Source organism: Vanessa cardui, chromosome 12 (genome assembly GCF_905220365.1).
Source record: "Vanessa cardui chromosome 12, ilVanCard2.1, whole genome shotgun sequence".
NCBI lineage: Eukaryota > Metazoa > Arthropoda > Insecta > Lepidoptera > Nymphalidae > Vanessa > Vanessa cardui.
The window spans coordinates 9,977,693-10,121,871 of NC_061134.1; the positions used below are offsets into that span (position 1 = coordinate 9,977,693).

The window sequence follows — 144,179 nt, forward strand, 5'->3', positions numbered from 1 at the left end:
GACCGGAACACAACAATACCGAGTATTGTTATTTGGCGGTAGAATAACTGATGAGTGGGTGGTACCTACCCAGACGGGCTTGCACAAAGCCCTACCACCAAGTAAAACTTTTTTACTTTTAAATTTTTCTATAATAATTCGCTAAGTCCTACCCGTTACGTAGTATTAAATATTTTCATATAAAAATTTTGTTCGATTTTGACCGCTTTTTTTTCGTGAATCCTACTCGGATCCACCCCCAGATCATCGCCCCGTACTCGTTTTCTCGATTTCCACTCGGGAAATCGGAAAAAAAGCCCCCCACACCCTCCCAGTTTTCATTTGGTATATCGACTCAGATGACCTTGTAAAGAAAATTAAAAATTTTTGTAACAATTTTCAAAATTAAACTTTCGTTTCGGTTGCTCAGTAGGCTAACTTTTAATTTTTAGTAACGTCATTTTCTTCTCTGGTGGATGAATCTTTCACAAAAAATGACGTAATTCAATAATCAGAAGCTATGGACCGTACCTGTCGTGCGGGATAATCTAGTCTGCGACCAGATTTTGGATCCAGATGGATTCGGAGATGGAGACCGCTTCGGAGGCCTCTGTCGAAAAACATCGCCCGCTGGAGACGGATGACTCCGACTCCGGAAGCGAGGGAGCTAAGACGGCGAGACCCACTGCCCACCGCCGCGGCAAAAATAAAGGTAACGTCCTAACCCGGGCTAGGGCCGAACTAAAGGAAAAGGAGGAGGAGGATCGGGAAGTTGCCTTCGAGAGGGCTCTCCGTAGCCGTGCCTTTAAAAAGGCACCAACCGAAAGGAAGGACGCAGTAGTGCCGTCATCGTCGGGCACAAACAGCATGGACCCGGCGACGCTCGGAGCGGAGGAACTGCACGCGGAGGTGGAGCGCAACGTAGCCGCTATCCTCACGGTTGCCAAAAAATCGGGCAACCTCAAGTTCGGCTACATTAAAAGCCTCAAAGAATCGGCTGCCGCTCTACAGGCAATAGCGGAGGTCCTCTTTTCTCGCACCGAGACGGAAGAGACACGGCGTCTGCAGGCGGACAACAACCGCCTTCGCCGAGAGGTCGAAAACCTTAAAGTCGAACTCAAGGCTCACAGGAGGGAGTTCGCCGACATGAGGGCGACCATGACGGCTTCGAGTGGGCCTTCTGCGGCCACGCCATCTAGCGTTGCAATGATCGATGAACTGAAAGATTTCATCACGATCTCGATCGGAGCGATGCTAGACGCTAGACTCCCTTCCCTTAGAGTTAGCAGCCCACCAGCTAAAACCGAAGAGCTGGACGCACCGAGGCCCTTGATGCCACCCACGGCTTCAGCTCCCAAAAGGCAGAAGCAGGCCAATACTAATAGGACAACTCTAGCTGCAGTGGTACCACCGGCAGCTAGGACGCCCGCCCCCTCAGCTCCGGCTCGTACGGGACAGGAGGAAAGCTGGGCCACGGTTGTCCGGAAAGGGAAAAATAGGAAATCTTCCCCACCAATCGCGAGCAAACCCACAGCCACCTCGGCGGTAGCTCCGAAGAAGGGCAAAATATCCATGCCCCGCACCGCTGCCGTCATCATCTCTCTACAGCCTGAGGCAGAGGAGAAGGGAGTGACGTACGCTCAGGTGCTAGAGAAGGCCGAGCAAAGCGTCGACCTGTTGCAGCTAGGCATAGGGGAAGGTATGAAGATCCGCCGCGCTGCCACCGGTGCTAGGGTCCTGGAGTTGCCCAAGTCGCAGAGCCAGGAACAGGCTGGGCGACTGGCGGATAAGCTCCGCGTCGCCTTGGATGGAGTGGCTAACGTCGTTCTACCCCTGAGGATGACTGAGTTGAGGATCACGGGGCTGGACGACTCCGTCACTAAGGCTAAGCTGGCGACAGCCATTGCCAGGGTTGGTAACTGCCCCGTTGACTCTGTGCGGGTCGGGACTATCGCCAAAGGTCCTGCGGGGGTAGGCATGACTACCGTGAGGTGCCCGACGGTGGCGGCTAAGACCCTGGCCAACAATGGCAGGCTCCTAGTGGGATGGAGCTCTGCTAGGGTCAGGGTTCTGGAGCAGCAACCTCTTCGCTGCTTCCGGTGTTTTGGTCTCGGGCACACAAGAGCCCTCTGCCCGTCAAAAGTTGACAGGAGCTCGCTGTGCTACAGATGTGGAGGTGCAGGGCACCTGGCACCGTCATGTTCTGCAACAGCCCGCTGCGCAGTCTGTGCAGAGGCTGGGAGGCCCTCAGGGCACTCGATGGGTGGAAGGGACTGCAACCCTCCCCACACGAAAGGAAAGGCGGTTCAAGGAACCAGGACCGCCACAAGTGAATGTAGCCGCCAGGCCTCGGAGGAAGCTCAACGAACCAAAAAATGCACGGACAACTAAGCTTCCTCCAAGCGAATATAAACCACGCCGCCGGAGCGCAGGACCTGCTTCTGCAGTCCATGGCGGAGTGGCAAGTAGACCTCGCGGTGGCTTGCGAGCCTTATTTCGTCCCTCCTCTACCTCACTGGGTGGGGGACTCGGATGACACCGTGGCGGTCCTCACGAGGAGCGGAACGGGCCCCCCCCTCTCACTCATCGAGAGGGGATCGGGCTACGTAGTGGTGGGGTGGGGGGAGTACGTCGTCGTCGGGACGTACTTCTCCCCTAACCGTAGCCTGGTTGAATTCGAGACCTATCTCGTCTTAGTCAGAGCTGCGGTGGCCAGGCAGTCGCCGTAACCGATAGTGGTTCTCGGCGACTTAAACGCGAAGTCGCGTGCCTGGGGCAACCCCTCCACGAATCCGCGAGGGAGGGCCGTCCAGGTGTGGGCCCTGCTCTCCGACCTGTCCCTTCTCAACAGGGGGCAGGTTCAGACCTGCGTGCGCCATCAGGGGGGTTCCATGGTGGATGTTTCATTCGCCACCCCTGTCGTAGCACGCAGAGTGGTCGATTGGAGAGTGGAAGAGGGCGTGGAGACTCTATCGGATCATCGGTACATTCGATTCGAGATCTCCACCCCTCGCAGGCTGGCGGAAACCCAGAGGGTGCCGACTACGCTGCCGAGGTGGTCTCTCGGCCAGGTCGATCGAGAGCTGGTCAAGGAGGCCGCTATCGTGCAGCGGTGGGGCTCCGCAGGAAGGAGGGAGGGCGCTAGCGCAGAGGAGCTGGCGGGCCGCATGCGCAGTTCGCTCAGGGAGGTCTGCGATGCGGCAATGCCTCGGACCCGGCGCCGGCATGTATATTGGTGGTCGCCCGAAATCGCCGACCTTCGGGCGACGTGCTGCCGGGCGCGGAGGGCCTACGTCCGTTGTCGGAGGCGCAACGGCCTCGACACGGATCTGGAGGGACAAATGCTGGATGCTTATCGCCAGCTGAAAAAAGAGCTGCAGCTGGCGATAAGCAAGGCCAAGCAGAAGGAAAGAAGCAGGGAGGAGCTTCTGGCGGGTCTTAATCGAGACCCATGGGGGCGCCCGTACCGAGGCGTACGCGGGAGGTTCCGCACTCAAGGCGCCCCCGTTACCGAGACGATGTCGCCGGATTTCCTCCTGCGCCTGGTCGGGAAACTCTTTCCCCATCCAGGCGAGCATGTCCCTCCGCAGATGGCCCCCCACTCCGTGATCGAAGACACAGTGGCTCCACCACTGATCACGGAGCGGGAGATGGAGATGGCTCTCAGCCGCCTGAGGGCCAAGAACACAGCGCCGGGTCCGGACGGGGTTCCAGGGCGTGTTCTGTGCGACGCCCTGGAATTCCTAGGCGCAGGGCTTCGGGAGCTGTTCGACGAATGTCTGTACAGCGGACAGTTTCCGAAGCCTTGGAAGGAGGGAAAGTTGGTCCTGTTGCCGAAGGAAGGTCGGCCGCTGGATTCCCCTTCGGCATACAGACCAATAGTGCTGCTGAACGAGACGGCCAAACTCTTCGAGAAAATTCTCGCAGCCCGTCTCGTTCAGCACCTTGAGGAGGTCGGTCCGGGCCTTTCAGAGGCTCAGTTCGGGTTCAGGGCGGGCCAGTCGACGGTCGACGCCCTGGACGCCTTGAAGGTTCGGACGACGGAAGCGGTAGCCCAGGGGCAAGTCGTCCTGGCGGTGTCGCTTGACGTGGCGAATGCCTTCAACAGTCTCCCTTTCGAGACGATACGGGAGGCACTCCGATACCATGGGGTGCCAACCTATCTGAGGAGGCTGCTGGAGGCTTACCTCCAGGACAGGGAGGTCCTCTGGGCGGGGGTCGACGGGAGGTTGGTCCGGCGTCGGGTGGGCTGCGGCGTTCCACAGGGGTCGGTTCTCGGCCCAATCCTGTGGAACGTCGGTTTCGACTGGCTCCTGCGAGCTCCGGTCCTTCCCGGGATGGGGGTGTTGTGCTACGCCGATGACACCCTCGTCACGGCGACTGGCCGGGACTTTCGGGAGGCGGCTCGCCTCGCCGAGGTCGGAACGGCTCTCACCGTGGACCGTATGGGAATGCTGGGCCTGAGGGTCTCCATAACCAAAACGGAGGCCCTCCTATTCCATGGTCCACGGAGGGGACCCCCACGAGGGGCGAGTATCACCGTCCGGGGGACGGTGATCAAGGTGCAGGCCCAGATGAAGTATCTGGGCCTCATCCTGGACGGTCGATGGAGCTTCGGGCAGCATTTTGTGCATCTCGGCCCGAAGCTCATCAACGCCGCCGCCGCTCTTGGCCGCCTCCTTCCGAATGTGGGGGGGCCGGGATCGCTGTGCCGGCGTCTGTACGCCGGCGTAGTGAGGTCGATAGCGCTGTACGGTGCCCCGATCTGGGTCGACGCCCTCACCGCTGATAATCGGGCCCTGCTGCGGAAGCCGCAGAGGGTCATTGCGGTGAGAGGCATCAGAGGGTACCGTACGGTGTCGTGGACTGCGGCGACACTTCTCGCGGGCGATCCGCCCTGGGAGCTCCAGGCGGAGGTGCTCGCGGAGGTGTACCGGTTCCGGGTCGAGGCAAGGAACCGCGGCGACCGTCCAGGGTTGGCGGAGGTCGGGCGGATCAGGGCTCTAGCCCAGCAAGCCCTGATCGCCCGATGGCAGGAGGATCTGGGGTCACCCACGGCGGGCCTAGCGACAGTGGAGGCGATCCGTCCCCACTTGAGTCGCTGGGTCGCGAGGAATAAGGGCACGCTCACATTCAGGATGACGCAGGTACTTACCGGGCACGGATGCTTCGGTAAGTACCTGCACGGAATAGCACGGCGGGAGGCGTCACCATCCTGCCACGAGTGTGGTGCGCCAATCGACACGGCGCACCACACCCTGAGTGAGTGTGCCGCGTGGGGTCCCCAGAGGCACTCCTTGGCGGCGTCTATGGGCGGAGACCTCTCGCTGTCGAGCATCATTAACGAAATGCTTAGCAGTGAGACGTGTTGGTCGGAGATGCGCTCCTTCTGCGAAAACGTGATGTCGCAGAAGGAAGCCGCGGAGCGGGAGCGGGAGAATGCCGCTACAGACCCGCTCCGCCGTAGACGACCGGGGAGGAGGAAAAGGCGCTACGCGCACCTTCTCTCCCCGCCTGAATAGGCGCCGCAGGGAAAAGGGGGGGTCTCAGTACCCCGAGAATCCCCCCTAGGTGTTGGAGGCCAGCATAGGCGGGTCGACCGTCAGGGCGTCACGGTAGCATGCGTAAGCGATCCCGTGGCGCCCGCCGAAGGACGGAGAGGGTACCGCTGGTTTTTTAGTGGGTAAACCCGGTGGTCCTGGGTGCACTCGGCGTCCAGGAAACTGGGGAGTCCCACACCCCCCCCCCCCCACTTCCATCACGTGGGGGAAGCGCGTAAAGCGTTTTTCCAGCGATAAAAAAAAAAAAAAAAAAAAAAAAAAAAAAGGTTACGAATAGTATTAGACTCCACTAAAACAACGTTAGAAATTGAGTACTTGACTGGAATCGCGTGTCTGTTTCTTGTAAATTTCCTTTGAACACATTATTGACGTTGATATCAATTTTGTGTTTTCTACGCCATTTAGAGAGAGCATTATCTGCTTGAAAAGGGGTGATTTAATAGGCCTATATATTTTAAGGTCATCAGCGAAAATTGAGCACATTCTAAATTTAACATTGATAGAAGCTAGGAAAAGTATCGGACCTAGATGAGACCCTTGAGGAACACAAGATGTAGGCATAAATGCAATAAAAGATGTATAGCCATGTGTAATAACACGCTGAGGTCGATTATTTAGGTAAAATTTGACTCAACTTAATAGATTACCGTGAATTCCGTAATATTCTAACTTTGTCAGTAATATGGCGTGGTTTACCTTATCAATTGCGCTACTGAAATCAGTATAAATAGTATATTATATTTGAATTTTATCGTCGACATTCTTGGTAAGATCTACTCTTTTATTTTCTTGGTTAGATATACGCCTTCATATTATAAACATAATGTTTGTTTTTTTTTTTATTACAAAGTCTCCATAAGTAGATTATTAATATTTTACTATACGATGACCTCTGTGGTCGAGCGGTATGTACAACTGATTACATCGATACACAATTCCGAGGACCCGGGTTCGATTCCCAGACGAGTCGATGTAGAAAGTTCATTAGTTCTCTATGTTGTCTTGGGTTTTGGTGTTTGTAGTACCGTCCTTACTTCTGATGTTCCAAAACACAAGTTCTTTAGCTACTTACATTGGGATCAGAGAAATTTATGTGATGTTCTCCAATATTTATATTTATTTATATATTACTATATAAAACTCATATATAATATAAAACATACAAAGTACTTACGTGTAATTCAATTAAGACGTTAATAAAACGGAGCAATACGCTGGCATTTGCATTTAAGAATCGAAACACGTGGCGGCATTCGTAACCACAAGTGTGACCTGCGTTACGGGAATTCAATTAGGAATGCAATGAAAACATGGCAAAGTGCAAGCTTAAATCATTAATGGTTTTATAATTCTAAGCACACAGTGACATTTCATATTTGACCATTTCGTACACATTGTTTCACAATGGTACTATTCTAACAAACTCTATGATTAATTAAATAAAAAAATATGTAACACGAATGACTAACCTATACTTTTCAGTTTCTTTTCAGGTTCTGCCGTATTTATGTGATTCCTCTCGGTCCTGTTTTAGAAGAGCGTAGTTCTAGTAAGACTATTTATATAAATATATTATTTTAAAAATTGAACTTTTAAGCTTTGAAGTAAGAATAATCTTTGGAAACTTTAAGAGTCCTGAAACAAATAAATTTTAACACCTATAACGTAAAGAGAAACAAACTATAAATTTAATAGATTACACATTTCATGGATAAAATCTAAATCAAAATATAGTTTATTCAAGTAGGGTTTACAAGCGCTTTTGAATCGTCATTTAACAACTATTTTAAGTGAAGCTACCACCGGTTCGGAAAGTAGGTTCTACCGAGAAGAACCGACAAGAAACTGAGTAGTTATCTTATAGATATAAATTAAATAATTGCCTAATGTCGACGGCAATCCCAAAGAATATCTTAGATTAATGATGTTACTATATAATCGAACGATTTAGGAAATAACTAACACAAACGGACCAACATATTATCTCGGTGTGCGTGACAGCTACGCATAACGTCATACTTCTTTACTAGTGTGTGTAGATCGTATTTTTTTAACACAGTCTCATCTTTGACTTTGACTAGACATATATTTTATCAAATGGTGCTGCAATAGTTTTAATCACGTTGCAATATGATAAACGTTTTCATTGATAACGGTTTATAATTAAGTACTTAGAAATACAATAAATGATTACAACGATAGCTTGCGAATTAGGTAGCCAAATATTTGGCTTCGAGGTGGGTCACTAATTTATTGCATAGTAGTTAATCTGTATTAATATTATAAATGTGAAGGTATCTCTGTCTCTCTGTCTGTCGCTCTTTCACGACCGAATTTGACGAAATTTGCTATGAAGCGAATTGAACTTCAAGGAAGAACATTTTAGTTTTTTGCCTAACACATGACAACCTATCCCCTAAAACACAAGCTAAGCCGCAAGCGCCAACTAGTGACTGTATAAATGTTTACCGTACGTTACAATATACGGGTAAATTTCTAACTACTAGCAAAAGGTCAGTCAGATTAAGAAAATCTTTGTCAGTTTTTAAATTAATTCCTTTATCAAAGCTAAAACTCTTAGTATCTTTTGAATCTAAACATCAAATCATTGCGACGCAATATGTCATTCTCAATCGGAGCTTATCGCTCATACTGAGCACACGAAAATAGATCTTAAGGTTTCGAACCTTTTCCTACCCCGACCTTTTCCTACTTAACACAGTAGTTCCCAAAGTTGGTGGCACGTACCAATTGACCATCCACAGATACCTACAGATACCAAAAAAAACATCCTTGCAATACAAAACCATCATCGAACACTTTTTATATGTACATTCGTTAATCTGTTATCGCCATAAATATTATTTATTAGAAATCGTAAAATTTTTAATCTGTGCATGCATTAGTGTAGTAAAATTTTATTTTTAGTTCTTCGCATAAAGGCGTGTGATAGCGTAACAAAGCACAAACATATGGACTGTATGTAAATATTTGTAAAAAGTATCAACGTATATTTCAAATAATGTCAGAATAACTTTTAAAAAACAGTGAAATTGGATGAAAAGTAACATTTATGTATTCTCGTTTTGAAAATAAATCACAAACAATTATGTAATGAAAATTATTTATGAAACCTGTAAATATCCTACTTTTGGGAAGACTTCTATTCATACTTGGTGTATTAAATATATAATGTTATATAGAAGCGAAAGATTTATCACGAAATCTAAGAAACTTCAAATTTAGCAGATAGGTTAAAGCGGTTGTTGAAAGTTTGTGTTTCATAAATTTCGCACGGGTAAAGCCGCATGTAGGTATTTATATAAAGTGTTAAATATTTAAATTATGTTGCTGTAATTATTATCTGTTACTATTTTTTTTTTTCATCATTCTTTTATGAAGTTACCTAATGAGAATTATTTAAACGCTATTTGATTTTCAATCAATGCAGATATAACACTATATTAGTTTGAGTAAACTTTTGACGGTAGATACAAAATAAACAAACGTCAAACATCATAAAATTCGTCGTAAATAGTTAATTAAAATTTAAAGTAAATTTAAGTTTAAACAGTTTAATCACTAATTGAAGAAAATTTCTTTCTCATGATTTGTAACAATACCCATGTAAATTCCAGTGCATTAGCTAATTGTTAATCTAATGTGAGTCTTATATTATATACTTTGAATTAAGACTAATAAATGATAAAGAATGAAGGCGCCTTCAAGTTAAATGATCGGCGAGCATCGACATATATAACCTAATTTGTATTTTTTTGGCTGTCTATATTCTTGCTTTAGTCATTTCACACACACTTAGACATCGTGTAAGCATGAGCGTCACTCGTACTAATGTACACTGATATAATTTAGCTTCAAAGGGCGCTGAGTGAGTGAGTGAGTTCCTATTAATATGCCTGATAATAAAAACGTGTCGGGATGTAGGCACAAGACATGTTCTTTTTGCGATATAGAATGATATATGAATACATTTTTACATCGATAAAGTTCAGACTAATTAGTTTAAAAAAAGATTCAAATATAAAATGTTTGTGTCAATAACACAAGATGCATAGTTTATTTGTATGTACAGTATTTTATTATAACCATAGAAAACAAATAGTACTTGGCAATATTACTTTTAATTTTATTTATCCTAACACAAGTGCATATGAGGATAAAATTTAATTAAAGCAGGCCCTTATCTATGACATTATAGGATGCAAACATAGATAGCGAAGCTCCCAAATAATATTGATAAGAAATGAACGACCGACCAGGAAATCAGATAACGTAAATTAAACAAATGCATTTTACACCCAAGAGAAATCACTATAATATAGTAAGCTACGGTCCCATATCGATGAATTGTTTATACAATTTCTCCGTGTGCTTTTATATACGAATAGAATTTACTACAAGCAAGTCGACCCCTCGCCAGAGCTAAATGAAAAACCGCACATGCGCAAACAGTAGTGACTACCTTACACAAAACAAGGACTGACGTGGCGCGTGTTCAGTGCATTGAAAATACTCATAAATAATCATCGTAAAAAAATAATAAAGAATCACAAATCAATGTAAGCTTTGAACTTTTAAAAGCATCGCATTTTACGCGAATAACATCACGCACGCGCGAGCCGCTGTCAAAACAAACGATCGCGCATTGCGATGTAAACATGAACGAGCGTAAGATATTACTCTTTATACTCTCGGTAATTTTTTATTGCCTATACAGTGTTCACATGTGGTTTATGAAGAACGATGTGATTGAAGAAGAACCGCCGAAGACGGACACGATCGCCGAAAAGCATCCAGAATTAAAACCGAACATTTCACGAGTCAAATACGCAGCGAAGACAAAAGTGATACCTTTATATCTGAAAGACGCTTGCAGCGCTTTAGAAATATTCACACAAAAACCGCATAATTATAAAATGAAGCGCGATAATATGGAAGTCGAAAACAATGCTGTAACAGTGATAGGGATAACAGTTTTTCTAGTCATACTATTACTGAACGCGTTACTTGACGTTCTTAAAGTGAAAGAAGAGGAAAGAGCAAGGAGGAAGCTGAATCCTAATGGAGAGAGAAGGCAGTCATTAGCAGAGTTTGCGAACAAGAAGACATTACGAAGGGAATCGAGCAAATTTGGTCTACAGCTGTTTCAAATCGCAGAATCTGTGGTGACTTCGAGTGAAGAGAATATGAGCCGCCGTGAAATAAAGCCCTATACAAGAGGAGATTCAATAAATTCCTATCTAAGCGAAAAAACAACTAAGCATGAGAACTCAGCACCGGCTTCCATTGGTGAAATATCGGAACCGAGACCTGCGAAGAGACAATCGATTGCCAAGTTATTTGGTACGTATAGAAACATTTTCATATTTAAATGTTACGCCTTTTATACATAAATTGATTAATCCAATATAACGTTGAATTGGTTGTAAATATTTTATTATAAAATCAAGTTTATTAGAGACATAAATTATTGAGATTTTATCCCTGTTAAAGACATTCATTCAAGTAATTTATAAGCAATATTCAAATAAATTTACGATAAATGTACTAATGTCGACAGTTAGAACAATGTGTAAGCGTCAAAATATTATTTCTCTAATAGACTTGGTTTATTGTAATTGTTAAAAACTAACAATATGAATGTTTATTGAATGTCTGTTTTCGATGTTTTAATTATCTATCCTATCTTTTTTCTTTCTCTCTCCTTACAAGGTCTGTCTGACGACTGAAAAGAAAAGGTAATATTCTCACATTCAATAATTTTACAAAGTCACCTTTTTACCTTACATTATAATATTTTTTTATGCATTCTAAATAGCGCATATTTGCTTGACGATTATTTTTAAAAATGCACTTTCTTGCTTGTGTGCCTTTTTTTGCACATAACTTTTTTTTGAGCCATATATTTCGATACATCGATACTTCACAGGTACATATTATTAAGTAAGGGTTCAAATATTGTTTATATAATAATGGTAACGCTTTAATATGTTAGTATAGATTTACAAATACCTCCTGTTAATTTATGGAAGTTGTAATGTGACATCTTTATTAAGATCATCTATAATTATTGAGAGAAGATATTAAACTGTTATTTGTGCATTATATTACTGTATTAGTAATACATAATAATATTACACATAAGGATACCCAGCAATGTAATGTATACAGCACGTTTATTGCTTGTAATCGATTAATCATGTTAAATCGCCTTTGAGCACGTGTGTGGAAAGGCGCATCGAAAAGGTTTCTTGACTCGATGGAATTAATAAGCACTGTATTAGGTTACGTGATACTTAATAACAAAAAAATCTCACTGATATTATAAATATGAATGCTTTGTTCGTTTTAATCGCGTGACGAATTCTGAAACTCACATTAAATTTGGATATAAAATGTGTTTAGGCCGTTGGTTGTCATGTATTAGGCAAAAAAAGTAGTCTATGTCCATCCTTGGAGTTCATGTTTGCTCAAGTTGGACTTTTGTCAACTTCGGTTCATTTGTTTGGCAGTTAAAGAACGACAGACAGACAGACAGAGTTACTTTCACATTTATAATATAAGAATAGATTTTAAGTAACAATAATTACCGTTAGAACTACCGCGCACTGGTAACCTTTGTCACGGTGACTGTTTCGTCACTCTTGTCGAGTCCATGAATATGTATGGAGGTGCGCGCACTTTACGACGTGACAATTGGGTGACATTTGTGTTTGCATCTGTACATATTCACGGATTTGACAAGAGTGACGAAACAGTCACCGTGACAAAAGTTACCAGTGCGCGCTAGTGCTTACTATGAATTTCCGTTATACCCATAAACTTGGTACCTACAAATGTAATTAATCTGGAAGCTTATAATTTAAAGACGTCCGTAGGTGTTGACGATTTAAAATTGGATTTCAACCCACTCAACACTCACTTATCTTCAACTCCGTGAAATTGATTAAATTGTTATACTTTTTAGCAAACGTACAAAACTATTGAACACAGTTTTCGGATTAAGAACAGAACCGCTGAGTGTCTTTCAACGGTTCTTCTCGTGTCAGGGTAAAATGGTAAAAAAAAGTAAACTAAAGTAACAGCCTGGTTAATTATCCACTGCTGGACTAAGGCATTTTTTTCCATTAAGGAGAGGGTTTAGAACATATTCCACCACGCTGATTCAAATGCGGGTTGGTGGAATGCACATGTGGCAGAATTTCAATGAAATTAGACACATGCAGGTTTCCTCACGATGTTTTCCTTCGATGTCGAGCACGAGGTGAATTATAAAAACATAAAGTGGTGCTTGCCTGGGTTTGGACCCGAAATCATCGGTTAAGATGCACGCGTTCTAACCACTGGACCATCTCAGTTCTCGGGTAAAATGGTGGTAGTGCTTAATTTGACAATATAAGTAAGCGTAATTCTTCTTAATTGAATAAAGGAATTCGATGTGATTGGATTTAATCTATAAATAAAGTCGCATTGCCTGTTTGTAATATTAAATTAACCGCTTTTTACTAAATGCATTATGTATGTATACACGGTCCATATACCACAATATTTTTTTTATTCGGTCTGTCTTTTTGTTCCGCGTAATCTCTGTAACAACTGGGTTGGTTTTAACGGGACTTTCAATATCAGATAGCTGATGTAATAAATAGTAACTTAGGCTACAATATTTTTTTTTAATTCAAACGCGAACGAAGTCGCTGACTCAGCCAGTAAAAGATATAATGTGTAAATGCGCGCTGCAAATAAGACATTTGTTTATTAAAAAAATGAACAACTTTTTAGTTCATTAATACCAATAACATTATCAGATTATTGTATTTAATTTGTTAAGTAATCGTAATTAAATATTTAATATATAAATTTCAATATAAATTAAAACATTCATTCAAATTTTATTTGCCATAAGCACACATCGCATGACAACAGATTTTGTTCAATTCAAATCATGACCCTCTCGGTCTGTTAAACACGAATTTTCCGAATGGTTAATCAAAGCATTTGTTAAACAATTATTATCCAATACCTGTAATAGACCACAGAGTAAATAGTTCCGAAATGGGTTTGCGAAATTTATTTATAATCTGTTATTTATTGTTCAATGTTCATTGTTAGCGAGAATTAACAGTATTGCTTATTATATTAAACAATGTTCGTTTTGACAAACTTAAACTTAAACATAATTTTCCTTGTTTTTTGTTACATTACGCAATATATATAATGGATAATGCATATATATTTTTAAATTGTTCGAAATAAGATGTGAAAGACAATAATTACTGAAATAGTAAAAGGTAAATTCAACATACATAATGAATAGGAGCAGTCGTTATGTAATGTTTGTGATAATTAATGTCAAGACATAACACATGCGACATGTTATCACTACATAGTATAAAGCAAAGTCGCTTTCTCTGACCCTTTATCCCTATGTATGCTTAAATATTTAAAAGTACGCAACGGATTTTGAAGCGGTTTTTAATGGATAGAGTGATTCGAGAGGAAGGTTTTTGTGTATAATACATGGTCGATATAGTGAAGTAATTCTGACAATTTTAGAAGTTTGTAATGTGATGTCGTGAATAAACAAATTCTTTAGTATATTTAGTATCAGTATTGCAACCGGGTAAGGCCGGGGCGGGTCACTAGTAGAAATATAAATAAAGAACAAATCAATCAATTTAATCGACAAATAAGACAGGTATAAGATAATTTTACAGCAAAATTTTAATGTTTCGACTGAGATATATTTGATAACTGGCAGTTTTTGAAACACTGAAGAGATAAACAATAACATAACTCAGACCGAATTAAATATTTACATTAGAAATACAAAATTTTCAACCGATCATTAAACCAATGACCATTAACGTAGAATTTTATTTCACAGTAAATTCACTAGATTATTTTAGTTATATATGTTTGAAAGTTCATTCAAAATTGGTAATTTTTAGGAGGTCGACCAGCCCCGATGGTACGTCGCTCGTCGTATCCAGCTTTACCTCTAAACCCTGAGATCCAAGCTCTGATGTTGGGAAGCAAGCAGTCGTCATTCGACAGCGATGACGAAGATGGAAAGGGGCGACGTGTCAGGATCATACGTAGATTTTAATTATTATTTTTATTAATAATTTTATTAGTATTATTAAAAGCGTAAATACGTTATTAATAATACAAAGTGACGCGAGAAATTATCCGCAAATTCACTCACATTTCTGATAAAAAAATATTATATATTTCGAACTCAAAGGAATAACTACATGAATCTTTGTAGCAGTACTATTCTGTGAAACCTCATTACGTATCTCACTTGAAAAATACAGAAAGTTATATTGCTATTATGATTCGTTATAGACAAAAGCGAATGTAACATTCTGAGATTTCAACATCGTGTTCTGCGGTGAGTTTCGAGTTTATTCTTACAGAATATCTGAACAGAATTATTTCAATCTAAAATTAGATATTTTAATTTTAGATTCAAACCACATTGTTGTGTTAGAATATGTCTAGCTATTAATTATAATTTAGAATCCTATTTTCTTTTAGTCAAATGACATACTGTTGAATGTCGACTATGTAGCCTACGTATACATTTTTAATCTAGATCGACAAAGACACTTATACATATTTTATGCAAAAAGACTTTAATACCTTCTTGGTATTTTAATGTAACAAAACGTTTTATATGACAACGTTATTTAATACATATTATAAAGTTAATACGTATTGATTTATTAAATTTTATTGACAATAAAATAATGAAAATAGAAATTTCATATACAATATTTAATGTAGGTATGGCATCCATTCTAAATCTTTCAATGCACTTAAGTAAGAGTTAATAAACGTTTATATTAAAAAGTTAATATAAAAGCACTCATATTAATTTAAAACGAAACGTGCCTAATGCAATCAGTCAACACATCAACGTGTATTATCTATTAATACACGCCCTGATGAAATGTGTTATATTTATCAACGTACTTATAAGGCTCGGACTACAACCGGAAAAGTTAACTAGATTATCGATTTTTATCCGGAATAAACCGGTTCATACGCGAGTTTATCCGAATCTCTGGATTCGTTTTCTTGATACAAGTTGTGCTTTTAGATATATAATTTTATAAAATTTACCACACGACGCTACGTATAAATACGATACAATACAATTTCGGATACTTCTTTCAAGATGGAACAGTTTCGTTATGACTAACTAACAGCTTGAGGCACACGCATTTTTTCATGTTTTATTCACCATATGTATTTACTGATATTGTATAATTTGCAAAATGTGTCTGGAACTAAGTAATCTTTTGAGTTTGATTGTTGATAAACAATTTAAAAGGAATGAGACCAGTGTTTTCTTTCAGTAGTATCATCGTCGTTTCTTTCTTTATTAACGGAACAATTAAACTAAGACTATTAACGGAAATTAACTTTACTTTAAAAGATCTCACTTTCATCTATCGCAACTTGCGCTGCATGACTGATAAATTTTATTTCCGGATTGTAATTAGTCTATATACAAGACGAGCGCAACGAAGTCGATTCTATCCGGATCCGGAGATTTCGGAAACTTGTACTCCGATCCTTGAGTAAGAGTATATATCACAATATCTTATAAAGAAATTTTAAATCAGAGTTATTCTAAGGTATTATTATAATCGGTGATTGTTTTGTTTTGATAAAATTTAAAAATATTTTATCCTGGAATTCTGAGCTTTCTATGAATTTTCTTACGTCAGTATTTATATTTATTAATAATGAAGATGTTCTATATATATGTTCCTTACCCCGCTTTTGTTTAAGCTGGTTTTAAGGAGCGAAATGTGGACCAGAAAAAAGATTTGACTTATCTTGAGCGATAAAATGTATATGTGCGGTGATTGGAATGAATTTTGTATATTTATCGTTTTTTATATTTTCATATTCTTGTATATAAGTCCGAATTATTGTAACAATTTTCTAATATAATACGTAATTAAATAGAATTTTAAGAATTAAATTATCTAGTCAAATGACCTCTTAATAATGCATTTTTAAGATTAATTACTATTAATAATGTTTCATTAAATCACATATTGATCTTTCTATAAATGTTATTATTAATAATTATGACTATAATATGTAAGGTTTAAAACGTAGTCTGTTATTAAACTATAAATCTAAGTGATTAAAAAAATAAAAGTACGAGCTAAGAGTCTTCTTAAATCTTTCTATGATATATTTCTATTTCCGAAGTGTAAGTTCCTATATACCTAATTACGATAAACTCATATCAACTTTAAAATTTCTTTTCAAAATCCAATCTTGCCAGTAGAATTGAAATTAAGTGACTCAATAATCATATTTTTTATCTGTGTATAGTATTTATAGTAACGTTTATTATTTTTATTATCTGTATTTAATATAAAAAAATATTCGAAGTCGTTCTTATTTCAAAAGTAAAGTATTGTTTAATTCGAATTATAACAAAAAATAACGTTATTTTTATATGTTTTTATTATCTCTGTTATTTATTCTTGATTGATTTTAAATATAATTAAAAACTCTAAAGTCTGATTGTAACTTAGTGTTTAATATATGTGAATGTGGGTAAATATGTAATTGCATGTGATCTTATATTATTACGTACGCACCTCTTCTTGTAACTTTTAAAGTACAATTGACAACGTATTTAAAATAATATTCAATAAAAGTTATATTATAAACTAGGTTTTGTTTTATTTGGCCATATTATGAAATATAATAGAACTAGCGATCCACCCCGGCTTCTCACGGGTGCAATATTGACACAAAATATTCTACAGAATTTGTTTATTTACGACATCACATTAGAAACATCTAATATTATCAACGTTTCTTTACTATATTGTCCATTAAAAATAAAAACCTACCTCTCGAATCACTCTTATCAATTAAAAAAAATCGCATCAAAATCTGTCGCATAATTTTAAAGATCTAAGTATACATAATGATGGATAGCGGTAAGCGACTCTGTTTTATACTATGTAATGAAGATTATGATTAATGGTTTTGATTTTAATAGATTCCTGAAATTATAAACATTCAATCTAGTTTGTCTTTATTCTTTTAGATTTTTATTATATCAATTTATAAGCTTTGGGATAAAAGGTACCCAAAAATGAATCTCTGATAAAAAACAAACAAGTAAACGTGATAGTGCAGAAAAAATAAAGTGCATATTTTAACAAGACATTACATACTAGTAGTTGCCCGTGGCTTCGCTCGTTTTAGGGTGTTGGTTGTCAGTGTTAGGCAAAAAAATTGGCCTATGTACTGGAATTCAAGTTTGCTTCATACCAAATTTCATAAAATTCGCTTCAGCTGTTTGGTCGTGATAGAACGTCAGACAGACCAAGTTACTTTCACATTTATAATATTAATATAGATAGTACAAAATAACAGAAGGCTCTCGAAATAATGTACATAACGTTCGTAATTATTAGACAGCCAATTCAGTAGTGTGAATGATCCTAAAATTACGATGAACACATTAGGAAACTAAAGGATTGCTTGATAAATACCAGTAGCAAAATGATATCCGCCCCAAGGCAGTTTGGAAATGGCGACTGTAGTGTGTATTGGGGCTAAAAGTAATGTTCGACTATTTTCATTGTTTATGCCATGACTTGTCCTCGACCCGGTACAATCGCGATACTTGGACTCGAGCCAAACACTTGTACTCAATATCGAATTTTTTTTTTATTGCTTCCCAATTTTTATATAAGTTGCCAAATTTGATTTCACGTGTTTACGTTTTTGTGACCTTGTTCTTTTCTTGTATTTGTATTAGAATTTAAATTTCGTATTAATATATCTGGATTTTTATTGTATATACTCAGATTTATTTTTAACTATCTTGAAAATTATATATTTTATTAAAATAATTGCATTTAATATTAGTTTCATAATAGATTCTAACATCGCATGGTCGAATTCAATCAAAGCCAGTAAGATGTTTCGTATAAATTCTGAATATATGAAAGATCAATAGCAACTCGTAAACCTTACAAAATCAAATATGACTTCCCAATATTATCCAAGCTCAGCTTTGAAAGATTGAAGTATTATAAGATGTTGTATATTCGATAAAATTGATAGTGATGTACGCAATTTTAAATAAAAGGCCTTGCTAGATTTAAAAATAATTCTTTAACCTCGCATGCTCACCAGTCTCACAGAGTCGGGAATAAAACGAGCTCGTCTGTTTTGTGTTATAAGAAAACAGAATCGTAAACGCCATTTACATTAGAATATATTAAATGATACTACATTATATAAAAATATACAAAACAAATTTGTAAATAAATAGTGTTTAAATTTATTATACCTTAAGGAAAATCTCGAATGATTTCGTGCAGTAATTTCGAACGCGATTAAAGAATGTTTTAGGAAAGTATTACGGTTTGGCATTACGCTCAAAGGCAACATAAAGATGGACTGCGGAAGAATCGCAAACAGCGTCCTACATTGGAACTACAGGGGATTTACTGAATTTCCCCTGAAGCGTCTACAAGGCGAGGAGGACGAGATAACGGACATTTATTTAAAGGAAAATTTAATATCTCGTATACCAAGCGATATTGGTAAACTGAACAACCTAGAAAGCTTATATCTGAGCGGGAATGACATTACGGAGTTGCCGAGAGAGATATCGAAGTTAACTCGTTTGAAGTGTTTGGATCTTAGTGGCAATAGATTGCGATACATTCCGGATGAGATCGGCGAAGTGAGGAACTTAAAATTTTTGATATTGGACGAGAATGAACTCCGTGAACTGCCGTTAAGGATAGCCGAGCTGCGGATCAAAAAAAAAAAAAAAAAATCAAAATATATTTATTGTTCTCATATCAAGTACATATCTCACAGAGGCCCTGTACCCCTAAACTAGGAAAACCCGTATCTTAGGGGCCAGTGACTTCCCAATCAGTATTTTAGTTTAACAGTATTTAAATTTAATGCCAAAATAAATAGTATACAAATAAAAACAGAAGAAAAAGGAACACAAAATAAAAAAATAAAAAAATATGTTTAACTAATGAGGTAAAGTAAATTTTACTACCTATAATTAATATATGCATGCATGTGCGCGTGTGTATGTGTGTGTGTGTGTGTGTGTGTGTGTGTGTGTGTGTGTGTTTGTCATGTACGAAGATAGTTTTCTGTTTCTTGATAGCTTAGGCCACTTAGCAAATTCCGCAGATACATCTTAAGTTTATTTCGATTTAACCGAGTAATGTCTCTTTTTTTATTTATTCTTTTGTAAAGATAAGCTCCTAAATATATATTCTGTTGCTGGGCAAATTTAGTTCTTGTTTTAGTAATTTTAATGTCTGGTCGTCGACGTTGTGTGTTCATAGGTGGGATGGGAAAACATTTATGAAAGCGTATGACGGTATTTTGTATAAATAGTTGACGGACAGTAAGTACCTTGGCTATTTTATAAATCTCATTTGTTGGGAATCTTCTCGGTTTTTTAAAGATAACTTTAATGATCGTTCTCTGTGCTCTTTCTAATTTTATCATGTGGGAGGAAGCTGCACCTCCCCATATTGTTATGCAGTACAGTAGTAGAGATTGACAAAGTGTTTTATATACTTGTATGAGTAACTCTTTTTCAGCGATTTCTCGTAGGTTTTTAAACACTGGAATTAGCCTCCGAATTTTGTTTGTTAATGTTATTATTTGTTGCTTCCAATTTAAGTTTTCGTCAATGATTATTCCCAAGTACTTCATTGTTTGCACCCTGTCCAGGGTTTCGCAGGAGCAAAGACCGCCCGTACATCGGTAAGTGTGAAGTTTTATCATATATTGAGGAGGTGGTTCATTTGCTTTACTTATTTTAAGGCACATATATTTAGTTTTTAGAGTATTTATTGTTAGTAAATTATTTTCTAGGGTTTCCGTAAATTTCTTCAATCCTTCCTCTGCAAATACTTTTACTTGTTCCCATGAGGATGCATGAAATATAATAGCCGTGTCATCAGCGAATGATGATATATATCCATTCTGTAGATTCAAGTTACATAAATTGTTAATGTATATTAAGAATAGGGTTGGCCCTAGTGTACTTCCTTGTGGAATTCCGTGTGTGGTGTATTGATAGGTACTAGTAAAATCACTAACCTTAACGCTTTGCTTTCTATCCTTCAGGTAGTCCTTAAACCACTCGAGCGGAATACCTCGAATTCCCATATCCTCTAACTTTCGCAGGAGCAGAGGAATTGACACGGTATCAAATGCTTTTTTTAAGTCAAGGAATACACCTATACATTTTTCACCATTGTCCAAATAATTTGTAATCATATTAACTAATGAATGAATCGCGTCTTCAGTAGACTTATGGGCTCGGAATCCAAATTGATTGTGAGCTAATATTTTATGCTCCTCTAAGAACTTGATTAGCCTAGTATTAACAAGTTTTTCAATAATCTTACTTAATGTTGGTAGTAGTGACACTGGTCTGTAGTTTGACATTGTTCTTTTGTCCCCATTCTTATATATAGGAATAACAACTGCTTTCTTAAAACACGTAGGAAAAATGCCGTTCGATAAACTTAGGTTACTAACATGTTCTATAGGATAACATAATACATCTTGGCCCATTTTTAATAGTTTTGTTGATATGTTGTCTTCTCCGGGGGCACAATTGTTTTTTAGATTATTTATTATATTTTTAATTTCAATGTGACTTGTAGGATACAGAACCATTGTTTTATTATTTTGGACTTTGGTTATCGAATGAATTAATTGGTCTTCAGTCTTATTTATTCTCCTTAGGATGTCTCTTGCTAGCGTAGGTCCTATGTTAGTGAAAAAAGTATTAACGTTATTTAAGGAAACTATTGGTGTCGGTGTTACGTTTAGTAACTCGTTTGCCGGTGATTTTTGCTTTGACAAATTACATATTTCCTTAATGACATCCCAGGTCGCTTTTTTGTTGTCCCATTGACAGCTGAGTTTATTTTTGTAATAAGTAATTTTTAATTTCTTTGTTATTTCTTTACATGTGTTTCGGTAAGTAACATATTTAAGTTTAAGTTGATGGTCTTCCGGAAATTTTTTAGTAAGCAAATGAAGACGATCTCTCTTTTTAATACATTTTATGATTCCAGCGGTAATCCAAGGTTTCAGTGGCCTTTTTTTACGACTTAGAATTATTATTTCTGTATTTTCAATTACACTGTCATTGATAATTTTGGTTAGGACGTTTGCTGCTTTATTCACATCATCAATATTGAAAAAATCTGACCAATCATGTGCCTGTAACGATTTTATAATGTCTTCATATTTAACTTTAGTAATTTTATATGAACCTGTCGTAACTTTCCTTTGGACTGGTGAACCTGCTATTGACAAAAATATGGGTAGATGATCTGTAATATCTGCATTGATGACATAGCACTTTGATTTTGCTAGTAATTTGCACATAAAATGGTCGAGGCATGTCTTGTTATGTGTTGGAACTTCTATTGCCGTCACTAGTCCGTGTGATGCCAGAATATTTAGATACTCCGATGCTATACTATTGTTAAGATTAAGGGTATTAATATTAATATCTCCCGTTAAAACTATATTTCTAGTGCGCACTGTGGTAAGAATATTATCTAATGATTCTAGAAAGGGTGTTATATTTTTAAAGCAGTATGGTCTATACATACCTAAGACAGTCATATTACCGATTTTCGCGGCCAATCCATTGGCTTCTTTTAGATCTAACTCGTGAACATGTGATTTTATATCTGATTTTATATACATAACAACACCATCGTTTTGGTTAAAGCTGTGTTTAGTAAAGAACATGTCATAACCATCTATAAGTGGGGGTACGGAAAATTCATTGCACCAACATTCCGATAACACTATGACATCTGGATGTATCTTAAGTTGGGAGATATGTATAAGCAGGTCATCTATATTTTTATTTAAGCTTCTAATGTTAAAAGATAATATATTGAAACTTTTTGTGTCCGCATACTCAATCTCTGTTAATTTATTTATCACTTGACAGGGGATTTTACAGGATTCCTCTATTTCATCATGCAAAGACTGAGGGTTGAATGGTTGCTTGTAAAAAATGGTAGGTATCTCTCTTGATTGGCAATTTTATAAATTGATAATATTTCATGTAGGTAGTTAGTGTCAATAGTGACTACGTCTGGATACATTTTAGAGCTTAAGATGTTAATAACAGGGTGATAAAGATAAATATTCTTACATTGTATGTGAAATTTTGCAGATTTATTTTTATAGATAGAGGTACGTGCTATGGAAGTCAGCCTAAGAGTCTGGAATTTTATATACGTGTATGATTGTGAGTTAATGTAAATTTGTGTGCAGGTGGTGTAACTAGTAGTAAAATAGAATAAAGTTGTAATATAATTTGTATTTTCATTCTTATAGAAGCATGCATATATTTTTAAACTAATTATTAACATACACTTTAAATATTTCGTTTTTTTACCTATTGATAGTCATTGTTTTTCAATATGATTTATATCCTCTTCACAGGTTATTTGAATTGCCGGTTCGTTATCTTTTTTACGTATAAATATCTTTCCATTTGATATCCAACAATATTTGTAGTTGTTGTCATGTGAAAAAGTACGAGCACAGTAGTAAAGTCTCCTAGCTTTTGGTGTGAGATTTTCAGAAATATATATCGGCATCGAGGATCCCTTTATTTGTATATCTGTGGTATTAATATTTTTATTTCCTTTTTTATATTTTTTTACCGAGTTCAGTAAACATTCCTTTTTAATAATAGTTGTAAACTCGGCAATAATCGGTTTATTTGCACTTTTGGACTTTGTACGAAATACATCTTTTATGTCTGAGTGTGTTATTGGTGAGTTTAAAACCGATCCGATATTTTTAACAATATTCACTAGGTCTTCCTTTGTCTCCTGGGGCTTTTGGGGAATATTTCTTATTTCTATACTGGCAGCACGGGAGTTCTTTTCCAGCCGTTCTAGCTTGTTCTCCAGGTCTTTTATATGCGTGTTATTTAATTTCTTCTCTGCTTCCATTTTTTCTAGCTTCGATTTAATTTCATCATATTTTGTTGACATAAATTCTATGGACTTCCGTAAGTCATCGTTTTGTCTTTCGATTGTTTCAAGACTTCTTTGTAGGGCGCTGTATTTTTGTTCATGTATAGCAGCCGTTTTAGATATTAACAATTTTATTTCTTCCATAAATAGACTTAAATCCTCATCCTTTGATTCATCCCTCTTTCTTTTAGTTCGTGCTGCTACATACGACATCAACTCGCTTTCGCGCTCGCTACATGTGGGTAGATTGGAATCCGAGCCATACGCTTTGTTCGGCGGCGAGCGATCTATCGGCATAGTTGCAGATACGTTATCGAAACTACCAGGAGCGCATAAGTCGTGGTACTTGTTATAATAAATTCTTTTATTAAACACAATGAAGGTGCAAGAGAGACAGTAATTGTTTTTTTTGGTTTTTTTTAATTACTAATTTTACACACGTCTACTTAAGTCAGTGGTTCGGAGGGAAGGATGGATGGAGGATGCTTCGTTATCTTTCGGTTTGTGGTAATCATGTTCTTGATATGGTTTTGTGTTGCGTGTTTACGAGTGTGCAGATTTTTGACTAACAAAACGGTTCGAAAATATTTCGCTGGAAATAATATCGTCTAACTCACAATCAATTTTACAGGTAAGATATTTTCTAAATATAAATAATAAGTATCTATTAGATAAAGAGTTGAATGGTTTTCGTCTTCAGAACTACCTCCATATTTTAAATTTCGAATGTCATTCACACGAATACAGATTATTGCATATTTTGTTTTAAAGTATTTAAAAATATCGTGCTCGCGTTTTTATATCATGTTTATGAAATTATCTACATATACTTATATTGAACTTTAAACAACAATAACTAATTAGTACGTTATAGTATAATTATATTTCCAAACAATAAAACCGATAGCACAATATTTGACTAATCTCGCTATGAATGTTGCCATCCTTACCATATTTCTCATAATTAGCCAAATTTCGTGACCCCAATACTTAGATTTAGTATCGCTCGTAAACCGAAGGAAACAGTTGTAGCTATGTTTTCCGATAACAAACTAGCGGTTATAAATCAAGCCGAACGCTTCCTCATTGATCCGTTTGACCCATTTGCACCAAGTTACGAAAATCTCTGATATAATACTTAGTAAGTACATGTGTGCAATTATATAATACTTAGTAAGTACATGTTACATTAATTTACACTCAATTATTCCTGAGAAAAAGATTACCAGTGTATAAAATTATAAATACCGCAAAGCTTGTTGAATTCAAAGTTTTTGTTTGATAAAAAATCAAATCAAATTTCCTTTATTGTACACCAACAAACGCATAGTTTAGTCATAGAGATGAAAGATGCAAAAAACGTGGACTTATCGCCCTATCGATCTCTTCCAGGCAACTTTAAGATATACAAAGCAGATATAAATATAATAAAAATATAGATATAATATTCTAAAATAATCAACAACAGCCTGTAAATTCCCACTGCTGGGCTAAAGGCCTCCTCTCCCCTTGAGGAGAAGGTTTGGAACATATTCCACCACGCTGTTCCAATGCGGGTTGATGGAATACACATGTGGCAGAATTTCTATGAAATTTGTCACATGCAGGTTTCCTCATGATGTTTTCCTTCACGCTGAGCACGAGATGAACTATAAAGACAAATTAAGCACATAAATTAGCGCTGCTTGCCTGGGTTTGAACCCGCAATCATCGGTTAAGATGCACGCGTTCTAACCACTGGGCCATCTCGACTCTTACTAAAATAATGTAAAGCCAAAATTATTAAGTGTTAGATAATATACATTTGTATCTATAATAACTTTGCCGAATAATCATTAAGGTGAAACTATATCCTAGCAAAAAACATTGTTGATAATTTATGATATAATTTATTGTCTATGGACACTGGTACTACTTCGTTGTTTATGTACATTTTAGGGGTAGATTGCTAATTGGAATGTTTTGAATATGTCGATAAAAAAACTACTCATCTACATAATAGCTTGTTACACAAACACAATCTCTTTCAAGTTAAATAATAAACAGATTAAATTTGTTGTGTTCAAAATGTGTATCTATACCTATGTGTTAGGAATTACTTGTCAGTACGCTAAAAAGCTTTATTTTTCCATGGAAGGTTTTATGCTGGAGGAATCTGCAGGAATGCTAAATAGTGACAAAACAAGACTAAGAAGTCTAACTATATATGTCTGTACAGCCATGATAAGTTATGATTGTAAACATAATTAATACAATAGTGTTGAAATAAATAAAACAATTTTATAATTAACTAAATATATTTTCAGACAATGCCCTACAATGGTTGCCTCAAAGACCTGTTTATAATTATCATCATTGTGAATTCAGATTTTGGAGAAACCCAAGTTTGAAGTCTATACCGTATTCATTATGGTATCATATGTTTAGGGGACAGCAGACAAGAAGTCTTGATATAGGGTAAGTTAATCTGTATCAGTAGCTGATTAATCTCATGGATACAAATAGCTAAAAATCGAAATATACTTTTACAAGCACTCTTGAATCGTCATTTAACAACCAGTCAGAAAGTAGGTTCTAATGAGACCTACCGGCAAGAAATTCAGTAGTTACTCTTTTTCAACGTTTAAAAATACAGTCATGCTAGTTAATTACAATTATTTATGTGAGTAATTTATCCTGCCGGGGAGTCTAAAAGTATTAATTCCATGCTTTTTATCGTTTGCTGTAAAATAAATTGTTCTTTGTTCTAGGTGTCTAAGCCATCCAAAGCATCAAGAAACGTCTAATTCGGCGAGATGTGTGTTACAGTTAAGCGAAAATATTCCAGGATACCATTTAGATTTAAACTTCCCAACAAAATATAACCATATTTTCGATAAAGGATCTTCATTCGTACCGAGTTTATTCGAGTTATCTAAAAGGAAATTTTACGATGTTATCAATGAAGCAGCGAAGAAACTGACCAATGCTCCTCTGAGTGTTTATAATGATTTTTATAATGCTGATAAATTCGAAACTAACTATAACATTAGAGATTTACAAGAAAACTTTAACGGTTGTAATATTAATAATAATAATGTTATATTTAATTCAAACGATCAAAGAACGAATGGAATTGATAATCTAATATTAAGAAGCAAAAGAAAAGGTAGCTGCCAACCGAAAGATATGATTGAAGAATATTTTGATTACCTACCAAGATTTATAAGGGATGATTTATGTAATGGCCCTTTATCGAGATGCGAGAACGCGAGATGTAAGAAGCCTATATTTGATTTCGTCTATTACGAGTTTTGTGTTGAGTACGTACCATTTATTATATTACATTTAGAAAATGTGAAATTATATTTTCGGAATATTTTTTTGTGATAGAGAATTTTTACTTATATTAATCCATCTCATACATTCTCGTTCACCGTGTGGTTAGCTTAGGTATAAGGTGTACCCAAAGTTCCATATGCAAAGACTGACAAACAAATAAAAACATTGACTATTTCTGTAGCAGCCTGGAGTCTAATCAAATAAAATTTAAGCGCATTTAAAATCACCTATAAAATTTTAACAAAAAGAAAAACCGACTTCAAACAAAACAGTATTTTAAAACAAATTAAAATGCACTAAAAAGTAATAAAAATAATTGCATATTTAACATATTTTTGAGAGTCCTCCTAGGTAAAATGAAATGAAAAATATTAGACTACTTAAAAGTCGATTTACGATTATATAACGTAGTTATAGTTATTTCTATATTTGGAGCCGGTGTCAGCCACAGGCACACGCTTCAACAATCAAAAGAAAGAAGCGATACCAGCCTCTTGATTGACCCAGTATAATATCGTATAAAAGGTAATTTGTAAGAAACATTTCTTAAAGTATTCTCGTATTGTTTTTTGATAGGTATAGTATAGGGTTGGCTGACACCGACTCCAAATAAAGCAATAATTATAACTACATTATATAATCGTAAATCGACTTTTAAGTAGTCTAATATTTTTCATTTCATTTTACCTAGGAGGACTCTCAAAAATATGTTAAATATGCAATTATTTTTATTACTTTTTAGTGCATTTTAATTTGTTTTAAAATACTGTTTTGTTTGAAGTCGGTTTTTCTTTTTGTTAATATTTTATTTATTTTTTGATTTTAAGTGAAGTTGATGTAGACTAACATTTTTTTCTTAATATGGATAGATTAAGCGTGCCGTTTATATGAATCAGAAACTACTTCAGGGACAATTTCAAAAGAAACTTTCGAATAAAGCAAAAATAGACTTTCGAAAATGCGGCTTTAATACGTCATGCGGCATAAACTACAAGGTACCACCCTCGAATGAGCTGTAATCGACCTCAGTAAAAAAACTTTGCAAAAGAGCTATTCGTATGCTATGTCGTACATCATATACACAAAATTTGATTAAAGACAGAAAGAAATTCTGCCCCAAATCGCACCCTAACCGTAAGCTGTTTAGGAGTTCCGTCAATACATAGTATAAAACAAAGTCGCTTTCCCTGTCCCTATATCTTTAACACTACGCAACGGATTTTGATGCGTTTTTTTTTAATAGATAGTGTTTTTCAAGGGGAAGGTTTGTGTTTATAATAAATGAACAATATAGTAAAGAAACACTGACAATTTTAGAAGTTTGCAATGTGATGTCGTAAATAAACAAATTCTTTAGTTTGTTTAGTATCAGTATTGCACCCGTGAGAAGTCGGGGCGGGTCGCTAGTTGATTATAATATTCGATTATGACAATTACATGAACATAACCACGTTCCGGAAGGTGATTCAAATATCCAAGTAACCCATAAATAAAAGATTCGACCGAGTATTGCTAACGTGCTCCTCAGAATTGTTCCGTTCCCTCCCGTTCCCTTAATTTGTCATGGATCCTGTGCTCAGAACCTTACCAAACTTTCACCAAACTACCCTTAAAGTATATCCTTTATAATAAAAAAAGAATCATCAAAGTTGGTTAACGTGATTTTGAGTTATTCACCTATTTGTCGAGCATATACATAATGCAAATTTAAGACTTATGTCGTTTTCATACGGATACCATCATCGGAAAAAAATAAAAAAAAAATGGGACCCCAAGGGAAGCACTACCTTTCAAACAAAAAAAAAATTATCAAAATCGGTCCACCCAGTAAAAAGTTATGAGGTAACAAACATAAAAAAATATATAAAAAAAAAAAAAATACAGACGAATTGATAACCTCCTCCTTTTTGAAGTCGGTTGAAAACCATATAGTTAGTAAACTTTATACTTAATTTGGTTATGACGTTACGATAAGGTTATTAAGAGTATTTTTACAAGGTAAGACAAAGGGTACACATCCCACATTCGAGATGAAGCCTTCTATTTTCAACCGACTTCAAAAAGGAGGAGGTTATCAATTCGTCTGTAGTTTTTTTTTTTTTTTTTTATGTTTATTACCTCATAACTTTTCACTGGGTGGACCGATTTTGATAATTTTTTTTTTGTTTGAAAGGTAGTGCTTTCCGTGGGGTCCATTTTTTTTTTATTTTTTTTCCGATGATGGTATCCATATGAAAACGACATAAGTCTTAAATTTGCATTATGTATATGCGCGACAAATAGGTGAATAACTGAAAATCACGTAAACCGATTTTGATAATTCTTTTTTTATTATAAAATATATACTTCAAGGGTAATTTTGTGAAAGTTTGGTAAGGTTCTGAGCACAGGATCCATGACAAAGTAACGGAACGGAAGGGAACCGAACAATTCTGAGGAGCACGTTAGCGATACTCAGTCGAATCTTTTATTTATAGGTTATTTGGATATTTGAGTCACCTTCCGTAATGTGGTTATGTTTATATAATTATCATAGTCGAATATTATAATCAACTAGCTACTCACCCCGGCTTCGCACGAGTGCAATACTGATACTAAATATACTACAGAATTTATTTATTTACGATATCACATCGCAAACTTCTAAAATTATCAGTGTTTCTTTACTATATTGTTCATCTATTATATACACAAAACCTTCCCCTTGAATCACACTATCTATTAAAAAAACCGCATCAAAATCCGTTGCGTAGATTTAAAAATATAGGGACAGAGAAAGCGACTTTGTTTTATATTATGTAGTGATGGAACTCCTATACGGCTCGCAGTTACGGTACGATATGGGGCAGAATTTCTTACTATCTTTAATCAAATTTTGTGTATGTGATTTGATGTAATATGATGTACGAAATATAGTTGGTCTTTTTCAAAGTTTTTTTGCTAAGTTCGATTATAGCTCTTTGGAGGGATCCTTGTAGTTTACGCCGCATGACGTATTAAATCCGCATTTTCGAAAGTCTATTTTTGCTTTATTCGCAAGTTTCCTTTGAAATTGTCCTCGAAGTAGTTTCTGACTCATATAAACGGAACGCTTAATCTATCCATATTAAAAAAAATTAGTTAGTCAACATCAGCTTCACATAAAATCAAAAAATAAATAAAAATTTTAACAAAAAGAAAAACCGACTTCAAACAAAACACTATTTTAAAACAAATGAATATGCACAAAAAAGTAATAAAAATAATTTCGTATTCAACATATTTTTTAGAGTCTTCCTAAGTTAAATGAAATGAAAAATATTAGACTACTTAAAAGTCGATTTACGATTATATAATGTAGTTATAATTATTGTTATATTTGGAGTCGGTGTCAGTCAATAAAACCCTACAGTATATCTATCAAAAAACAATACGATAATACTTTAACAAATTTGTTTTTTACAAATTACCTTTTACACAATAATATACTGGATTAATCAAGGGGCTCGTATCGCTTCTTTCTTTTGATTGTTGGGGCAAGGGCACCGTGGCTGACACCGACTCCAAATATAACAATAATTATAACTACATTATATAATCGTAAATCGACTTTTAAGTAGTCTAATATTTTTCATTTCATTTAACTTAGGAAGACTCTAAAAAATATGTTGAATACGAAATTATTTTTATTACTTTTTTGTGCATATTCATTTGTTTTAAAATAGTGTTTTGTTTGAAGTCGGTTTTTCTTTTTGTTAAAATTTTTATTTATCGTGGATAGGTTTGCAGATTAGTCCACATTACTGCGACGAGGGTTGGTCGATATCTTAACCCTACATACATACATGGACATTCGATACGGTATAACCTTTCTTTACTATAAATTAGCAGACAATAAATGTCAGACAGCTGAACTAAGACCTCCTCTCCATTGAAGAATTTATTAAGAAACCAAAAAATTCACGTGTTGCATGACTGTGATTTAAATATATATTTATAATTTCAGGAAATTAATCTTAATCGAAGCTACCGAAGATATTATTCTGAGCGCTGCGTTTTGTTCAAAGACTTGTGCGGAGGCATGGAAACCGGGAAAGACAATTCTGAATTGGAAATTTGTGTAATGAATTGAAAATTGTTTCATTATCTACAATTAAATTATTTTATTATAATACATAATTTTCATTTCCTTGTCATTACATAGTATAAAACAAAGCCATGTATCGCTGTCTGTCCCTATGTATGCTTAAATCTTTATTTTTTATAAAATACATAATATAGGATAGAAACACTGATACTTTTAGAAGTTTCTACAGTGATATCATAGCCTTGTAGCCGTGCGATGCCGGGGAGGGTCGCTAGTGAACTTATAAAATAAGTCCACCAGAGGTGTATGAGGATGTGGGCGGTATGAGTATCCAAGCTGTAGAACAAGCTTGAGTAGTGCGAGGCAAGGCAATAAAATCATTTTTCCCTTGATAGGCAGCGGCACAAGTGCACATTTTTCTCTATAAAATATCGTCTGTTTACTGGTGGTTAAAATAAAAAACTTTAAATATAAAATGTTGATAATTAATCAAAACATCACCCTTCACCCTTATATATTATGTAGGAAATAAATCTGGCAGCTAATCATACTAATTGTCAAGTTATCGCAGAATCGAATCTAAACGTAGTCGTCTCTTTTTCCTATTTTAATAACACAAAGACCCAAATGCGATAAAATACTAACAACATAAATTAATGATATCGGATTTATTATAATTAATAATTTTGTTTTATTATTGTTACAAATACTTCTTAATGATAATACATTTATATTATAATTATATATTTAATAAACTCATATTATCTTAGTGTATCCGTTTTCGTAAAAATGTAATCGATTTTAGAACGTCGTTGGTATGGCTGTATAAAATAATACAAGATGTTTTCCCGCGCAAACGGATTATTAAAAAAACAAGAGAATATAAACTCTTGAAAGTGATTTAGCCCGTAAATTTCCCATTGCTGGGCTCCTCGCCTCCTCGCACATTAAGGAGAGGGTTTGGAACATATTCCACCATGCTGTTTGATGTGGGTTGGTGAAAAATTTTTGGTACTTACTATAGACATAGATTTAATTATGCTATCTTTTTATTAACGTTACATTAGAAAAAATTGTAAACATCAAATTTCGATTATTCATATCTGCCATTCCAAGATGATAAGACTTTATCCTGTGACTCATATTGATTTAAATTTAAAGCTATCAGGGTACCAGCATTTTATGTAGTGCGACACAACTTAGATGTAGGATCGGTAAAATTCGTAAAACCGATCACATTCCAATTAAGTACGCAATCCCAAATTATTAATATTTTTTTTATGTGAATATAATCTTTACACAAACGTAATAATTTGTAAAATCATATGACCTAATATATTCGTCAATTTGACACGTATACTTATACACGTATTTACATGCACTTGCTTTCTCGGGTTGAACTGACGCGGGAATCTATAGCGACGAATAGCGTCGAATGGCGCGATAGGGATTTATATCCATTGGTTGTAAAAATTGGCAGTAATCAGTTTTATAGAATTGCATCTACATCATAGTTGTGACGTACTATACCTAGCTAGGAGACTTAGTAAACCATGCAGGCAATAAACTATAGCATGGTTTAGAGACAATAGAAAATTGGACATTTTCATTAATAATAAACGATTCAAATAAAACAAGATACAGATAAAAAAATGTCAAGATGCACCAAAACGTCTATAGTTTTGTTGAACTTCTTCTTCTTCATTAATGTATTAATTAAAAATATACACTTCACCAATAAAATGTTAATTTAAATTCAAATAGAATTAGAAATTTGCACAAAAAACGCCGTAGACCTTACACACATAGTTTTCAATTTAAATGAATTTATTCTTAGACACAAATTATTGTATACAGGGTTAAAAATTTATTATTTTTTTAATATAATAACAATAAGTTCAATCCTTTTGCTTTCCTGTGTATTACTTAGGATTCCTGCTTTTTGTTTAATGATTGTCCAAAAAGTTTAGTTGGCTAGATAACTATTTTGTTAAGACAAACACTTACAGTCGGTTTTCAAATATTCTCGATTGATAGACAAAGGTGGTGTAAAGCTGTCTTACTATTTCTAGGATTAAGGATAAAACTATATCGCTACGTAGGTTTAAAATAAAACAATTATATCAGATTTAAGATTTTATTTCTCTTATAAAAAATAACCAGCCACCATGGAAATGTTGAAAATAATTTAAACATGAAAATGTACCGATAGCGCACAAGCGGGTACCGTTAGCTATAACCGTCGATGAAAAAAACAAATGCAAGTTTTGACGTATCACAACCGAGGACAATGGGGATACAAATATATTCCATAAACATATCGTACTAACAGAAATGTACGGCTTTAGTTATAAACGTCGTTCAGGGGGAGTTTTGTTAAAGACTGTCATCTCTCTCTGCCAACACTGATTCAACGATTGAAAGAAAAAGACAAAAGATCCATTCGCACCCAAAGCAACATTTATATGTAAAGTCGGTAATGTTTTAATTGACATTTAAACTAATTTGGTATCTTAGGCCAATTACTACAAAATATTTTTTCGATTTCAATCATCAATCAATAGACATCCTTTTTTCTCAATAACAGTATCGTATTCGTTAGAATGAGACAGAAGATTCAATGTCGAATTGTAGTCGTTTTATTAAGAATGTCGTATAGATATGTTCATTAGTAAAAATGGAGAAAAAATATACCACAAATTTTCATTGGACACAGACATAGAAAAGTATTTAAGTACATTCGAAAACGCGTGGCTAATAATATATAACAATTATTTTTAACAAAGAAAAAAAAATTATGCATTTCTAGCTCGCCTACGTTAAATAATTTATATTTAAAAAATATTACCATTCTTTGTGCCTTAGATTAATGGAACTCTCACTTAACGATAATTTAAAAAACCTTCAGCGCTCCGAGGCGATATAGTCACACGCAAACAGTATATGTCGTATAATAAAAAAATATTATTTTCTAGCAAATGCCGTTTACTCGGTTCATCGGTATAAAACATATTGTTTATATAAAATGTTTATTGCTTCATATAAAAGGCGTTCTGACCGTATAAAAATATATACCGAGACGACAAGTTGCTTACAAAATAAATGTTCTGAAGCGCGACATAACATTATCCGTTCAACCTCAGAGTAACTTCTCTTTCGTTCTAGCAAAATGGAGTATCTTAATAAACGTTTAAGTGCGATTCGAACTAGTGCGTTTCAATGTGCTTTTGACTTCGCCAAGCCGATATCTATCGTTATGTATAGCGAATGCTTTATTTTTGCGTCACTGAAATTATTTCAAGGCGACGCAGTCAGCTTTGCGTAACGTGTTTTATTATTTTTATTGACTGTCCGAGCAAAGTATTGCAAAATATTATTATTATAAATTATGTGTACGGACAAATGGATCTCTTGATGGTAAGTAGTCATCATCAGTCATAGTATAATATGAGACAACATCATATACATTACTCTGATCCCAATGTAAGTAGCTGAAGCACTTGTGTAATGGACAATCAGAAGTAACGACGGTACCACAAACACCCAGACCCAAGACAACATAGAAAACTAATGATAATCGACATCGACTCAGCCGGGAATCGAACCCAGGACCTCGGAGTGGCGTACCCATGAAAACCAGTGTATACACCACTCGACCACGGAGGTCGTCTTATTTAATATAGATATAAGCGCCGGAAGAAATATTATCCGTTCCTTAAATAACCAATCGACCACTAATTGGATCTTATATCCAGTTTGTGTCCGTAGTTACACTGGCTCACTAATCCCTCAAACCGTAACAAACAAAACGATCGCTGTATAGCGGTAGCATATGTCATAATTGAATGGTACCTAATGAGATGGGGTCGTTTAAAACTCTATCACTATTTAATATAATTGCTTCATCTATAAAAATACTGTTACGCAAATATTTATTTCCGTCTGTAAGTTTTTTAATTTGACATCAAAGAAATAAGGCAGATAATCGTGTTGACCGTCCACGCTTCGGTAAATCAATACCACAAGGCTTTAACTTTGATTAAATTGTGAATAAACAAATATTTTAGTATATCTGAGTTATTTGAGATTCAGTCTGTGTATGGAATACACTAAATATTTGATCGATCAACGCAATACCACTGTACCACCATGTTTAGACAAATGTAGAGCCGCCCTTATGAACATTAACGAACGAAAATAAGATTTGTTTAATAATTGCATCTGATTATTATGATTTCATCCATAAATTTAATTATTATAACGTTATTGGAATTGGTTATTATGCAATGATTTTTTTGTATGTATATAACAAATCAGCCAACACAGATCCTGTACATAACATCATTAACCAATCACGAACATGTCTAAAAATGATTTCCGCTTAATCGTCCAATCGCGGCTTCGTATTCATTTTAAACTATTTAACTATCAAATCAAAGGCTATACTCCACTTTGCTAGCAATTACTTAATAATCTACTAACCTACATCCAGAATATTCTTAACATTTCGTACTATTAGTTTCTGTCAGACTTTATATAATATGCTCATCGTATCAAGTAGGTCTCTTCGGCTGGTAATTCGTAGTTGATACCGTTCATTTCGTATGGGCCATTGCATCTGTGAAATTAAATATATTTATTACAGCATTTATTAAAATATAATAGAAAAATTTAATCTGCAAACACACAACAATAGGGAATATTAATACATAGTAAAGACAACATAATACTTTCATATAATAAGATACAAGAAAAAAGAAAATTAATATTAATTTGGTGCCAGGGCTTTGTGCAAGACGCCTTAGTGGGTACCACCCACTCATTAAATATTCTACCGCCAAATAACAGTACTCAGTAGTGTTGTGTTCCGGTTTGAAGGGCGAGTGAGCTTATGTATAGTACGACACAAATTAGATGTAACATCGGAAAATGCAATGAAATGAAAATAAAACCGATTACTGCCGATTTACACGACCGATATAAATAGTTCCCTATCGCGCCATTCGACGCTATTCCTCGCTATAGATTCTCACGTCAGAGAAAGCAAGTGCATGTAAATCGACGCGTCAAATTGACTAATATATTAGGTTGTATGATATTACAAGTTATTGCGTTTGTGCAAAGATCATATTCGTAGAGTACGTCGTATGAGAAATAAATATTGATAATTTGGTATAGCGTACTCAATTCGGATGTGATCGGTTTTAAGAATTTTGCCGATGCGACATCTAAGTTGTGTCGTACTATAACTATATGCACAACGGACATAACATGTCATGTGGCGCTTGGCCAAGGAATGGCTAAAATTTTTACAGCGCTATTGTATAGACAATGTGATGGTGATGGTGACCACATACCATCTAGTGGCTCATATGCTCCACTAACTTATACCATAATAAAGGAGGTTATAATACATACCCCTGATTGTTCGGCCCATACACAAGCGTCGGCTATGAGGCGTCGGGGTGGGCGGGTTTCACCCTCGCGCCGCTGTAGAACAGAACGCAAGGAGACTTCCACCAGCTACCGAACTGGACCACCTCGTCCGGGCTCACTTGGACTATGCTGGAATTGTAAACATATCTCAACACGTGTATTTCCAAATATTGTTCCAAAAATATTATTCTTCGGTGCAAGACAGAGATGGGCCAGTCTCAGATCTTGTACACACCACTCGACCTCCATTGTTAAGATGATAATTAATTTACGACGTAGGTTTTTTTGCATTATGTAATAGTCTATTGATAATTTTAAAATGGCGAAAATTACACTGATCGATCCTGGTGGAGTAGTAACCTCTAATAGTTCACAGCAAGCAAGATGTGCTTACATTTATTTGCTCAAATGATTTATATTAATATCACTTATAGATAAATTACAAAAAAAAAAAAAATAGAGAATTATCATATAATTTTGAAAATAAACGCTATTGATATATGTAACAATAATTGTCGCCTGCATATTATTTTAATCGTCGGGTATAATGTATTAAAAAGTAGTTTATGTCCTTTCCTTGGAGTTTAAGGTTACTTTATACTAAGTTTCATCAAAATCGGTTAATTTGTTTTATCGTGAAAGAGCAACAGACAGAATTATTTTCACACTTATAATATTAAGTACAGATTAAATGGGCTATTAATTCTTTTATCATAATGATAATATTAATATGTTTAAACTAATAAATGTTGCCAATTGCATGTGTTACGAAATGTTTAAAATTAATCTTATGTTACTTGGTGGTAGGGCTTTGTGCAAGCCCGTCTGGGTAGGTACCACCCACTCATCAGTTATTCTACCGCCAAATAACTCAGTATTGTTGTGTTCCGGTTTGAAGGGTGAGTGAGCCAGTGTAACTACAGGCACAAGGGACATAACATCTTAGTTCCCAAGGTTGGTGGCACACATGGGCGTACCCAGGTAGGGGCAGGGGGGGGCAGCTGCCCCCCCCTGGATAATGTTGACGTCCCTACTAAGTACCTTATTATGTACTTTTATCGATAAAAATTAAGAAAACATATTTTTGCCATTTGTTTGTATTATTAATACAATATTTTAACAGCCCTATATTGCGCAGCGCCACAGATTACTTAATAGTTACTACGACAGCGCTGCGAAGCCCGCCCGCGCGCCTATACGACACGAAGATTACCGAATCGTACCGAGCGACATCGAGTGCCGCGAAAGCGGGGAGAGAGTACGAGGCACGAGCGAGCAGCTTGCATTTGTTTGACAAGTAATTGTTTTCAAAGTGCACGAGTTTTGACATAAATAAGGTTTTGTTACTGAATATAATTAGGACCTATATGTATTATTTCTATTTATATTCTGATTTACTATAATAAAACTTTGAATGAAAATGGATATTCGGAACTTTTTTGGTAAGTTTTTTCTATTACCTACTTAATAAGTCTGTTATTTTTTTAAATAAAACAAGACAATCACAATTGTTTAAGATGTCAAAAGAAAAGACATAATTCCTGTGGTCTTGGTTGATCTTTCGCGGCTATTGGTTGTCTGAAGGCGGTTTTTACTTTTTTTTATAGTCATGCCGAAGAAATAAACGTATTTTTAACAGACTTCAAAGACTACAAAGAAATTATTTTAAACTTTTTAGTTTTGGAGTCGGTTAAATTTTTTGTTAAAAAGTTTTTTATAGCTTCATTACCGTATACCGTATTTTATTTTTGCAGCAAAAAAACGGAAAATTACAAGCACAGAGGATGATGATGCCAGTTGCAGTAAGCAGTTGCCGCAGTCTGGTGAGGTGGATTCAGCGCCAATAACACAATCTTATTCTGCTAATAAAAAATTGTGTAACTCTTTTGTTAGCCCGCAAGATTCAGAACCGGAAACCGTAAATTCTTGCAGTATTGTTAATGAGGTAGTATCTGAATCTCGAGCATACATCATCACATCTACATCTACGTCTACTCTGGATGATGGAGAAAATTTTCATGAAAACGATATCGGTCGATGGGTTGGACGGTCTTTCGTACTGACAGCGGAGAAGCGAATGGAAATGTTAAAGCGATGCTGGGTACCTTCAGAAACTTATGATTTTGCTGGTGATGCTACACATTTAAAACGCAAATTTAACCACTCTTGGTTAGAAATGTACAAACCATGGCTTGTATACTCAAAGAAATTGAAAGGTGCATTTTGTTTGTTTTGTGTTTTATTCCCGCCGAAAGTCGCACGTGGTGTACAGGGATCTCTAATTGTTCGACCATTTACCAAGTATAAAGATATACATATTTATTGTAAAGCCCATGTAGATACTCAATGGCATAGAGAGTCGAGTGCGTCTGCCAATTCTTTTAGTAACATTAAAACAAATGTACAAGTTACATTGCAAACAGGCCACGAAAAAATTATTGAAGACAATAGAAATGCATTGCTACCTATAATCAGTACAATAGTTTTTTGTGGAACACATGATTTGCCATTGAGAGGAAAAGAAAAGGATGACGGCGTTTTTCAAGATTTGCTTCAATTAAAAATAAAGTCTGGTGATGAAATTTTGCGGCAACATTTAGAGAAGGGTCAAAAGAATGCTCAATATACGTCCCCGAAGATACAAAATGAAATTTTAAACATATGCGGTATTTTAATAAGAGAAAAACTGGTCGATAACATTAGAGCCGCAAGTGCTTTCAGTATTTTGGCTGATGAATCAGCAGATATATCTGGTAAGGAACAACTAGCAATAGGTCTTCGATATTACGATCAAAAGGTAAAAAACGTTAAAGAAGTATTTATGGGCTTCGTAGAGTTGGAAAAAATGGATGCCCAAACGATAGCTGCTGAAATAAATAGATTTATTAATACGTTAAATATTGACGCTAATAAATGCGTGGGACAAGGCTATGACGGATGTGCTACTATGGCGGGAAAAGATGGTGGAGTCCAAAAAATATTGAGAGAAACTTATAAAAAGGGTTTATATTTTCACTGCGCCTGCCACAGATTAAACCTCGTGGTAAACGATTTAAATCATGTTTCTGAGATCCGCAACTGCATTGGAACCGTAAAAGATACGATAAATTTTTTCAGGGAATCGGTTCTGCGTCAAAGATATGCACCAAAAATACCATTGCTGTGTGAAACAAGATGGTCCCATAAATACCAAAGTATTTCGATGTTTAAGAAATATTTTGTCCAAATTGCAGAAGGTTTAGAAAAACTTTCTCGGGAAGGTAATTCTGCCACAAGGAAAGTAGCTTTTCAGTTACTATCTGCTGTCAGCCAAACTACATTTATATTTGCTCTATGTATTATAGACAAATATAATTCTATGCTGCAACCCGTCGCAAACATATTGCAATCTAAAACGCTAGACATATTGAGATGTGCAGAACATATAGAAACAATAACTACTGCAGTTGCAGAACACCGGCGTTCCGCGGAACAAGGGAGCGAAGATTTAATCAAATCAGCTGAAAAAATTGCTACGGCTTTAAAAATTGACCTACGTTTACCAAGAACAGCAAGCCGCCAACAACATAGGTCAAATCAACCAGCTGCTTCACTTAGCGAGTATTTTCGTCGCTCATTATACGTGCCTTATTTGGATTCTTTGTCATCTTCATTAGAGGCGAGATTTAGCAGACAGCATTCACCAGCGTTTACACTTTCATTGTTACACCCTACTCAGATAATTAAAATTACAGTTCCTAAATTACAAAAATGCATGGAGGAAGTATCTGATTTTTATGAATTAGAAGGGATCACGTCTGAAGCCGAACTTTGGCGCACGTTTTGGATAAATAAGCAGCAGCAGGATTTTGAAAATATTGGAATAGCGGAGTTAATACAAGAAGCAGATTCTTTTTACCCAAAGGTCAAGATAGCCCTAGAAATTTTGCTGGCAATGCCGTATTCCACTGCTACGATTGAAAGGTCGTTTAGTACACTTAGACGTGTAAAAACGTGGCTAAGATCGACTATGACAGAAGATAGATTGAATGGGCTTTGTATGCTCAGTGTGCACAGAGAATTTGTTAAAAGTATGAGTGATTCTTTCACGGAAGGCATCCTAAATCGTTTTGCTGAAGACCCACGAAAATTACTTTTAAAATAGCCATTGTATAAGAAGAATTTATATAAAAAGCTTTTATCTATTTTAATTTAAGTTTTTTTATTTTTAAAAACCACCTCACCTAGCTTATAAAAATAAGATTTGCCCCCCCCTGGCCCAGAACCTGAGTACGCCCATGGTGGCACATTGACGATGTAAGGAATAGTTAATATTTCTTACAGCGTCATTGTCTATGGGTGATGGTGACCACTTACCATCACAAGCTATACCATAAAAAAAACATCTTATGTTGACCTTACCTCAGGTCGTTGAACAAGAACCATCTCGATTCGTCCTTTTTGTCCGGTATCCGGACATACGAGACTAAGTTCTTAGGATTGTCCTCCACGCAGACGACCACCGCAGACAGATGGTAATCCTGCTCTGATCTCACGGTGACTGGTTTCTTCTTATGCTTGTTAAGATCCGCGAGTCGGTCTGTCGATGAATCAGTCTGGAAAATACCATCCAAAATTTTAAAAATGGAACGTAATTAATTTTCGGGTCAAATTCACCATTGAATATATTGTTGGGATAAACAAGCAACATCTGCGTCAAGTCACACAACTTTCTTTTTTTAAAAAAAAAGGCGGGAGATTCGTTGTTGACACATTGAGAATTGCAAATATAATTATTACAGTGTAATGTGATTATTGATGGTTATTTGTGTTGTAGACTAAATGTTTTTATATTGTGGTAGATTGATTGTTATTTTAAATTAAAGATAATTGTTTTAGAAGTTAACCTACTTCCTACTTCTGGTTCTAAAAATATAATATACTTTTGAATATTCAAATTTAGAACTCCTCTATAACAAATATAGTTAATACTAGATGATTACGATAATTATTAATACTGATATATATAAGACAATTATTGTATTTCTGAGGTAGGAATATTATTCTTTTTTTTTTTTGTAGTAATAGTAAATGTTTGAATCAACGGCGACCGGGCCGGAATTAATATAATCGGAGAATTTTGGCTAAACTATAAATTAATTATAAATTTATAATAACTCTTTTTGTAAACTAATGCCAAATGTCAAATTTCGTTTAAGCATTAATGTGTAATAAAGAACAAATAAATATTGGAAATAAAAAAACAATTAAGGCAGTATGGAGACTTAAAAAAACTAACCTTGTCATTTATAATAACCTCGCCATCGGATTGTAGTCGAATGTGTAACTGATGTGGCAACACACAGTTGCTCTCTTGTGTCGAATTCTTTAGAGAATGACATTGCGGTGCTAATATTGACCTACAAAAAAAGATTAATTAATTATATATTTACATTAAATACCACATGAATTATAAGAAAATCCTACAGACAAAAAATCATTAAAGTATTCATTCAACCAAAGAGAACCAATTTAATTTCTTTTATTATCTATATATATGTATAACCAAAAATAAGCCAAGTACCGTTCACAGAATCATCTCAATCGAAATCTCAGAAACTACAACAGTTTCAAAATTGAAGGTATGTAGGTTTCTTATTTTAAGGACCAAAGGTTTTTATGAACCTTCACCCGTAAGGGGATAAAATGGGGTTGGAAGTTTGTGCTTTATAAATTTTGGGCGGGTAGAGCCGCAGACTCAGCTAGTTTTGTTATTTATGTGTGTGTATACAATACCTCTCCGGATGTTTAAACCGACAGCCAGGTCTTGCACAGTGTAAACCATAACGACAGGGCTTACTAATACCAGCTCTTTTTGATGCTTCAGGCTACAAAAAATAATATACAACATTATGAAGAAGGTAATTGGATAAAAAAAAATTATATTCAAATTCTCCTCTCCTTTTGTTTCACACTAAATAATCAAATTTTTTACGAAAAAATACAGCAGTCAATTTTATATATATCAGGTTATTTATTTAATTATAAAAATATATATTTACCACATCCTTTTGGATACCCTTCGCCCAATAAGCCTTTTCGTGTGCGGTCACACCTCCGCAATTGATTGCTAAGATTGGGGGCAGCCTGAAATTAATACTGGGATATTAGAAATATATAAAGGCAAAATAAAAAAAAATATATTGTATGATGTATTTTTACAGTAAACTCTTGGTTTGAACTATCAATAAATCGTGTATTGAATGTAATAAACGGTTCATTACTAACACAAATGATAATTGTTTATTATTAGCAGATAAATCTTTTCAATGTTTACTAAATTATACTACATCGAAAAACCTGGTCGGAAACTATTTATATTTATGTTTATATTCAATAATACATACAACTAATAAAATTAATAAGATTTGACAATAATTCAATGAGAAGAAATAAAGCTGTACAATAAAAAAAGTTTCAGTTTTTTTTTTTTAAAGCCGTATATCATAAAAGAGAAAGAGAGGTACACATCGTCCTGTTGGGAGGGGTGCATAACGCTCTTCCATTATGTGACGATTTCTGTGAATTCAGTTCAAAACTTCGTTTCAATGAAAAGGAAAATATACTGAAATCGAATGTACGTCGCTCGGAGTGAGGCACCTGAGTATGCGTCCGTGCTGCGTGGTGGGCGTGAAGCGCGCACATCGCTCGCACCAGGCGGGCGTGGTGCGGCGCGCGCACAGCGACGCGCGCACCAAATCCGCGAACCCGCCGCGCGCCTCGCCCGCGCCCAGCGCGCACGCCAGCGCCGCCGACACGCGCTCCTCCTGCGCAGACACACTTTGCACTCCCGTACGCACACGGCACTACCCCAGTCGCCTTACCCCTATCCCCCCCCCCACCACTACCGACGACGACTCAGGGAGCCACGCCCGCTAACCTAACCTAACCTAACCCCCCCCCCACCCCTACCGACGACGACTCAGGGAGCCACGCCCGCGGTGGTAACCTCGTGTCATCCGCGCCATCAAGATGCTATGTCCCCCCCCTGCGCGCTAGTATAGTACGACACAACTTAGATGTCGCATCGGCAAAATTCGTAAAACCGATCACATCCGAATTAAGTACGCTATCCCGAATTATCAATATATATTTCTCACGCGAATATGATCTTTGCACAAACGAATAGCGTCGAATGGCGCGATAGGGAGCTATTTCTATTGGTTGTGTAAATCGGCAGTAATCGGTTTTATTTTCATTCCATTGCATTTTCCGATGCTACATCTAATTTGTGTCTTACTATAACTTATTCCCTTTTTAAACCAAAACTAGATTTATCGATGATTGGATGGCCCACTAGACGGTTCCGACGACTCATTACTACATTGCGAGTGCAATATTGGATAAAATGATATGTTGAGATAACGACGCCTATCATGCTTTCCCGTTTTCAAGTTTACACACATATAAATATACGATCAAATTTATCAGATATTAAAACGCACGTAGTTGAAAAAGAATAAAAAAAAACAAAAATTCAGGGTGAACGGCAACCAACTCAAAAATAACACGATCGAAAGAAAAGGCTCGTCGTTTTCGGACATATTATATTCGTCTACACTGTTACAGGTTGTGGACATACATATGCAGTTATCGTGGGTCGCTTGCTATCGGACGTAACGGTTCTAAGAACTCGACGTTTCTCTCCGCTACAGCTCAAACGCCAATACTACTTTCGCGATCCTCCTGATAATGAAAAAGTACATTCATGTTAAACCGTTGCATCAATTTTAAGGAAGGAAATCGCGTTTTCGTTTTGTTTTTTTGAGAGAGATTTGGTAATACGTGATTAAGTGCAACTTTGAATTGTGTACAATAAATAATATGAAAATTTCTAGTGTTTCGAAATACAATTAACAATATAATATTAAAATCGTGTTATTCTTAATAGGCAGCTTTGACTCTGATTTGTTTTAGTATATTTATATGTAGAATATTTTTGACAATCGCTATAATTATCCTCATCTTATCTTAAACTTTTCGCATACGATCGAATCGATTTTAATTTAAAAATCGATATAATCGATACTTAAATTTATTATTATTGTTTGAAAGTATGCAAACCTCTTTATTGCACTTCATGCATTTGTTGACCTGTTGCCGACCAATGGCGAATAGTTGCGATATCTCGGATTCCTCGTTATCAGATGGCTGTTTATTCGGTACATCGTTACTTTCGTTCTGAACGTGATTCGTTACGGCCGTACCTGCAAAAATACACTAACAACTTATAAGGTTCCTAAACTTATAAGTCCTTTAGACTTTAATCCTGTATGTTACTAAACTTTGGCTTAATATAACTGTTAACTTGGCATTTATTCAAGATCTGCAAAGTGTCTTTAAATGATCCGCTTTCCGTATGGGAAAATTGTATTGGTAAACTTTTACGTCAACTCTCTCTGGGAATACCTTAACTGGTGGATTGATTCACCGACATGATAAGGTTGGTTGAGACGGTGAGTTGAACGGTACTGATAAATGCTCTTGAAACAGTACATGTTCTCGTAGAAATAAGCAAAGAAAGCACCATGCGTGCTGATTTATTCACTTAAAATTTTGTGAAGCGCTGCTGGTTCTAATGTTTTTAATGATGTGAGACAAGTATTGAAATTTAGTTGAGGAAAGGTAGCCTTCGTGAGGGTTTAGTGAATCAAACGTTCTACGAAAAGGGTACGAAATCTTTGAGTACGCACCTCCACTTAGGACGCTTTCGAATTTGCGACTAGCGGAATAGCGGACGGCAATTAGCGGGATCGTCAAGTCTGACGACTAGAAGTTCTAAGCCGCGATCTAAGAACTTGTCCGTCAGCGGGTCGGTAGAAAAGATAAAATTTTAGCTTACTCACTCGTTAGTCTACCTTGCAGCAGTTGCGCTATCTTCCTACAATTAGACACGAGATGTTGCTAGGGCAGATTGACAGACAGACTAGCAGAAGTTATGAATACTAGGATCTTTAGATATAAGCTGGGTACAGCTTCAGAATCGCTACCCCATTAAGAAACATATCCTCTAGCGGTTAATCGTGGCCTTTGCTTACGGCATCTGAGGCTTGTTACCAATAATATAGTATCATAGAAGAAGAATATACACATACCCTCGTCGTGATTATTACGCCACTGCTCCTCGTCCAACTCATCTTCGTATTCCGAAGGCCCCAAGAACTCAAGATCGTTGTTATATTGATACTCATACTGTCCGTTCATTTGCCTGGTATTATTAATTCGAGGTTTCGGAGGACTCGTTTTTTGTGCTAGGAAAGCCAATTCCTTTTCTTTTTTACGCGTTTCCAGTATTTCGTAATGTATCTGGTGTAGAATGAAGCGATTCCAACTCTGAAATGTTTCGTGTATTATTTATATATAATAGAAAAGTAAAAATAATTGAATATCACTCCCTTTGAGTCACATTTTTGAGAGTACTTACAAATCGCATTGCACACTGGTTAACGACCTTTAGCGTCCCAAAAAGCTAGTCTTTGAAAAGATTACGCACCATTTACCACAAACATACAGAAGCTATTTACACAAGAGGACAAATAATATCAATAATGATATCTTTTTTTGTGTTACATATGAGAAGATTATGAGAAAGCCTTCAATTCCATCGAGACTTGAGCGATACTGGAGTCTCTGCAGTGGGGCCAGATTGTCTCTGGGTACATCGAAGTATGGAAAAATGAAAATATACAAAAAGGTGCGACAAAACCCTTCAAAATGTGAAGAGGAGTCAGAATCTCCGATCCTGATTCTAGTGGTATCCACAAAATTTAATGTCATGCTGAGCAGACCTGAACAGAGCGGTACATCAGCAGGGTCTGAATGTGAACATATACAACATGAAAGTTATGTCCAATGTCTGTGCCATATCAGTACCATTTGGTATTGGTGGAGACATTTCTCTCACCAATGTCGAGGGATATATTTACCTAGTACAAGTAGTAAAGATGAATATGTCCAACTTAGAGGAACTGGTCACTCGTAGAATCCAACTCGTCTGGGCAGCATTTGGAAAATTAAGACATGACTTGTCATCCAAATTACTTCAGTGTAAATCGAAAGTAATTGAAGAATATGGGGAATCATGTTGATTTAGGGATCCGAGTTGTGGTACTTAAACGAATTCTTAACGTAGAAGACCGAAAATAACGGATCTAACTCGCAAAGCTAGTTTGCTGAAGTGGAAAAAAGCAGAGTACGTTTTTCGAAGATCCTTTAAAATATTGAGAAGTAATGTCGACTTCGACATGAAACCTGGTCCAGGTGAACTGATACCAGAGAAGATACCTTAGAATTAGGACCCCATCAATAAATTTCGACGAGATCGGCGCTCAGCAGTAAGTACCCGTATGAGCGTGACGAGGTCGGCGCGCGGCTGGCGGGCGGCACTCCTCGTACCTGTATGAGCGTGACCAGGTCGGCGCGCGGCTAGCGGGCGGCACTCCGCGTACCTGTATGAGCGTGACGAGGTCGGCGCGCGGCTGGCGGGCGGCACTCCGCGTACCTGTATGAGCGTGACGAGGTCGGCGCGCGGCTGGCGGGCGGCACTCGCGTACCTGTATGAGCGTGACGAGGTCGGCGCGCGGCTGGCGGGCGGCACTCCGCGTACCTGTATGAGCGTGACGAGGTCGGCGCGCGGCTGGCGGGCGGCACTCGCGTACCTGTATGAGCGTGACGAGGTCGGCGCGCGGCTGGCGGGCGGCACTCCGCGTACCTGTATGAGCGTGACGAGGTCGGCGCGCGGCTGGCGGGCGGCACTCCGCGTACCTGTATGAGCGTGACGAGGTCGGCGCGCGGCTGGCGGGCGGCACTCGCGTACCTGTATGAGCGTGACGAGGTCGGCGCGCGGCTCGGCGCGCTCGGGCAGGATGAGGCCGAGCGCGGCGGCCTCGGGCACGGTGCGGAAGGCGCGCAGGAAGTTGCTCGCCTGGCACGGCGCGCCGCCCGACGTGTCCAGCGTGCGGAACAGGAAGCCTGGCGTGGGAACACTCGTGCTCATGATCAGGGAGATGGGTAGCATTTTCGTGTTTGATTTTTTCATACAAACTTTTACGACGAAATTGTTGTTTTTTACATGTAAGTGCTTAGATTATATAAAAATATCTATGAATCATTTACACGTATTTGAAGATTGATGGCCAAAATTATCACGAATATTGATCCATGAGACAAATTTTCTGATAATACGTAGTTGATATTAAGCATAATTACTTGTTATAATTATTAATGGTATGTTCATATAAATTGAATATTATATTTTTAACTTGGCAACCCTGCTCTATGGCATCTTTACTTTGTATTTGATAATATGTGTTAAATTTATTTTAAAAAACTAAAACAACGAGATAGATATCGATAAGTAATGAAATCGTTAAAATACCTTTATCTATTTAATCAATTTTTACAATACCTAACTAATATGAAACGCACAACCTAAGGCAAAGCTCGATACGAAAATAGACACATCCAATCCAATCCTATCCATCAGCCCATTTCCGTCCACTGCTGGACATAGGCCTCTCCAATTGCACGCCACTGAGATCGTTCTTGGGCTACTCGCATCCAGCTCCTGCCAGCCGTTTTGCGTAAGTCGTCACTCCACTCTAGAACACGTTTCCCCCAACGGTTATGGGTTCTGCGACAAGTATGGCCAGCCCATTGCCACTTCAGCTTACTAATCCGGTGGGCTATGTCGATGACTTTGGTTCGCTGGCGGATCGCCTCATTTCTGATGCGATCTCGCAGAGAATCGCCGAGCCTAGCCCTTACCATAGCACGCTGAGCGACTTTAAACTGGTGGACCAGCCTTGCCGTGAGGGTCCACGTCACGATTATACTCTTGGGACTTCTGTATAATCTGCCATACTGTGTGGATGTGGTCTATGGTGGCGTATCCGGTCCGAAGCCCGGCCTTTTCTGGGGGTTTGAATTCGTCGAATCTTGGCGCAAGACAGTTCGTGATCACTCTTGAAAACAGCTTATAGACTGACTCAGTAGGGATATGGGACGATAGTTCTTCAGCAGGGTTTAGTCTCCTTTTTTGGAGAACAGGACGACCACACTCCTACTCTACGCCTCCGGAGTTCTCCCTTCGAAGAGGAGGACAGAGTTAAAAAGCTTTTGGAGTTCCTTGAGTACCGGATTACCTCCTGCTTTTAAATCACTCTATAGTAATATCGTCCTCTCCAAGGGTTTTTCCATTTTTAAGCTGTTTAAGAGCAATCTCAATTTCTTCTGAGAAACGGCGTGTTAATGTTGCTCTAGAATCCTCATTTTCGGAATAGGTCGAGATACATGCGAAGAGTATTTTTTTTTTTTTGAATAGGTATCAAACTAGCAAGAGGCTCACCTAATGGAAAGTGAATTAGAATTTTGAAGAGATGTCCGAAGGTGAAATTCTGCAGCCGAGATTAATCTGAACAATTCCTCGAAACATTCCCCGTGAAAAATTCGGTAGAAGATGCAGAGTGATCCGACATCTCTATGCAAAGCCAAAGGATCAAGGAGATCGGAAAAGGTTTGATCGTCAATAACTCGAGCTGCCCTACGTCGGATACGATCAAATGGAAGGAGCTGGTACTGGGGAGTACCCGCCCAGAGGTGAGAGCAGTACTCCATGTGAGGCCGAATTTACGCCTTGTCAAGTTTTAGGCGATGGGCCGACGTGAAATACTGTCTAGCCTTGTTGAGCACACCGAGATTTTTTGAAGCCAATTTGGCTTTGCCTTCCAATTGACCGCGGAACTGAACGAGGCTCGAAATATCAACGCCAAGTATTCCGATACTACCTGTAGCGGCTATAGGGATGTTTTCAAATCGTGAAGATACGACAAATGGTGTTTTTTTAGCGGTTAACGCGCAAACTTGCGTCTTTTTGGGGTTGAAATGGACTAAATTTAGCCGGCCCCAGTTCGAGACTTCGCTTAACGAAGACTCGATTTCAGACACAAGTTTGTTCCGGTTTTCTTCGACGTTTTCCCGAAAATATTAGCGGGGCCGGTGTATAAGGTGTCAACGGTACTGTCGTCTGCATAGCAATGAACGTTCCCGATTTGCAAATCATTGATATGCAGAAGAAAACGGGTGATAGAACGCAGCATTGTGGAACACCAGACGAATTTTAAGTCAGAGCATGCACCGTCGACAACGACCTTGATGCTCCGATCTGCCAAAAAGCTGGTAATCCAATTGTATAATTTCCCGGGAAGCCCAAACGAAGCTTCGAAAGAAGCGCTTTGTGCCACACGATCGAAGGCCTTCGCTATGTCCAAGCTGGCTGCTAATGCCTCACCCTTGCTCTCAACTGCTTCAACCCATGAGTAAGATAAACTAGAAGATCACCGGCCGATCGACCCCGACGGAAACCGTACTGTAGGTCGAATGAATGAACTGCCGGCTTGGAAGAAACGACTTCTCCACTTGCTGTGGTCACCTTCGTCAGGTGGCTCCTTCCAAGAGATTGTACGAACACCTTAGACCCCCGATTTTGCTCGATTGCCCTTTTAATCGTAAGAGTATTGGAGCACCGGAGGTCGTGACGTACGCGCTTGCTGTTCTCTTGGTTTAGTTGCCGCATCTCTGACGAAGTGACAGGTGGGTTTTCACGTCGATTCTTCATTAGCCCTAGAGTCTCTTCTGAAAGTTTGGACTTCCTGACCTTACGCTGATGCCACAAAATCTTGTAGCTTCTTCCCTGAGAATTCGAACTACATTTTCTAGGGTCTGGTTTACGTCTGTTGTGATTTTCACGGCAACGAATCGGTTCTCCAGGTTTAACTGGAACGTTTCAGATCCCGCAATGGGTTGGAGCAGCTTTGGTCGAAACATGGACTTCATCAGACGGACGCGCTCGGCCCTAAAATCGATATTCAGAGAGCCTCGGACAAGTCGGTGATCACTGCCGGTATTGAACCTGTTGATCACAGAGACGTCTCTGAATATGTGCCTCTTGTCTGTCATGATGAAGTCTATCTCATTTTTGGTCATAGTGTCGGGGTTTTGTCACGTCCACTTCATTTGGGGCTGCTTCTTGAAGAATGAGTTCATCAAGAAGGGCCTCCCATTCGAGGAAGTTGACAAGCATTTGCCCCCTATGATTCCTGCTTCCAAATCCATGGGGTCCTACTACCGATTCGCTGCAATTATGTACTCCAACTTTGGCGTTAAAGTCCCCCATGACAACGTTGTAGTAAGTTTTTGTGTTAAGTGGAGGGCCCTCGATATATCATCGAACATTTCCTCCACTTCATGGTCCGAAAGTGTCGAGGTCGGTGCGTACGCTTGCACCACCTTGAGGCTATACCTCTCGATGAGCTACACTGTTCGACACACTGGAGATTTCCACAACATTGTCAGCTACGGACTTATTAACCAGAAACCCAACGCCACCTTTGGATTGTTGGTCTCCCTCTCGGAAGTACATTAAGTTGCCCGATTGAGGGTTACGGTATCCTCTCCCTCTCTACGGACTTCACATAAACCTAATATGTGCCACCTAATTTTCCAAGTTCCTCAAGTTGCGCTAGATGCGAGTCAAACCGTAGCGTGCGTCCGTTGTACGTCGCAAGGGTCAGTCGGTTGTGGTGGCCTCCCGTAGCCCGGTGATTCTTAGCACCCCCCCCCCCCGTCTCGCCGTTACCATCGTCGTCACCACACGCCACCACGTCGTCACATGGCTGCTGGTAACTGGGGGCCGTGACTTGCGTGTTTTATGCATAGAAGGGAATGCCCGTAATCGCCACGCTTGGCAGGCGTGTTGGCGATCGCAGAAGGTAGCTCTCGCGACGGTGACGCTGCTACCCGTCATCGGCCTGTGGTATTTAGCTACGTTTATTTTGATGGTTATACCGCTATCATTCGGTCGCCAGAGCCTCGTTTCCTAGTCGGCAGAATGCACCACGGGTAGGTGAGGTTGGCTTGGGGTACTAAGATATAGTTTGCGCCCCCTTACATCCCGCATAGACACATAGTGAGTGCAATTGGTACAATTATCACTATTGACAATACAGCTGATATATTATTAGCAAATAATTACTCACCCAATTCACAACTGAGACAAAATTCCTTCGCGCACGTGTGCGCCAGTAGTGTAGCTTTCAGTGGTGGAATGTAATATAGTACCTGCATATTAAATTTATCTCATATTTATTATCTGAAAGTCACAAACTGTTTAAGCATCACATAAAGGACTTTGCAATTTAAAAAAAAAACACTTCATTTAAACACGACAAAAAATATATAAATATATTTTATTTTTATTATTTATCTTTGACAGACAATTGCACGAATAAGAAAATCTAGTACGTAGGCAACGTAGAATCAACTGTAAAACTAAACCACACATGTCGAGATACTACGAAATAGTTTAAATGCGAAGATGTGAACGCAACATTCGTTCGTTCACGTTTCATAACGCTCAACTAGTGGTCGAAATTCGATCACTGTATTTATACACTCAACTGGTGTTTATTCTTTAGCTACGATTCTAATCATACTTGGTGGTAGGCCTATGTGTAAGCTAATCTAGTAGGTAGGTAGGTACTATCCAATAATCATATATTCTACGACTATGCTATGTTTAAATGATGTGTCCATGTAACTACAGATACAAGTGACATCAAATCAAAGGTTCCCAAAGTTAGTGGCACATTGGTGTTTTGAGGATTAGTTAATATTTCTGACGGCGCCAATATTATGTGTGATCGTGACGACTTACCATCAGATGATGCCACTTTGCCTACCCAGTGTAATAAAATAAAATAAAAATAACGCTTTTGGACAACACTTATTTTTCCAACCCTCCAAAATGTTTTACCTGGAGCTTTAAATGGATCTGTTATGCACAAATCAATAGAAAGGAATCATTTATTATAAAAGGATCATTTATATATACTAGAAATAGAAAGGGATCCAAAATTGATCCTTGTGGAACAAAGTCCTTAAACGGTAAACTGTAATAAAAATTTCATTGACAACATATATAATTGTATTTGCCTATTGATATTCTACGTCGCACCTGCTTCCACTGGCTTATCCATACACTTCTTAGAATCATATCTGAACTGGAAGGTAAGATTAAAGCCTTTTTCTGCATTTTTAATTTGTTATAAATCTAAAAAATATACTTGTAATAGTACCTGTAACATTGCGTTGCAGTATGAATTAGGCATAGTCGATTCTAAGCCTGGAAAGCCAGTTTTATTTACTATAATATCTTCGTCACTTGGCAACAGTTTGTTGAATCGAATTTCTATCTGAAATTACAAATTAAATATTAATTCTAACCTACGATATCAATCTTATTAATATATATGCTATAATTATAATTGCGAAAGTTTCACCGTTTGACGTCCAAGCCACAGAAGCGAATAGATTCAATTTGGTAAAAAAAAGCAAGCTTGGACCCCAAGGAAGGATATTGTCCTTCCTTATATTTTTCAAAACCCTTAAACCAGAATATTTTCAGATCGGCACTTGGGACTTTAATTTCACAAAAATTACTTTAAACTCTATATAACCTAGCCTTAAAACATATCTAATTTTTTCACAACATTTTATTGCACATGTTTTTTGTATATATAAATAAAATTGTACTTACTTTTAAATAATGTCTAGGGATCGGTTGTATACTAATACTAGCGTCGTTCTTTTTTACATTATCTAAGTTGTCTTCAACATACGGCATCTGTAATATGAATTTATATATTAAATATTGTATGGTACATATTTTTTTTGCTTTAATTTATATTTATATTAAACATACTTATCTTAAGAAAGCACTTAAGCAAAATGTATTTATAACATACAATCAAATCTATGCCCAACAACAAGAACAACAAGTGCTTAGTAATAATTTCAGTATTATTTTTTTATTTATTAATAATCTAGATTATTTGATAAAATATGAGACAACACACTAGAATATTAAACACAAGGAAATTATCATGGTTTACAATAAGACAATAAATTTCTGCTTTGGTGCATTTTTGCGTTACTTAAATATAAAGTTATACCTCATTCCGTCTATGAGTCTTTGGATTCGGCGCATATCCGATGGGACCTTGCATCTTCATTGTTTTTAATACTTCGGGATCGATTGGTTTTGGCTTTCTGGAAATTAAATTTAATATATGTAATAAAATAATACACTATTAATTATTTGACATATCACAACATTCTGTGTAGGGTATTGTCAATGAGGTTGGTGTTAGGAAAACTATAGAGGTAAATAAATAAATATGAGACAACATCACATACATTACTCTGATCCCAATGTAAGTAGCTAAGCTCCTGTGTTATGGAAAATCAGAAGAAACGACGGTACCACAAACACCCAGACCCAAGACAACATGGAAAACTATTGGTAATCTACATCGACTCGGCCGGGAATCGAACCCAGAACCTCGGAGTGGCGTACCCATGAAAACCAGTGTACACACCACTCGACCACGGCGGTCATCAAAAGAGGTGTGTGTTATAAATAGATTACACACACACACATAAGAGAAACCTCAAATTAATGGCAAAAAATGAATAGTCATAAGTGCCCCATATTAACATGAGTAATCCGTCTAATATAAACCACTTATAAATCTCACCTGTAAATTTTCTTAAAGAAGTCTGGAGGCAACTCGTTGAACCACCTCGAGCCGGATGCAAGGGGAGATAGTGGTACGGTTGAGAATTGGAATGTGGTGTCGTTAAAACCGACCACTGGAAGTTCCGGTGCCGGGTCTGCAAATTCAGTTGCCCTAGAAGTATAAATTTAATATTGAGAACATTTAAGCACCATAAAAGTTGAAAGAAATACTGCAAACACAAAAATATCTCAAAAATTAATGTATCATTTCTTCACTATAAATTCTGTAACATCAATACTATTAATTGATGTTCCATATTTTATGAAGCATCATGGGAGATAACTTCAATTAAAAATCTACCTAGGTATTATAAATGAGACAACATCACATACATTATTCTGATCCCAATGTAAGTAGCTAAGCAATTGTGTTATGGAAAATCAAGAGTAACGACAGTACCACAAACACCCAGACCCAAGACAACATAGAAAACTAATGGTAATCTACATCGACTCGACCGGGAATCGAACCCGGGACCTCGGAGTGGACCTTGAAAACCGGTGTACACACCACTCGACCACGGAGGTCGCCAAATATATCGTTTCGTCACTATAAATTCTGTCGCCAAAAGTATAAGCATCGTAGGAGACAACTTCATTTACAAATCTACCTAAGTGCTATAAATAAAATATATAAACATATATGGAATTTAGACTATATTACCTAGAAAAGTTGTTAAAGTGTGGCTCATGGTTATGTTGGGCAGAGAATAGGTGAAGATGTCCAGACTGATCGCCAAATACGAGAGCTTGACTAGTAGAAGACACGTCCATTACACTACATTGTGATGTTTGAGTGTCCACCTGAAAATTATATCAGTTATAAACTAATGCCTGATCTAATTTTATATAGATTAAATACAGCTAAAGTCTGTAGACAAATTTAATGTAATATTATATATTATTTGTATATAAAAAAATATGTAAATTGCACATTTTTTAATTGTTTTGTATTTACGATTTAAAAAAATTAATTTGTTGAGCATTCGTATATTTAGGTTTCTGGAGAGACTTTCTTTAAGAGATAATAAATCCATTATGGACTTGTATTTCATTATATTATTTTGTTATGAACGTTTTATTATGGTTCATACATATAAAATCAGAATGTCAATATAAATAAATAAATAATGGACAACATCACATTACTCAGATCCACATGTATTTAGCTAAAGCACTTGTGTTATGAAAAATCAAGTAAACATAAGAAAGCAATGAACTTATTGTACATGGACTCAGCCAGGAATCGAACCCGGGACCTCGGAGTGGCTTACCCATGAAAACCGGTGTACACAGTACTCAAACTCAGAGGTCATCAAAATAACCGTATTCAATTTAAAAAAAAAACTTTGCAATTATTTTTTTTAATACAATGTACATATAATAACTAACCTGAAATACAGATTGGTACTCTGATTCATGGGCTTCATTAACATGGAATAGAGTAACATGTCCGTCCCCTGCCAATGCCACAGCCCGTCCGGACACAGCCGGTACAAAGTGCAACAACAACGGTGGAGACACAGTCGGTATTGACCAAGCTGCTTTGCCCTTAACTCTTCTGACATCCCAAACTAATACATAAGGTTCCGGTACTGCTACGGTAGCTCTAAAATTAGCAATATTTAATAATTAATACCTATTATATATAATTAATCATATTCTAGAATTCATTACATATAATATATACCATTTTAAGCAAAACATTACTGCATAACTGTGACGAACTTTTTGTATATCGATTAAAGTGTGGATATAATATGGAAAGTGTGCTTTTTTGAGTTTTTTAAAGCATTCATGACTAAAGAAAATAAACAAATAAATTATGTATATGTTTCAAGACAAATTATTTCATCTATTCATCAAAAACAAAAAAAAAGACAAATCAATGAGGAAAGTAATTTCTGCTTAGTTTCTATTTTTGCATGATTCTCTTTGGTTCCTAAGCATCAGGATATTAAATAATAAAATACAAGAAAAACCTTGTAGCTTATTTTCGGTGTTTTTTAAACTACAATATAAATATTCTGTATATTTCTAGCAAGGCAAACTACTTACATACTTACTAGGTGATCAATTAAAGAAAAAATTAATAACTACATTTAAACACGCTTTATACAAATTGATATAATAATATCATAAAATAGAAACGGGAGTAAAAAAAATGAGTTCCTTTATTTTTATGGTAAACATATTGATATGTTTACTTCGGAAAACAACACCTTAACTTAACTTCCATTTACTTTTAAAAAATGTTTTTAAACAATGATTTTTGACATTTCCAAAATTAGTTTCAGTTCAACTTCTTACATTCTTATATTTAGATTTTATACATCCCTATTTGTAACCCTTAAAAACCTTTCATATAGTTCAACAGACTAGCAAATGGGTCACCTAATGGTAATGGACCACTGCCCATAGACAAAATCACTCTCAGAAATATTAAACAACCGTCAATGTACACTGTACACTAATTAAAGGAACAGCAAAAACAGCCTTTTAGTTCCCATCTTAGATAGTGCACTGACAATGTATTTGATATCTCTCATGGTACGTTTATGAGTTATGGTACTTACCATCACGGCACAACATAAAGAGGGTTCTGCCTTAGTATTAAAAAAATAAAATAAAAATAGGATTAACACTTGCGATTGAGTAAATCCACATGTAATTAAATGATTTCCCTGCATGTCCAAGTCGGAGAGACAGGCCGAGTGTGCTCTGAACGTATGCTCCGCTTTACCGGGATTTCGTATGTCTCGTAATGACACCATGCCACTTGCGCTGCCGCATGCGACCAATGAACCGCCTCCGCTCCTCAGTACAGCACAGCCATCCTCTGGTACTTTCTATAAAAAAGTACTTTTAAGAAAACAATAAACCAACTTAGTTTATATTAGTCAGTCTAAATAATTAACTATACAGAAGATACTATGATGCAGTTAGATAATAGATAAAAATAGATTGTACGAATATTCAAAACAACCATTGTGCAAAAAGCCAGAAAAACACAGCATAACTTTTTGTAAAACTGTGTAAGTATATTTGAAGTACTGGTTAGCTAGGTTGTTATTATTACATTTGTTTAAATAAATGTTACATATACCAAACATTCTGTCTTTGCCATTCTGTCAGTCAAGATGCAAAGAGTTCAATCAGTATATAGTATTATTTTGAAAGAGTTTTAAATAGATATATCAAAAGCAGTTTAATACATAAATTCACTTGACATTAATGAAATAAATGAAAACTGTTTAATAAAATATTCTTACTATCACAGTCTCAGTCATCTTGTTGATATCTAATTCTAGGAGTTTGTCTTGGTGTCCACCTATTAAAAACTTGTGCGAGTTTACTTGAAAAAGACATTGCATGTCCATCATATTTGAGGATCTGTGGAGAATAAATTTCATTAAATATACATAGTATATAGCTAATTTTATATTTGAAATATAGTTTGCTATGTATTAGTATATATGTATTTTTAAATTTCAGAAAAGTTACTATAGTGATATGCCATTTTGAGTCATGTATACTATACATTGTCCAATTATTATAGTTAATGAACATACCATGTACACCACCCTAAAATGAAAATTTGTTAATTTTCTGGAGAACCTTCATTATAATATTATAAATGCATACTAATACAAAAATAGTTTAAATTAATTATTTAATTTCTTAAAAAAAAAGGTAATGATTATATTTTTTCTTACTTATGTGTGTGCTGAGGTATGCCTCTTCGTATTTGGTGTCTTAAACTTGTTTTAGTGAGACAATATATACCTTTTTCTAATGTTAGTATATCTCTTACTTCTTCTGTTTGATGGATTTGGAATGATGTATATTTTTGCAAGTTTGGTCCATAATAAGAAGTAACATGCCCCTTAAAAAGTAAAATAATCTTCGTTTATTTGTGTAAAGCAGCAGCCCGTTATTGCCTCACTGCTTTATAAAGGCCTCCTCTCCCTTTTGAGTGGCCATCTAAAGTAGGTGGATTATTGGCAGATATTTGACAAAATCTCATTCACCTCATGCAAAATTCCTTACAATGTTTTCCTTCACCTTGAGTAGAATTATAAACACAAATTAGGCCATTTCCACTTTTATTATGTTTAATCACAATAAAAATTGAATCAATAACTATGTATAATTTTTTGTGAGATTTTTTAGTCACTAAGGTATAATTAATTTTAGTACATATGAAAAGAAACTTTTGTTGCATTTCATGTTATTTTAATAATTGTTGACATCATCCTTATTTTCACTTCTTTATTATGTTATATTTTTAGATATCTAAGAACTATAAAATGAGTCAATTAAACTGTGACAATATAAAAGTAACACATTTTTCTAATGGGGAATTGTCTCAAATTATTTAATAAACATATTTATTTTATGTTACACATTACATTTGGTTGATATTTTTTAATTTACAAATTTTAGTGACAACACTGATTGTATTGGCTATAAAATGTTTAAAGATTGTTTATTCAATGAAAGTTATATTGATATTACATTTAATATTGTCACAACTTACCCCTTGGTTACCCATCCATACCAATTCCTCAAACTTATCAAAGACAGAGGCTGACACACCATATTGGTCACCACCATCAACAAGTACTGTACTTCGAACCTCATATTCTGCCTCTTGGTTTCGCAGAATATATGGTTGTGAATATTTTGTTTGGAACTGATCTATAAACATAAATATCAGAATTTAATTTGTAAAGAACACTGGATGCAATTATCCTTAAATAATTATTAGCTAGGGTATTAATAAGTTATAAATGAGTAATGATTTAAATTGTGGAAAATACATATTTCTTCATGGTAGGAAGTACGAAATTTAAATTTAAAAATTATATGCAATATAAATTTGAATAAAAGTATATTTCATGTCATTAACATTTTTTTTATAACTTAAACTAAACTTGAAATTTAATGTAGCATTTCACTTCTTATTATTGAATGTGTAATTTGCGAAGTCGCATATTATTTGTATATTTTGACACGACTCATACACGTTTTGCTGGTAGAAGCAGTTCCATATATTGTGACAGAAGATTCACTTTGTACATTTGTTAATATATATTTAACGGCAATTGATAATGTAGTTTTACTTCATAAGAACCACTTTATTAAATAAATAGAATTATAGTATGTATTAATTTTCCAATAATTAGTACAAAGCACTTACCTTCCATTATATGTTCCGATTGCAAACCAAGATCGGTATAATGGAATTCCATGGTTTTATTTTTTTTTTAATATTTAAACCATTCGAGTAGGAGCCATTTATATTGTAAATTAAATAATTAACAACAAAATTAACTATACAATCGGAAAAGACCAAACTTGACAAACTAGCACTTGTTTTCTTGACACATCAAATCGAGGACAAACTACAGATAATAGATATATTAATGCTATATAGATAATAAAAAATAAGAAATGTCATAAATTCCAAACTTGTGCTTCTTACTTTTGATAAATATTAAGTAATATAATCTTTTATTAAATTTTTATATAATAATTATTACCAATACATATGTAAATTACCATTATTTGATACATAGTAATGTAATAAAAAAATACTTTATTAATTGTGTGTAGAAACCAACAGCAAAATAACGACAATACCAATTTATAAATTTCTTACAGTTGAGATAAGGTTTCTTCTCTCATGCTGAGAGCCGAGCACGACAAGAATCATCAAAACCAAGTTTATGAAAATTCGTTGGTGCTTGCCCGAGTATGAACCCGAAATCATCGAATAAGATTCACACTTTCTAGCCACTAGGATATCTTGGTTCATCAACCAAAATTATTATTTTACAAGTTAATCATATATTACAAACTCAACAGCTTTTGTTAATAGATAAAAATGGAATACAAATGGAATATAGGTACTCAAATCCCGTCAAAAAATAAGACACAATGGTAGCCCTTACTTATCATTTATTGTTATAAATTTTTCATGGTGACTGATATACACATAATATAAATTATAATTAATATAGCCCTTACAATACTTTAAAACATGTTTATCTGAAAAGTTATGCTAACGAAATTTTATGTTAATTGTTAATACTTTGACAGTAAGTAACACAAATCATTATGTCTGATAACTTTTTTTTATTTTTCAACTCAATTGATTTCAGTAAGCTGACAATGTTTAAAGTTTTTCATGTTGCATTTCTTAATTTACTGTTGTTGGTAAAAAATGTTGATAATAACTCTTTGTAAATTCAGTCATTAAATCAGGCATTGCTTCAGGGAGTGTTGTTATGAGTTTTGCAGGGTTGCCAGAGTATCTTGCAAATGAAGGCACTACAGTTTCTGCTGGCAGCACTGAGTTATCCTCAATCATGCAACAGTCTTTAAGTACACATCTTCTACCCTAAAAATAAACAATATTATATTATGCAAATTGTACTAGGCTAAATAGGACCTTTTTTGGGAAACATGGCTAGTCTTGTATTCCTAGATAAATTAAGTAGATAATTATTGGTTTATGTTTGAACATGATACAAAAAAAATAACAAACAACAAATAACAATTCACAAAGTTAGATTGGAGAGGTGGAATAAATTATAAGAAAATTTGTATATATCTATTTGCAAAAAAATTTATAAATATTATTTACTTACTATAACAACATTTTTTCCAATATAGACATATGAACCCACAACAGCAGCATTTACAACTGTATTCTCCCCTACAAAAACATGATCACCCATTTGAAGAGGAAAGAATGCAACCCTGAAAAAAATATAATATTATAAATGTGAATGTGGGTCTGATTGTCTGTCAAGCTGTCACGGTTAAAGTGCTTAATTTGATGAAAATTAGCATGAACTCCATGGCAGAACATAGAAAGTTGTTATACCTAAAACCTGTACTCGGTTACCTAGCATGCATACTGCTGATGAAAACTGGTCAAGTATAACTAACATCTCTAGGTATCTGAATAGTTACTCATTATTATCAAAAACCATAGAATTTATTGAAATATAGAATGTTTTTGTTGGATTATAATTTTTTTTTTCTATACATTATGTATATACATAAAATATTTTCAAAAAGTTTTTATTGACATTATCCGATCAAATTAGTTGAAACTTGCTACATGATATCAACCTTTATTTCATTCAACTAATCAATATAATATAATTAATATATATGTTTAAATTATTGTTTAAGCATATAAAATAACATATATTTATTAATATAACAGTAGTACAAGATATATCCGTTAATAAATTGAAAGAGGCTTTGCTTGCAGGGCATGAAGCCCTGTATCTGAAAGTTCAATGGCATCCCAATCCAAACTTATATTAGAGAGCTTTATCATATAAATAAAAATAGTTATAGTGTATGGTCTTTACTGCCTATACCCCATTTGTCAATTTTTTTGATAAAGTTTTATTTTCATAGTATAATATAGTTATGCTCAATATATTCTTCCCCATAGCTTACCCTTTGCTGAACTTTTTAAAGGGTGGCCGAATTACTGAACCCTTGCTAATAATACAGAATCTCCCAGTTTTAACATTAGCCAAGTCTCCTCTGATTATTGCATCACTTTGAACTATTACTTTGCCGTGTAATACTATATTTTGAGATCCACAGAGTACAGTTTGTCTGCTGACTTTGTTTCCTGAAGCCTGTAAAACAAGGCAAAATAAACATGAATAACTTTGATTCGGCTATTATTTGAAACATACATAGAAATGTTTATATGTAAGCATATCACTCAAAAAAAAAGTGTATTTGAATATTAAATAAACAGCAACATAACATAAACGTCTTTCCTTAAGTATTTCGGTAAAATTATAATTGAAACATATTGTTTATTCCTTACAGTTTCAACGTATTCAGATTTGTTATAATACGTGTCTTGAAGCTCCATTTTTATTATATTTATCCGTATACTATAAGTTCTCGTAGCAAATACTTAATAATTCAACTTCAAGTTGAAAACATATTTATTTCAATCCCTATCTGATATATTTTCAATCTGATTATTATAATCTCAAGTAATAATTTACTGAAATATAAAATTACAAAATTGTTAAACGAAAATGACTAATAAACAAGACTTTTCACTTGACGTCTTTTGTCATTACGACAATCGACGGCAGTGTAGCCAGCTCTTAAAATTTTGCTTTACTCGCTTGAGGGGAGAGTCTCCCCAAATTTTATTAATTTGTAGATTTATTACATTCGAAATACATATTTTGTGATTTCAAATGAATAGGTACATGTTATGGAAAATATACATGACCATGATAAAATTACTATTTAACAGCATTTTTTAGTACCCCAAAGACAACTAATCAACATTTTTCGTAAAAGCTTGTTTGCACTTTTTACCTTAAAATTTAGCAGGGTAGCCAGGTAAACAGTTCATGGTTACATTAACGGACGACAAAATCTAATACGTCATATAATGATAACCTTAACGTCATTTTCACATACATTTACGAAGAAAATGTTATAAGATTAAACACGTATAGATGAAAGATTTTATAATTAATAAATTAAACTTCAAAATATTTAAGATATATTTATTATAATTAAATAAACAATTCTTGTGTTATTTTGATTACGAAAAAGTATCTGTTATTTAAAGATGAAAAATATGCTGCAATTGTCTTTATTGTAATGTAAAAGAAAAAAAAAAAGAAAAATTGGCGCCTAAATAAGTTTTTTAAGCGTATTGAATTACAAAATCTGTTTATAATATTAATTTACTACCTATATTAAAAATGGATCGATATGTTATAAGAGAACAAAGAATAGGTAAGTGGCACCTTTTCTAATAAGATTTTTTCATTAATTTTAGATTAATTTCAATGAATATAGAAATAACAAATTTATAAAATGACTCCGTCATTTGCTAAAAATGTTTATCAAGTGTATGTATTTACTTCGAAAACATTTATTTTTCCTATAAAAAAACAATCTTTGTCGTGGTGTCAAGATGTTATATAAAATGATAAAAAGTTTCAGACAACAAGTAACAAAATACCATATAGAATATTTGTATCGTAAAATCAACGTTTTTCAGAATATCCCGAGGGAAATCAAATGATTGCGTTTTCAGCAACTAGTACAGGAAATAATATTACTATGTAAGTAGCCGGGAGATTGTGAGATTGGAAGGCTCCAGGGGGCTTAGATTTTGACATTATCTTTCATTTAAAATAAGAACCAAAGAAGGGGGCTCTATCTGTTTAGCCAATTAAATATTTCATTTTTATTATTTCCAAAAAAAGAATACGGGCTTGTTTCTTTAAATTTTCTAAGCAATCGTTTTTACGTTAATTAATTTTTAATTATTTGTATGATATGTACTAATATTCGTTGAACGTTACAAAGTAGGCATAGCCTATTTTTTTATAATTTGCAACTTTGTCTGGACTAACTAGCACCAAATAAGTCAGTTGTAAATCATTATAATCATATAAAGTTACTTACACAATTAAATACGTTATATCATAATGTACTTGCCCGTATACCATATATGTACTTTATATCAGTATTGTATTTAAGTAACATAGAAATATTTAATTAATAGTTTTTTGGATTACTTACTCGATTGCTGGATGAGATAATTAAATTATTCCTCGCCTCTTACGAAATTCATGGTTTGATGTGGACTCAGCTCTGTGGCTAGGGTTTTCCATTCCGTGCTGAAGACGCTCATCTCAGGAATTTAAAATCCTAAAGAGCCTTTTATTTACTTTTTACATAAGAATTTTAACAAATTAAAACGTTAGGTCTTCTTATAAATGTAACATCCTGTAAATTTCACTGCTGGGCAAGCTGTCAAGTTTTGGAACTTATTCCAGCAAGTTGTCCAATTGGGGTTGGTTCCTATTTATACATATAAACGTAATACAGATACGTACACAGATAAACGTAATCTCGAAATTTCACTCAAAAATACAATTTCTATTATTGAAACGCTAAATATGCTCAAGATCCACAAACGTATTATTTTATTTTAATTAACTTTTATGTAGCTCGAACGTTTCATTTCTACTGAAATCTTTCATTGTTTTTTTAATTTTGAAAAGTGATAAAAAGTACGTTTTAATAAATTAAATTGGAAACTTTTAGGCCCGAACACGTTTACTACAGAGCCTGTAATTCCGATACGCCAAGCATAAATATGCATATGGGCGCTCCAGGATTAGTTCAACTACAAGCGCCAAGTTATTCGCCAAATGTACGGAAAATTACATTACTTAATTTCAATTAGAAAGTCTATTAACTCTATTTTTTACCAAAAAGTGTATCTAAAGCAAGAAGATTTAATAGATTTGCTTCCAGATTTAAGCCCTCAATCTCAATAAATGTGTGTTAATCATAAGTAGCATAAATAATTATAATTAAATATATTTTAATTGTTTTCCGAAGAGTTTAGTTTAAACTATCTCTGCATATATATCTAAAGTTCAAAATTATATTCATATTTTTATTTGAATTCTTAAAATTACTTTAAAATATAATTGTATTGCTTGTATAAAGAATATATCGATCTAATTATCTATAAAAAAGATCGCATCACGCAAAATTCTGAATATATTGACATAGAATTTGTACCATTTTATTCAGAATGTTTCAGAAAAAGTTTTTGTATAAACATTAACATACAATATAATTCAATTCATTCATGTATTCAACGTATAACGTCGACACAGCAACACTTTGCCGAGGTTGCTAGTTGAAAATAATCCGAAAAATTGTAAAATTAAATTATTGAATAGTGAATCGATGATATTTAAACAGAGAAGGATTTTAGGTAATTCAATCACAAGGTCCAATCATGTCTGGAATTGATCCTCGTTATTTGGCGGCATTTGCGGATAACGCCGGATACATTGCTACAGGTAAAAAAGATAATAATAAAACTATTTTTTTTATTGTGTGTTCTGTTAAATCCACCGTAGAGACTTATATCGTATCTTAGTAGGACATCGTGGACATTAAGTTGAAAAACTAATACGAGACCCATATATGTTATAGTTACCCGTCCCGACTTATTTTTATTTATTTTATGGTATACGTTGGCGGACGAGCATATGGGCCACCTGATGGTAAGTGGTCACCATCACCCATAGACAATGACGCTGTAAGAAATATTAACTATTGCTTACATCGTCAATGTACCACCAACCTTGGGAACTAAGATGTTATGTCCCTTGTGCCTGTAGTTACACTGGCTCACTCACCCTTCAAACCGGAACACAACAATACTGAGTACTGTTATTTGGCGGTAGAATAACTAGTGAGTGGGTGGTACCTACCCGGATGGGCTTGCACAAAGCCCTACCACCAAGTAAACTTTCATTATCCTTCCCACTTAATTTGATTTATCATGAGCATTTACTTTATAAATTAATCTTCAGATCTCTGATTACATCCGGGCGCTTTTGCTTGAGAGTCATTAGATATTATTTATCGATCTCAGTACCAAAAAGTATCTAGGATCCATCTTGAATTTTAAATAAACTTTGAATCAAATTTTAATTATTTGACAACTGAAATTTATCTGACGACTTCCGTGGTCGAGTAGTATGTATCTACATCAGTTTTCGTGGGTACGCCACTCCGGGTTTGATTCCCGGCCCAGTCGATGTTAATTAAAAAGATCATTAGTTTTCTATGTTGTCTTGGGTCCTGGGTGTTTGTGGTATCGCCGTTACTACTGATTTTCCATAACACAAGTGCTTTTGCTTTTAGATGTTGTCCATTATTTAATATTTATTACATGTATGTTTTTACATACTGTTTATTCGTTTGGTATAATCGATTTTACAATAAAATTTCACAGACCATTTTTGATTTACAAATAAATATATAACTTCAAAGTGTTACTATTAATATATGATCCCTATTGCACTGTATAATGTAGATGATTAAAACCGAGTTACATAAAACCTAAAAATTGCCGATTCTGAAGTTCTTGAAAGAGCCTACTTTATCATATACATACATTTTTTTTTTCATATAACTACGTGTATTTATATATAAGCAGTTATGAATTATAGTTAGGTTTTGTGTTTTCGTCAGGACAATTACATAGAGAGTTTAAACCAATCGCTGTTAACGCACTCGGCAGCGATTACCAGAATCGCAATTTCATTGGAGCCGAAAGGACCGAAAATAAACGCTATGCACCACAAAGGATTCCGAACGGTTGGCATTTTGTGTTATTAAGCCTTTGAACATGGATTTTCTTTACATTTTGGTGACATAGGATAGCTGTTAGGGATATGTCACAAAATTATAAAAAAAAAGGTTTTATTAACAGAAATGATATATTGAAATGTTTAAAATTTAAGATTTGAACTTTATCACAATACTTCTAATGTTTAAACTTTCGACAATTTTCTTGAGTGAGTGCGAATCCTTTACTTCATTCATAATAATCTTATCATACAACTTCCCACTAAGAACTTGCATAAGTTTAATATGTACCATAAATGTGTACTACTGAATTGGATTTTATTTCCATAATATTATTTTGATGTATAAACTATAAAGCTAACAATGGCAATTTGCAAGGATTTTGTATACGAAGTTGGAAATCTAGTCATGATCAAACTTGCAACTTTCACAATTGTTTTCTTATAATAATCGCTTTATACTGTTAGGTGTTTTAACTTTTTTCATTTAGAGTAGGTGATATTTATCATGTGACATGTGGATAACAAATGTTTTTCTTTTTTTTAAATCTAAGTATATCAGACACCAGAATATTCTCCTAAATGTTCAACACTTAAACCGCGTGTAGCTGAAATTCAACAACCCCAGAAAAAGTTTAAAGATGGTAAGCACAGTTTAAAAATATTCTGTTAATAGCGTCAAATGTTTCGTTTGCTATTTTTTTATGTAGAACAGGCTGGATAAGCGTGATTTTGAATTTTAAATTTATAGTTATAACATTATTTATTTTAGATGACTTTGTTTAATTTCATCTGTTTGTATTAATTGACATATTGCTGATTTAAAAAATTGATTGATATTTTTGCTTGATTATTTGTTATTCTAGGAATGTTTTATTTTAATTAGAAACCTAAAATATTTCAAAGTTAACGTATTTTGTTTTACGTACGTTTTATTTTTATTAAGTCTATTTTAATATAATGGCAACTTTTTTCTCAGAAGTTTTGTTATAGATACTTTAATTGATGGATTAATTTAATCATATTATTTAGTTAGAACTCAACTGTAAATGTAGAATCAATGAAGAATAAGCAAATAACATTTGCAGTGCTACCAGTTTATTGATATTTATTATCGTTTTCGAGATACATATATTATATAAAGAACATTCAAAATTATTTTATGTAAAATATATAGATAGAGAAATAGGTAGATATTAAAAATACTAAGTTTAAAAACTGTACTATCAAAGAAACGACGATGTTGTCAGTGACAATAATTTATTATGACAACAGCAATTCTAAATTTAAAAAAGGGTTCTTTAAATCGATGCAATTTAAATTTTAGAATCTAAAAGTATAATGGGTTGATTTAAAAACCTTAAAGTTCCAAAGACTCATTACATTTGACCCAGAGTTGTAAAGACAAAGTTTCTGTTTTCACCCCTCGGTACCTCAAGGCTGAACTTTCAAAGGCTGTGGACAGGATGGTTAATTAAAATGAGGGTACTTACACAACTTGTAATGGGGTAATGGTTACAATTTAGTTGTATAGTTATACATTGTAATATATACTATGATGTAATGTATATATTAATTTACAATGAATTCGATGTTTACTTTTCTACATATTTGCTTATCACGTAAAAATATTAATAATAAACAAATCTGAAATATTTATGTGAAAGATGTAATTAGATTTTTATTCTATCTGTTTTATAGAGATCGGTAGTTTATCTGTCAGTAATAATGAGCTGACATATAAGATTTCTATACGAAATTAAAAATAAAGCCCAAAAAATCATCAAATCAAAATTTTTAATCCTTGATTTGGTCAGGGGTTACACTAACGCCCTTCTAGATCAACGTGGAATAAGTTCTGCCAGTTCATTTAACATTAAATAAAATATACCTGGCGTAATTCAGTGTGGCTCGCCGTAAAAATAAAACAGAATTTTGTTTCTAATAGATACTTCAAAGAAACAAACGGAAATTGATTTATTGAAGAACGAAGTACAGTATCAAGTTAAAACTCGAGGAGAGAAACTAAAAGTAAGTGTATCATTGTCTTTCTTTCAACTTTTCTCTTTTGTGTTCCTTATTGAGGAAATTGAACACTGGCAACCATTAACAGGTTATTTCATTTTGAAAGAAGCCAGTTTCATTTTATTGGCAACAAGTTCTAGACTTCTTCGCATTATCTGGGTGTCCAAGATACTTCTTTAATTGCCTCAGAAAGAATACAATACACATTGTCGGTTCACGTTATCACAACGATGGTTCTCGCATGGTGTTGATTTAGCTTTAACACGATATAACATTTATCTATAGATATAATAACATTAGAGTGTCTGTTTGTAATATAAAAATAACCTTGTTTAACTAAATGCGTATGTACACTGTACATATACAAAAATATCGTTTGTTTGCAATTTTTGTGTCAGTCTGTTTCTTTGTTCTGGCTAATCTCTGGAAATGATTTACTGATTTTGATGAGACTTTCACTGGCAGATAGATGATGCAATAACATGCAATAACATACAATAACACACATACAATAACTTATTTGTTAAATTCAAACGACGTCGAAGTCGCCGGTTCAGCTTATATTTTATAAAAGTGAAATTATTAAAAATATAGTAAGTATATATGTTTTAAATGTGTAATTTATTAATTATTAACTTAAGTGTTTTATCGTAAAAAAATCTTCCATTTTACATTTACGACTACTTGTAATTTTCATAAAACAAAACGTCGGTCGTCTAGAATTACAACCGGTTGTTAGATTTAATTAATTAAAATTAATATACCTGTCCGGGCTATTCAAACTAATTAGCTGTGTAAAGTTGTATGAAAACTGCTTTAATTTAGCTTTATGCGCGATAAATTAAATTAAATCAGAGCGTCCTTTATGCGGCTCGAAGATCTTAATTAAATCTTTTACCTAACGGTGTGAGTAGAGGCTTTGTCGAATGTGAATACCGCGGATTTCCTGTCATAATATAATATTATTTATGCAAAATACATAGTTAAAACGTAAAGTATCAGTCATCATCATCATCATTCAACCAATGGTTATGTACCCCTACTATTGGAAAGAGGCCGGAGCCTGTCTGGTCTCAGCTCGCTTTCCACATCCAGTTGGGATTCGTTACCTTGTTTAAATGATCGGAAGATGAACCTTTGGTTGGAACTGTTCTACGATGCTGATAATTTGCTGATCCTTTGATATTGAGCCGAGATGGCCCAGTGGTTAGAACGCGTGCATCTTAACCGATGATTGCGGGTTCAAACCCAGGCAAGCACCGCTGATTCATGTGCTTAATTTGTCTTTATAATTCATCTCGTGCTCAGCGGTGAAGGAAAACATCGTGAGGAAACCTGCATGTGACAAATTTCATAGAAATTCTGCCACATGTGTATTCCACCAACCCGCATTGGAACAGCGTGGTGGAATATGTTCCAAACCTTCTCCTCAAAGGGAGAGGAGGCCTTTAGCCCAGCAGTGCGAATTTACAGGCTGTTGTTGTTGTTGATATTGGTTGGTCTTCCGATGAATGGATCAGCTCCCTGAAATTTTCACGTGCTAATCCAATAAATACTAGAATTATATTGATAGAATGTTCATTCAAATTTGACGTAATCATATTACTCTCGACCAAATAGGTTATACTTCAGAAATCAATATTTTTCTTTATTATTAAGCTGTGAAAAAAAAAACGTTTTCAGAAAAAATACTCATAAAGTCGCCATATTCTAAAAGATCACGACAACTGGAACATCTCGTCCATATTAAAAGTAAAGGCAGCATTTTTCTCTTGGTCCTCTTAGAAGTAATAGTGAGTGATTTTGTCGTAGTAAATAAAGCTAGTTCATTGTTGGAGCAGCCGGTAAGGCGTTCGATGCAATATCCGTTCAACGTTTTGTCTTTAAAAAACTATAGCAGCTTTCATCGAACGATCGTTGTCGCGTTAACGCTATGATTTTATCACAGCTCGATGGGTACGGTTTTTTTCATTTAATAGAATACTTAATAAGAAAATATAAAAGGGCAATCAATAGTTACAGATTAGATGAAGTCATTCCTATGTTAGTTTTATTGATGATATGTTAATAGTTTTTGTTAGATTTTGTCTGTCATATTACGGTATAATTTAAAAAAGTCTTATAATTATAATCAAAACATACCAGAATAATTATAAAAGAATTCGAGCCAAAATCATTTACCATTGTAATTACAACGGTGTAAATAAAAACAAATACGTGACACGAAACACGTTTTCTCTCACGATTGTACACAAATTCAAATGTAACGGCCGTTTAGTGCAAACGTACCCATTAGAACGTTTCCAGCACGAATAAAAACTTTTGTATATTCTAAATTTAAATTAAACAATTGATTTTTTTTAAACTTGTAATGTATTATTTCTTTAATACTCGGTGTACGATTCTCGATTGTTGACGACCTCCGTGGTCGAGTGGTGTGTACACCGGTTTTCATGGGTACGCCACTCCGAGGTCCCGGGTTTGATTCCCGGCTTAGTAGATTACCATTAGTTTTCTATGTTGTCTTGGGTCTGGGTGTGTGTGGTACCTTGGTTACTTCTGATTTTCCAAAACACAAGTGCTTTAGCTACTTACATTGGGATCAGAGCAATGTATGTGATGTTGTCTCTTATTTATTTTTTTATTTTTATTTATTTGGTGAAATGAATAAATGGGTATTTTGCCTTATTATTTCTTGTTTAATAACAACATTTCTTCATGAAAAAAATGAAATAAAATAGTAATTGGGATGAAGACACCGAGCATGATATTATGGTACGTACGACTTACCTTTTATTTGCGAAAACATCGACACAACACAAACCCATTCAGCTAGATGTTAGGACAGGTTTATAACGTATACTCTTACGGAAGAGCAAAAGCAAGTAGACACGTTCTACTGTTCTTACATATCAGGAATTGGAATCGCTTGCATTGGTTTAGTCATAATATCATACTCGTATTTTAATAACGAGGGAAAAGCTACTATCTTCGTTCCTTCGCCTGCCAGCAGTTCAGGTCTGACTAGCTCTTAAATTGTGGTTAAACAAATATTTATGGGAAATATGACAACATCGACGAAAAGATAGAATTACAGGGGAGCATCGAGCATCCCACGAAACGGCGAGAAGTTATTATTAGGTGTAAAATCTCTTAAAGACTCGTTACTCGACGTAAACATGTTGACTTTTAATTACGCGAAATCCGTACGTATTTTGAATAAATACTAAGATGAATTTTATCAAAATGAGAAGACATTATACTTGTAACATATGAAAAAATCTCGTATAAATTATCCTACAGTTTCCTAGCTATTTTAACTCTAATAAAGATTTTAACTAAACTAATCGGGAAGTGGTAGAACTTCAGCAAGTGAGCGTTAATTGTTTTAAAAGCTGCTTTACTGTAATGTAACTAAGAAAGTAGTGAACCGGCATCGATTTGGCCGTATCTTGAATTTTAACTCGTTTTAATTATCTAGTTTCATAGATTTTGTTTTAAGATTACACAGTAGTAAAGCCTACAATAATGACATTGTTATATTGCTGACCCCGTTTTTTTGAAAAACGGTATGTTTTGAAATAAATCGAGCGTCAATAACGTTATGGCATAAGAGCCGCCTTGTAACGTAAAAAGTCATAGAATCGGTCATGGAGGTGATAAATTGGAATATTAGTAATTCCGTATAACGGTGCATTCCTAAAATATTTAAAAAGTGGGACGACCTTCAAAAGAGGAAATTGAAATCGTCTTTTTTTGATCTTTTTCGAGTAATCGAAAAGTCGAAAATATAATCATCTTACTATGTCAGCTAAAATAATGTGCGAAATTTATTTAATATAGTAGATGCAGTAAGCAAATGCATAGAAACATTCTATTAAATTGGAAACCTACAACATTGTTCAAGTTAGTTCAGGCAACGAATGAAATTTTCATATAAAGCATTGGAATGGACGAGTTTGTGTACAATGCGGGACTTTTAAATAATTTCATACTTTACACAGTTATTGAGCGTAACAGCGATCAACTGTGTTATTCTATAGCTCCTGTTTATTGACGGCGCTACTAAAACACGTTACGTTAACGTTATTATACTTTGATGGTGTGAAAATATAGTTAAACAAACTTTGAGTATTAGTTTATAATGACCGAAATGCCATCGGCCAATTATGCAAAGATTGTAATTTTAAATTCAGATATGCAACACATATGAGTTTATTTTGTATTCATGTGCCTAAATTGTGTATTCTAGGTATTTGTTTATGTGTCTCATGTTTCGGTGAAGAGAATCATAAAACGAACATGAGTGGGATGAAATTCTGATGAAATTTTATGTATAAAATCAACCAGTCTGATATATCTTCAGATTAATTCTAAATAATTTATTATCATATGAATTAATAACATTAAATGCTTAAATATACAAATATGAAATAAAACTAGTTACTGTATAAATCTTGACCGCGTGGAATGATGGCAAGAATGCTAGCAGCATTATATTATGTTTGAAATATGTAAAAAGCAATATATTTTAAACCCCACAGTATACAATCTATATACGAATCAAGTGGATATGGAATTAGCTTTAAGAAATGAAATTAAACGATTTAAGCACACAAACGATACCTCCATTACGATTTACGTCTATGATATTGATATCCATCATCTGAAGCTCGTTAAGACATAATTTATCTCAAAGATTTATTTATCACGATTTAAAATGACATACATACATACCAAAATTTATATGAATTTCTTATTTCATTCATGTACTCGTTAATTTAATGTAGTATATAAATATGAATTTTTTAGATTATAATTAATTTAAATTATTTTTTTTTTTTGAATTACACTTTAATACTAGTTATAGTAAGAAAATTGTTCCATACACTAGTTATTTCCATTATCTTTAATTGAAAATAATTTATGTTTTCTCCATTAATATATTCAATAAACGATTCCTTTTGCTTACGGATAACTCTAATGTCTACGACTTGACGAAGCATACTTTAGAAACTAACTTTTGTTTGCTACGTTGTTAAGATATTACGAATAAAAACGCATAATAGGATGAAAGTATGAATATAAAAATACTAAAATCTACTATCTATGTGAACACTGGTTTTATTGGGGTAACCGAAATCAGAACAGAATATCATATCTAATAATTTTATAAATCGAAAAGTTTTTTTTTAATAGGGGTTAAATAAGAGTGGCACACGCGTATATTCTGGAACCGTTGAGAACATTCTAAAATGGCATAAGTCGCTACAAGACATAGGGATTATGGTCCTTTATGAAATAGTCGGTAAGTTTATTTAATTGCTTCTTTAGTAGTCTGGCAGTACCTCTTTAGTTTTACTATTACGTGTTAATACTTGCCTTAAATTATTATTCTTTGCTCTGAAATTAATAGCAAGTGTCAGATCGTTAAACAGTATCAACAACAACAACAAACAACAACCAGCCTGTAAATTTCCACTGCTGGGCTAAAGGCCTTCTCTCCCTTTGAGGAGAAGGTTTTTGGTATATATTCCACCACGCTGTTCCAATGCGGGTTGTTGGAATACACATGTGGCAGAATTTTTATGAAATTTGTCACATGCAGGTTTCCTTACGATGTTTTCCTTCACCGCTGAGCACGAGATGAAATATAAAGACGAATTAAGCACAAGAAGCAGCGGTGCTTGCATGGGTTTGAACCCGCAATCATCGGTTAAGATACACGCGTTCTAACCACTGGGCCATCTCGACTCCCACTATTAAATACATTAATATTTTTCAGTATAATTAATTAAGTACATTATTATGTTTATATATTTTAATAATAAAAAAATACAATATGAGTAAGTGTTGGGATCGGAACAGTTTAGTGGCACAGTTTTTAAATTGTTTTTAGGTAAATGTGTCAGCGTAAGAGCTGGGGAATCTTGCGCTAAGAACTTGGTCGTGAGAGATGATAATGGCCCAGCTATTCAAGTAGTCTACTATGAAATTGACTTTTTGTTGACGGAATTGAAAATACCTTGTATGATAAGGTGAAGAATTATGTTAATATGTTTTCTCATTCCATTTTTAAATTTTGACGTTATAGAATTTGAACAAATCAACGATCGGATTTGAGGATTTAATGGACGGAGTGACGTCATAATGATTCAAATATTGGTGGAGGATTTTTAAATGTAAAGAATCGATAAAGTAGGTTATACTTACTATGTGGTGAAGGAAGTTTCCATAATACTGAGAATATTTAAACAAAGAAGAACAATTAATATTCTCTATAGCAGGATTTGTATTGATTTACATCTATATGAATATCATTCAATGTCAATCAATGGAAATCAATTCTTGATTTCCGGTCATGTCAATTTTGCTGTAATTTCCTATATTTATTTAATTTATTTAATTATAGGTAAAAATGACCGTTTTTTAATAATGTCTCGTTTAATTTAGCTTTATTTGACGCTTATTGGCAGATGCATGAATACAGGTTCGTTGAGTTTTAATTAAATTTCGATTTTTGGTTAGGTAAATTGTTCCTGCATTATTTGGGTTTAAATATTGAAGTATTTGAAATAAGTGTAAATTATGATCGTGCGGAAAATACGACAAGAATTGTAATAGATTAAGTTGTTTTTCCGAGTTCTAATTTACAGATCGAAAATTTGACATACAAAAAATAGCCCAAAAGTTTGTTCTTCAAACGACAATGGATTTTATTTGAAATAATGTTTATGATAATCTAATGGTTCCATATTTATAGATTTAAAATAAAACAGTTTTCTTGGTGGTAGGGCTTTGTGCAAGCCCGTCTGGGTGGGTACCACCCACTCACCAGTTATTCTACCGCCAAATAACAGTACTCAGTATGTGTTCCGGTTTGAAGGGTGAGTGAGCCAGGTTAACTACAGGCACAAGGGATATAACATCTTAGTTCCCAAGGTTGGTGGCACATTGACGATGTAAGGAATAGTTAATATTTCTTACAGCGTCATTGTCTATGTGTGATGGTTACCATCAGGTGGCCCATATGCTCGTCCGCCAACCTATTCCATAAAAACAAAAAAAAAACAAAAAAAGACAGTAGCCATTTTCGTTTCCATTTCCCATATATAGGGTGATAGGACGCATTATGCCCGGAACGAGTAGACTGCAAGCGTTCAACGTGCGCCCCGCGACGGGCGATGACGTCGCTTCACTGCCACGTCGCGCGGCTGTCGCTTCTCATCACATCACGAAGCTTTGCAAAGAATATTTCAATTAAAAAAAATTTAAATATTAAAAAAAAGTTTTTACTCTGTTCAATTACTACCTTTGTCTTTAAAAATAATTCCATTTATGATTTTTTTCTTTTTTCCCTCTATATGGTCCACTCACAACTTTACATTCTACAAATATCACAAAAAGAAAAAAAAAGTAGTCTAAAATGTAGACACTTACAGATTAATGCAGCATGCATAATTGAAATATATTTAGGCATTGAAAAAAGCCTAATTTTCAACCCAAGCCAAAAAAATACAGTACAGGAACAATGAATTATTTATGCGTTATATTTATGTTAAATTACTGATTCTATTATTAATTTTCGGAAATTGACTATTGACAGGCGAAAAATATTGAAGCTAATAAGATTATTAATAAATAAACTGTTAATTTTAATGTTTTGAAGAGAATTTCCATTATAGTATTTTATTTCATTAGATTAAAGCGATGAATATTAATAGTAGTTTTATTTATAATCAGGAAATCAATTAAAAATATTCAAAAACAACAATTTATTAACATATTTAAAAAATAAATGCACAGTAAGAAATAAAAACAAAAGAAGACAAGATGCAACTTACGAAAAACACCACGCCACTTAAAATATTGTCCCCTGGCATCGAACCCAGGACGCTGGCATCATATTACCTTTTTGAATTAGTCATAAAAAATCTTTATATGTTTTTACCCCACTGTTTTCGCTTCGAAGTGAAAACGACACGATAAAAGTCATTGGAAAATGGCACTTACGACCAATCGAAAAACGACTTGGCACATGTTTGGTAGCATCAGGCATCTTCATGGAATTATTCCTAATGCTTCTTGGAAGCTTCGCTTTTCGCTTAAAAGGCATTTCGGGTTGTTGAGTATAAACTGCGCTAGCATCGAAGCTTGGGATGACGCCAAACGTTTGTTCATTAACATAACGCTGGATATAAGGGCCACTTATAACTTTTGTTGGACAGATCATACTTAAGTACGTTTTAAGGAAGAATTCATTATCAAAACAGTATGTCAGATCTCTACGAAAGATTGAGTGAGATGGGGTTTGTTTGGGTGTGCGTAAAATTAACATAAGTATATAAGAACAAGCTCTCGTACTACTTAAGTAAGTACGTGTCAGTGTTTACCAACTTACGTAAACAAATTTGACGTTGATTAGTTATTATTTATTATTGCTGAAAACTAACGTTGAATAAGGTTAAAATATTCAAATGTACTAAGGATTTAGGTAAACGGGCGTATGCTGTAATTTCCTTTATTAAACGTATAATTTAAGAATACCTTAAATTTGTGTGTAATTTAAATGAAGTAGAATTAAAGCCTTATTATTATTACATATACTCGGTAGGTATAATTAGTTGACGCTATGTTTATCGTTTATTATTGTAGGTAGAAATAGCGAGGATACCTTATACTGAAAACTATAAAACTGACACTGAAAGAATATAAATTACTACTGTAAGAAGTGTTAAAATAATCTCGACGATGATATATAAGTAATTAATTAGCTTTCTGTCTATGGCCAATGCGGTCCTGGAAGGTGGTATGTATCCTAGATGATCAGTCAAAAGATCATTCGGCTAAAAAAGGTTTATACATATACAGGTATGGTCTTCCATTTACATACTTTCCCATCAAAAATACTCTGCAAAGTCTTGTTGCATATATTTTTATTTAAATATTGTTCACAATCGTACTTTCAAACAGAGTAGTAGTTTCAGATAGTCTAAAAGTTGACGGTCGAAACTGCGATTGAAACGATGTGAAAGAAACAGAATTTGTATCTACACGGGCGTGAGGTTTGGAAATCCGATTATACTCGTTATGCTAACCACACATCCGATATGCAACGTTTGTTTTAAGCTATATATGATTTCTTCTGCAGTTATAGTATGCAGAATCTAAAAACCAATTTATTATAACTATTTTCTGAAAAGTTAACTTCAAAATAAAAAAAAAAATTCTTTACTTTTTTCATATTAACTTTATCTATGATAAAAGATGTAGACAGATCGTTCTTGTGACATTTCATTCTACCAAGCACAAAAAAAAAAACAAATAAATAGAATTTATTTATATAATGTAAATTATTCCAAACAGGAAACACGTAAAGTTGAATCATGCACCTGAACTCTTTTCAGTCCTGGCGGATTTGCTATCCAATCGAATTTTGATAGTGAATCAAGAAAACAAATGTCTTCGTGCAAGAAAATTCACATTTATCTCGAATACTGTTGATGCTAATACTAGAGCAATCAATATCAACTAATTTTTTCTACTTTGCAATATATTCGAACTCGTATTTAATATAATTACTGCCTTTTTGGGTCAGTGGCTAAATACAACACCGCAGATCCCAAATGTGTTTCGTTTGTTTTCATTTTCAGTCAGTAGTATCTGAATCTGGGAGTTGCAAGTTTTTTTACTTCCGTATTTCAGAAAGCACGTAAAGTTTTTGCAGTCATGTTGGAATTGCCCCCAACCCTCAACGGATTCTGATAGTAATGGAATAAAGGTCATCTGTGATTTTGCACACACTTATGTAGCTACTACAAAATGAACCTCGTAGTTGGCTAGTCTCCTCTAAGAATGGCTGCCTTGGTCAAACTTGACCTTGAAAAAGCGCAATAATTATAATTAAATTCCAAAAAATGAAGAAAATAAAAACAATTTTCTGGAACAGCAATTCCGAATTTATAACACAGTATTTAGTATCTAAATAGTATCAATTTAACTCTTCATTGAAAAACTTTAAATATTTCGTAGTTACGTCCATAATTCTTCTATTTAAATATTTCTTCATGAAAGAACTGGAGAATAATTAAGCCCCGCTCAGAATTTCATTAACGAGTCAAGAAACTTCATCCTAATGAAAATTATGACGTCCGCTCCAATAGGCGATTAACATGCAAATTTAATGTTATTTCTTGTAAGACGCCCATTATAAGACAGTATCTTGGGTTCGCTCCACCTGTAAAATATTAATTAAGTGTAAATTAAAAAATGATTGGGTTAGTTTAATGTTCTTTTGATAAAGATAGCTCGGTGTGAACCTTTCTGAAAATAATCATAGCTATGTTTCTTAACTGATATTTTTGGGATTGTGTAGATTTTTTTTTATAATGAAGGTGAACTTTGCAAATATACCTCCTGCTGTAACTGGTTACAGCCGCCGATAAACACTGCATTGTAAAAAGTATAATCCGTTCCTTGCAGCGCTAATTTTCCACTAACCTTTGGAACTCAGAACTTTCTGTCCCCTGTGCCTCATTTACCTTTAAGCGGTACACTACAACACTAAGTAGTTCCATTGAGTGGTAGGTACACTAATTTTTTTTTCTAGAAGATTCTATTATTCTAGCAACATTTATATAAATTCATACCAGCGAGATGAAATTTAATTTTAATAGAAACAAAAATTGTAAACAAAACTATTTATGATATGAACCGTTAATTCCTTTAGACACATATAGTACGACACAACTTAGATGTAGCATCGGCAAAATTCGTAAAACCGATCACATCCGAATTGAGTACGCTATCCCAAATTATCAATATTTATTTCTCATGCGAATATGATCTTTGCACAAACGTTATAACTTGTAATATCATACGACCTAATATATTCGTCAATTTGATGCGTCTATTTACATGCACTTGCTTTCTCTGACGCGAGAATCTATAGCGATGAATAGCGTCGAATGGCGCGATAGGGAACTATTTCTATTGGTTGTGTAAATCGGCAGTAATCGGTTTTATTTTCATTCCATTGCATTTTCCGATGCTACATCTAATTTGTGTCGTACTATAGTTTGATTGTTATTGATATCTATATTTGCTTAAATATTTTTTTTTTTTTATTAGTTTATATCATAAAAATAAAATTATTACTAATTTTAAAACAAGTAAACTAATCTTATAAACAAAATTAAATATTGACATTCAAGTTATTTCCTTACATTCATTTAATGAAACAAAGGGTATCAAAGTTGATGAACTGTAATGAATTTATTAAGTCCACGAAAATAATTTAAAACACGATTTTCTAGGTAAAAGATATATTAAAGATGACTTCTGGATTAATTCAAAAGTTGATCTGAACTTTTCAAAGAAGTCAATCTAAGTTAGGTAGTTCCTCAAAGTGGAATTTTATGGAACTTGATTTATCACTTGATGGAAGGTAAAGTTACGGACAGTCTTGGTATTCCCATTTTCAATACTCGGTATCAGTTATAATTAGCCTACTTTTATAATTATTTTATGATTGATAAAATAAATTTTATAATATTTTTTATTATTTATTTATAATTCTTTATTGCACACCACAAACAAAAACAAAAAAAGAAAGTAACATAAAATTAATAAAATACAAAAAAAAGAATTAAAAAAAAAAACAAAACAAAAGAAGTACATTAAAAGTGTTGTACAATGGGCGGACTTATGGCTTTTTAGCCATCTCTTCCAGACAACCCTGTATTATATTAGATAAAACTTATTGTTTATTTCTGTACGCGTTAATTAAACAATGTACCAGTTACTAAAGCTACAGTAATGTTCATACATCGTCTGCTAAAGATTTTGAATACCAAGTAAATTGCTATTAACCTTATTATCTATTTATATTTAGCGTTGAGAAATCCTCATAATTATATCGAAGATACCTCACAATTAAGCTGGGCTTGAAATAAACGTTTAATAATTATTACAATTAAGTATCAATTTACCATAATTACAGCAAATTAGGTTATCTAGTTACTTGGGCACTTTGCATATGCCGAAGTGAACTTAGCATAGCAAATTGACCAATCACAGATCAGTATCGGACAAAGTGCGTTCACATTGAGAAATAGCACTTGGGTATTGTTTGTGATTGAAATGGCAAATACAACAAATATTATAGTATAGAAATGACTTATATGAATTGTGTGCTTCCATATCGACCAACATATTGTTTGATAGGGGTTTTAGTTTTAGTGAAACGGTTATCAGGATTGAAAACATTTAGTGTATAAATTGGTTTTAAAATGGATAACGTGCCAAAAGTTACCCAACTACTAAAAAGCAAATTTTATGTGAAAAATTTCTACGATCTTAATGCTTAATATTATAACTATGTGTAATTAAATAAATGATAATGTTAAGATTTCGAGACAAGAATGGATATTTATATAATATTAAAAACATTTTAGAGGACAATGAGATACATAATTTTTCTGCTTTAAGTATCCACTAAAAAGATCTAAAAATCATCCAAATAGTTTATTAAACTTATAGTCTTATATTTTTAAGAATGAATGAACTTTAAAATTACTAGTTCAACGAAATGGTTAATCGTTTAAAAAAAGACCTAAAGACAAAGTTAAATGCTCATTTCAACAAAGTTACAAAAGAAATCATTCTCAACTAGAAACTTCAAAATCCAGGTAAGGTTGTTTTAAAGAATGCAAGTAAATTGCTCTTTTCACGGTTGAGTCCACATAAAAATACACATTTACTGAGAAAACGTTGCATTTTCGTAAAAATGAGAATTCCATTTTCCGAGCATGATATTTTCATATCGCACAAGATTGTGATTTCAAATAGGAAACTATTTACGTTACGTTTAATATTTAATGAACAAAATCCTACAACAAGTAATAAATTTACTTAACTGTTCCGACTTTATAAGGATAGAATAAAGGTTTATATAAAAAGTTTATATTGAATGACAAATATACAAAAAAACTTATATAATTTTGTAGGTACTAACTTACAAAAATTGCATCACTGTCGGTTTAGTGACTCATTTTATTTATTATACTTGAGACCCGCCTCGGCTTCGCACGGGTGCAAAACTGATAGTAAAATAATATACTACCGAATTTGATTATTTCCGACATCATATTCGAAACTTCTATAATACTTAATCAGTGTTTCTTTACTATATAGTCTATGTATTAAAACGAAAACCTTACTCTCGAATCACTCTATCTATTAAAAAACACCGCATCAAAATCCGTTGTGTAATTTTAAAGATCTAACCATACGCAGGGACAGACAGCGGTAAGCGATTTTCTTTTTTGCTATATAATGAAGACAGTATATTTACGTAAATGAAATAGAGGGGGTAAAAAGTCTATCATTTTGTTATTCTTTAAAAAAAAACCAATTATGAAAGAAAGAGATAATCGAGTAATACAACTTTATATAATAATATAAGCTCAAATAGAGGGGGTAAAAAGTCCATCATTTTGTTATTCTTTTAAATAAAAAAACAATGATGAAAGAAATATATAATCGAGTAATACAACTTTTTATAAGCTCGGCCCACTGCTTAGCCTGTGTGTGGGTGGAGTCAGCATAACCTACGTATAGCACATGCCCAAACTATAATCTGTCAGATTTAGATTCATACAAATGTTCTGGGGTTATGTAGCAAACACCCATTCATTAAAACTTTCGCATTTATGTATATAAGTAAGATTATCAGTGAGGTATTTTCAATAATGTTACGCAGATATTTGAGGCGTTTCAATTACGTTTAGCATTTAAACGAAATTTGTAATTACAAGCACAAGAGACCTAATATTAGCACACAATACAGTTTGACAAGTTAATGACGTCGTGTTATGTTTTATTTGTTTTTAAAATAATGACCTCTAAATATCCCGATACACGGACAAATGCTTACTTTAGAGAACAGTGTCAAGATCTTTTTTTAACACTCTGCTTGTTGGTGGTATGATGTTTATCACATTTGGTAGAATTACTTCTGACACATGAATTTTTTTTAATTTTTTTATGGTATAGGTGTGCGGACGAGCATATGGGGCACCTGATGGTAAGTGGTCACCATTATATAAGAAATATTAATTAGTCCTTAAATTGTCAATGCGCTACTAACCTTGGGAACTAAGATATTATGTCCCTTGTGCCTGTAGTTACACTGGCTCACCCACCCTTCAAACTGGAACGCAACAATACTGAGTACTGGTGTTTGGCGGTAGAATAACTGATGAGTGGGTGGTACCTACCCAGACGGGCTTGCACAAAGCCCTACCACCAAGAAACATTTCATAACATTGTAATCGAAAATACTTAATGATATTTTTATTTATGATTTAAATAAGTAGGTAGATTAGAAGATGGGATATGTGGACTAGGAGGTGGTAAGTGGTCACCACCGTCCATAGACATTGGCCTTGTTAGACATTTTAAGCATTCTGTACATTACCGATGCGTCACCAACCATAGCAACTAAGATGTTATATACTTCGATTCTGACATTAAACTGGCTAACTCACCCAAAAGCTAAGGTTCAGTAAAACTGAAATCCAAAAATACTTAGTATTACTATTTGGCGGTAGAATATCCGATGAATAAGTGGTACCGGCTTGTAAAAAGCCCTTACATCAAGTTTACTCAGTCCTTAGCCATCCTGGTATTACGTCATTATTATATAATTATTGATATTCATCGAAAAATATTATGTTTATCATCTCCTTTTGAAAACGGAAAAATAGAAGGATTTGTTATCCATTTATTACTCATAATTTCGGTCAAATTAGACCAAAAAGAGGAGTAAAATTACATAAATTCAAAACCACCCGTAAATGCTTTTACCTACTTGTTTGAAACAATACAACATAATCAAAAATAATATTCAGAAATTCCGAATAATTCTGGTACCTGATTTTTTTTTTATATTTGAGGTCAAAGGTCGAAAATCCTGAGAACTGGACTTTCGCAATTTTCAGGGATATGGTAAGTTATTTTCTTATGTAAAGTATAGATAATATTATTTATTAATGTAGTCTCAGGCTAATATTTTAAATGCAATAGTTGAAAAATGTATATCACTGCAAGCCCATATCGTTCATGAATGTTTTGTGGTTCAATGAATGTGATCGTTATTGTACAATCACTACTGATTTATGGTACTGAACATAATTAATAGCACGAATCACTTTAATTCAATTACAATCGAGGATCGAAACCGATACAAAATAATATTCCATGCAAATAGCTGCTGTTTGTTAAATTATAACGGTCAATGGGAATCGTGCCCACGTTTGCTACAACAATGCCTGTTTCCACAATATTCAGCAAAATCGGCTAAAACTATTCCTGTTTAGCTTAAATTCTGTCTATTTGCGTTCTTCTCACACTAAATATTCGTTCGATTTGCAAACGTTCATCTTCACAATAGGTATTTCAAATCGGGTGACGCAGCAAAATATCTGGATATAAAGTACCTCCAATCAATATTAAAATGAGACCTATCCACTTAACGGCTTCAATTCCATCGAAGGCATACATCGCAAATCTTCTATAACTCGCAGGCAATCAGCCGTGAGATCGCGCTATTTCCTCTGCATCCATACTGAGAGGTAATACGCCTATTACTCCTGACATAATGGCGCCTTGTGATTGGATAAATTCTGTAGTGAAAAAATCGCTATAGACCGGGAACAATTTATTTCATGAACCGATATAAAGCAGCTTTTGTATCAAATACAATGCCTTTACTGACTAAAGTAAAAACGTTTTGTAAAATTATAAATAGGTTACATTATATTTATTTAATTAATTATGAAACGATTTATAATAGTTGAATTATAATTATCATTTGTCATAATAAATTTTATATATTAACAAAAGTAAATTGATTTTACATAATTACTTACAACTAAAACGAAATTGCAAGTACGCTATAGTTAGGTTATACGATATCGACGGGCGCTCCATCCCCGTTTATTGAATGGGCAAATAGACTCTTGATCGTTTCATTACACATGAGATATTACGAGAGAAACATTGGGCTTCGGTAAAATGATGAAAATTGCGGGATCATCGTGTTTTTTATGGAATATTATTTTACCCGTAAATCCACGGAGAGTAAAAGTATAATGAATTGTTATAAAAGTTTAATGTAATTAATATTAATAAGTGTATGTTTTATGGCATCTTAAATTAAAAAGAATATTATCTCAGTGGTATTTTTTAAGAACAACCCTTCTCAAGATGAGCTCGTCAAACACGCTGTGTAAGTAAGATGCTGCCAGTTCAACGTTTAATTAAGATAATGCGTGCTCCCGCTTTTGATGGGGCCACGTCGCGCGTCGTAGCGTCTTGTCATCATCCTTATACTCATAGGAAGCAAGCTACCTCTAATCTTAACATAAAATGTGCCGCATGGCAAACTATATAGGTACGAATACTGTGTGTAATTCGCAGTATTGTAGTTGGTAATTTTGTTTTAATTCAACGACTTTTAAAGGATCAATTTCGATTAATCAGTATTATATACACTATATATAACATTTTAAATATAGATACATCCATCTATCATTTATTTATTTAGCTATGTAAACGAGCTACACAATAGTGTATCAGCTGTTACACGAACGATTTACCAACTATCGTATTACACATTGAAATTCCAAAAATTAAGGAAACCTGAAGCGGTTTCTGAATCTTTTAAAATAATTTGACTCGCTTTATCATTAATAACTTATTAATAATTAAGTAAAACAATCATTATTGTATTTATAAATAAGTAAACATACGTTTTATACAAATCATTTTAATTTCATGTTTTAGCTTTGAAATAATATGCCAAAGCCTTAGCTTCTTCCATTTCTTTCGTTTCTTCATTTATGTTTTGTTCTGCATCAGCCAAATGAGTCGAGTCGCATAGCCGTGTGACAGTGTACACTATGATATTATACAAACTTACTGGTGTAACCTAGAATATGTCTATGAAAAGAAAATTCTAATAAAAACACTGTCAACAAATAATTTTGTTTTATTACCTTGTCAATAACTGAACATATTTCAATAATTGAAATTAATCGGTTTTATTTGCTGGGATAAAGTTTCTTTTAGATTAATTTCACTGTTATAGAAATAAAAAAAATGTCACAATGATAAATCTGAACAATATAAGTGACCTTGATGAAAAATATGAAGAAGGGTACACTGATGAAACTTCAATACGCTGGAGTAATGTGCTCTTTATTCCATTCCACCCAGTGTTCAGGAGTGTCGTTATTGCAGTGGTTATCATTAAAACAATTATTGTAAGTCATGTATTAACAATTGTCGTTTTATAAAAGGTTAAGTATTAAAAGTTTGGTACAAGAACATTGAATCGTCATCCATTTAAGCAAGAGTGTATTTCTATGTTTTTTTTCAATCGGCGGTACGATAAATACCTAATTATAAGTACAGAAACATCGTAACTAATATGTTCCCTAACAGAGTAAGCCGGTACATTTATCTATTGGAATTCCTTGTATCAATCAAATTTACGTTAAACAAATACGATTTCATCATTGATCTGCAGTCCTAGAAAATTACTTGTAGCGATTCCGATTTTGATTCTGCTAGGTTATGTGCTTTAGGCCCAGGTCAAACCAACAGTAACCAAGAATGACTACTAAAATCGATCACGAACCTCATCATAAACCCGAGGTAGATCCTTCTTGTATATATGCTTCTGTTCCAACCCGAATATTTTCACTGAACAAGAATCCACTTCAGGCTTAGTATTTACTTCATTGTTATGTCTAGTAAATCCATTAGGCAAAACGTTTTATGGCAAACAGAGCGTAAATGAAAAATATTACATATTATGCTAGTATTTTTGGCAGTCTGGTTGCCATTGTAGTAAATTTCTGATAAAATAAATATTCACGCCCTATTTTTGATACTAAAACACTGTTATCTTTTACGATATAATATAAAAATCTAGTGAATATATTAGCATCATTATCTATGTACACTCTGAATGGAAATGTCATGGAATGACAGACAGACTCGATGAAAATTAAATACGTTTTCTTATATGTTCATTATTAATATAATAATTACTTATATTTCTTTGTGTAATTTGCAGGGCCCTATTCAGTCCGTTTACCCTATTGTTTACTGCTGGGACACTATGGAAGATATACCGGAATTATCGTTTATTAAGCTTCTCTATTTGTACTTTTGCGATCCAATTTATGGCTTGGATACATTTCTTCATATGCTCCACAGGTAATTTGATATTTCGAATCGCAAAGAGAATTTAATCGATTTATCATAACTTAAGTTCAGATACGAGTATAAATTATTTACTTACATTATGTATTTTGTTCAAACAAAGAGTACATTAATTATTTTAATATAATAACAATTATTTATTATTTTTGAAAATGTTGCTATTGAAAAATTGGATAGGAATAATTCATTTCGAAATGCTGATAATATATTTTTTAACTAGACAAGTAACCGAGGAAGCAATGAGGCGGGAATATTTGCCAAAATCAGCGTTCTTGCTTCTACTTGATATTCTATCATTAATTCCATTTTATCGCATTATGGCTGAAGAAGTATGTTCCCCTGTCGAATTATGGCCAAACGTACTTTCATTCACGGAATTTGTTATGTAAGTTTATTCATTTTACATATGCAAAAATATGGAATTAATATATAAAAAAGTGTGGCTGGTAGTATAATTTAATTCTCGAATTTGAGAACTATCAAAATAATAAAGTTAAATGAACTTTACATATTTATAATTATTGTCATTTCTCGATACGAGATCGATATCGTCTGGCTTTTCTTGCTACAATTGTCTTATCACTACAAAACAATTTAGCACAAACTTTACTAATAATTGAATCCACTACCTTTGATTATATGGTGTAAATTAAGATGATTATCATACTTTTTACATAAAATAACCTCATTAATTATTATAAATGAACTTTAAGATTTCTCTTATTTTAGCATCTACAGAGTTGCTGATAGTTTTTCACTGTTAACAACACATAAATTTATCTGGATTGTGTGCGGATATACAATAATGTTAGCAATAAGTATCAATTGTGTTACTTGTTTTATACTTTTACTGACGTCGCACGGCCTTTGCGAAAATTGTAAAACTGGAATATATGATTGGCGATCTTATGTGATGCATAAAGTAAGTAAAACTTGTTCAAAGAATATTTCTATGTTGTTTATATTTTCCTACAGGTATGTATATTTTGCTTAATTTGTACATAATATTTCTAGCTGAACGAAACCGACGCTTATTTCTCTACGTATGTTTATGGAGCTTCAATGGTTTTATCATACGCTGTTAATAAGCAATTTGATGAAATAAAACCCTCTACTTTATCAGAATACATAATCATCAGCGTACTGTTAATCGGAGGAAATATCCTACTAACATTTATAGTATTTCCAAAGATGGTCGCTGAGGCACTACTAAAGTTTCGAAGAATATGCATTTATTATCCACAAGTGAAAAGAATCATCGAGGAAACTCAAAGACGTAATCCAACATCAAAAGCCTATATTGAGGTTAAAAAATTCTATGAGCTTATGTGGCATAAACGAAATGGTATAACTTGGATACCGGAAGTAATAACAGAGTTACCGAGATATTTGAGAGTTGACATCAGGCAAGATTTGGTTTGGCCAGTTTTTTACCATAGCCCAACTTTAAGAAAAACTTCAGCTCCTTTTAAGCGTTGGCTCAGTGAATACGTTAGATTCGATTATAAGTTGCCCGGTGAAAGACTTTACGCCGGACTACATTGCAATTCGAATTTATATTATCTTAAATCTGGCATAGTCCAATTAATCTCTATGGATGACGCATCAACACCCTTGATTTCTGTAACGAGTGGGACAATATTTGGTGATATTAACTTCTTTCTCCCAGCTTCAAAGAGAAAAGTGATTGTTCGGTGTCTGACCTATTGTGAAGTCTTATACATAGCACGTGTAGATATTCTAAATTCATTACATAAATATCCAGAAGATCGTCGTATGATAATGGGTCTAGTTAAAGGGAGGATTAAGCACGCTCGGACTTTGTACACGTGTAAGCAACATGTTAGAGGCTTAGATAGGGCAGAGGACGAAGGTATCGCTTGGGTTAAAAGACGTTGGTGGGAAATTTCTGACGCTTTATCCAGCTGGAAAAAGCGATCTTCTAAGAAAGAAGGAGACAAATGTGAATTACCGGCAGAAGACAATGTTTACCATTGCGCAAAATATATTGGGCAGTTGGTGCTGTGCAGTGATATACAGCTACAAATGAATTCCATGTTTTCTAATGTTAAATTTCCATGGATATTCGTACCAGATTCCACGTTTGGTCGAGTGTGGAAGAAAATAGTAACTTTTACCGTTTTCTGTGTATTATTATTGTACCCTCCATATATAACCAGAAACTATATACCTACGTGGTTTAAATTTTTTCAGTTTTGGACTGATCTTGTTTATATTCTTGATATCGTAGTATCACTTTTGACATCTGTAGTGAAGAATGAAAATATCACAGATAATTTCGCTGCTGTAATGTTCGCTCGCTGTAAAAGTACAAAATTCGTTTTAGATGTTCTATCGACTGTATGGATAGAAAATTTGGTGGTAATTTGTGGTGTACCTCAGCTATACGCTGCCTGTCAATTCAATCGCTTAATCAAAATATACGTTTTATTTACCGAATGGGAAATTAACAAGAATCCGGTTTACGATGTTTGTTATAAAATCACCCTGATAAACGTTTCCTTTGTTTACATCGTCAGCTACTTTATTTTTTTGATCGACAAAACCAGTCCTTATTTAACGACATCTTATTTTTATGGAGAAGTATTTTGTCAAAGAGGAACATCTGACGACAGATGTAATTTCGAAGGAGTTCATCCGCTTATTGTTGCGTTAGCTTGGACTTTAGAATATTTGTATTACGAGTACCTTCCAAACACATTGATGGATATTTACTTTGCAATTTTAATCAGTTACACATCGTTTATAGTTTACATTTATTGCAAAACCAATTTGGTTGCATCTCTATATTTGAAATACAGAGAAATTTGTAATTATCAATATTTTGTGGCAAATATTAAAAACCATTACACACATCATAAAATTCATCCCGATTTACTCAAACGCTTAAATAGATATTTGACATGTCATTGGAAATATTACAATGGCATGGATGTAATGCATCCGAATTATTTAAAAAATGAACCTTACGATATTTATTGGAAAGTTCACGGAGAAGTTGCTGAGAGAGTAATAAAAGAATCAAGAGCTTTTATATCTGCTGATCCTGCTCTTATAAAAGAGTTAGCCTACAAAGGAAAATTTTTGGTACTTCCCAAGAATTCGACCATTATTCTATATGGTATCGTGTGTAAGAACGTTTCATGGATCGTGCAGGTAATTTTTTTTAAATATTTATTTACAATATTTTGTTTCTATTTTTTTTTGTAATTTCCTACCTGTAATTTTAAGGGCTCAGTTCTATGTGAATATCCAAATGATCAAGGTGAGCTAGTAAAAATAAAATATAATCCGGGAGAATTGCTGACATCGTTTGGAGTATTTTTTGGTACCGTTTCTTTGAGAACTTTAAGCGCCTACACTGAATGTGAAGTACGTGCCTTTAAAATTGAAATATATGCATATTAAATAATCAAAATAAAAAAATAACAATCGATAACAATTTGTAGATTTTGTATATAAAAACTCAAGATTTTTATAATATAATAAAACATTACCCGAACGAGTTGGGACATTTTCAACATTGCATTGAAGAATTCTCTCCGAAAATTGATGTCATCGTGCAAGATTATGTAAAAAAACATAAAAATGTAATGTATTCTACACCAAACAATAATTATGACACGAATAATACGTTTAATGCAAGCAGTGAAAGTATATTTATCATTTTAGTATCAAAAAGTTCTTAGACAACGTATTTTTCATGCAAGGAGATCTGGTATAGTCCCCACAAAAACGTTAAATGATTCCAGTGAATCTGAGAAACCTGAAACTGGTTATGCTTTTATAAATCCATCAACGGGGTGAGTACATTATCCTAACTATATATAAATCTATGTAAAAATATTTTACTATGGTTATAATTTTTTCTTCTGACTTCCTGTGACGGTCTCAGTTTTTTTTCTTAATAATATTTTGAGTTATTTTTCTTTCAATTTTCAGTTTCATGCACTATTGGATGTTTTTTCGCGCAATTGTCGTTGCTGTTTCTATAGCAACAACTGCAATTCAAGGTATCTTTTAAATAAGATTTTTGATTTCTGACATAAAAATGTATTGGTTTTAGTTGCTTACAACAGCAGCCTGCAAATTTCCCATTGCTGGGCTAAGGCCTCTTCTCCCTTTTGAAGAGAAGGTTCGGAATTATTACGGATTAAGATGCACGCGCTCTAACTACTGGGTCATCTCGGCTCTTTAGTTTTTTATTTCTTTATAATTTGTACATTTTTTTTTTATTTATTTTCGAGTTTACTTAAATCATATTTAATTAATTAATTATTTCATTCTCTGAAGGTGGTAGCGGAGCTTGTTTCAGGAAACCGTTTCAAATATTAAGTGATATCTGTGATTTCATTTCACTTATCGATATTGGCATGAAATTTTTTGTAAGTTGCTATTTCATAATATCGATTTATACTTCTAATTATATTGAAGACTATGAAAAAGATAATCATTGATCAAATTAATCCAGTAGATGTCCTCTTGCCATTATCTCGATTATATTATGATTAAAACTATTATAATAACTTAAGAACTTCTTAATATTTAATTTTCCTACGACAGGTGGGCTATTACGATGAACGAGGCTTACTAATTACAAGCTTGCGTAAAACTATTATCCACTATGTTTGTCGCGGTTTTGTTTTCGATCTCATCGGATGTTTGCCGTGCTACCAAATTATTAATTTATTCACCACAAAAACCATCAACGAGAGCAATGGGATGTTATTGGACACAATCAGTAAATTCGCACATTTATATATTCTCATGGGATACTTTAATTACATAGCCGACAGGCCAAACATAAGCTTTGCATTTTTAATGGTTCGTATCGTAATATTTATAGTATTATTTTTATACTTAAATATTTAGTTAATTTATGAATTTAGAACGTATTGCTGGACCAAATTTGACGTTGAGTAGAAGTTCATTGTCCTGTTGGAAACACGTTTGGAAAACCCTGACTTCTCCACGTTGTTTATTTTTTATTGCAAACTTGTGATTTTGATTTGCTTGCTCAGACCTAGGTCTGCGATCTTCGGTAAGGATAAAATTTACAAATCACTAGGATTCATTTAATCAAATTAATTTGAGGATACATTTTTACTGCGCTTTGTTTAGATATAAGTTTTAGTAACTTTGCGGTCTTATTGACTTAATTTGTTAAATAAAATTTAGATACTGAAGTGGCAAGTCGTTTCTCTTCTGGTAATGCTCGGGTCAGCCCATTACTTTGTAAGTCAGTGTATAGATTTCACTTGGGGAGAAAAGTTGGCTCTAGAAAGAATGTCACGTCGAAATCATTGCTGGTTGCCTAGCTACCTTCCACTGGATGAAAACCCAACTAAACATCAGCTACATATGGTAAACTTATGAATATATATTATATTATTAAGACTAAAAGTTTGTTCAGCAAAATATTATAATTTTAGTAAAAATATTACCGAGAGCATACTTTAAGTGCGGTTTTTTTTATGAAACAGATTAACTTTTGCAGGTTTACGCCGAAAGTCTAAACCTTGCTCAGAGCGGTTTTATGAGATTTAATCTTGGAAAGTTTCAAATAAATCGTGAACACCTCGGAGTTGGATTCGTACTTTTCGTTCTTGGGGGTATGTTCTGGTAAGTGCTGATAATACTAACGAATTTATCTTCGCAAAATACACACATTATTTTGTATTAACAGTTTTAATTTACTTGATATGGTTGAAATGATCGCTTACACGTGATAATTTGGACGGTAGTCGTAATTAAGATATTATTGAAAAATGATTCGATAAGTATTTAATGAAATAATAACAGACTGGCTTTAATAATACAGCTTGATATTTGACGAGTAGATATTGTTGCATTTAATTCGATAAATCCGTGAAAATAACTAAAACATCGCGAAACAGCTGATAGAAATCAGTTTACCGATATTGTACTAATTATTTTTAGTCTAAGTGTATATAGTGGTAGTCGTTGTCCAGGGGGCTTATTCTCCTAACGCTGTTATGATTCAGTTGGTGGAATAAGAAAACGGCTGAATGGCAACGACTATGTTTCGATTCGTTTTCGATACACTGTCTATTTGTGAGTCGAATTTGGGTCCTGGTTATTATAAAACATTGGAATATAAGTTGACCTGCTCCAGATTTATACAGTCGCGAGTTACAATAAGTATAAAAATCATTATCATAAATATATATATGCGTTAATTTTCATGGTGATAGGTCAAGCTAGGCTTCGTACGGGTGATATTCATACTAAGTATTCTACAGAATTTGTTTATTTACGACATCACATTAAAAACATCTAAAATAATCTGTGTTTCTCTTATATATAGTTCATTATATACAAAATCTTTCCTTTCTCTAAAATTACTCTATCTATTTAAAAATTAAAATCAACAACATTAAAATCCGTTGCGTAATTTTAAAGTTTTAAGCATAAGCAACTTTGTTTTGTACAAAGTAATGATGAAGTTTATTTCGTCTAGGTATGTGATGTGTTACTCATTAACTCTACTTGTATTAAATTATCGAGGTAATACGTTATTTCAACACGGAGTAAATCAATTGAGAAGATTCTTGAAAGCGGAGAGAGTTGATAACAAACTCATCAAACGAGCTGTGGCCCATTTTAGATACTGGTGGTTAAGGTAAAATTATTGGCAGTAATAATGCTTGTAATTGATTAATTTGTTGATAATTAATACGTTGATGAGATAAATCTCTCTTCGTATACGTGATATGTTTTTAATTTAATGAGATATTCATTTATAGGACAAAAGGAATAAATATTCAGAGCTTAATGAATGAACGCATAGGCGTTATATTCAGACAGGACTTGAGTTACTATTTCTTTAAAAAGTAAGTATGGTCTGGCCTTTTTTTGATGACTGGCTCTTAGGGAATCAGTTTATTCCTGTCGTGGACACAGATCGGTGAATCGTTTTTACATACGTACCCAATGTCCTGATTTGTGCCAAGGTCCATTTATATCTTGGCAGAGATCACCATAAAGGTAAGACGAGGTCTGAGAATGAACGACAATACGTTCATTCTCAGACCTCGCAAATGTTTACGTATTTAAAATTTAGTATTCGAGTTAGTCCACAGATAAAATAATTTAAAATACGAACACAGTTTGTATTAAAAAAAAACTAAAATAATAAAATACTTAATTATTATTATCAGGGCTGTGGAGGCTACTGATACTCTCCTGTGCGGTATCGAAAGCGTGGAACGAGATCTGGCTAGCGCTTCAACCCAACTTTATTTCCTCCCATATGAAACTATCGTCAGACAGATGGATCTTACTCCTTACGTATTCATCGTTCACAGAGGGAAAATAATGATTAAAAAAGACGGTGCTGATTTAGCTATTCTATCAAAGGTTATTTGTATTACTGTGATCGTTAAACATATCATTCAAAATACGAACTTATTTCCATCATTGTATGGCATTTTTTACATACTTACTAAATTGTAAACGTAATAATTTACATTATACTACAGGGTTCGATATTTGGTCAATTAGACCAATCAACTCCCAGACCGCTACGCATTTCAGCGGTGTCTACTGAATATGCCGACCTTCTACAGATACCCATAAAAGATTTTCAGGAAATCATTGGCGACAAGGTGAAATTTTCTATTTTTTCAACCGACTTCCAAAAGGAGGAGGTTATCAATTCGTCTGTATTTTTTTTTTTTTTTTATGTTTGTTACCTCATAACTTTTCACTGGGTGGACCGATTTTGATAATTTTTTTTTTGTTTGAAAGGTAGTGCTTCCCGTGGGGTCCCATTTTTTTTATTTTTTTTTCCGATGATGGTATCCATATGAAAACGACATAAGTCTTAAATTTGCATTATGTATATGCGCGACAAATAGGTGAATAACTGAAAATCACGTTAAACAATTTTGATAATTCTTTTTTTATTATAAAATATATACTTCAAGGGTAATTTGGTGAAAGTTTGGTAAGGTTCTGAGCACAGGATCCATGACAAAGTAACGGAACGGAAGGGAACGGAACAATTCTGCGGAGCACGTTAGCGATACTCGGTCGAATCTTTTATTTATAGGTTATTTGGATATTTGAGTCACCTTCCGTAATGTGGTTATGTTTATGTAATTATCATAGTCGAATATTATAATCAACTAGCTACCCACCCCGGCTTCGCACGGGTGCAATACTGATACTAAATATACTACAGAATTTGTTTATATAAGACATCACATCGCAAACTTCTAAAATTATGAGTGATTCTTTACTATATTGTTCATGTATTATATACACAAACCTTCCCCTTGAATCACACTATCTTTTAAAAAAAACCGCATCAAAATCCGTTGCGTAGATTTAAAGATATAGGGACAGACAAAACGACTTTATTTTATACTATGTAGTGATGGAACTCCTATACGGCTCGCAGTTAGGGTGCGATATGGGGCAGAATTTCTTACTATCTTTAATCAAATTTTGTGTATGTGATGTGATGTCATATGATGTACGAAATATAGTTAGTCTTTTTCAAAGGTTTTTTGCTGAGTTCGATTACAGCTCTTTCGAGGGATCCTTGTAGTTTACGCCGCGTGACGTATTAAATCCGCATTTTCGAAAGTCTATTTTTGCTTTATTCGCAAGTTTCCTTTGAAATTGTCCTCGAAGTAGTTTCTGACTCGTATAAACGGAACGCTTAATCTATCCATATTAAAAAAAAATTAGTTAGTCAATATCAGCTTCACTTAAAATCAAAAAATAAATAAAATTTTAACAAAAAGAAAAACCGACTTCAAACAAAACACTATTTTAAAACAAATGAATATGCACGAAAAAGTAATAAAAATAATTGCGTATTCAACATATTTTTTAGAGTCTTCCTAAGTTAAATGAAATGAAAAATATTAGACTACTTAAAAGTCGATTAACGATTATATCATGTAGTTATAATTATTGTTATATTTGGAGTCGGTGTCAGCCAATAAAACCCTACAGTATATCTATCAAAAAACAATACGAGAATACTTTAACAAATATGTTTTATATACTGGATCAATCAAGGGGCTCGTATCGCTTCTTTCTTTTGATTGTTGGGGCAAGGGCACCGTGGCTGACACCGGCTCCAAATATACCAATAACTATAACTACATGATATAATCGTTAATCGACTTTTAAGTAGTCTAATATTTTTCATTTCATTTAACTTAGGTAGACTCTAAAAAATATGTTGAATACGCAATTATTTTTATTACTTTTTCGTGCATATTCATTTGTTTTAAAATAGTGTTTTGTTTGAAGTCGGTTTTTCTTTTTGTTAAAATTTTTTTTAAATACATTTTAAATACTATAGAGTATATTGGCAATCGATCAATGATGGGATACTTATTCAAGGTTGTTTATTTTCTAATTATTGTTTACCCGGTTACTCTACCTATTACCTATTACTTTATTTAAGAAACGATTTGTTCTCCGAACGGATAGTAGATTTTCCTACGATTTACTTTATTGACAAGTATATCAATAAAAAAGTCCAATTCCAAGCCAATACTTAAAATCCGTAACCGAAACAAATCGTTCAATGATTTAATTAATCGAGCTTCAATGTTTCTTCACAGAGGCAAAGATGCTGGTCCCTTCTTTGAAATATAGTATTATTGCGTAAACAATTTATAGAAGTATTCTTGCTAATATTAAAGAAATATGAAGTAACGTTCATTGTTTTCAGGGCAGAGAAAGTATTGCCAAAAATCCTCAAGCAAAATACGATTATATGTGTGTTAAGAATATAGTAACTGAAAATCCTTATAATACAATAAAGTATTTGCTTCGACGGCGAAAGACTATCAAGTGCCCGGTTAGTTGCCGATTTAACTTCAAAGACTTAATATTTAATATTTAACATTTATATACCGTTGGCCGTTTTCATCGAGCTCTTTGCGTTGGATTTAGAACATATCCAAGATTTTCACACCAGAACTTTATTGAAGTTGAACATTTTATATTTAAATTTACTCCACTACTCGCACTCAGGATTATTAGGTACTACATTAGTTCCAGAGTTCACCAATAAAACAAATTTTCCTTCTTATCTTATTAGTTTAGATTCCTGTAACTCTCGCTTGCAGATGACAAAATAAGTCAATTTTAATATATGTATGTCTTACTACGAATATAAAAAAAGTTACCCATTTGCTCGGGAGACTCCAAGCTATGTGGGATTCTTACTCACTTATGGTTATTAGTGAGTAAGAATTTTTTATCCTTCTTCCTTCTATCTCCGGGTTTCTATATGATCATTCCCGGCTTGAGTAGAATAACTACATAAAATTTTTGCAGCGTAATATCCATTACTATAATGGTATGTGGCTCATACAATATGTGGATTTATAAGTTAAGTGTACGTAAAGCTAGTTTTGGTGTGGAAGTGTATCAAACATCCATGTATCTTCTCAAAGTTTTGAAATTATAATATTGGTAGGTTTAGAAGCGTACATTCACCAAATCGTTTGAAACCAGTTTTTCTTTCTTTAACACAGCAAATATTTGTAAATAATTATTTTAGGATCATTTTGCTATATAGTCAATTCGAATGAATTCAAATAAATATTAATATAGATTTGTTTTTAAAAAAGTGGATGACGGAACGAGTGAAGGCAAGATCTGGTACTTGGTACTCTCGTTTCCTGTATCTGACCTGGATATTTGGTCCGGTGGCATCAGCCTTTTCAGTCCTTCTTTTAATAACTTTGCCTGAAGGGAATAATTTGGAGATGTTATTTTTCTTCACAATTTTGGATATCATCCATACACTTCACATGATAGCTGAATATTACTCAGTAAGTATTGCCTTTAAATTATTGGAAAATGATATATGTACCTAGTGGTGGCATATTTAGGTAATTGTACCTTGTGATATTTTTGGAAGTTACTCATTGAATATATACCGAAAAAAGTATACTTTGATTTTGGATCGTCAATTCATATAGTCATTAATTGTCTTTAATCGGTTACTTCTACAATGTTTTAGACTGAACTGGTAGTGATTCAAGGAATGTGCATAGATGTGCCTGTACAATGGGGTATTCTTAAAAAGTGCCATTTTTACATTGACGCTCTCTCAATAATTTTACCAATAACAACATATTTTACTGGTAACAGAGCTTATAGCCTGACGAGGCTCCTGAGATTGCGTCTCCTGTATAATTTTCATCAGCACCTCTGCAAGGGATTTGAGGTTATTTTTATTTTTGTAGTTTAGTTTGTTTGGTCACCTGATTAAAAGTGTTCAGCATTAACATGTAAGAAATATTAACTATTCCTTACATTGCTAATGCGCCACCAACCTTGGGAACTAAAATGTTATGTCCCTTTTGCCTGTAGTTGCACTGGCTCACTTACCCTTCAAACCGGAACCCAAAAATACTGTTTACTATTTGGCGGAGTATCTGATTTTTGGGTGCGACCTACCAAAACGGCCTTGCACATCACACCACCAAGTAAATTGTACTGATTTATTTTTTAATATAACATCGCTTTTGCTTTTTCATAAGCTTTGTTGATATAGCGATTGGATGACAATTGCTATTGAAAAAAACTTTGTGACCTCGATAAAAAGTAGTTAACACTTATTATTTATTGATTATTCAAAAATATTTTTTATTCTGTATAAGATAGAAAGAGATAGAAGATCAAAACGAATAACCATGTTATATAATTGTTTCAGAGCACTATAGCTCCGATATTATTAAAATTTATAATAGTAACCCTTCTGCTCCACTGCATGACGTGTGGGTGGATATACGTGGCTTGTCGAGGTAATAGTTACAATATTAATTACTCTATCGTTGATAATAATTACTGGAAAATCATACATATGATAGATCATTGGTCTCGGTATATATAAAATATTCCTCGGTTATTCCTTAGAGCGAGGATATATTGGCGTGTTTGAGTTATATTATAATTGTCTTCTGGGTAATTATTAGTGAATACATTAATATATATATATAAATATGATATAAGCTTATAGAACAATTGGAATAAAAAACCTTACCATTTTTTTTTCAATGTTTTTTATTGAAATAAGCATATTCCATTATATGATAGCAAAAGGAATTAAGTTTTGTTAGTATTCAATTAAATGTATATCTTTTTAAGGAAATGATCCACGTAATCTTAGTCTCGCGTCATAATTTAGAATACATACAGGACGAGATATTTTGTTGAAAAGCCATGCGACCCTATTTTCCCTAACGTAGGGCATGAGCGCGGTACCAATGTGGTCTGAGCGAGGTACTGTAGCGAGGTACCGTAGGTCTGAGTGTGGTACGACACATTTTTGATGTAGCATCGGAAAAATTCGTAAAACCGATCACAACCGAATTAAGTACCTACGATATCCCTAACTATCAATATATATTTCTGATGTGAATATGATCTTTACACAAACGAACAAGTTATTACTTCTGATATAATATGACCAAATATATTCGTCAATTTGACACGTCGATTTACATGCACTTGCTTTCTCGGGTTGAGCTGACTCGAGAATCTATAGCGACGAGTAACGTCGAATGACGCGATATGGAGCTATTATTAATTGGTTGTATAAATCCGCAGTAATCGGTTTTTATTGAATTTGCCGATGCTACATCTAAGTTGTGTCGTACTATACGTTTATTAGTTACATCGTATCGATCAATACAACGACTCTTAACTCAAATATACATTAGTATATACTTATATTTATTCGTTTAATGGAACAATCAGTCGGGATAAAATGTTATCGGGTTTTCCTGTTAAGAAATTCTCATTAGTGGTCTGAAGTTTTCAAGTTGACAGTGTAAACACTCCCTTGATAAGGAAGGAGGAAATAACGTAAAACCGTCGGTCCAGCTCGTAAACTCTTTTCGGTCGTGTCGGCTGTCCTATCGCATTATGAAAATGATGGATTAGAGGTCACCTCTGTTTGCAAACACACTTGAGTACTTTTATATCGGTACTTACGTGTAAACAGCACCGCGGCAAAAAAGGGTTGGCTTTAGAAATTCGCGCTATGATTTAGGGGAAACAAAGTGCTGTATATGGTAGAGGATTGGTCCGTGATTATAAAAAAATTGTTGAGGTTTATTTTGTTCGTTTTACTGGAAGACTTAGATTCATACTTTCAACAACAACAGCCTGTAAATTCCTACTGCTGGGCTAAAGGCCTCCTCTCCCTTTGAGCAGAAGGTTTGGAACATATTCCACCACGCTGTTCCAATGCGGGTTGGTGGAATACACATGTGGCAGAATTTCTTTGTAATTTGTCACATGCAGGTTTCCTCACGATGTTTTCCATCACTGCTGAGCACGTGATGAATTATAAAGACAAATTAAGCACATGAATTGGTGCTTGCCTGGGTTTGACAACTGTTCAAAATTGACACAAAACCGGCTGTGGTAACTCTGATTCAATATGGCCAAGTCCGACTACTGTAACGCCCCGAAAATAGTCGAACCTCAGCAGGCCTCTTGGGAGAACATGGTGCGTTCAAGCTAGACGTACTCCATTCGCTGTCGGTCATGGCATTTATCACAGAAAGAGGTTGTCGGTCTTACTTAAAGGCTACTTTGTTTCGAAATTGTTGATATGCAATATAATTACAGTTTTTTTTTTTGTTCACTAAAATTACAATTTTTACGATTATACAAACCAATATCTAAGAAATGGAGCATTTAATGATAGATTAGGTTACTAACCTAACATGCGATTACACCAATTCAGGTAAATAGACGTATTCGCAGAATATTTGCCGCGGTAGCATCTGTACTGTTATATCTTCCGTGTAGTTGAATATTTGTTGGTTGAACGACTACATTGAGAAAAATCGACCAAGATCATTACAAGTTTTCTTCAGCATAAAGTATTTTTTGCATTCATTAGATAGGTTATTATCTGTAAATTATAATAAAACTAAAAAAACTGGATTTAGTTCCTATAAATAAATTAATCTAAAATTATCTATACTATAATATTTCATGTTTGAGTATTGATAGTGATATGTTTATTTCGCTTAAGAAAGACTTTGAATTAAGATTTTAAATAATCATTTGCAGGTACGGAGTTTCCATTAGATATACCAGTGGTACCTCCAGATATAAATGCAACGATAGATTACACCGAATGGTGCTTACCGAGCCAAAGGACAGGAGGTGCTTTATTTTATTATTCTCCCTTACATTTATTTTTTATTTTATATATAGGCCCGAACCACCTGGTGTTAGCTGGTTACAAACCGCAAATTCTTCAAAGTTCAAGAAACACAAGTTATTTTTCGCTATTCAGTGCGTTTAATTTTATTACACGATTAAACAAAAAAGTGGTAATTCTAGAGTTTCATGTGTGTGTGTGTATGTTGGTATCTTGTTGTATGTCTTTATTCAACATATGTTATAAATGGCTGAAAAAATGTACAAATACGGGTTATCGTAGGAATGTACACATTTTCCTGAGTTTCGTTGGATGGAAAAAAAAAATTTGTTGTTTGACACCCGATTGGTACGAAGTTGTTATCGGTACATAGAATGTATTTTATAAAAGACTCAATAAATAAATTACTAACGTTTGAGAATACTGAAATGATAACGACAAAATTGTTATGAAAAATCTCGTGTAATTTGAAATTTTTTTCATCATCAAAAAAAAGAGAGAGATTAAATTTTGTATGAGACTGATGATATTCAATAAAAAAAAAAAATATAAAACCTTATGGGAAGAGAGGAAAAGGTTGCCTGGAGGCGTAACGCCTTTTCCTAACTTGACTTTCTACTGTAAGCGGTTTTAGAGAACCAATTTTTTAACCAATTTCGTTCCAATATGTATAATAAAAATATTAAATTGATTTTTAATTATATTTAATCCTACTAGTTAAATTTTTTCATTACATTTCTATTTTATGCCTAAAAATTTGCGATCTCTTACATTTTATTATTTTGTAGGATGCGTTCGAATAACAAGGAACTACGTTGAAAATAATAAAAATAAATTTAGTTTCCTGGTACCTACAAAATGGACTGCAGATTATGTTGTCGCCATGATGTACATAATAATTATATATACTCATACGGAAGTGGATATCGTGAGTATCACAATTAGGACAATATATACATATATGTATATATATTTTGTTATAATAACTCAAAATATTCTTAATAAATAAGTAACAATATTTGTATAAAGATATCGTCTATGCGTTTATAAACTATTCATCGGTTTTTATAAAACTGCTCATATATAATATTTGTTTAAATAACTACTATTACAAAGAATATGTAATTTTGATGACAATTACAATTTCTCATTTTCCTAATTCAATTGTTTCGTTTTTACATTAGTTTATATTCTAATTAATTAGATTAAATATTATATATGTTTTCTATAAACAAAACATTTATAACATGTTTGTGATATAGCTGTAAAACCAGTACCGTCGAGTGTTACGCGAATTCATTCATAATCTCAAATTGAAACACTTTTTGTTTCAGGTGGTAGCACTCACGTTGAAACAAGTTTACTACAAACTGTTCATCAACTACATATTTTATCCGACAGAAATTTGGATACTTAGTGTAGCTATTAGTGCTGTTTACACGAAGTTTCGGGAACTTTACGCTTACGACTACGACGTCAACAGTCTTATTACGTCCCTTCGACACAGCGGCTTGTCTCCCGCCCTGCTGGAGTCGGTGCAGGAATACACGAAGCAACTGTGGCAAAGGCAGAGAGGTAATATATTATTATTATATAATTGACCAGTCACTAAAATATTTACGACGGTTTCATATATAAAATATACATCATTACACAGTATCTCTTATTGTCGTTCCATGCGCGAGTCTCTGTTTAGGGTTCCGTAGTCTACTAGGAACCTTTATAGTTTCGTCTTGTCTGTCCGTCTGTCTGTCCTGGCTCGTTCTCTGTCGTTTCTGCACCGATTGCCACGAAAATTGGTTGAGAGATGTACATTGATAATCCAAAATTTGTTTTTAAAATTATCGAAAAATAATAATATTTTTTTACCTGAACAGTGAAAACAAAAAAACCTAAGATGGATTCCCCTTGCTCTTATTACATCTGAGAGGTGACGTCACTGCCTTGACGACGTCACTCAGTTTTCGTTGATTCTGTAATTGTTTAATCCCCTTTCATTTTACTTGCAAATTTATTTTCTTATGTTATAAACGAGCAGGAGGTTCACATGATGGGAAGTGATCACCACCGTCCATGGACATCTGCAACACCGGGGGGCTTGAAAGTTCGTTGTCGGCTTTTAGGAAGGAAAGGAAAAGGTCAAATAGTTTAGAATCTCGATAAATGATTACTATCAGTCCTATTTGATATTAAATATATTTATTATAACAAAGTTCTTTTAAGGCAGACAACACTAAACTATTAGAAATCGTCACGTCAAGGAAAGAGCGTTTTCTTCCTCTCCAGACACTCATTTCCTATCTTTGTCTTTTTCTCTGTCTCTTTCTTTCATACGTATGTTACATAAGAAAGAAAGAGACTTTTTTTTGTAATTCAATCTCACTCAAACGTTATTCATTAATTACGATGAGTCTGTTATTAAATACATAATGTAATACTCTTACAGCGAATGCAACTTTGTTTTATTTGGTTATCCCTTATCTGTTTTTGTCTTTACTTCTCAAAAACAAAGAAACTACGCTAAAGCGATACAACAGACACATAAATTACGTACTATTTTCATAATCACATAACTCTAATTGATTAAAAACGAACATACAATATATACTTTGTACATATTAGTACAATTTCACACAATTGGGTATAATAATACGTTTCACCTTTGAACGTTTTAAAGGTAATTGGCTTCCGGAATTAGCTCATCAAGCTCCAAATTGTCTCCGCGAAGACTTACTCGGATCATTATATATGCATCACCTACATTTGGCTCCCTTGTTCCGAGACCTTCCAGAATATTTCAATCGGCAACTGGTTGCTAGATTACGAAGAGTCGTGGTTTTTCCTGGTAATTAATTGGATCTATATTTAAACAATAATTTTATGCTTTTATTTTAATTAAGCACAGCTAGTGTCGATTTGGACTACTGATGGTAAGTGATATGTTGTCACCACACTTGGACGTTGGAACTATAAGAAATATTGATCATAAATTGCTTCGTCGATGCGAAATAAGATATCCAGCCTCCAGTGCCTATAGTTACACTGACCCACTCACCATTATGGGATAGAACAAAAAGTAAGTGTAGCGGTGGAATATCTGATGAGGTATGGTGCCTAACCACACAGTCTTACACAGTCATTCCACGAAGTATAATTATGAAACAGATTTGTTGGATTCCCAACTGTTGGCATATGTTTTAAGTTCTCAGATACTAATATGTTACTTGTGTGTTTATAGATGTGTGTATGTATGTGTTTGTCATGTATGCCGTCTTTTTTATTTGTCTATTGCATTCAAGAGTACCTTCAAAAGTATCATAATTTTATTTTATATTTTAAGTATTTTCAGAAAATGTTAATGTTTAAAATTTTGTCTATTAAATCAATTTCTTTAATGTTTCACCATATCGTACTATTTTAACGTAATAGTTTAAGTAGTGCATTGTATTTTTGTAGGTAAATACATCGTTCAGGAAGGTGATATATTTTCATTCATGTGTTTTATTCATGAAGGTGAAGTTGAGAAGTGGTACACGGATAAGAAGTAAGATATGAAATTCCATCATCTAATATTACATTACTAATTCCAACTATTTTATTATTAATTCATAAGCTTCTAATATTGTAATTTGATATTATGATATACTCTCTAATAGCTTGCCTTATTGAACCGTTGATAATAACCGTAAAATTGATGACTATGAGCTGATAGAATCAATCAATATCATGTTACGTTGATAGATTTATATATTAGATTGAATTGCATAAGGAACATAATGTATTTGATGTCTGTTTGCCTCTTGTTATACGGGAATCTTGTGTTGTTAAAATTATGTTTTAAAGTCCTGTAAAAGTATATCAGTCAAAAGTCAGAATATTTTTTTATAGTATAGGTAGGTGAGCGGGTTAAGGACCTACCTATCTGATGGTAAGTGGTCACTATTGCCATAGACATTGGCGCTATAAGAAATATTAACCATTTTTTACAGCACCAATGAGCTATCAACCTAAGATGCTATGGCCCATGTGCCTATAGTTGCACTGGCAAACTCATTATTTTAACCGGAATATAATAATACTCCGTAATCGTTTGGTGGTAGAATATACGGAGTATATTTGATACTTGAATGTTTTCTCACTTGAATTGTCTTTGATTGAACACGAGATCAATTATAAATAAAATTAAAATACAAAAGCCATTAGTGACGTTTATATTTGTACCTACGATCTTAAGTTAAATCCATTGTTTTGTCAACTCAGCCATCTCAATATTCACTCGTATTATAGTTAAATACTTTATAATCTCGTCCAGTTCGTCGATCAAGAGCGTTCGTCAGTAAATCTACAAAATCGTTCATGTATTGATTCAACAGTAGTGATGTTTTTTGTACATTACAGCGGCGAAAGGAAAATGTTGTCTGTGCTGAATACGAACGGTTATTTTGGACTGTTACCGGGACTTTTTCCAAACACGCCGTTTCAATTTTCGTATTTCTCTCGAACGGTAAATCGTTTTTTTTATATCACTTTATTTTTCATACTAGTTTTTTTATTCGACCTAACGAAAATTTAAACATTCAATTCTATAAAATATTTTTTTTTATTCTCATTTTAAGAGCTGAGTCATATAAAATAATTTAGAGCAATTAAATGATTCAATATACATATCTAGTAATTTAGTTTGCATTAAGTTGATAATAAAGCTTAGTCGATAGAGATTAATAAAGTTTTGATTTTATTACATATTGATTTTAAAATGTATTCATTTATAGTCTCTACGCACTCTAAAACAAAGTCACTTGGTTGTCTGTACGTTGTGATAAAAACTACGAAATGTAAGTAACGGATGGTACGAGTCGAAATGGCCCAGTGGTTAGAACGCGTGTATCTTAACCGATGATTGCGGGTTCAAACTCAGGCAAGCACCGCTGATTCATGTGCTTAATTTGTCTTTATAATTTATCTCGTGCTCAGCGGTGAAGGAAAACAACGTGAGGAAACCTGCATTTGACAAATTTCATAGAAATTCTGTCACATGTCCATCAACCTGCATTGGAACAGTGTGGTGGAATATGTTCCAAACCTTCTCCTCAAAGGGAGAGGAGGCCTTTAGCCCAGCAGTGGGAATTTACAAGCTGTTGTTGTTGTTGTTGTTGGATGGTAATGTTGTTTTCATCAATAAAAAGAATTATTCAAGAGTAGTTGTCGCCTGCGGTTTTGCTCACATTTACGGTGCTTGGCTGACGTGTGTAAGGTTAGGTTAGCGAAGACTAGTATCTATCACCTTCCCTGGACTTCAAGTTTGCTTCACCCTAAGTTTCATCAAATTCGCTTTATTGGTATGGTCGTGAAAGAGCGACAGACAGACAGAGTTACTTCAGCATTTATAATATTAATATATATGAAGGTTTATATGTATAATACATGCCTATTCTAGTAAACAATTACCGAGAGCGTCAACTGTCCTCGCCAAAAAACAATTGTATTTATGTGTAATTCAATCTGAAAGAACTATATTGTAACCACGAGAAACCGGCGTGTATAACTAGTTAATCTGACAACCATCAATATCTTATCACAATGAATTCAGTAATTCGTGTTTGCATCATGTATATGCAGTAGAGATTTTATCCCTTAAATTGTTTCTAATTGTTTATGTTGTTATTAATATGTGATATACACTGACTGTAGAGGTGGAGTAAGGTGTGGGCGGTGTGGACCATCGCCCACGGCCTCTTGGTGCAAAGGGCCTCGCGTTCGAAATTTGAAAAAAAAACAAAGGCTTCGTAAACTGTTGCCCACATTAAGATTCGATCTTGCGTCGCTACTGATTGACTGAATATATCATAATGATTACTGAATAAAACCGTTTTACGATTTCAGGTTGTTGATATGGTTTTCTTGAGACATAAGGACTGGCAAGATTTATTGCAAGGCTATCCTGATGTCAAGGAAAAATTGTACACGGCTGCCAAACAATACAGAAGGGACACAGTCTAATTACCCTTTTTTAATTAATAATTTTTTTTTATTAATTTCAAGAATAATTTGTTATTTTGTTTAAGATTATTAGTAAAGAAATGCGAAAATGATTTGAGATTTTATTATGTACGACGGCGCCCGCCAAATGCGGCGCTATCTATTTGATTAACTTTGAATTAAATTGTAAATCTCACTCATGATGAGTGATATAAATCCTATATTAAGAGACAAACATGATAATGGCGCTCCAGTGCCGTTATGTACATACAAATGTCGAAGGATGATTCGATTGCCGAAATTTGACAATTTTGAAAAGATCTCAATCATACAGATTCGTTTTTCAATTTTTTTATGGTATAGGTTGGCGGACGAGCATATGGGCCACCTGATGGTTAGTTGCTACCATCACCCATAGACAATGACGCTGTAAGAAATATTAACTATTCCTTACATCGTCAATGCGCCACCAACTTGGGAACTAAGATGCTATGTCCCTTGTGCCTGTAGTTATACTGGCTCGTTCACCCTTCAAACCGGAACACAACAATACTGTACTGTTATTTGGCGGTAGAATAACTGGTGAGTGGGTTGTACCTACCCAGACGGGCTTGCACAAAGCCCTACCACCAAGTATTCGTGATTTAATTATTGCAGTCTTACTGCGTAACATAACAAAATCCTGCCATTATAGCCCTGAGGGCTATAAGTAAAAAGAAATACAAAGTGTAACACAACGTGAAATAAAAAACTCGTTTAAAAGGCGTAATACACTATAAACGTTTGTAAATCCAAAAAAAGGTTTGATAGGTAAATAAGGTGCCCTAATGACGAGACTTCATATCACGATTGTAGGTCATGGTCGAATATCTCGGTAACTACTGACGTCGATTTGAATTTCGTCGCAGCTGAAAAATTTGTCATTCAAATGCACGTATCTGTTTTCTGTGATGAATTTAAGCTTCGAATATTTCGAGCTGAATTTAAAATTGTACATAACGTATCTTTTTTTTTTCATTCAAGTAGGATGCGATTTAGGTCACCTGCTAGCAAATCGTCTGAAATGTTTGTTTCGCCACCTAAAGACATCGAGTGCAGAGCAAATGTAAACCATTCCTAACAGCGTCAAAGCAGTGTTTACTACAGAAAGGATTTATATGTACGGAACTCTAACAACACTTATTACCTTTAAATTACAACCCAGCAATTAGTGTGTAGTGTTTGTTAGCTGAATAAACTATTAATTAACTACCATTGCTTAACTCAAAACTCCATTGCCATTAAATAATATTATGTAAGTATCTTTCAATGTAATCAGATGGTTTTTCTTTTCGTTAAGACTTAAACACATGCAATAAACATGCAGCTATATTTGCATCATTACACAAAAATAAAAAGTCGATTACCGCTGTCTGTATATATGCTTAGATTTAGATCTTTAAAATTACACAAACGTTTTTGATGCGGGTTTTTTTCATAGATAGAATTATTCAAGAGTAAGGTTCACACAATATAGAAGGGAACCACTGATTATTCCAGAGGTTTCTTAAAAGTAAAGTAACAGCCTTTAAATTTCCCACTGCTGGGCTAAGGCCTCTTCTCCCATTAAGGAGAGGGTTTGGAACATATTCCACCACGCTGTTTAAATACGAGTTGGTGGAATGCACATGTGGCTGAATTTCGATGAAATTAGACACATGCATGTGTCTAATTTCCTCACGATGATTTCCTTCACCGCCGAACACGAGATGAATTATAAACACAAATTAAGCACATATATATAATGGTGCTTGCCTGGGTTTGAACCCGAAATCATCGGTTAAGATGCACGCGTTCTAAACACAGCTCACATTTTGTTGACTTTCTGTAGTATATTTAGCATCAGCAGAAGCCGGGGTGGGTTGCTAGTTTGATTGATAAACAACAAATGATAAAATTTATTCTTGTAGCAAGTGCGAAGGAAAAATAGAAGACTCTTTTACCAGACCACGAATGTAATTTGGAAATTGAACTTGAGATATTCTAAGATGTCGTATTTTGAGGGCTTTTGAAGATTTACGATATTAATATACACACCAATTCCGCTTCGTGGAATTAAAGCTGTGATATTTAAAAGTAATTTAATTTACCTTCGACTATCTGATTTCATAATATTTTTATAAGCAAAGAAATATATAAAATGTTATTAAAAGACTAAGTACGATTAAGTGGTTTTTTGCGTAATGCTTTTATCCGAGTAATGGAATTAGAGGCAGGCGTTTTGCCACATTAATAATGTTATGTTATAGATATTGAAATTTACGATTAGAAAAAAGAAATTGACAATATTTGAAAAAAAAGTAAAGTAAAGTAACCGCCTTTATGTTACCTACTGTTGGGCTAAGGCCTCCTCTTCCATTAAGGAGAGGGTTTGGAATATGTTCCACCACGCTATTCCAATGCGGGTTGGGAGAATGCACATTTGGCAGAATTTCTACGAAATTAGACACATGCAGGTTTCCTCACGATGTTTTCCTTCACCGCCGAGCACGAGATGGATTATAAACACAAATTAAGAACATATGTATATCTTTATAATGGTGCTTGCCTGGGTTTGAACCCGAAAAAATATTACACACCCGAGACAATATTTGACATTATTAAAATCGTATATATGTAGTTTGTCTTTATGGATAGAAAAGGAAAGATCATTAATGCAATACCTGCTGTCATCTAACTCGACTGGTAGATTTCCTATTAAAATCCCTGAGAAGATAAACTTATATACTAATATGGCAGATTTTCATCAGATACATACATCACCACTGAGCTGCATAATAAACAGAATGAAAAACGCATGAAAAATTCCTTGACCTTCGTAACATTCACGTGTTCAATTTACTAGAGCATCTCTGCTATAAAATTTACATATTATATATGTCAAAATATAATCTTGACTAATCATCGATGTACTTGTAATATAACACTATTTCCTTTAATTACTTATATGTACTTTAATTTTTATTTCAATGTACCGTTAACCTTTTCCCCGGACTTTAAAATGATATCGCGTATTTCAGTGTCAAAGTTTTTAATAGCCTGTATTCTTTCTGTGGTAGAAATGGGCTATTGTTATTATTTGATTAAGTTAGGCTATACCATGTATACGTGTATAGCTGAATTCCATTTCGAAGTGAACTTTTATTGTAACAATTTCTCAATTGTCGCTGAACACGTCTAAAGTCGTTACCTCCTTAAAAGCAATCCCGTTTTGTGAATTTTTCATCGTATTATGGAAGCAATAAAAGTCATGGATATTTCATCTCAGCGCGTTTATGGCCGATGAGGCTAATAAAACGAACCACTTCAATTATCACTTTTTACTTTCTGAAGGTATAATATACTTTTTCAATTTGCAGAGCTTGTTTCCAGTAACGATTATGATTTTTATTTTATTGTTTTCTTACTGAGCTGAGATGGCCCAGTGGTTAGAACGCGTGCATCTTAACCGATGATTTCGTGTACAAATAAGCACCACTAAATATGTGCTTAATTTGTATTTATAAGTCATCTCGTGTCCGGCTGTGAAGGAAAACATCGTGAGTAAACCTGCATGTGTCTAATTTCATCGAAATTCTGTCACATGTGCATTCCACCAACCCGCATTGAAACAACGTGGTGGAATATGTTCCAAGCCCTCTCCTTAATGGGAGAGGAGGCCTTAGCCCAGCAGTGGGAAATTTACAGGCTGTTACTTTACTTCACTTTGTTTTCTTGCTTTGAATAATACTTGAATTCAGGATTAATCATAATAAATGGTTAATTTAATCTGTTGACTGGCTTTTGATTAACTTAACAAAGTGATCGACTTTCGTGCTTAATAACTTGAAAACTGATTTTATTATTGAAACTTTCAAATCTGTGAAACTTACTCGTAAAATATTATATTTCAAAACATTTTCCAATGTTAAATATCTTAATGAGAGCAATGATATGCTTGCATTTGAATTAGAAAAGCGTATTGGCACAACTTCTGTAATATATTCAAACGAATTCGCTTTGATATTTAACCTTCCCTAGAGTGTGCTTCGAGAGAATTCTTAGCAAAACTACACAAATTCGTTTGGCCATTTAGAATCGACAGTCAAAGGATATGTGGGGAAAGCTCTAAGCGCGGCAATGAATATTATTTTAACATCTTTCACAGATGGCTGTTACTATATTCATATGTAGACTAATTTAGTTTATTCCGGTGGGACATATATAGCTAAATTTGTACCGTAAAGGACGCTACAAATTAATTCTTGAATAGATTTGAATAAAAAAAAAAAAGTTCTCAAAATTTAATGTGATGCATAGTAATAATATGTTCTAATTAAAGAGCGAGTATCAAGTGAGACAAGATGGCTCAAGTTAGGACGAGTATATCTACATTTGCGGGTTCAAGCCCAGGCAAGCATCACGGAAATTTGATGTGCTTAATTTGTTTTTATTTCGTCTCGTTCTCGGCGGTGGACAGAAGAAGGAAATCGTAAGGAAACCTGAATGTGACTAATTTTAAGAAAATTCTGCCACATGTGACCAACGCGCATTGGAGCAGTGTGGTGGAATACGCTCCAAACCTCCTCAAAGGGAGAGGAGGCCTTAGCCCAGCCGTGGGAAATTTACTGACTGTTAATTGCAGAACCCCAATTTCCAAGGTTGGTAGCGTATAAGCGATGTAAGGAATGTTTTACATTTATTACGGCGCTAATGTCTATGCAGGTGGTGACCACTTACCTACATATACCAACAAAAAATGTGTAAAATTTTAGCGTAGCATGTTTTTGATTTATACTAGCGGTTCAGCACGGCTTCGCGCTGATGCAATTTAGTAACAAATGAAGTGAGAAGTGGGCAGTAGGAAATTATCAGTTATATTTAATTAATGACGTTTATTCATTAATGTATAATATGTCACAAATGAAAATTAAATATGAATGATATTTAATTTGCGACATACATAGATTAATAAATAATTGATATATTTGTAAATAAATTCTATCGTTAATGTCTAATATCAATAATATATAAAGAAATCTGTGCTTTAGTAACTGTTAATAATGTAGCCAACTTTAACTACCGAATATGTGCACGAAAAAGCGTATTAATACTAAGTTCGCTCGCGTGGATAGAAGGCAAAGTTTTTTAATATCGCCTTGAATCTAAATAGTCATTCATTTCCTGATATAAAAAGTTTTCTTGACTGGCTCGATGATCTAGAGGCTAGCTCGGACGGCTGTTGCTTGTGAATATTTGATAACCGAGTCGGGTAAATAGAAAAGTATATTGCTGCCTCCAAATCTTTGTCAGTTGTGTGTGAGTCAACCGGGAGTCGTTCCATTGGAAGGACAATAGTGGAGGGCAGATGGGAATGGAAGTTTTTTTTAATTATAATTGTGAAACATACAGCATATACCACATACTTTATACAACAATTAATTCTTTCACAAACCAATCAAGTTTTTACTTAATCAGCATTAGTTAATTAGCTAGTTAACATCAATGTGAACCCAAGATTGACCTTCAATAACAATATATTCGAAAGCAAGAATATTAATATTAAAAAACCCTTTATGCTTTCACAAAGGAAAAGTTACTATCAGTTCATTTATGTTTCCATAATTGGGATACAGGTGATATTAATATATGATAAAGATTTCACAACTTTATTGGATAGTAGGACTTTGCTTTCTGGGTACAACTCGTCCTTTATTCCGCCGCTAAGCATCAACTCGGTAGTGCTGTGCTCGGTGGGAAGGGTGAGTAAGCTTGTTTAAATATAAGCACAAGAAACATCTTAGTTCCAAAGGTTAGTGACGCATTGGACAAGAACGCGATTGTTAATATAAACAAAAATATAAAAGTTAATATAAAGGTGACACCTTGCCACAAATAATAAAGTCTATTCATAGACAAAATATTAATTTACGAAAGCAATGAACTGTGCATACTAGTGACGTCGTTTTAGTCAGTAATTTGTCCGAGGCGCAGTTTATTTTCCTCTTTGATATCGAATCTCAATCCCCGTTGATTGCAGCTTGAGCCGCTCGCTGGCGACGTTATGAAATGAAGTGAGCGTATTCACTGGAGTTTTTTACAACTTAAATATATTACTAGTCAAGATAGAATATTGTAAATCAATCGAAAATATATTTATGTACTTACATTTGTGATATAGATTTTGAAGTTTTCTTTCTTTTTTTTTTAGGTTTGTTTGAAGGTAAAGTATGAGTTTAATGAATACTAAAATGTTGACTATTTTTTTATTTTAGTGAAGAAATGTTATGAATTAATCTATTAGAAAATGATTTAAATTTTTGAAAATTTTGATATAAAATTGAAAATTGCCGGCATAAAAAACTAATATGTAATAATTATATTTACAGTAGTTTACTGGGTACAATACTAAATATACTAAAGAATTTATTTATTTACGACATCACACTAGAAACTTACACATTAGATCTGTGTCTTTACTGTATTGTCCGTAATTTATGTGCGGTATATAAATCCGTTGCGTAATTGGAAAGATCTATGCATACATAGGGACAGACAGCTGTAAGCGACTTTGTTTTATACTATCGATATACCGATAAATTTGAATTATGTAATGTCCCTGATCATCGTTAGAGAGTTGTGTGTATGAACTCATTGATTGATTGAGTTGTAGCGTAACAAGTAATGGATCACAAAATCAAAATATTCTTTAATTCAAGGCTCATAAAATCGCCTTTGAATCGTCATCGCTAGAGTCAATTCTACCGGGATGAACCGGCTAGAAATTAGGTTGTTACTGTTTTCCATCATTTTAATTACAGAGTATGAGTATTTATGTGTAGTTTCATAATATATCGATTACATGATTATCATGTGATCGTATAACCAGCTAAACTATAATATTCGCAACGACATAATATATTTATCGAGACAAGAGCAAATTTTTAATAAATAAAAGTAAGTATAACTTATCTAACTTTGCTAAAGTTTATCAAGCGAAATAAAATAAAATTATAATAGTTAAGTCATTTAAACTCAGAAAACAAAAAAATCCTGTGAAACACAAAGGTTATGTATGAAAAAAATATCTTAGTTTTACGCTTTATCACTGGCAATATAGCACTAGTTACTTTGTTCAAGGCAGTTTAAACTTTATACTTTTGTAATAGACGTTAAAATAGCGTGACGTTTGTTGAAGATGAAGAAGGGCGTAACATTTAACTCAATCAGTTTAATGCTCGTCTCACAGCTATGACTACGTGAGAGTTCTGTTGTGGATTTTGTCTGGACTGATTTATGAGCGGAATTTTAACTCATAATACACAATTTTAGTGAATTTTTAGATCCTTTTAAAAGTAAAGTTTGTATTTTATAACAATGATATATGGTATACGTGTTGCTATGGTTACCGCCCTCTCTGTCTCAATGGCGACGAAGATGGGACATTGAGATGTTTGTGGATAATAGAACACGAATTGCTCGTTAGTTTATTGCTAGAGATGTTTCCATAGCAACCCGAAAAACAATAAATCCGAGCGTTAACCAAGTTATACATGAAAATTCTTATACTTGGTGGTAGGGATTTGTGCAAGCCGTCTGGGTAGGTACCACCCACTCATTAGTTATTCTACCGCCAAATAACAGTACCCAGTATTGTTGTGTTCCGGTTTGAAGGGTGAGTGAGCCAGTGTAACTACAGGCATAAGGGACATAACATCTTAGTTCCCAAGGTTGGTGGCACATTGACGATGTAAGGAATAGTTAATAATATTATAGTTAATATATTAAAATAAATAAGCGTTATTACCTATGGGTGATGGTGACCACTAACCATCAGGTGGCCCATATGCTCGTCCGCCTACCTATAACACAAAAAAAACTTTTTGAAATACATCAAGTCAATAGTATTGTTATAATTAAAGCTTCGGAGAGTTACAATAGCTCTAAGAAATTGTTTGAATAGCGGTTCTGTACAACGGTTTAAGGGCAAATAATTTAAAAATATACGCTTTCCATTTCATTATGCTTAAATGAATTATTAAATTTTGCTTTTAAGCCCCAAAACTTGGAATTTTCTTCCAACTTTAATTCTGAGTAAACTTGGTAACAATATTTGTTCAAACATGATTTCGTATATTAATTAAAATCCCAACCCTGTGCTTAGGATTGAATTATTCGCAACAGAACAGCTAGATCAATATTAATTGTAAATCTGAGTGCAGCAAGTGTCTAGCAGTTATTGTCGCTTCAGGCATTTTTTTGCCGTGTATATTTTGCTTTTACATTATGTTATAATAAATAGTATTACTTTCAAATAATAGGTGGCGGGAAAATGACAAATGTTTCACAGGACCGATAGATATAGGATAGGACTGAGTATCGTTTAATACCGACAAACCGATGATTCCAAAAGGTAATGACGTCAGGACGATTAAAAAGTGGACAAAATAAATCTGCAAAAAAATCTTTTCCCTTCATTTAACAGACAATTTAGAGCCTACTTCAGCATACATAGTAGGTTGGGGAAAAGTAACATCTTATAATGATTTACTATTATTTGATTTAGATTTTTTTTTTCAAGAAATATTTTGCGACGAATATTTTTTCAAGCGTAAAAACTGCTCCTTATTTTGTACAACAAGAGGTGCGGTCTTACGTTGAATATTGCTCGCATCTTCGGGATGGCTCAAGTTAGTACTTGACAGAGGCTTTGGATTGGTTGCAACGACGTGCGGTCCGAATTGGCGACATAAAGATCACAAATATCCTCGAACCTTAGCTTTTACGTCGAGAGATAGCGGCGCTGAACGCTGAAATCGGTGTGTGCTCTGAAGAACTGTTATCTCTAATTCCTGCGTCCGATTTTTATCACAGGTTTACGCGTGCTGGCTAGTGAGGTCACAATAGTACGATACATTTTAGGCTTGGCATCGGCAAAATTCGTTAAACCGATCATATCCGAATTAAGTACGCCATCCCAACATATCAATATTTATTTCTTATGTGAATATGATCTCTACACAAACGTAACAGTGTGTAATATCATATGACCTAATATATTCGTCAATTTGACACGTCGATTTGCTTTCTCGGGTTGATCTGACGTGAGAATCTATAGCAACGACTAGCGTCGAATGGCGCGATAGGGAGCTATTTCTATTGGTTGTGTAAATCGGCAGTAATCGGTTTTAAGAAATGCCGATGCTACATCTAAGTTGTGTCGTACTATACCTAACTGTGAATTGACTGTGAATATCAATTGCATCGCACAACTATTTTCTTTGACTCACTTCCAAAAATGGAATTCTCGCATGTTTCCTTCCTATTATCATCTGGGTTTCTTCAAACGTGACGCGAAGAAGTAGTCTGTGGCATCACGAGAGAGGCTAGTGCAGTTCATTCGCTCTGACTTCATATCTTTACATATGGAGTCCACTACCACTTATTATTAGGTGGAGTGGAGTCATGTACCCGGTGTACATATACAAAAATACATACGTTAATATTTACTTATTTTTTTCGCTCGTCTATTTTCTTTGTTTAATCGTAGCCAGATTCCTTCTCAAGTGAGCTTTTTCGTACCATTGAAAACGAAATACTCTTTAGAAAATGACAAAAATGATTACATCGTTGCATTGTCTCTACGAGATTTTAAAACGTTATCTGGACTGCGCTTTAGTGCTTTTAAACTTGACTTTGTATTCTTTTGTAAAGATACAACTGACTGAATAAAGCTTATTTTGATTTATGTAAAAAAGTATTACGTTATCTAAAATTTTGTTACAGTTATCGTTGTGTCTCAGCCGAGATGATCCAGTGGATAGAACGAATGCATCTTAACTAATGAATGCGGCACCACTGAATATGCATGTGCTTAATTTTTGTTTAGTTATAATTCATCTCGTGCTCAGCGGTGACAGAAAAAATCGAGGAAATTTGCATGTGTCTAATTTCATAAAAAATCAGCCATATATGTATTAAACCAACCCGCATTGAAACAGCGTGGTGGAATATGTTCCAAACATTCTCCTCAATGGGAGAGGAGGCCTTAGCCCAGTAATGAGAAAGTTATAGGCTCTTGTTGGTGTTGTTGTTATCGTTCTCTACCGTAATGAAACTAAAGTCTGCTGTACACGCCAACCAAGATCTTTGCCTAAAAATAAACAGGAATTTTAGTACATGTTTGACCTTCAATATAAACCTTTTATATAGACCCTTATTCCACATGAGCGACAACGGGAGTAGTGGATATATTTATAACCAGATAATCGCTAATCAGGTCGACAAGACAATGACTCAAATGGTTTTTCAGTATCATCTTATAAGGTCTGCTGATCTTTGATTTTAATATATAGTGTTCGGTATTTTGGTATAAATTTTGATAAAATAACCATAAAAGACTTGTTATTTAATTTTAATAAAAACAGAGAGTATTTTTATCGATGTGAGTAATGTGAGTTTCCACGTGAGAAACTTGGAAAATATTGAAAAAATCATTTATATGAAAACAATTATTACATTCATATACTATTTTTATAAAACTAGCTATTATTTTATAAGAGTTAAGGTACTCATATTTATTTATAAAGGTCTTATCTATCAGATTAGGAAATATTTTCAACAATAATAGAGTATGAAAGTAAACCGAATTTGAAATGGAGATAATGTGAGTCATAACAAAGAATTACTAACCATGAAATGTCTTGGGGCCACGCGGAATTTCGGGACCAAAAACAGAATCTTTCACCATTTAGAAATTAATCATTTTCTTATATCTTCGAAATATATGTTGTAAATACAAGCGATAATTAAGGTAGTATATTAACACCAATATTTATTTATTTATTAACTCTTTATTGCACCCTAATTTTTTTTTTTTTATTCTCATTTTAAGAGCTGAGTCACTTCGGTGACTATGTTGCTCTGGTAGATTTCACGAAACATTTATATCCTTACCATAATTACACGTATTATGTTATCTAGTGACGCTTATTTATATTATGTTTACCTATATTATACATAATTTTGGCTAGTTCAGAAGTAGGATTAGCAAGATAAATGTTACATATTCCCATCGATCTATCTGTTAGTTGTGCTAGGAGGGGTTCGCTACGAACACACTCCATTAAAATGTGGTATACATCCTCTACAGTCCCGCAATTGGGACAATTAGGAGAAGAAACTTTCTTCATTAAATATCCAAACTTATTTAATGGAATGTGTCCGGAACGTAATCTCAACGCCATTACAATATCTTCACGTTTTAAATCACATTTTTCCACCCAAGAATAATTGAAAGGTTGTGGTTGGATCGTTTTGTACCATATGCCCTTTTCTTTAGACCTCTTATCAAAATATTCTTTCCAAGATTCTACAAATTTATCTTTTATAAAATACAGACAATCTGTATAGAAAGGTACCATTAATTATTCTTCCATCAGTGCAGGCTTGTTTCGCAAACTGATCGGCCTTCTCGTTACCAACAATTCCGATGTGAGAAGGAATCCACTGCAAAACCACATTTTTTTTAAAGGACTTCATTTTTAGAATCAGTTCTATAATCGTATTGGCTATCAGTGTTCCTCGAAAAGTCGAGGTGCAACGAGTCAAATGTTGTAATGAACTTTTTGAGTCCGTGAGGATAACAAATTTATTAAAATTAATTGTCTCAATATAACCTAATACTTCAGCCAAAGCAATAAGTTCTGCGTACATTATCGAAATTTTGTAATTATTTTTAAATCCTATATTAGTTTCTGCTTGGGGGTCATAAAAGGCAATTCCCGTTTCACTGTTATATATAGATGCATCAGTAATAATTAATAATTAAATAATTTATAATAAAAAAATAATTTATAATAGTTAGAATACTGTAGATTTAAGTCATTTATACATTTTGTTTGAATATCAAGAGAGTTATATGAGCGTTTTGCTTTTTTTATATGAGGTATATCTATTTTAATGTGTGGGTCCAAGTCTATTTTTGAAGGCCAAATATTGAAATTAAACATTTCTGGTTGAAAGCTTCTATAAACTGGTATATTTTGGATTTCATTGAATAATAAGATTAATAAAGGCTTTTCTCTTCTGTTCCAATATGATTTTTCAAATTGAGGTGCAAAATCTCTAAGTAAAGATATAATACTATTATTTGCTAAAGACTTTGCTTTTAACAAATATTTTGAGCCCAAGTAACGTCTACGAATTGCTAAAGGTGGTAAGCCTAATTCGCTTTCCATCACGTGTATAGGAGTGGTTCTTATAAATCCACCTATCACTCTCATACATTGGTTTTGGATTTGGTCTAATTTCGACAAATGTGACCGTGAACTGTCCGTGAACCGTGAACTGAATCGAACAAAAAGCTCGCGTATTCGATTCTACTTCTTATTAAAGAAATGTATAGCCTTCTTAAATATTTAGGATGTATACCCCAACCAGAACCTGCTAAAACTTTAAATAAATTCAAAAGTTTGGATACTTTATCCCTTACACTAATAATATGAGTTCCCCATGATAATTTCCGATTCAACCACAACCCTAGATACTTTATATTTTCTACAATTTCTATGGAAACATTATCTACTTGAAGATTAATAGATGGACTAATGTGATGGGCTCTACTAAACAAGCATATTTTACTTTTAGAAGCAGAAATTTTTAAACCTAGTTCATCAAGCATTGCAATAAAAATGTTCAAAGCTGATTGTAAATAATTGGCGGCGATAGTCAAATTCTTATGTGATGTATACAATACAAAATCATCCGCATATTGTGAGATAAAAACATTTCTGATAGACTGGCATATGAGAGCTGTCGCGATATTAAATAGTAAAGGCGATAAAGGATCTCCTTGAGCTAAGCCCTGGCTACAATATCTGGTCATCGATACTGTATCTAAATTAATATTTAGAGATCTATAATTGAGAAAATTCCATAAATAAGTACAAATTTTGGATCCAACGCCGTAATTGTCGATTAAAGTCAAAAGTTTATATACATCTATGTTATTATATGCTCCATCAATGTCAATGAAACAACAAGAGGTAGAATTGCCTAGTCCGAATCCATTTTGTATACATAAAACTAGTTTGCTTAAGTTGTCTAAACAAGAGCGAGCTTTTCTGAAACCCGTCATGCTCTCAGAGAAGATATTTGATCTTTCAAAATACCATTCAAGTCTTTTGTTTAGGATTGAGTGAAAAACTTTATATATACAGGACATTAAAGATATTGGTCTTAGTGATGATATTAAATGTGGATCACGTCCGGGTTTCAGAAAAGGAATAATAGCAATTTCTCGCCACTGCCTTGGAACTATTCCATATTTGAGAATTTCATTGAAAAGAGTCAAAAGCCTATCTTTAGCACATTCAGGTAAGTTTTTTATCATTGAGAATGAAATCATATCTATTCCCGGAGCGGTATCTTTAGATTTGATGGATACTTCTAATTCCTTTCTCGAAATTGATGATTCTAAAAGGCAATTTATCGATCTAAAAGTAGGACAATTATTTACAACATAATCAGGAGCTAGAGTTTGAAGGAGATCCCTAGCGCATTCACCACCTATACGAGATTGTTTGGAATATCGACCTCTTATCCATTTCATTCGAAACCACATTTCTTTTATTGAAGTCACTTCACATATACTATTACAAAAATTTTGCCAAGATTTTGATTTCGACTGACGTAATATTTTTTGAGCTTCACTTATTTTATTTGTAAAATCCAAAGGTTATTTGGTGTTGGATTATCTCTAAATAATACAAGTGCTAATCGGCGTTCAGCTATGGTCTTTGAAATAATCATATTCCAAAATGGTTTAGGTATAAAGGAATTAGTAGGATTTAAGCTAAATTTAATAAAAGGAATATACTTGTCCGCAACTCGGTTTATACAATCAAGCAGCATATCGTAACCCAATTGCGTAGTTATAGGAAAAGTCATCTGACGCAGTGACAAATCAATTTCAGAACGATATGATTCCCAATTAGCTACTTTAAAGTTCCTTTTTTTTACATAGTTATTAGGAGATATGTTATAATTAACGCTTATTTTAATTATTAGATGGTCACTTCCTAGGGACTCGTTTGTTACAGACCATTCACAATTTAAAGTAATATCCGATGATGCCAAAGATAGGTCAGGAGAAGATTTTTGCAAACTATTATTGACAAATTTAACACGAGTTGGTACGCTACTATTATTGAGGATTACGTAACTGCTATCTACAACCGAATTAAAAATCTGGATTCCTCTTCTGTCTGTTCTATTAGACCAGCTATGGTGATGACCATTAAAGTCACCTAATATTAAAGATTTTTGAGTGCTGCTACAAAATATTTCGTCCCAGTTATTTTGCGAGGATCGTGAGGATGGTGGACAATATAAGGCATAAATACTTTCCAGATTATTGCAGTTGTGAATTTTGATATGTAAAATTTCAATATCTGAATTTGATAAATTAAATTGGCAAACCTCTGTTCGAACAGAATAATGAGTAATAATAGCGACACCTCCATAACCATCTGATCTATCTTGGCGATATATGTTATAACCAGAGATCCTTATATTATCAGTCTCATTCAACCAGATTTCACTAATCACTGCAATATGAATTTTTTCACGATTTAATAACATCACATAGTCTAATAATTTGGGTTTAACACTTTGTGCATTCCACTGCATTATATTCAGTTTATTATAGTTTCTATCCATATGAAGATTCAAAGAGGTTTTTAAATATTGGTAACTCTAAAACTTTGGTTTTAAAAAAAGAAATCAGCCACTCCCATATAATTGTTAATACTTCTGTAGTTTTCTCCTTTAAAGATATTCTTCGTATAAATATAATGTTTTTTAATTTTTCTACGAGTTTTTTAAATGGTATATGACTACCACTATTATTTTGTGCTTCTTTTGAGTATTTTTGTGATACCTCAATATTAGAATCCGAATCCGAATTTGTTGACATGTCCCAGTCCATAGTGATTCGAGACTGAATGTTCTTTTCTTTCGGGGCGTTTTTCTTCGGTTTACTTTTTCTTTTACTTTCTTCACTATTAATTTTCTTCCCAGACTTTACTATTTCGGAAAAGCTTTGTGTTTGACTCGTGACTACGATGGGCTCCTGATATGAATTAAGTGCAGGGAAATTTTCATCTATATCCAAATTATTTTCTTTACCTGGTTGGGGAGAAGGGGGAACATACAACATAGTCGCTTTTCTGAAAGTGCAATTAAACTCTGCCATTAACTGTCTAATTCTTTTTTCTTTGAGGAATATCGGACATGTTCGTACTAGCGACATATGTTGTCCACCACAGTTGATGCATTTAAATTGGTTAGTTTCGCAATTACTGTGATTCTTTGAGCACTTGGGGCATATTATGGTTTTTGAAGGACAATATTTGTGAGTGTGACCAAATCTCCAACATTTGGAACATTGGGTTACCGGAAATATGTAAGGCTCAACCTTTATTTTTAAACCGTGTATGAAAATATGTGGTGGCAAGGAAGAGCCTTTAAAGCAAAGGCGAATTGTTTCACTTTCAGTCCATCCAGCGGCGTCATCGCTTCTACGAAATAATCTTTTAACCGATACAATCTCTAAGTTCGTCGCAATACTCTCTTGTATATCTTTTTCGGGTAGATCTAAGTCAATATTTCTAATAATACCATACGAGAATCCAACTTCACTTGTTTTGTAACATTTCCAGCCTTTTTCTCGAAACGCTGTAGAAGTTAACAACTTATCAGCGTCTCCCTCCTCTTCAAAAAAAACAAAAAAATTGTAAGGTGTTGCATATTTAACTCTTGTTATATTTGATATATTATGTTCTTTCAAAAACCTCGCCAGTTCTATCTGCTTAGGAATATTTTCTTTACTAGTAATACAAATTTCTATTTTATCATCTATTTCTTCTGTATTTTTTTCTAACTCATTTCTACGATACCTTCTTTTGTTGTTTTTGGATACTAAAGTCCAAATTTCGCCATCATCCTTATCATTATACCTTTTTCTTTTTGTGTAAACTTTAATGTTTTCGTCGGTCCCATCCACTTGCAATAATTCTTCATTTTCATTATCTTTGTCACTCCTATTATCCATACCATCTAACACGGGCGCCATGCTATTTGCAGTATTATCCATAATGAATTTAAAACACAATATTGCTTACGTGGTCGCACGCCCGATAGTGCAGAATGCACGCGGCTAGCGATAAAACCGGTTTCTTATCTCAACGCTTAGTAAAATAAATTATTATATGCAAAAAACACGACCGTGCCACAAAAGGTGTTCCACGCAACTCGCACCCTAACTTAAAACTAAAAATTACAATTTTGCTACACAAAATTTGCATAAGGTGCTGGCAACAGGCATTATTTTTATACTTGTAAGTGTGTGTGATACACACACATATAGAATAAAATAGATGTGCTATTAATAGTACCAATCGGATTTGGTTCATACCGTTCAACTTTTGTAATAAAAAATTTAAAAAGTTAAAATAGATTAACTCTGAGTCAAATTCACGTTATTCCATTTATTTATATCTTAATATATAAAAATCCAGTGTCACAATGTATGTTCCCAGTGAACTCTTCACCAACTCAACCGATATTGATGAAATTTGGCATTTATGTGTAATTTGGTCCAACTTTAGAGATAGGATAGTTTTCATTTCGATTAATGGCCTCAATGATTTATAAATAACAATAAACTGATTATCAAAGTTGATTGTTGTTATTAATTGTAAGTTACGAAAATTTCGAACAGATGGCGCCTCATAGGATTTTTACAGAAATCTGTCCGATCGTTTATCATTAACTTATCATAGATGGCGCTACCGTTGAATTTTAGATTTCATTTTCCACTACACGTGGTGCTGGCCATTTTTTGATCGATACTCTCTGTGACATCGCTTTTTCTGGATCATTTTTCATTTTATTTTCATTTGTTGTATATTATTTTGGATATCTATATAGCTACTAATTTACAGTTACATAATGCAGTGAAATATAAGAACAACAAAATAATAGTGCAAGGAATTTATTCACATAAAATTTTCAGTAAAATGCCACCAAAAAAATCTAACCTCAACAATGCCCGTAGCAAAAAAGCTCGACAACGGCGTCGTGAAAGAGCTCACGAATCAGTCGAACAAAGAGCAGAAAGAAATGAAGCTCAAAGAATTCGCATAGCTGATATTCGTGCGCATGAATCAAGAGAACAGCGTGATAATCGTCTCCAAGAATATTTATCGAGAACAAGAGCTGCACGTGGACAACACATAGATTCAATTAGAGAACGAGACCGAGAAAGGCAGCGAACCAGTCGTGCATTAACACGTGAATCATTTGTTCGTCTTGGGTTTAATTATGCACCAGACATTAATTACTCAGCTGATCCCAAAGTTACTATCGGTGCGATGAACAAAATATGCAAACATTGTCAGGCGTTAAAATTTCGGAATGAATCACCTGGCATGTGTTGTGCCTCAGGGAAAGTTGTATTATTACCACTCCCTACTCCGCCTGAACCTTTGAAATCTCTTCTTTCTGGCATTTCAAATGATTCAAAATTATTTTTGCGTAAGACACGAAAGTTTAATTCTTGCTTTCAAATGACATCATTTGGAGCATCAAAAATTTGCGATCTCTCAACTGATGGTCGTAATTTTGAAACAACATTTAAAATACAAGGACAAGTGTACCATAAAATAGGGTCATTGATGCCAATGCCAAATGAAGATCCAAAATTTCTCCAAATCTATTTTATGGGCAGTTGTGAAGAACGTGTGACAACGCGATGCCAGTATAATTTTATTGAACAAGCAGAAGAGAGATCAATTGTAGTATCGTTAGAAATTTTTTTGGAGAACCGTAATCATCTGATTCAATTGTTTAAAAGAGTATCACCACAATTAAAAGGTGACAATTATCAAATCGTAATTAAAGCTGACAAAGTACCATCGGGAGGACACGCTGGCAGGTTCAATGCGCCAACTGTAGATGAAGTTGCGATTATTATGGTCGGTGATCCAGTTGACAACAGATCTATAAAAATTACCCGCCGAGATAATACTGTGAGTAGAATTTCAGATATACACCGTTCGTACGACGCACTCCAGTACCCATTGATATTCTGGCAAGGACAAGACGAATATCACATCAATATCAAACAGCGTGATCCAATTAATGGTAATGAATTAAATAAAAAGTTAGTTCAATGAATTACTACGCGCATCGATTAATGATTAGACATAATCAGGACAACTATATTCTTCGATATCGTCAGTTGTATCATCAATTTACTCAGCCACAGCAACGCGTGGCCGGGTCTGCTAGTTTTAATTAAAATACATTTCATAAATTTCAAAATAATAAAGTGAATTTATCATGTATTATTTATGCTATATATGAAGTGAAAAATATTGAAAATAATAATAAAATACCTATTTTTTTTAAATAACAAAAATCTGTTAAAGAAGACTGGGTTTGATATCGGTTTTTGTCTTTGTACGAGAAGGTATTTATATATTACATTATACAAAATTAATTATTTTTTTTTTAGTATATTCTTGGTGTTAAAAGCACTTAGAATGTGGTGTAAGATATGGCTCATGTAACTTTTTCACTTTGATTACGTTTTTTTTATTCTTAAAATACGGACACTTAAAAATGCCAATATAATGATTATGCGAACCCATCGTTTTTTTTGTTTACAAAAAATTGTTTTGTAATTTATTAAATTTCTTCTTAATCGTAGATTAATTTTAAAGTTTTGATGAACTTCTGAAAGAAGTCAATCTAAGTTAGCGAGTTTATCATGACTTTTGACTTTTTTATATTTCAATAATAATGATCCTTTTAAAGGTCACATCTGAATTATTGCTTGTTAACAATATTTCAATACACATTATATTCGTATTCGTATTACATTTATAAGTAAACTAACAATAATCTGGAATCGAAAATCAAAACTAAAGTTGATACTTTAGAATTGGATATTGGATTGACTAAATTATTTAAAATATAATATATCTCAACCTACGTCACATAATATATATATGCTAACTGTAAGCATTTTAAGCATTTTTGATCTCCAGTATATTTAAAGAATTACATTTTTTATCGTATTCAGTTGCAATAGATTTTTAGTTGTATTGTAGATAAGCTTATAATATATATGTATTTAGTACAATAAATAATACTAAGAGAACAAAAACAAAATCAAATTAAAAGAAATATTAACAATCACAACTGCGCCATACCGTTAGAGATTGCAAAACAGTGATTGATATACAAACAATCAAGTCTGCTGGTTTAGAAATGACTCTCCTATTCTAATAAGTTACCAGATTTAAATAAATTTACTGAAATAAAAATTCTGCTTATAAAATATATCTGCAATTTTGATAGAAACCTGTTAAATGTAATTAAAAGATTTTATAAGTGAATAAAAATAACGTAAGTATGAAATAAACTTTAACTGATAACTCTCTGCTTTAATTATAATTGTTAAGAACTCAGTTCTTAAAACTATTATTAAGTTAATGTTTAAATTAAACGTTTCAAGCTATTGAGACTTAGAAGGGCTCTTTACTATTTTATGATATTAAGTATCGTTTCTCAACCATTTGTGTAACAAATTAATGTTTTTCAAAGCGGTGGTGGGTCCTTTCAGGTATAATAAATAGCATATGTTCGTGTGGTTTAGTCGTGAAAGCGTAGCCAACAGACAGAGAGACAAAAGTATTTTCGTATTTATATTACTAGTTATGTATATACAAATAAACGGTATCTCTTGTAAAGCTTATGCTACGCAATGAATAATAACAGTACATCAATTCTATTCTATACAAAGATTTCGCAAATAATTCAGTTACTTATATACATTTCTTTTTCACTTAACCTGGCACGTGATGTCGTAAATCAAACAACTAACGATGTTGTATTACAGTTTAAAATACTAGCTATAAATCAGTTCACAAAACACCCCAACAATACTCTCACGTAGACAAAGCAAGGAGGCGAGCATTAAGCTGATTGAGTTAAATGTTACGCCTTTCTTCACCTTGTCTTATTACACAAGCTATTTTAATATCTAATATAGTGTGATAGAGTTCATAATTCTTTGACCGAAACGATGCTACCGTAACAAAAATAAAACGAGATATAGAAGTTTCCTCATACATTTTGTAACCTTTGTAAGTTGAGCTTAGCGTGAGATATTTGGTCTAGAAAATATTTTTGTTTCAATAGAAACAGTACCATTTACCGGGATCATATATTGTGGCGGCTTAAAATATAAAGAATAGAAGCAATTGTTAGAGGTATGAAATAGGTTTAACGAAATAAAATATGTGATAAAAGTTTTCATTTGTTTTTCTACAGAAACACAAACAGTTATTGTATTAAAAATGATTAAAAACTTTTACGATTTCACAGTAGATGTGTTTAATTTTGTTGAATACGTTTTGCTTTCTAGTTTTATGAACTTTGAATCTTATTAAATGAATAATAATAAGTTGTATCTTTAGATTTTTAATGCTTATAAAAATGCAAAGAAATAGAATCAATGATTTATTTACTACAAGAATAGACGATACAATAGTGGATAGTACAATGCTTTCTCCAATTTACTAAACGTAGTCAAATGTAACTAATATTCTCGTTGTGTTTTATCGTTATCTTTTAATTGTTATACGTCTTAAACTGTCCGAGGATCTATTGGTAGATATAAGGCCACGAATCTGAAGTCGGGTTCAAATCCCATGTTAGGCCGGTTAAAAGTGATTGGATTTTAATGTCAGAAAATTTAAACAACAGATCGGAGTTTGGAATTAGAACGTGAGTTTATTCCCATGACTCAGTAAGTAGGTACATGAAATGGTCCTGCAGCTGAATTCCTTTCAGTAGTATCGGATTGGTCATCCCATCGGGATATAAGAATGTGTGGGCTGGTGGACCCTTGTGATTGGTCACTGTGATCGATCAAAACGAAATCAGATATAATGCTTCAAATTAAACTCTATATCTTGTTCTTTTTTTAAATTTAACCTTATTTACTTTTTATACTTTTAAAATCTCTAGATTTATTTTATACTTTATTGCAGGATAACACGTTAGTGTGTGTGTGTGTGTGTGTGTGTGTGTGTGTGTGTGTGTGTGTGTGAACCTATAATCATGGCATTCGACTCAACAACAACAAAATGACAACAACCTATTCTTTCCAGAACTAATTCCAGAACGCTGCTGCTTCCAAATGCGGCAGAATTTCTTATAAATTAGACACATGTAGGTTTCCTCACGATGTTTTCCTTCACCGCCGACCACGAGATGAATTATAAAAGCAAATTAAGCACATGAATGTTCAGCGCTGATTATTAAACATACTTTATTAACATAAGAATTAATAACATTAAATGCTTAAATATATAAAAATATGAACTAAAACTAGTTACTATATAAATCTTGACCGCGTGGAAAGTTGGATTTCCCCGTTGAATCTCAATTCCGATCCTCTGGGCAAAAAACGAACCAGCCCTCCTGTCATCAGTGGAGGCAATGAGGCGAGGTGTTATACTTTTGATGAAGCTTTTAGTATCACTACTCCAAGGGCCAAGCGTTTCGACTGCGAATGGAACAAAAGAGTAGTTTGATATAATACAAGCATATTTAGTTATTTTTTTTGCTTCAGCTTTTTCCGCAGCGGCACCGGCTCTTAACATTGTTTCTCGGATATGAGACGGGGTCAAAGTGTTAACACATGTAGCGTCCCACTAAACGCCCGTCCTCGTTCTCGGGGAACCAATGTTAATCCATCAGGTCTCTTACCATCATCACGACTAATCCCACAAGGCTCAGTAAGAGCAGGAACGTGGTAGGTGGCAAGAGCCCTTTTTATTATGTCATTAAGAGAACCGTGGTGGAAAAACCTGCATGTACTCCTTGGGCAAGAGAGACCATATAAACCGAAAGAGTCCACCTCCTTTCCACCCGGGCATCTGTGCTCAGAGCACAGATGTGTTCCCAGTCCCAGTCCAGGAGACCAATCGATATGCGAAAACATTCATTATCTACAAGTGTCCCAAGATTTTTAGAGGGTAATGAATTCAACCAGTGACTTGACGATAACGGTAGAAGCCTGGCACGATCTTGGGCACTTGTTTCAGTGCTGTTTGCCTGAGTTTGAATCCGCGAACATTGCTTAAGATGCACGCGTTCTAAACACTGGGTCATCTCGGCTCGATTCTAATGTCTTTTTTATAAGCAAACTTCATAAGAATTTAATAAATACCTCTCATAAATACGAAGTCAATTTCGATTTTGATTGTATGAACACAAATGATAACCTGAGAAATTTTCAACGAACAGTAAGAAACCACATCGGCTTATGATTCAAATTGTCCTCGTCAAAGCATTGGTATTGTAGAAATATAAAACATTCCTTACTATTCTGTCAATAGCTGCCACTAGACTTTAAGTATTTATGTTTTTGTACCTTTAATTATACTAGCCCATTGACCTTTTAAAACGGGTCATACTCATGAATGAATGGACTAAGAGTAAATCTGATTAAATTTCAAAGCAAAATAAATTTTATTCAACTGCTTTTAAGACTTCTTACAAGATTTAATCGCCTGTATAGAAAAAAAATTAACTACCATCGGCTTGGAATTTAGATTTCATCTAACAGATGCAGAAAAAACTACTATAATGACGAATTAAAATATATTGTATTAATACAAAACATAAAAATGGTGAAAATTATGACTATATTGTATGTTCTTTTCGTTATTCGAAACAAAAAAATTGTTTTTTATGGCTTAGACATATGTTCTTGGGTCATGATTCTGACGTTAACATTTGACATTTGAAAGGTTAAGGCCACCATTAAAATAATTCTATATGTATCTAAGATTTTGTGAAATAAATACAAATATATTCGGGAATTTAGCTAGATTGATGATCAAGGGTTATAAAATTAAAGATTAAGTATTGTTTTTTTAATAGGATTGATAATTTGGAAGAAACGAAGGATATTTTACACAAAGTTAGAATATACTAAAATTAATTTATAAACAGAAGTCAATGTTAATAAATGAAAAATAACAAAAAATACAGTAACGATGATAAAATCCCATTGACATAGATTTTCAATACCACCATCACGCGGTGAACCAGCATAATTAAATGAGTTCCAAACATTCTTTAGAAGAAACCTACATATAATTTTTTTACGAACTAGCATGAGGTTCACCTGATGGAAAGTGATTACAATCGGCCATGGACATTTGCAACACCAGGGGACTTGCAGGTTCATTGCCGGCCGTTAAGGTAAGAATACGCTCTTATTGAAAATTTGAAAACTTGAAAATTTCAGCTTGGATCAGTTCGGAAAAATCACCGTTACTTTCGCCGAAATAAACCGACCTTGGTTAATAAATGGTTGAAGTCTGGTAATTGCTTTATAGAAAATAAACAGTAAATACATTTAAATAATTTTAATTATATTAATATTATAAAAACGAAAGTAACTATGTCTGTTGATGAAATTTATTAACTATATATTTTTAGCTTCTTTTTATGCTGGACCCTGGTGACCAATCCCAAAAAACGGGAACGAAGCCGGGAGCGAAAACTAGTGTAGGTTTTATTGCTTAAAAGTCGGCATCACTTGGACTATGAAATGTTATACAGCAAATAGTATTTTGAACACAGAATCTTGTTCTGAAATGAACTTGCTCAAGTTATATGACATTTGTTTCGAATTTAATGTCATATAAAGTTTGTTGAAGTGAGTGCTTAGAAAGTCTGTCAATATGAGTATGTCAAATCTATTACTTGTTCCTGTATGAGCGCATTCATAAAGTACAACTTTATTGTTTAAGACTATAAAGAATTTAATATAAGTTTTTGTTGAACTAATTCTTGTATTTTATATAAATGTAGAAACAACCTGTCCTTACTTAGACGCGTACATCATATTTCTTTTTATTTTTATATTTTTTTTATTTTATGGAATAGGTTGGCGGACAAGCATTTGGGCCACCTGATGGTAAGTGGTCACCATCACCATAGACAATGACGCTGTAAGAAATATTAACTATTCCTTACATCGTCAATGCGGCACCAACTTTGGGAGCTAAGATGCTATATCCCTTGTGCCTGTAGTTACACTGGCTCACTCACTCTTCAAACCGGAACACAACAATACTACGTACTGTTGTTTAGCGGTAGATTATCTGATGAGTGGGTGGTACCTACCCAGGCAGGCTTGCACAACGCCCTACCACCAAGTAAAATCATGAAGTTGTATTTAATTTTTTTTTGAAAAGGAAGTTATTTCCATAAATACCAGAAAAAGATCTAAATACGCAAAACGTTTACTTTATGCCTTAAGTTCACAAATATATGATATCTAATTTTATTTAACATTTAATTTAAATAAGATATTTTGTTCCCCTAATTAAGTAAGGATATTTCAAAAGACCACGTTCAAAATTTTACGTACAAAAGTAACCGCAGTATCTCGCGAAGGCGTAATTGTAATAAATTGAGTCTTAATCAAATCTGTTATTTTGAACAAATGTCTGGGGTGCAATCTTCTTGTAATTAATTCTACTGTTATGAGTTCCTAATTTGGTACAAGTGATGGAACAGTTTTATATATTTGGTCTAAGTAAAGAGCGTAGCACATGATTAATAATATAAATGCGAAAAATATGAAAACTACCAATCATCCGTTTTGGTAGATATAATAAAATACCAGCGGTATCATCACTGTCGCGGGTAGCTTGAGATTGCTATCGCATGCTATCGTGATGAATTTACTCAAATCTTACGAAGTCGATGCAACAATTTTGTTTTGGACCTCATAAAAGCTTTTTAAATGTTTCATTACTAGATCTTTATTTTACTTATTGAATATCAACCGATGATTAATTATGAGTACAACCCAGGCAACGACTTCGATTCATCACGTCCTTGATTGTGAAGGATAAAATCGTGAGAAAAACTGCACGTGGTGAATGAAAATCTGCCACGTGTACCACATTGATGAATTGTGGTTTAGTTAAGTTCCAAATTTTCAGCTCAAAATCTTTTGCTCAACAGTGACTTTAACGGACTGTTTTTTTACTTAATGTTTCCAATTTAGTATTTTAAGAAATATCTTTAGATCCGCTAAATTGACTGTAATGGAATTCTCATTTATCTTTCATTCGAAGACTTTTCTCCGCAGCGTTTACAATAGTTAGACATGTAACTGACAATGATAATGGTGGCTTAGTATGTATATTTTGATTCTTAGTACAATGTTTTTCTAAATAAATTGAGCATTTGACGGACAAGAGCTCTTTGGTTAGTTTCACTTAATTACGGAATATATACTATGGAATTATATACTAGAATACTTATTTATAATTATATCGCGTCTCCTTAATTACAAATAATAATAAATGTAAACAACAAGCATGAAGTTTAAAATTTAAGGCGAAGATTGATTTGTCGGTGTTTCTTACAAAAATTAGAGATGATTTAATTTCGTCATTTAGTTCATAGAGGTTCTGAATTTTGTCAAAGTGTTTTTTATCCTTATATTATCCTAAAGAGACAAGTTTTCCTTCTAAATGTTTGCGAATGCGCAGAAGGTTTTCAAGTGCAAAGAAGTGGTTCCTACAATTTCCATGTCATAAAATCTTACCGTTTAGTTAAAAACTCAATCAATTAATCTTATTAAAAATAATGTACACTTTTTAGAAGTATCATATAAAATTATCATATATAGGTACTAATATTATAAATCGAACGTAACTCTGTCTGTTCACGGCCAAATCACTAAATCGAATTTGATAAAACTTGATATGAAGCAAGTTTGAACTCTAAGGAAAAACGTTGGCTATAATTTTTTTGAAACACATATATGTTGTGACTTCGCGGCAATTATTCGAATACTATAAATAATATCATATTGGAATAAAACTATAATTGTTAACTCACAATAATTCCTAGTAGCAAATGTAGCGCTAGTAGCGCCTAACACAACTATTCATACAATATATTAATAACTATTAATACATACAGTCGTTCGCTTATGTATTGAACAATTTAATCTTATTCCTGTACAATACAAGCTATATTATCTTTCATCGTTTAAAATTGGAAGCCCTATCCACGACTTACATTAAGTAAGTACTTTACAGAATTAGGCGAGATTTTATATTGACTGTAAGTAAGAATTTATTTAATGGTGTCTAAAAAACGATTGAAATTAAATTTTAAGATTTAAATACAATTTTATTAATACTTGAATTTTTTTTTATGGTTTATGTTGGCGGACGAGCATATGTGCCACCTGATGATAAGTGGTCACCATTACCCATAGACAATGACGCTGTAAGAAATATTAACTAATCCTTAAATCGTCAATGGGCCATCGACCTTGGGAACTAAGATATTATGTCCCTTGTGCCTGTAGATACACTAGTTCACTCACCCTTCATACCGGAACACAACAATACTGAGTACTGTTGTTTGGCGGTAGAATAAATGATGAGAGGGCGGCACCTACCCAGACGGGCTTGCACAAAGCCATACCACCAAGAACTTGTAACATTTTTACTTGGATAATTATTACAATATTCTAACTTTTATTATATTATATTAAAATAACTTTTAAAAGATTCGTATTTATGTAATTAAAATTTATATAATATCCAGATAGTCAATTTACACGGGTATGAGGTTGCACCTCATTTAATAGAATAGACCGTTTTATAAAACATTTGTCTGTTGTGAGACATCAAGTGTAAAAATATAAGACCTATATATTTAGTTACAAAGTCATCTGATAGAAATCTGTGTGATGGTCAGTGTGTGTGTCTTGGTTTTGAGGCAACAACTGAATTTGTAAAACCAACATATTATCAATAGCTACCATTTGAATCCGCGACATATATGTTCATTCTTTGGTCCCAGCTTTCGGGGGCGGTTTTTCCTAACCGATACGACTTGGGGACCTTCATGAAAAAAGCGTACTCCTTCTGTAAAACTCAAAACTAAAAAAAAACTCAAATTCCTTTATTCAATATAAAAGCAGCACACTTACTTATTGATTGTCTAATAAACACTACCACCGGTTCGGAAAAAGGAACGCCTGACCTGGGAAGAACCGGCGAAAGAAACTCAGCGGGTCTTTTTTTTGTTATTTTTTTTTGTCAAATTATTAAGATACATAGTAGTATATGATTAGAAATAGCCAGGATGCGATCGTTTCATTCCCAAGGTATGCTATCAAACATAAACTCGCTAATTGTATAGTAACCTTTTGCACACAAGCGTTTCTTAACATTTTTTTTAAATTTGGCAACAGAAGCATTTTGAACGCTTTCTGGGATCCTGTTGTAGAAGCGTATACATTGCCCCACAAAAGAGTTACTGACTCTATGCAGTCGAGTAACAGGAGTAACAAGATTGTGTTTGTTCCTTGTACCAATGTTATGAGAATCACATTTTCTCATAAAAACATTAATATTTTTCCGTACATACAAAACATTAGAAAATATGTATTGAGAAGCAACAGTTAATATCTTAATTTCTTTAAATGTATACCTTAGTGATTCCTTGGCTCCTAGGTTATAGACTGCGCGAATAGCCCTCTTCTGCAGCACAAGTATAGTTTGGATAGCGGCTGCGTTACCCCAAAGCAAGTAACTGAAATATACTAGTCGAGCCGTATCAACATCAGTAAATAATCTAATTTTTTTGACCGCGAATGCCGCAGAACTCAGTCTACCCGCCAATCCGTTTATATGGGAGAGCCACTGTAACTTGGCATCAAGAGTAAGGCCAAGAAATTCAGTTGTTACAATTGGATCCATCGATTCCCCATTGATAAGTACATCAAGCAGATTGTGTCTATTGAAATATGCTAATAATTGATTTAAAATATTTTTTTCAAATATTTTGCTCAGGTTAGGTAGTATTGAGATTGGCCTATAGTTATCAGGATCTGAAGTCCTACCAGATTTAAATATTGGAATGACTTTACTATGTTTCAACAGGTCAGGAAATATACCACGTTGAACACAATCATTGAATATTATTGCAAGATAAGGTGCAATCACATTAATAATTGAGTTTATCACCTTTCCAGAAATACCCCATAGATCAGTAGTTTTATTAATGTCTAATGACTTAAATGTACAAATTATGATATTGGTGTTTACAGGGGTAAAATTAAATTTTGATTTGTAAAGACCGGCAACGCATAAGCGCCAGAACGTTGCGGATGACCATGGGCAGTGGAAGTCACTTTGATTGAGCCTTTTGTTGTTTGCCACCTCAGCTCAGGCGCAGCATGTCTTCTTCTTACATACTTCTCTGTCAGACGTCATCTCACTAGTAACCTAGACCTCCCCAACTCTACCTGTGGGTGTCGTAAAAGGCGACTAAGGGTTTATATTAGGGCCCAGTGCATATCACCTGCACTTTGGGCCACCCGCACGGTGGCGGGTAAACCACCACGATAGCATTCCCAAGGAGGGTTAGTGCCAGGCAGACGGCCGACTTTAAAATTAAAGCCGAAACATTAGCTGTTTGCGACCTATCACACAAAAAAATGTGTCTATGATGTTTGATAAGCTACACAGCTACATACTGATTATGTTTAGACGTAAGTACTTTTAATGTTGCATGGTATTTTAATAAAATCTCGTATTGCATTTTTATGCAAAGATTAAATACTGAGATATTGCAGTACGGGTTGCGGCGTAATCGTTTAAGCAACAAGAAATTTTCTTATGAAACTGTTCATATGCTTGTAACATTTTTACATTATATTATTATTAGACTATTTAAATAACAAAAAAACCGTCGTAAATGTAATTCTTATTATTTGCCGTATAAACCAATATACATAGTATTCTATGTATATATGACTTTAATGGTTAATAAAAATTGACACATTGAGAGCTTAAAAACCTAACTTGCTTTGTTGATAATAGAATTGGTAAATCTTACTAGTCCTACTTATTATTATGAATGCAAAGATTTGTTGAATGGATGATTGTTACTAAGTATCAATAAACATCTTGACGAATCTGAATGAAATTAGCTAAAGATATAGATAAAATATACGTTACTTTTTGCAAGCAATACACTCATAAAGCCACGGACGAATTTTTTATATATGTATGTTTCCTAAAACTACTTTGAAAAGAGAAGTATTTTTCTCGGTTGTTTGTCTGTGTGTAATCAAAATTTTAATCGTTTATATTAAGAATTCGTATGTAAAGTATGTGTACAATGTTGTTATTTAAAACCCGCTTAAGCGTAAAGAAATTTCTTTGATGGTGAATGTCGTATTCAGCTGTAATATTTAAACTTTTCAAGTGACTACGCGGTAAATTGCCGGTGTAACTTCAGCGAAATCTGTTCTGCCGTTTAAAATTCACACTCAGGCGGAATTAGAATAAACTTCGTATGCGGCTAAAATTTAATACGGACTAAATTCGTTTCACTAATGAATTTGAGCATTAGTTTTTCGTAAAGACTCATATTGTATTATAAGTTTTGAAGATTATCCTCAAATTAGATATAACTCTTTGTGGTGCTCTTTTCGTTGAGAAAATTATTAGGTACATAATAAACATCTGCGACTTCACTCGCGTTTTAGGCAAAAAAGTAGCCTATGTTCTTTCTTGGAGTACCTTACATATACATATATTTTGGAGAATAAAATAAAGGATCATAGTAACTCCAATCTTTAATTTCAATTCAATTAGTCGATAATCTAAGGAGATTTATACAAACTTTCATCCCCTTTTTTACCCCCTTAGGGGTGGAATTTATCATAATTATACATGCCAAATTTCAGTCCAGTCCGTCTATAAGATTGGGCTGTGCGTTGATAAAACACTATGTTAGTCAATCTTTGAGTTATATGTATATAGATAAATCAATTGAAATTATTATTTTAAGTTCAAAATCGAATACTTTTTTGTGGAAAATAAATCTGAGTCACGCTAACATACGGTTTAACACAATTAAGATGGACCCTCGACATGTATATTATAAAATTATCATGGAACTTCATTGTCATTGTGGAACAGAGAGCTGAGATGGCCCAGTGGTTAGAATGCGTGCATTTTAACCGATGATTGCGGGTTCAAACCCAGGTAAGCACCACTATATATATGTACTTAATTTGTATTTATAATTCATCTCGTGCTCGGCTCTGAAGGAAAACATCGCGAGGAAACCTGCATGTGTTTAATTTCTTCGAAATTCTGTCACATGTGCATTCCACCAACCCGCATTGGAACAGCGTGGTGGAATATGTTCGGAACCCTCTTCTTAATGGAAGAGGAAGCCTTATCTCAGGAGTGGGAAATGTACAGGCTGTTACTTTACTTTACTTTACTATGGAACTGCGAAATAGGTTTTTTGTGTAGTCAGTTAAAATCATTGTTGTGTACGAAAAGGTTTCGCTGGTCTTGCAATTCTTTATAATGAATACGTTTGGAGGAACAATTTATTGAGATACGATTTAGCCAAATCATGATAACCTTTAGCCTCTTAACTCGTACGAGTAATCAGTTTTCAGTAAATTCGAATTTATCGTTTTTAATTACGAATTTTCGTTTGTTCGTATATATTTATCAATGTTTTTTATGAACTGGCAACCTGCGCCGGCTTCGCACGGGTGACCAGTGTTTCTTTATTATATTGTCCATGTATTATATACAAAAACCTTCCTCTCGTATCAAAATCAACTGCATAATTTGAAAGATCTAATCATACATGGGGAGAGCCAGCGGTTAGCGACTTTGTTTTATACAATGTAATGATGACGATATTTGATAATTTATTAGTCGGGAAAATTGCATTTTCAGCTTATAACTTTTATGTACATATATATTTCATGTCATTAAACATTTTGACTTCAAAAATCAAGGTGCTCCTTACCGACGACACCATCACAGACATTGTGTTAAATAGTTTTTAAATATTACGCATTATGTGAACGTGGCCTAACATGCACCGTTTGAAAGAACGTCGTTGTGACATTAATAGGAAATGAGTTTCATAATAACGACTACCCTTGTTACAGCTGTGCTATGTTCACAAGGATTTTATAAAAAAAGACAACCATTATTATGACACGTTAATTTTATGATTAAATCTAGCAACTCATGATGATTCAAACTTCGCGAGGGTAAAATTAAGGTTGTATTTACTTATTAATGATGACTCAAAGAAACCGTTAGGCTATTAGGTTTTTTGCAGTGGTTCGTTTGTGGCCCAGTGACTACAACGCGTGTACCTTAACCGATGATTGCTGGTTCAAGCCCAGGCAAGCACCATTTACATTACATGTGCTTAAGTTTGTAATTTGTGTTTGTAATTCATTTTGTGCTTGGCGGTGAAGAACACATGTATCCATTAACCCACATTGGAGCAGCGTGGTGGAATAAGTTCCAATTCGTCTTTTCAAAGGGAGATGAGGCTCTAGCCCAGCAATGGGAAATTTACAGGCTTTAACTGTAATTTACTAGTTATCGTCAAGTATTCGACGTGGAAAAGTAATTGTGCCCTAAGCCCTTTGGGGTTCGAGATTGCTTTATCCTAAATTTTAAAAAATCAAGTATAGCTATTTAAGCATTTTAAATAATAATAATATAGATTTACACAAGTATTAAAAATAGCGACTGTAAATATATCACGACCGCATAGCATAGAAAAGAATGCTAGTAGCATTTCTCTGTTGAAATAAAATTTCAAAAATGCCTCAGTCTCATACTTACATTTTTATCATTTTAAAAGTCAATACTTATAATAAAAGATAGGATATGATGAGGCCTTTCAATATTTGAATTAATTATTCACCCCTTTTCGACCTTTGAGGGTTGCAAATTGAAAATATCACTGAAACCAATAGAAAGCTGACTATTTAAATTTTCCGTTAGATAAAATATTTTCAATAGAACAAAGCGTTCCATAAAATATTCCGGTTCTAAGAACTTTACGAAACATTTAACAAATTTTGTTTTTTTTTCACAATTGTAGGTATGGTGTTACTATTATAAAAAAAAAAAACCTTAAATTGATTTATTAGTATGTTTATTTATTAGAGGCAATAACAACGTTTATTGCACAAAACGGTTTCGTCGGTATATTTCTTCGACTAGTTCAAATTCTATCGTAGAATTTTTCACTGAATTTTCCTAATCACGAAATACCATTACGCGGGGAGTAATGGGCGCGATGGAGTTAGTTATATCGCCATTTCAAAAGAAAATCTCCACAAAAATTGTATGAAAATGAATTAGATTGCTATTTATAAGCGTTAACGGTCGCTTTTTACATTCTTTTGTTTTCATACAATCTATGTAAAATGATCGCTAGTTTAAAGTATGTTCTTCACAATCTGAGCCCGCGAATTCGTGCGCGTTTTAATTAAGGTTGTTGTTCCGTTCGCAGATTTTATTTTTATTTACTTTTAAAAATAACCTAAGTAAGTAACTCCCTATTACATAAGCTATCAGCTAGTGAAAGTCCAATACAGACAGACTAAGATTGTAAAAAATGTTATTTTGGTACATTTACCTTAAATATGCATTAAGTGTAAAGCGGTTAGTTTTAATATTAGGTACAAACAGAAATTCCAATTATATGATATGTATAAATTTGTGTATAATTTATGTTTAAAATTTTGTTTAGTTAAATAGTACCATAAGTTCTGTACGTTGTTGTGTATCGAGGACAATTTCCGGATCCAAGTCCCTGGTGGGGTCAATAAAATTTATAACTCTAGCAACTGAACGAATAGTGTCAGATTAGTGTCCCAAAGGTCCATTGACAGAGGCCGGGTGATTGGGTAACAATGAATTATTTGTGGGTACAATAGTACTTGTACATAATATATATGCTCAAATGACTATTGACCTCGAGATTTATCGCAAAAGCCCAATTTTATTGCTTACTAGTAATCGCCCGCGGCTTCGGGTGTTGGTGTCATCTGTTAGGCAAAAAAAGTAGCCCATGTTTGCTTCATACCAAATTTCATCAAATTTGGTCCAGAGGTTCGGTCTTTAAAGATTGACAGACAGACAGAGTTACTTTCACATTTATAATATTAAATATAGAATTTGTTTTATGATTTATTTGAATTTAGAATTACTGGTTTATATTTTATACGGACATGATTTTTTTAGCTGATCATTTGTAATATCTGATTAAATAACAAAACGTACTAAGTACCTTTGATATTACGACGTTAAAGTTGATTTTACAATGACAGCCATCACTGTACCCAAGCATTGAAACATTTTGTATACAAGGGTAGAATCTTTCTACGCATCTGAATAAGCCCTGCGCACAATACAAGATCTCTCAATGTAACATTAGAGCAATAAATCAGAGCCGATGTCCGGCGTTGCCGATCCCTCGGTACCGTTTTATAAATAACAATACATGTTTGCATATATTACGTACAGCCACAATAGCTGATGGGAAAATAAATTTACGTATAGAAAAGAAAACACTAAGTGTTCGCTGTGTCGGTAATAATTATTTAATAAATTTTTTAATAATTTTTTTCCAAAAAGGTTTTAATCTGACTTCTTATTTTATTAACTCTTATTAAATCTTCACATTCTGTGATCCGATTGAAGATGGTTTTATTCGAATAGATCATTCGTCAAAATCAGGTCTATATCTATACATTTAGTACACTGATTCCAACATCAATTGATAGTTTAAGTTCTGAGTAAGAATGCAGGATTTTTTTAATTCACTTGATCAAAATGGGGCTTGATGGTTTGTGTATGATGTTAATTTCCCTAATTACATAGAACAAAGTCGCTTACCGCAGTCTGTTCCTATATATGCTTAGATCTTTAAAATTATACAACGGATTTTGATGTTGTTTTTTTTTTTAATAGATAATTCCATAGGAAGGTTTTTGTATATAATACTGAATACTGAAGGTTTTGTATATGGACAATATAGTTAATAATGACTGTCAATTTTAGAAATTTTCTAATGTGATGTCGTTAATAAACAAATTCTGTAGTATATTTAATATCAATATTGTAACTGTGCGAAGGCGGGGCGGGTCACTAGTTTTAAATATTTTAATATCGGCAAGATTTACATTAGGCTTAGTTGGAGAGTTGAACGTACCTAAAGCAAAGTGAAAATAAGTCTGGTTTTTCTATACACGATCAGAAAAAGCATTGACTATTGGCTAATTAAAAGATTAATACAAAACAAGTTTACATAGCGTATATTGACCATAGTCACGAACTCTATTATTGGAAATTTAACAATCATCATCTATTTGCGTGGATTGATCTGTTATTTCGTATGACGGCAATCTATATTAATTGAATTTAAGAGAATCGTGCAAATTAATTGTATTCGATGGGATTCATTGTTAATTGCAATACACGAGAAGTGTAGTTCGGATATTATTTGAGGCTCAACTACGAACTACTCAGAACTAGCTCTGCTCTGCTCTCTCAAGGCATACGAGATAATAAACCATCGGATAGTGTTTAATTTAATTTAAAGGCAAACTCACTGTAAGAAGTTTGACTGCCTCGTTGGAAGCTATTAGTGCTAGATATAAGGCTTTCAATTTCGAGGTCCTTGGTTCAAACCCTAGGTCAGGCCTTTGCAAAGTGATTGGATTTTTCAAATGAAAAATCGAAAACAGCTGTCTTTTAAGCCGTCTCTCCAGACGTGTCATATTTGCTGTCCCATCAAATAAAACAGAGTGTGCCATTAATGTGCCATTTTGATTCGTGTATCTTATAAACTTAATAATTATCATAGTCAATGTCACACGCTCTTCTGTTACGGTAAGGCGTTAAATTATTTTTTTGGTGTAAAAGTAAAATCTTATATTGAACCATACCTATGTTACACGCCTATACATATTATTATTTTTAATACTATAGGTATCGCCTGTATAAGGTGTTTAGTTAATGTTAAAAAACCTTTGCTGTAAAAACAAAACTTAGAACTTTCTAAGTAAACAAAAATAAACTTGTAAACACAAAGTCAATTAAAAAGTTCGGCGATTATTTTAGAAGTAGCGCCGATGTACACTTTGCATGGGCTATCAACACGCTCAGAGCATTCATAACAAACTTGTTTTATTGGTCAGAGAAAATTACGTTTTTGCTTTAATCAAAAAGTTGTTTGTCGGCGCACATTAAGCTACACACATACATACAAATAGCCCTACATGTACGTCATAAATGGCTTACTTTACAATTGTATGAGTCTTTCCGGCTTCCTTTGCAATTTTGTGTATTAAAGTGAACTAAATTCCTATTGCAATACTTATTATGTCAACTACTATAAGTATTTATATTCAATTTAAAATAACAAAATTTGATACAACTCCTCCAACAATATTGGTTCTAGAAATCATTATAAAAGATGACTCCAGGGTTGATCTTGTGAAACATCGTGAGGATATCTGTAATTTTAAATATCGTTTACACACTCATGTGGCGACAACGGTTGATATCGGGATAGCGCGGCGGGAGGAGTCACCCTCCTGCCACGAGTGTGGTGCGCCAGTGGGGCCCCAGAGGCACACCCTTGCAGCGACTATGGGCGGAGACCTTTCGCTGACGAGCATCATCTACGCCAAGCTCGGTAGCGAGATGTGCTGGTCAGAGATGCGCTCCTTGTGCGAAAGTGTCATGTCGCAGAAGGAAGCCGCGGAGCGGGAGCGGGAAGAGAGAGCCGCCGCTGACTCGCTCCGCAGAAGACGACCGGGGAGGAGGAAAAGGCGCTACACGCACCTTCTCCCACCGCCTCAATAGGCGCCGCAGGGACTAGGGGGGTCCCAGTACCCCGGGAATCACCCCTAGGTGTTAGAGGCCCGCATAGGTGGGCCGACCGTCAGGGCGTCACGGTAGCATGCGTAAGCGATCCCGTGGCCTCCATCGAAAGACGGAGAGGGTACCGCTGGTTTTTTAGTGGGTAAGCCCGGCGTACTTGGGCGCACTCGGCGTCCAGGGCTCCGGGGAGTCCCACCACCCCACTTTCCATCAGAAGTCACTGGATACGGCTTTTATGGAGATCTTTGGAGAAGGCCTTTGTTGAGCAGTGGACGTCTTCTTGCTATGATGATGATGACTCAAAGATTACTTCTTGTTGTTTTTGGTATAGGTTGGCGGACTAGTATATGGGCCACCTGATGGTCAGTGGTCACCATCACCCATAGACAATGACGCTGTAAGAAATATTAACTATTCCTAACATCGTCAACGTGCCACCAACCTTGGGAACTAAGATGTTACGTCCCTTGTGCCTGTAGTTACACTGGCTCACTCACCCTTCAAACCGGAGCACAACAATACTGAGTACTGTTATTTGGCGGTAGAATAACTGATGAGTGGGTGGTACCTACCCAGACGGGCTTGCACAAAGCCCTACCACCAAGGATAAAATCTTAATAATATAAGGATAGGATCTTGTTATAAACCACCAATGAAAACACTATTTAAGATTCTCCAGAAAATGATCTAACTGAACGTTTTGACCTATGTTATAGTAATATGTATAAGACAAATTTGTGTTTTACTTAAAGGAACTAATCCGTGATTTTAATTGCAGTAATTAATAAACGTACGTGAAGACATGTTTAACAGTGATTATACGAGCGGTGCAAAGGACGACCGCAAGGGTGCGTGGTTAAAACCCGCCTGGGCTTGTTTAATTGCTTCGTAAATGTACTTACGTTACAACAATCAAATCAGACACTTGATTATCTAAATTTCTAGCGACCTGCCCCGGCTTCGAACGAGTGCAATGTGCAATTAAAGCACAAGTAAAAATTAGATTATATTACTTTAAAACATCTAAAATTGCTTAAGACTTGCTTGCGTTGCGTAAGATTTAAGTATACCTAGGGACAGACAGCAGTAAGCAACTTTGTTTTATACTATGTAATGATTAGTTAACATATTTTTAATTGATTTACTTTATAAATATAAATATGATTACACAAGTATCTAGATTATTATATGCAATAAAGTCTTCACAATTATGGTCTTAATGTAATTTTAATTATAAATATTATATTAATCTACAACCGCAAATCTGTATTGAAGTAGCGTCCTGAAATAAGTTACAACCTTTTTCGTTAAGGAAGACAATACTGCGTACCAATTTATTTTATATTTGTTATCGTTTCAAGTGGTGTCCAATGCGTTGTCAGTTACTGGAATATAAAATAACTTTGTAACTATTTGGACGTACACAGTACAGTGAGTTCACAC

At 34.3% G+C, this 144,179-nt stretch overlaps 8 protein-coding genes across 9 annotated transcripts; 6 read left to right on the forward strand and 2 right to left on the reverse strand.

Moving 5' to 3' along the window:
• The first annotated feature begins 555 nt into the window (after nucleotides 1-555).
• Nucleotides 556-2,370, forward strand: LOC124534187. Its single transcript, XM_047109896.1, has one exon. It carries the CDS (start codon nucleotides 556-558, stop codon nucleotides 2,368-2,370), a length of 1,815 nt encoding a protein of 604 aa, XP_046965852.1.
• A 7,496-nt stretch (nucleotides 2,371-9,866) lies between these two features.
• Nucleotides 9,867-14,735, forward strand: LOC124534446. 2 transcript variants are annotated; one of them, XM_047110333.1, is made up of 2 exons: nucleotides 9,867-10,904; nucleotides 14,513-14,735. In XM_047110333.1, exons 1-2 carry the CDS (start codon nucleotides 10,220-10,222, stop codon nucleotides 14,668-14,670), a joined length of 843 nt encoding a protein of 280 aa, XP_046966289.1. In that variant the 5' UTR covers nucleotides 9,867-10,219; the 3' UTR covers nucleotides 14,671-14,735. The 2 variants fall into 2 exon arrangements, with proteins under 2 accessions (XP_046966289.1, XP_046966288.1); XM_047110332.1 differs by lacking the exon at nucleotides 14,513-14,735 and adding an exon at nucleotides 11,274-11,300 and having other exon boundaries at nucleotides 9,872-10,904.
• A 4,037-nt stretch (nucleotides 14,736-18,772) lies between these two features.
• LOC124534188 (leucine-rich repeat and death domain-containing protein 1) lies at nucleotides 18,773-31,059 on the forward strand. Its single transcript, XM_047109897.1, has 5 exons — nucleotides 18,773-19,385; nucleotides 24,117-24,142; nucleotides 25,942-26,092; nucleotides 26,386-26,937; nucleotides 30,942-31,059. The coding sequence occupies exons 1-5, from the start codon at nucleotides 19,018-19,020 to the stop codon at nucleotides 31,057-31,059; spliced, it is 1,215 nt and encodes a 404-aa protein (XP_046965853.1). The 5' UTR covers nucleotides 18,773-19,017.
• A 3,538-nt stretch (nucleotides 31,060-34,597) lies between these two features.
• LOC124534080 (PAN2-PAN3 deadenylation complex catalytic subunit PAN2) lies at nucleotides 34,598-59,528 on the reverse strand. Its single transcript, XM_047109747.1, has 22 exons — nucleotides 59,336-59,528; nucleotides 58,673-58,833; nucleotides 57,849-58,018; nucleotides 57,405-57,525; nucleotides 56,782-56,981; nucleotides 55,525-55,741; nucleotides 54,797-54,936; nucleotides 54,092-54,244; nucleotides 53,507-53,603; nucleotides 53,092-53,178; nucleotides 52,631-52,747; nucleotides 51,533-51,614; nucleotides 47,314-47,468; nucleotides 45,593-45,830; nucleotides 44,562-44,704; nucleotides 43,098-43,264; nucleotides 42,500-42,584; nucleotides 42,234-42,325; nucleotides 41,737-41,857; nucleotides 40,860-41,053; nucleotides 36,441-36,587; nucleotides 34,598-35,640 (listed from the first exon to the last, which is right to left on the reverse strand). The coding sequence occupies exons 1-21, from the start codon at nucleotides 59,385-59,387 to the stop codon at nucleotides 36,473-36,475; spliced, it is 2,907 nt and encodes a 968-aa protein (XP_046965703.1). The 5' UTR covers nucleotides 59,388-59,528; the 3' UTR covers nucleotides 34,598-35,640; nucleotides 36,441-36,472.
• Nucleotides 37,812-40,704, forward strand: LOC124534081 (52 kDa repressor of the inhibitor of the protein kinase-like). The gene is made up of 2 exons (XM_047109748.1): nucleotides 37,812-37,900; nucleotides 38,213-40,704. Exons 1-2 carry the CDS (start codon nucleotides 37,873-37,875, stop codon nucleotides 40,600-40,602), a joined length of 2,418 nt encoding a protein of 805 aa, XP_046965704.1. The 5' UTR covers nucleotides 37,812-37,872; the 3' UTR covers nucleotides 40,603-40,704.
• A 551-nt stretch (nucleotides 59,529-60,079) lies between the features above and the next one.
• On the reverse strand, nucleotides 60,080-62,278 carry LOC124534427 (dynactin subunit 5). Its single transcript, XM_047110302.1, has 4 exons — nucleotides 62,003-62,278; nucleotides 61,618-61,805; nucleotides 60,789-60,900; nucleotides 60,080-60,538 (listed from the first exon to the last, which is right to left on the reverse strand). Exons 1-4 carry the CDS (start codon nucleotides 62,048-62,050, stop codon nucleotides 60,338-60,340), a joined length of 549 nt encoding a protein of 182 aa, XP_046966258.1. The 5' UTR covers nucleotides 62,051-62,278; the 3' UTR covers nucleotides 60,080-60,337.
• Nucleotides 62,279-64,975: 2,697 nt separating this feature from the next.
• On the forward strand, nucleotides 64,976-75,627 carry LOC124534189 (spermatogenesis-associated protein 22-like). Its single transcript, XM_047109898.1, has 5 exons — nucleotides 64,976-65,039; nucleotides 68,287-68,369; nucleotides 73,563-73,671; nucleotides 74,263-74,401; nucleotides 75,480-75,627. Exons 1-5 carry the CDS (start codon nucleotides 64,976-64,978, stop codon nucleotides 75,625-75,627), a joined length of 543 nt encoding a protein of 180 aa, XP_046965854.1.
• A 9,907-nt stretch (nucleotides 75,628-85,534) lies between these two features.
• Nucleotides 85,535-106,863, forward strand: LOC124534190. The gene is made up of 28 exons (XM_047109899.1): nucleotides 85,535-85,690; nucleotides 86,509-86,651; nucleotides 86,878-87,042; nucleotides 87,387-87,579; nucleotides 87,672-89,834; nucleotides 89,910-90,050; nucleotides 90,128-90,273; nucleotides 90,431-90,481; nucleotides 90,621-90,691; nucleotides 90,972-91,063; nucleotides 91,242-91,502; nucleotides 91,857-92,042; nucleotides 92,176-92,300; nucleotides 93,160-93,321; nucleotides 93,446-93,532; nucleotides 93,860-94,058; nucleotides 94,181-94,306; nucleotides 96,397-96,525; nucleotides 97,304-97,507; nucleotides 97,699-97,905; nucleotides 98,395-98,485; nucleotides 100,770-100,865; nucleotides 101,652-101,791; nucleotides 102,198-102,438; nucleotides 103,541-103,708; nucleotides 104,320-104,407; nucleotides 105,262-105,367; nucleotides 106,747-106,863. Exons 1-28 carry the CDS (start codon nucleotides 85,535-85,537, stop codon nucleotides 106,861-106,863), a joined length of 6,054 nt encoding a protein of 2,017 aa, XP_046965855.1.
• The last annotated feature ends 37,316 nt before the right edge of the window (nucleotides 106,864-144,179 follow it).

Coding starts and splice junctions, on each gene's coding strand:
- LOC124534190 (XM_047109899.1), top strand. CDS start 85,535: ATGATAAATCTGAACAATATAAGTGACCTTGATGAAAAATATGAAGAA. Junction 92,301..93,159: donor GTTCTTGGGGGTATGTTCTG/GTAAGTGCTGAT, acceptor TATTTCGTCTAG/GTATGTGATGTGTTACTCAT. Junction 102,439..103,540: donor ACTGTGGCAAAGGCAGAGAG/GTAATATATTAT, acceptor AACGTTTTAAAG/GTAATTGGCTTCCGGAATTA.
- LOC124534081 (XM_047109748.1), top strand. CDS start 37,873: ATGAAAATGGATATTCGGAACTTTTTTG. Junction 37,901..38,212: donor GGATATTCGGAACTTTTTTG/GTAAGTTTTTTC, acceptor TTATTTTTGCAG/CAAAAAAACGGAAAATTACA.
- LOC124534446 (XM_047110333.1), top strand. CDS start 10,220: ATGAACGAGCGTAAGATATTACTCTTTATACTCTCGGTAATTTTTTAT. Junction 10,905..14,512: donor ATCGATTGCCAAGTTATTTG/GTACGTATAGAA, acceptor GGTAATTTTTAG/GAGGTCGACCAGCCCCGATG.
- LOC124534189 (XM_047109898.1), top strand. CDS start 64,976: ATGTCTGGAATTGATCCTCGTTATTTGGCGGCATTTGCGGATAACGCC. Junction 68,370..73,562: donor CTCGAGGAGAGAAACTAAAA/GTAAGTGTATCA, acceptor TTTTTTTAATAG/GGGTTAAATAAGAGTGGCAC. Junction 74,402..75,479: donor AAAATACCTTGTATGATAAG/GTGAAGAATTAT, acceptor TCCCATATATAG/GGTGATAGGACGCATTATGC.
- LOC124534187 (XM_047109896.1), top strand. CDS start 556: ATGGATTCGGAGATGGAGACCGCTTCGGAGGCCTCTGTCGAAAAACAT.
- LOC124534188 (XM_047109897.1), top strand. CDS start 19,018: ATGGACTGCGGAAGAATCGCAAACAGCGTCCTACATTGGAACTACAGG. Junction 19,386..24,116: donor TTAAGGATAGCCGAGCTGCG/GATCAAAAAAAA, acceptor GGATGGATGGAG/GATGCTTCGTTATCTTTCGG. Junction 24,143..25,941: donor TCGTTATCTTTCGGTTTGTG/GTAATCATGTTC, acceptor ATATATTTTCAG/ACAATGCCCTACAATGGTTG.
- LOC124534427 (XM_047110302.1), bottom strand. CDS start 62,050: ATGGAGCTTCAAGACACGTATTATAACAAATCTGAATACGTTGAAACT. Junction 60,901..61,617: donor TTTAAAAAGTTCAGCAAAGG/GTAAGCTATGGG, acceptor TATTTTTTTCAG/GGTTGCATTCTTTCCTCTTC. Junction 60,539..60,788: donor TTGGAAAAAATGTTGTTATA/GTAAGTAAATAA, acceptor GTTTATTTTTAG/GGTAGAAGATGTGTACTTAA.
- LOC124534080 (XM_047109747.1), bottom strand. CDS start 59,387: ATGGAATTCCATTATACCGATCTTGGTTTGCAATCGGAACATATAATG. Junction 58,834..59,335: donor ATCGGAACATATAATGGAAG/GTAAGTGCTTTG, acceptor TTATGTTTATAG/ATCAGTTCCAAACAAAATAT. Junction 42,585..43,097: donor CAGCACGGACGCATACTCAG/GTGCCTCACTCC, acceptor TATTAATTTCAG/GCTGCCCCCAATCTTAGCAA.